Source organism: Lemur catta, chromosome 12 (genome assembly GCF_020740605.2).
Source record: "Lemur catta isolate mLemCat1 chromosome 12, mLemCat1.pri, whole genome shotgun sequence".
Classification (NCBI taxonomy): Eukaryota; Metazoa; Chordata; class Mammalia; order Primates; family Lemuridae; genus Lemur; species Lemur catta.
This window is the reverse complement of record NC_059139.1, coordinates 34,812,983-34,957,161: the sequence shown is the minus strand read 5'-3', so window position 1 is coordinate 34,957,161 and position 144,179 is coordinate 34,812,983. Positions and strand designations below refer to the sequence as shown.

Here is a 144,179-nt window from a genome sequence, read left to right as displayed (position 1 = left end):
AATGCTGTGAAACCTGCTGGTATATTTGGGAACCCAGAGGATATTTCCCTCTATATTGCTGTTACTAGGTAGCTCAGACAAGACATTTCTTTTAAAGTGTCCTGAAAAGCTTTGTTTCCATTTAAGAATTTGTATATGTCTCCTAAATGACAAGGGGGATCAAGCAACTGACTGTATTTACTTTTTTTTTTTTTTTTTGCTTTGGCTACCAGAAAGCTCTAAATTTATGGTTCAACTTTCATAATGTGTGTTATACCTCATGACCTTGTTTTTACTTTCTTTGGTGCTAACCTCCTTGTCTAGTTAGTTTCATTGGTCCTCATTTTTTATATTTACATTTTCCTATTTTATTGTATGCATTGACTGTAAGCCATCTCAAATCACACATTTATAGATAATCTTTTCTTGATTTATTTCATTTCTAAAGATGGCTGGAGGATTTATGACATTTTGGGTTTACTTAGGGGGTTATTATGGTTTCAGCCTTGAGCTTTCCTTGCTCAGGTACCCATCTACCACCTATAGAAATTACTTAGTTAGACTGTAAGCTTTTGGGGGGACAAAGACTTTTATTGTGGTCCCATAGTGCCCAGCATCTAGCACTTTCCATATAATGCCCCCTGTTGTGTAGTGACAGGACAATAATAAATGTAAAATTGTTAATAGTATTTTAATTTCAACTGCATGCAACAAAAGAACTTTTTATCTGTACTGACTCCTGGAAGTCTTGTCATCAAAAAGAATGAAAGATCCATCTACATACAGTAGACTTTATACACTTTATCATAAAAGGAATGTATTATGTAAGAGTGGGTTTACTTTTTCTCTAGTGATCAGGAAGGGAAAAGTAGCTCTGCTTCTTTAAACTGCTAATTAATTTAGCTTCATTTATCTTTCTCTGGATCCTTATTTAATACCATGGACACAGACTCCCTAAACTATGTACTATGATGGAGAGCATATAAGCAGTCAAAATCACAAATGTCTATACAAAATCTTTACAATTTAATAAAAAGAAAATCTACAGAAACCCTACTAGGTTCACGCAAGTACACAAATCCGTATTTCTCAGACGTGGCAAAACATAATCTCAGTCCACATTTATAGTTTGGATTAGCTGAATTTGCTAGGAAGAAAATGTTTTTCTTAGTGTAACGTACCAGGCAGGCTGCTGAAGACACTCTTCCTATGGCTTGGACTGTGGTCCAGTGCTCAGGCCACTGTTTAACAGCTCTGTCCACAGGCCCTGCTCGTTGTCTCATTTCTAAAGATAATCACTTGCACTTAATTTCAAGCCACTCTTTTACTTTGAAAACTCTGAACGCCTCATTGAGGACAGTACATACAATGCGTGCCAAGGTTCTGGTTTCAAAGTTCAGCTGTTTTTGAGTTATTCAACTGGACAAAAGGTCGAAAGATATCTTTCACAGAAGAGAAAGTGTAACTTTCCATGTCTTTATGATGTTTTGAAACAGTTGAAGTGATTTTTCCTTAAAATTTCCATAAATAAATTTTACCAGTGATTTTGAGAAGTCTTGGCAAAAATTTTGAAATTAACCTTCTCCCCTCCTCCCATAATCCAGTCTCCAGCCTCACCCTCAAGTATGCACCCCAGGAGCAGGGGAATTGCAGAGACCCTAGGTTAAAATTCAGACCTTTCATGTTTGAATTAAAAGTATGGAAATTTTAGTTTCTAGAAAGTCTCTCAACTTGTGAGATTATAACACAAACTTCACCTCTATCATTTAATATTACATGTGTGTTAGCAAAAAGCTGGGAGAAGAGCTCTGGTGTCTGCAAATCCCTGTAGGGCCCTGCCATAGTTTCCTGATTATGTTTGCATCTCACTTATCCATGTACCTTATGGCAGACTTTTCCACACCTATGATTATTTCTGGCTTTCCACCTTGGGACAATAGCTGTCTTCCAAATTTGCCAGGGCTACCACAAACTTTAACTTCTTGTAGGATCTACTTCTGTGGGCCACCAACCAGTTGCTAGTGTATATTTTTGTGTACTTTGCTCAAAGTTGTTCAGTGTGGATGTGGTCCTACCAGAGTTTAGACTCAGCTTCCCCAGTGAAGAGTAATGGGCCATAAGCCACACGTAGGAGCAGGTATACCCGTTAAGCCTTGCCCTCCCTCTTTCACCCATCCACTTGCACACAGGACTGGCTTGCTTTTACGATCCTAAGCAAATGTTTGGCCTTTTGCTGGGGGCGGAGAGGAGGTAGAGTTTTTGAGATTCATTTTCAGGGCCTTTGATACATATTGCCATCCTTCAACAGATCTATCTTTTGTGTGCCTCCAGGTACCCTCTAGTCTCTTTGGTGATTAACAACGCTTAGGACTGGTCTAACTTTTTTCATAAGTTCACAGTATATATTTTATGAACATTTTTGAATTGTACAAATACGTTCATCATCATTTCTTTGCCCTGTCGATCTTTTTTTGCCTTTTCTTCCGTACTGTCATTACTTTCCAGAGCCTGTTCGGCAAATGTCTACTTGCATCGTCCACTGCATGAGCCAGTATACCCCGGTCTGCATCCCCCATTCCTGCAGGTCTCTACGGGGAAAGCGCAAAGTGCCTTGTCGCTGTCCTCTCATTCTGGACTGACTCTGCCATCCATCAGCCGCTTCTCTCTTCGCCCAGCGCTTCCTCTCGCCCGTGAGTCTATTCCACCCATCGCCTCTCAGGGAAGTTGGGTCTGCCGAGTTGTCCCTCCACAGCGCCTGCCCGTCAAGTCCCCCGCCCGCCTCCCCCACGCCCTACACACCGCAGCGTGTGCGGATCGGACCCCGCCGCCCCCGCCGGCGCTAGGGCCTCGACTGGCTGGACGGGGGTCTGTCCCGCGCCTGTCCGTCCCCGCTTGCCTCCAGTTCGGCAGGAACTTTACTCCAGGCGGGAGGAGGACGGGTGAGCGCGGACGCAGGTCGGCCGGCGGCGGGCGGACGCGGGGCGCGGCGAGGGGCGCCGGGCGGGGTGGGGTGGGCGTGCGAGCGGGCCGGGGGCGTCGCGGGCCGCCCTGCCCTATAAGGGGCCGAGCCGCCTCCGCCGCCGGGCGGGTGCCGGGCGGACCGCGGTGGCGGCGGCGGCTGCGATTGGCTCAGGCGCCCCATCCGGGGACTGGGCTCGGCGCTGCTCGTTCGCCCTAAAGGTACCAATATGGCGGAGGTGAGCAGGGAAACCGGGCAGGAGCGGCCGGGCTGGAGCGGGCGCCCGACGGCCCCCGCGGTCCCCGAGCCGGCCTGGGGGATCCGGGGCTCTTTCCGCGGCTCCGTGGGGTGCGGCGCGGCGGCACGGGGGTCGCGGGGTGGCGACGGGCCGCGGCGGGGCCGGCCGGGGGGCGGGAGCGGGCGCGGGAGCGGTCTCCCTCCGAGACTAGGCCGCGGCGGCTCCGGCCCCGGCCGAGCCAGGCGACGGGGCCAGACGGAGGCGGCGGCCGGCGGCAGCGAGCCCCTGCCCAGGGAAGGGACCGTGTCGTGGCCCCGGCCGCTGACGCCGGCCGCCAGCGCCTCCGCGCCGCCTCCTAGGGCCCGGGTGGGTGGAAACCGGCCGAGCCCCCCCTCCGTGGCTGGATTGCAAAGCGGGGAGCGGGCTGCGCCACTGCCCTGCGGGAGTGGTGCGCTGTGTCCCCGGCCCACCGGGCCCGGGCTGCGGCGCGAAGGAGCCGCACGCTCCACTTTGCGCCGGGCGCGGCGGCGAGCGGGATGCGCGGCCGCCGGGCTTCGCGGGAGAGGAGCGGGACTCCCCGCCCCGCAGCCCAGGATGTGTGGGAGCCCCTGGGGTGAAGGAGCAGACCGCGACCCTCGACGCCCTCTCCAGGAGAGTGGCTCGATAGCCCCAGTTTCTTCTGGGCTGGAGGAGGGAAGCTGGGCGAGCGAAGCTGCCCCGGCCATCTCCCCCGGGACTAGTGAACTGGTGGGGAGGGGGTGGCGCGGCAGGAACCCCTCGGCAGGAGCTCGCTGGGGCGAGGGGCGCGCCGGCGGGCCCGGGGCGGGACTGAACACTTTGGAAGGAACCGCCATCCCTGGAACTGAGGAACTGTATCTCTGGACTCGGGAGAGACCGTGGGGGGCTCGCGCTTTGGTTTGGGGGCAAGTGTCCGATTTGAGCCGGCCTGCGCTCCAGGGCAGAGGACGGCGCCGGAGTTGGGGCTTCCGGGCCCCACGGGACAGACTAGGTGCCCAGTGAGCAAGTTCCATCCAGGAAAGGGTGTTGCGTTGCAAGGAGTTGTTTGGGGCCGCGGGGGGCTGGGTGGGATTTGGGGGACTCCCGAGATGTTTGGGATAGGGGACTGATGCTGCGAGCCGACTGCTCTGGGTTTTGCTTCTGTGCTTTGTAACTTGCCGAGCTCTAAGAAGAGGCTTGGAGTTGCCTCTTAGACTCCGGGTTTCGTCCCGGGTCTGCGAGTTTGTACACTGGGGACTCCGGGAGGAAGGCGAGGCAGCCAAGAGGGGGCCCGAAAGGGGCCGGGAGCGACTGGAGCGAAGCTACGTCTTGCACTTTTGGCAGCTGCGGAGGAGCGCTCGACTCCGCCTCCTCTGCTCCCTGTTGCCGGCGCTGCCTCTTTCCTTGGCTGCGCGATCTAACCTCACGTTTTCTTCTCTCTCTCTTAGGCTTCTTTTGGAAGTTCAAGCCCAGGTTTGTCCTATTTTCTTACCTCTTTTGTGGGTCCCGGAGGGTAATGCGGGCTCAAAGATCCATTACTAAAGGTTTCCCCTCAAAAATTTATCCTGCAAGTTTTTCATCATCAGTTTTTAAGAGTTTCAACGTGCATTTGGTAATTAAGTTGTTCTAGAAAGGGAGTTAGTTATACTATCCTTTTTTTTTCTTGCATGTTGAAAAAATAACCTTATTACAAAGCTGCTAAGACAAGTGTTCTTCTAAGTGATATCTTTAATTTTTACGTGTATTGTTTTTTCCTCCAAGTCTGAAACAGTAAATCCCAAATAGACTTTCCACTAACTTTAGCATTTTAGATTTTAATTTTGATTTCTTGGAGAGATTGAGTCTTTAATTTGTCAGAATTTTGGGACTGCTTAAATTAATTATTAACCATAACTCCGCATCTCCCATTATTTTGTCTCTTTTTTATAATTAAATGTCTATGGGTTGTGTTAAAATTGAGAGTTAGGTAAAGCTGCCTTAGTAATAATATGAAAAAAGAACATCCAAGTTTGGCGCTGAAAAGTGGTGATTTAGTATTTTTGATCTGAGAAGACAACAACCGTAGGTCATCCTAGTACAGTGTTTCTTTAACCTTTTTGAGGTCAGAAACCCCTCTCAGAATCTGATGAAAGCAAGAGACTCTCTCTCCAGAATTCTGCACATGTTCATAATTACACAATTTGGGGTTTGTGGAACCCCTGAAGCAGATCCATGGTAAGGACCTTTCCTTATGTGCCTTGTTTCAATTTCTGATCCCCTTTCCAGCTCCCCTCTTGCCTACCTCTTTTCCCTCTCATATTCTCCAGGAAAAGCACTTCTGAACTAGTCCAACTCCCTTATTTTACAGTTGAGGAGACTTAAATAACGCTATAGTTAGCAGCGGAGCACAGATGAGCTCCCAGGTCTTCCGTTAGAACATGTTGTCTTAGAGTGAACAATGCATTTCCTTGCAAAATTACTTTTTGTATTTACTCCACCTTCAAGGTCTCACTTGATTATCATTTAAGATATTGTAAAATACACCAAGTAAAAGAAATTTGTGGATATTTTAAAAATAGCTGTCTACATCTTTACATTTAAAAATTATTTAAAAAATTTTTGCTAATTTTGATACAAACATTTCTTTGTTATAACTGATTTCAGGAAAAGAATATTTATGTGTGTGATGCCAAACATCTGGATGACAATGGAATTTTTCCATTTTGCATCACTGACTTCTTTTAAGAAGTTGCAATCTTTTTTTTTTGAGACAGTCTCACTCTGTTGCCCAGGCTAGAGTGCCGTGGCGTCAGCCTAGCAAACAGCAACCTCAAACTCCTGGACTCAAGAGATCCTCCTGCCTCAGCCTCCTGAGTAGCTGGGACTACAGGCATGTGGCACCATGCCCGGCTAATTTTTTCTATATATATTTTTAGTTGTCCATATGATTTCTTTCTCTTTTTAGTAGAGATGGGGTCTTGCTCTTGCTCAGGCTGGTCTCGAACTCCTGAGCTCTAACGATCCACCTGCCTCGGCCTCCCAGAGTGCTAGGATTACAGGCATGAGCCACCGTACCTGGCTCTTTTTTTTTTTTTCTCTTTTAGACAGTCTCGCTTTGTCACCCAGAGTCGAGTGCAGTGGCATCATCATCTCACTACAGCCTCAAACTCCTGGGCACAAGCTATCCTCCTGCCTCAGCCTCCCGAGTAGCTGGGACTGGGACTACAGGCATGTGACGCCTGGCTAAGTTTTCTATATTTAGTAGAGAGGGGATCTCACTCTTGCTCAGGCTGGTCTTGAAGGGAAGTTGCAATCTTAAATAAAACACCAAAGACAGTGTAGTTTTGGTGTCTAAACAGACTTATAACCTGTTTTTAATCAATTAGTTTTTTAGGAGAATTTTAGACCTGGAAGGGACTCTTGAGGTCCTTTCAGCCACCCCTGTGTATTTTACAAATGGAAGACTGGAGGTAGATGTAGAAAGTTTAAAGGACTTGCCTCAGGTCCCAGAAAGCCAAGGACAAAGCCAGGAGTAGAACCTGAAGCCCTTCAATTTCTGGCCCTTATTGAATACCTTCCATATTAAAGGGGAAGCCTATTGTGCCAACTGATATAGGAATAACAAAAGAGAGTAAAATTTTGCTCCCAAAGAGGTGGAAAAGTTAGCATCTATTTCATCCCTGCCGCTTTGGCATATTTTGGAGGTTTCCAGGAATTCCTCAAAGGAAGAAAATTTGTAATGGTAGATGTTCTGTTTTTGAGCTAGTTAATAAATATTTATCTTTCTCTTTAAAATTGAGTTAAACCATATGTACTTCAGGTTTGTAAATGAGCAGATATTTTTCAACCTTTAAAGAAATAACGTCATCATGTAAACCTAAAAAGTTAAGTCCCATAGAAATTGTATTATTTTTAGGACTAATGATTAGAGTTCTTGGAACTCAGAATCAAAAACATTGAATTATGTCTGTGGTTTTTCCATAGTGAAAAATCTTTGGCCTAGTTCAGTGTTCTGGTTATGATCTCACACTGTTCTTAAATGTTTGAAATTTTAAAATATTCAATAGCTTCACTAAGAACAGATCAAACTTTTGATGTTGAATATGCTTCTATCCACTTTTTTTCCCCACACGACCATATTCTGATCCTTCCTTCCTTCCCTCTTCTGAGAGTCACACTGGTCTAATTGAATTAGATACTAGAGTAAAATAAGTAGAGAAAATCCTGTTTTTCATAAATTTGATTTCATTCTCTTAGGATTATGGATTTTAGTCATTTCTTATCTTGGTTTTTGGTGTTTCCTCTTGAATTCATATTTGCTATTAAGAAGTATAAACAAGTATGAATTTACGAAAACAACTTGCAATGGATATATCTTCCCAAACCTTAAGTTATGATTGTCTGTATTCCCTTCACATAATCCTAAGAACTTTATTAGTAATCCAAAGTAAAGTATAGTTTTACAGTTTAATGCTTGTCTGATTAATGCTGGGGAGCTTGAAATACTGTTATAGATATGTAAAGTGATATAGTGTTTTTAAAAAGTGAATTGCTGTATAGCTGCTTCACAGAAACTTGTACTTGTTTTATAAACCAGATTTCTGTTGTGTTTTGTGTACTTGAGGGTAAGAATTTGGGTAAAATTTATATTCTCATCTGAAGTGTTAGCCTTAGTGTATGGTAGATTCTTGTGAAGTCTTCCATTAATGGAAATTTAATCCTTTTGACTTTTTGCTATTGCTTTTATACATATGTATTAAACTGTTACGCAAATTTGACTGTTTTTCTATTAGAACATTTGTTTAAGACCATGCCATTTAAATCACTTTGTTGCTATTACAACTTGTTTTCTCCTGGACTGGACCCATTATAAAAGTGAATTACTTTGCCTTGTTCTTTTGCTGGTTCAGATATCTTTTCAGAATCATATAGTCTTACTTTATAACCTATAAAGTATATAGTAGATTCATTTAATAAAGCCTACATATAAAATATTAAAAGGGACTGGCAGAAGAACACAAATTTTTATTTTCTTTTGTAAATAACCTTGTAAATTTGTAAAGTGATTGAGTTTGTTTCATTCCAGTTGGCTCTTTGTCTTCTGAGGATCATGATTTTGACCCCACTGCCGAGATGTTGGTCCATGACTATGATGATGAAAGAACTCTCGAAGAAGAAGAAATGATGGATGAGGGTAAAAACTTCAGTTCTGAAATTGAAGACTTAGAAAAGGTAAAGGATTTACTTTAGTATTTTAACACAAACTTGTAGTAAAGATTTTGAAATTCTATTATAAATTATTTTATAATCTACCTGAAATAAAAATTGGATCTGTATTTTTTTTTGACCTCACTTTTACGGAATATCACTGATTTTCTCATTATTGGGGCGGGGAATAGCCTAATAAGTGCATTTTCATTTAATTTCTCAAAATTAGTTTATAATAACCTAAGTTTTAAGCTTATATCAGCACAGCAAGGTAGGTACATCTAGGCATTTTGCAGATGAGATTATTGAGGTTTAGAGAACTGTAGGCCTTAAACTTAGTTCCGGATCCTAGTTTAGCCCTTTTTCCATTATATTATACTGTTCTGCTGAGGGTCAAACTTGAATTTAAGTACGATAGTAGATACAAAGAGAAGTCTTTTCCTTCAAATAACTGATGATCTGGTAAAATACTGTAAAAAGATTGAAAAAGAAAAAGGTTTACCATATTTTCAAATGTAAATTGGTAATGTCCCATCCTGACCCCCAGTCATCTTTTAAAAAGTAAGCAAGAAGGAGTGTAGCTTATAACTTTTTAAACCCAGAGACAATATAAATTCAAATGAACTGTATTTTAAACACGCGTTTATACCAGGACTATACAGAGAGACCTCCATAGGGGTTATTTGGAAAAACTAAGATTATAGTTATCTATAAATTAACTTTATTTGAAAATTTCTAATCAGCCCAGAATGACAGAAGCTTTCAGAAGTAATATGAAATAATACTAATCCCCTGAGTTCTTATACCTCTTTTTCTTGAAGAAGAAAAAGCACATTCTTGCATATATAATCTCTATTGCTTACTGTCTTTGTAAGGTATGAGTGGGTTATTATGTCATTTCTTTCTTCATGTTAATACACAGGGAAACAGAAGACAGAGTCTTCAGGGCCTACATCCCAGGCTTGTTCCAGTAGACCTGAAATTTTCTATAAGTGCTCATTCATTTGCCAGTTGAATTAATAAAATTGCAGTTAGATTTATTCACTTAAAAAAAATCTGTAAAAGCTAAACCGATTTGGGAATATAAAGCTAAAATTGTTGTGAAATACTCAAGTGGTAGAAGAAGAAAAATCTTTTGCCTGTTGCTCCTTTCAGGAATGATAATAAAATGTTGCCTATTGATGCGAAAAGATGCCTGAGAGTCTCAAGCTCTATCTTGGCTTTACTCAGGCAATTCCTTCCTACTTATGGGTAGGTACCCTGGAATAACTGAAAATTCTAGTCCATCTAACATTATCGATAAGCCAAGGACTGTGTAGGTCTGGAATTGTAAAAATGAGCAATTTGACAATGTCCCTGAACTCAAGGAGCTTATAGTCTAATGTGGGGTGACCAATGGGAACAAAAATTTTTTTTATATATATTAAGGACCATGAAAGAGCTAAGCAATGAGAGCTGTGGCACAAAGGGTATGTATATTTAGTAAAAGATGTTTAGGCTGGTGTGGGAGTTCAGGGAAAGCTTCTTAAAATAGACAACAATTCTTTTTTGTAGTCTTAAGTCAGGACACTGCTGTAGGCATGTTATGTGGGCATGAGGCAAAAGTCCCAGGTGGCTTAACAATGCACCTTCCTGGATAATGTGTTTGTTGTTAAAAGTAGGGAGACAGCAGTCGACTTAAAACAAGATACAAGAAAATGTTTTCTAGAAGTGTCAGATGCATTTTAGCCATGCAAATAGCCATTTGTCAGTAAAATAGTAAGAACTAAACTTCATTTACTGTGTTAACTTAGTTATTGCTTGACTGTGGGTAATCTGGTAGAGATTTTTATGTGCTAGTAAAATTTTATTTTTCAGATTTGTAGGCTTTGTTGTTATAGAAATTGTAATAATAGCTGCTTTGATCTGTGTTTAGTGAGTTTTAAAAGGAACTTGAGGAAGATGCAGAGAAATAATCAACAACAGACTTACTTAGCTATTCACAGAAATACCTAGTCCCTATTCCTATGATTTTCATTTTGTTTAGTAAACACTAGTAATGAAATCTTTTCTTTGTAATATCTATCATTGAATTTGTAGATTCAGAAAAATTATAGGCCCTTAAGTGTTTCAACTTTTCTGTACTTGGACAGTTTTTCTTCCTGGCATTTTATCACACTCTTGGAAATTGGGCTGGAAAAGTACAAATTCTACAGAAGACCCAAGAACTGTGTCTTCATTCCAAAGGCTAATCCTTCTCTCATTGAGCAGTGGACAAGAGGAGTTATTCCTAAGAGTGACTGACTGCCCACTTCCTTTGAATCTGTGGTTCTGATCTGTATGTAGTAAAGAATAATTGTGTAGATGTGGTTTCTATTCTTTATTGATGTTTAATAAAACAGGAAAATGAATAAAAGAAACAGTAGATAGAGACATAAATATCCTTATAAAGAGTAAGGGTAAAGTTTTTAAAATAAATTTTAAATTATGTTTTTATTATTTCTATATAATTTATAATAATGTCTATTAATCTATTATTGGAACAATGATTTAGGTATTGATACATATTAACAGTCTTAGGAGCTTGATGTTAATGTTTATTTTCAAAAATTATAAATAAGTTTTTATACTCAGTAAATAAACTCAATTGTTCGTTGACTGTAAATACGATCTTTATTTTGGCACATACAGATTTTCAATAAATCATGTATTAAGGAAAATAATAAGAGAGGTACAAAATCAGTTTTCTTATAGTGAGCATAGAGTACAAATTAAGTGGCTAGATTTTAGTTACTAGACATACTAAAATATGGTTTCTGTTACAGTTCTTATTTCTGCTTCTATTAATATATAGATATATCCCCTGATCATTGTGAGAAAATTCTAAAAATTCAGAAAAGCGTAAATAAATGAGAAAGTAAGACACTACTTTTTCTATCACTTAGACTTTAGTATAGGTCTGTCCTTTTTTTCTTTTTAAAGGATTTATACAAATTATGTATATTTTGTAAACTGCACTTTAAGGTATCAGGTGTTATACTGGTTGCTAACATTGATCTGCACTTCACTTAGTCTCATTTGATCCACTCAGCAATGCTATCAGGTGTGCTAGACAAGAATTGGTGTTATTTCCTTGGCTCAGAGGCCTTGCTGATTATAAGATGTACCATTGATTTACATAGCATAGATGGGGTCAGGGAGAGACACTACTGTGTGAAACTTGTGTGTTGGTAATGGGATCCATCCTGATTCAGATATGTGACAGTGTGCATCATAGGATCAAGGAAATGATGGTATTTTCCTTTTTACAAATGAGAAAATGGAGTGGAGAGGAGTTAGGTGATTTGCCCAAGATAATGGTTAGCAATTAGTCGGTTCCCTGCCCTACATCTTGTATTCTTCCTAATACAAACCCTTTGACTTAGACAATAGTTCGTTTATAAGTGTGACTACACTCAGCTATGTCCCTTTAAATTTAAATAGACTCAACAAAATACCCTAGAAAAAGATAGAAGAGAAAAGTCCTTATACCTGGGGTAAGGTGCTGATCAAACTTCTAAGCTGATCTGGCCACCACAGATCTTCAGAGACTTCAAGACTTACTAATTCATTTTGAAAAAATTGTTTTTATGCTTCAAAGGACTAAGGGCTTTATTAATAGGCTCTAATAGAGAGCTCATTTGGGAAGTGCTTCAGAGACTGGATTCACCTTTTCCAGTTTTGCTTAAGAAGTTCCAGTACAAATAATTTGTGCTTAAGCACCAGCCCATTGGTCCCCAGTATCATCCCTTGAATTTACTGATAAGGTTTCTGCTAAGATAGTCACCTTTGCCCTCAACAGATGATCATGCCTGTGTCTTTATAGAAAAGTAGGGGTTTTCATGTGACTACTGGGAACTTCCTGTTCCCCATCCCCCAAGAAGCTTAACTTTTATATTCTTTCCCTCCTGTCCACAAAGTGTCTGCCACATCCCAGGCTAACACCTAGATTCCGTCTCTCTTGCCTTCAGTTTATTCTTCTACTTTTTTGTTAAGTTTCCACATGGAATCCTATTCTTACAGTCTGCACATTTGGAAGGAAATCTCTTGACCCTGTGTTGCCCTTAGTCATTTTCCTTCTATAGCCAAGTCTCAGATATATGTGTGTGTACTTTCTCCCCTTTCATTCAGTCCTTAGCTTGGCTTCATCCACCATGCTGTGGGATTGCTGATAATTCCCGATTGCCAAATATCAAAGAATTCTTATCTATCTTTCTCTCCCTTGATTTCTCCTTGGTATTTGACCCAAGTGACCATTCCTAGTTTCTCCGTACTTGCTTCTGCCTTAATTTACATAATCGTGCTTTCTCCTGGTTCTTTTTTTTTTTTTTTTTTTTTTAGAATTCTAGCTTTTCTTTAATCACTGAATTTCAGTTTTTACAAAGAATCAGTTCAGGTAACTAAGGTTTTTGACGGGGAAACAGTTCTTAAAAATATGGAATGCTCCATGAATTTGCGTGTCATCCTTGCGCAGGGGCCATGCTAATCTTCTCTGTATCGTTCCAATTTTAGTATATGTGCTGCCGAAGCAAGCACTCTCCTGGTTCTAATTCTACTCTCTAGGTTCTCCCTCTATCTTATTTATGGGCTTTTCTTTCTTTGCCTGCATTTTAATTGATGATGTTCTTCAAGGTTTTGGCTTTTGCCTATTCACTCTATATGCCTTTTCTGGGTGATCTCACTGAAGCCCACTGCTTCAGCTTTCACCTTAAACTCATCATTATCATCCTGCCCTCAAGTTTATTTGTCTTGTGTGTCTGTCTCATGGTGTACTATAGCTAGCTAACTTCTCACGCCAGAAATCTGGCAATCTATTTAGACTGCTGTATTGCTTTTGATCCCTCTATCAAGTAAGTCAAACAGATCTTTTCACTAAATTTTGCTCAAATAATTACCTTCCTTAGTTCAGGCTCTCATTCTTCTACTTCCCCTAGACCATTATTTCTAAAATGCAAATTGTATTTAAGATTTTTCAGTCATACCCCATTGCCCATAGGGGGCAATATATCTGAAATATATCTGCCCATATATCTGAAAGTTCTCTAATAAAGCATAGATCCCCTCTCTTTTCTCTCTACCCTCTTCGTGGGTGAGCTCATCAGCTCCTGTGGCTTTAAATATCATCTAGATGCTAATGAATGCCAGATTTATATCTTTAGCCCAGCCTGATTCTCTGAGCTCCAGGCTCCTGGCCAACTTGACTTTTCTACTTGGATGTTTCATACTCTTCTCAAACTTAACTGTGTCCTTTGCAGAACTCTTAATTTTTTTCCTTCGAAAACCTTCTCTTTAGTCTTTTCTAGCTCAGGAAAAGTTACCACCATCTAATTGCTCGAATAGAAATCTGGGAGTCGTCCTTCCCTCCCTTTCACTCCCACATCTAGTAACCCGTTTGATTCCGCCTCAGAATGTATCTCTTCTATTCACTTCTCTCCTTGTCTGTGTCACTACCCTAACCCAGCATGAGGCCCCTTAAGTGGTCTCCCTGCTTCTCTCATATCTCCTCATTCCCACCCAACTTTTCTTCATGCAGCTGTCCAGTACATCAAGAAGAAATAACTGCCTGTTACTCCCTTTTTATAATTCTCCAATGGCTTCCCACTGCCCTGGGAATAAAGTCTAAGTTCCTTTTCCTGGCCATGAGGCCCTTTGTGATCTGTCCTTGCCTCTGTTTCCATTCTCCTCCTGAGCCACTTTTCACTCTGCTTACCAAGCTGTGGCCACTTTGGCATAGTGGGAAGCCACCTTCAGGCCTCATGTGTGTTGTTTCCTTTGCCTGGAATGCCCTTCATGGGACTGGCCACTTAGACTTCAGGTCATTTACTGTCTTTTCCTGCTCCCCTGTGAAAGCAGACCCCAATGTTACTGTGTATCTCAGGATCCTCATATTTGTTTACTTTGTATTCATCAAAATTGGCAGTGCTATGTTTGTGTTTTGTCAATGGCCTTGTCATCTTCCAAACTTAGCTCAATCTTCGCTCTCTGTCTGTACCTCCCTGCCCCATACCACTATTCTTGGGTGTAGGTCTTCTCTATACTCAAAAATTCATAGCACCAATTCCAGAACTGAGTATTGTAGCTATCACATTGTATTATAATTATTAATTTACCAGTTTCTCCAACTAAGACCGAATTCCTTATGAGCAGGGATTTTTCTATAAATGTCATTTCTATATCCATAGCCAGTAACCCTCAGCGAAGTAACTAGAACCTAGTAAATGATGAGAAGGTGGACCATCAATGCATAAGAAGTGAGAATTTCCATCTCCTCAGTTCAGGGAGAGAATCTGAAACTGAAGTTTTTGAGAAATACTACTGACAGGTGGTTGGCAAAGGCTGCAATCCAGTCACTTCTTGTATTATAACCAGTATGAGCCAAAGGGAATGGGCTGCATGGATTTGCAAGGAGCAAGAATAGAGCCATAGAGAGACTCTAAATCTGATTCTGTTCACCTCCAAGGAATTCTTTGGTTTAGGAGAAGAATAATTCACGGCGTGGGTGAACTTCTGTCTGTCCTGACAGTCTGACTCAATTTGTGCTGACTCCATGCTCCCGAAGCAGGTTTTTATTGATTTCAATCCCAAGCTGAAAGGATTCAGGAATGACATGATTGTTACAGTCATTAGAAAGGCATATGTCTACTACTGCAAATTTATGAATTAGCATTCTATTGTATACTTTTTTCTAAATTCATTTAGCATGAATCTGTTTCAGTCAGGTACAGTGAAGTGTAAGTTCCGTATCTGCAAAGGTGAAGGCCAGATTTTTGAGGGCCCTCACAGCCTGCATGCCTTGTGGGCAGCCAGCTTGCTCTCTAGGAATCATCGCTAGCTCCTCTCAGTTCACTGTGTGATCAGCTGTGGGCATGTTCTTCACACTCTAGCATTTTTATGCTGTTTGCTTCCCGACTTAGGTAATTTGGCTTAAAGGGAAAATTAAACCAATAAGCAAGCTTTAAAAATAAATCTCTTAATTGATAGACACAAACATCTTAAAAACACTTAACAAATGAACTAGTTCCTAGGATACTGCTTTGAAATTGTTTATTTGAATGATAATTATAAATAGTTCTATACACTTCAGTAGTTAAAATATAGTCATGCCTCGCTTAATGATGGGGGCACATTCAGAGAAATCCATCACTAGGCAATTTTGTCATTGTGTATACTTCATAGAGTATACTTACACAAACTTGGTACAGCCCATTACACATCTAGGCTATATGGCACAGCCTGCTGTTCCTACCTCAGTCCATCTTTGACGGAAACATTGTTATACAGCACATGACTCTATTAAAAAAGGAAAGATAGCACTTATTTTCACATAGATTAGTGGGAAGAAAACAGTGACTGGGTGTCACTATGGGGCATGGCATAGGTATTTGTAACATGGGCTGCACTGGAACCAGAGTATGTAATTTTATGAAAGCACCATCCAGTTAAAGAACTTGGTGGACCAGGATTGAAACCCAGAGCTAAACCTCAGTTTTCTTACCTGTAAGATGATGGTGATAATAATACAATCATCATCAGACAGTTGTTTTAAAAAAAAATCTGGAATAAAATGTCAGATACAGTAGTAAGAATATAAAAGGATAATTGTGCTTTGAACATTAATAATTAAATGTTGCTGGTATTAGTAAGTGTTCAGCAAAGATTTCCTATCAGGTATCTACTAATTAACATGAAGAATAAACCAAGTGGTCACCTGTTACGTGCAAGGAAACAAACTGAAAATTACATGAAGTTATTGATTAATTAATTGGAAATATTTTCAAGGCAAATCTTTATACTAATGTGAAAGCTAAAAAAAAGGTCTGCACTAAAGCAAATATTTGGGGAATTTTTTTAAAAGTAAAATGCTGGAAAATAAAAACTAAGTGTTATTTGTTAGGCTTTTATTAATATATTATTTATAGCTCTAGGTGTTTGGTCAGCTTTCTGACAACAGTATAAAAGAAAAACTGAAACTTAGCTTTAGTTTGTTCTGCCATTTTGATAATGTGCTTTATGAACTTAAGGACAATCACACAGTTTACCCGCAGTTCAGTATTGTGACACCTGCTGAGTTCATGTTTGTCTCTTGGCTTGAATAGGAAGGAAACATGCCTCTAGAAGATTTACTGGCATTCTATGGCTATGAACCTACAATTCCAGCGGTTGCAAATTCCAGTGCAAATAGTTCCCCAAGTGAACTGGCAGATGAACTACCAGACATGACACTAGACAAAGTAAGTACAAGCATTTAAAAGAAAAATATTATCATTGACTGTTTTTATTAGAGTTTCTTTCATTTAAAGCATTTTATAATTCTGAAATGTAAACTTGTTGACTCATTTCTCTTATCATTTTGGTGACTGATTTAAACATTGGCTTTGATTACACTATTTTAAGAGTAGCAGTAGCTTCATGATACTTTGCATGCCTGAATGTTCTCCCATAATTTTTTCATCTTCCTTTGTAGACACATTGTATCTAAACTTAGATTTTGCCTTAACTTCTTTTTATCCCGTAAACACATGAAAGCATTGATTAATAAATCCCCCAGAAGCCTTCAAACCAAGCTGGCTTAGGCGTGGAGTGGTTGGAGAGAAGTTCTGTTTTCTTGGCTCTGGGAGTGACAGCGGCTGCAGCAGCCAAGGCCACGGTGATCCATCTCTGACATAGGCTGGTTGTGGGGAGGCCTTGTCCCTGCTGGGGAACATTCTCACAGCCACAGTCTCTGCTAACAGATCCCTGGAAACCTTTCCTTCCCTTGCAGATCTGAGGCAGGGAGAGGAATCCACATCTTGGAACCTCTTTTTGTGAGTTATGTTGTTCCCATTTTTTAGTCAATATGATATTAATGTACCACAGACCTTAATGACTATAGTCATTCAAGTATTTATTGAGTGCCTACTATGTACTAGGCACAAGGATGACTATACATTTACATAAAAATTAATTCAAACATGCTGCTTTTAAAGTTATGTCACTAGTCAGAGCTATTCATTGGTTGGACTTTTTAAATTGTTGGAAGAGTGGAGTTTGGAGGCTTTTTTTCAGTTTTATTTTATTTATCATTGGCAGAAAGTGAGTATTGTTAACCACTTAGAAGTCAGATTATTTTTGTTGTAAATTCAGTAAAAATTAGCCTATAGCTTTAGGAAAATTCTGCATACCCTAAAAGTAGGCAATTGTTTATATAGTTGCACTTGTTATTATTTACTAGTATATTATTAAATATTACCTATAATTAAGTATTAAATATCGTTAAATATTTGTGTACATGAAGTAAATTAATAGGAGAATTTCACAATTACTTCTAAAACTAAGGGGGCTTCAGCTAGTTCTTAATTGTATTGTGTGTTATAAAAAGACATTTTTCTTAATTGATGAGATGTAATTATTTCTTACTCTGGCACTGCCTTCCTATTCTTCCAGGAGGAAATAGCAAAAGACTTGTTGTCAGGCGATGATGAGGAAACTCAGTCTTCTGCGGATGATCTGACACCGTCTGTGACTTCCCATGAGACTTCAGATTTCTTCCCTAGGCCGTTACGATGTAAGAAACCCAATCATTACTGATTAATAGTAGCATTGATAATATGTGTTAAGTACTTCATGTTAGAATATTCTAAGTGTTTTATATAGTTGAGATAAAATAGTATTGTAATTTATGTTGAACAAGATTACAGCCTTTTTACTGGGCTAGAGGTGAACTAATATACCATTTAAAAATTGAAACATAAATTTAGTTTTGCAAGGCTGTTTTCCAAGACTCATCTATTGATATGGTAACCAGTCTTAGTTTGATCATGAAATTTTATAGACATTTTTGGGACTTCTTTTAAAATGCCCTTGCTCTCCTGGTTTTGAAAATTTATCAATGCTTAAAAAATATTTTTAATAATTCATTCAATTTTTCTTTTTCCTATTCTTGGTGTCACCCCTTAATGTTTATCAGTAATATTAAAAAGGCTTTGGACTGAAACAATTTCTTATATGCAATCTCGCTTATATTTTTTGAGGTATCTTTAAGGTAGAAGAACCATTTAACATGTTCAAGTACACATGCACTTGTGTGTGTGCAAAAACAATTTTGATGTACTCAATATGCAGCTGCTGTGTATATCTCTTTCTGGATTAGTGTAATCAGAACTCCAGTGCTTTACTTTCTTTTTAAGGTAACCACAATGGTTTCCTTTTAACTCCCAAACTATTTAACAGTACACCATAATAATTATAAGGACACCATATACTTTATTAGAGCTTTTAGAGTCTTGTTTTGACTAATGTCAATTGCAAAAATAATGCAGGAGGTTTAGTATATTTATGCTGATCTCATTTATTCCACAAGTTTTTATAAAATATTAAATAATAGGCATTCTCCCAGGTGCTACAAAAATAAGCAATAAAAACCTTTTTAATTTTTTTCTTTTAAGCAAATACTACATGTGATGGCGATAAGGAATCAGAAGTTGAAGATGTTGAAACAGACAGTGGTAACTGTCCTGAAGATTTGAGGAAAGTAAGTTGAGTTACCATGATAATCTAGTAGACCATTTGGACTAAAGTGGCTTTTAAAAACATTTCTGAAATGATTTATGATAATTTTGTTGTTACAAGATAAAGTTTCTTTTGACTTGTAGAACCTGATTAATGAGTTTGGGACCTTTGTTTCAGCATTTATTTTTATAAGAAGTTATTTTTACTTCTCAATTTTCCTGTAGGAAATAATGATTGGTTTACAATATCAGGCAGAGATTCCCCCATATCTTGGAGAATACGATGGTAGTGAAAAAGGTAAGGAAAACTTTTTATTTTGATGTTTGGTAGATTAAAGTTATCACTTAAAATGGTTCTTTAAATATCTGATAATATACCAACCTTGACAGCATAAAGATAGATTTGGGGTCAGGGAAACTTCCAGAGTCAGAGTATTTAGGCCTGACTTTGGAAAAATGTGTCAAAATTAACCATGAGACTCAGACTTCGCGAGACTTGTTGTAAGAGCCCCCCCAACGTACACACACACACAAACACACACACACACAAAAAAACTTTCTTAGCCAGCGTGCTCAGTGCCTGTTAAAATAGTGGAGAGCCTTCTAAGGTGCAGTATCTTGGCCTACACCCTGCTTTAATAAAAGTAGGTAGAATTTCCTCCCTGAGATAATGAGAATGTTAAGGATATAATCCTGTGGAAAGAAAACTCTTGAGGGAAAAAGAGACTAGAAGAAATTCTCCTGCCCCAGCCCTGAAAGAGCAGGAGGTGGAATGTAAGGGTTCTGTTGCTTTTGCTGTACACCCGTACATATGTGTAATTAGTTTTTCTTTACATTTTTGATAGATTCCAACTATAGTTGGTTCTGATAGTATGGAGGGGATAAGGTTGTGGGAAGTAAAAATACAGGTACACCTTCGTAGCTGAACTCAGGAACCAGGTACATTTGGAATAATTCCATAGGCGTTTGGCCTTTTCCATGAATTGATTTGTTCCTGGGCAAAAGCAGCACAGCCAGCACAACACTTCCTGAGTCCCTCTTTCTTTCTTCCATACCAGATCGTCCCCCGTTTAAAGGAGGGGAGGACTGGCTACCCTGGGGTTGTTAGCCTTGGCAGCCCCTAACAATGCTGTTTTCCTAAAACTGCTTTCAAAGTGATGGAAGCCAGTTGTCCCAGAGGAAGCAAACAATAGCTGATGGTCTTCAGATGTGGCAGCCTCGGCACATATACATCCCGTTCCAATGCCACACATACCCTTGGAGCCAAGTACATGCTCAGCAGCTACAGTTCCTTAGGGAAGACATAATGCAGGTTATCTATCAGTTCTGCAAATCAAAGGGGAAGGTATACATTCTCTGTCTTTTGAGGGAATAAATCCAGACTGTTTTACCTATTTTCAGTTGTGACCAAAGAGTAAAGAAAGTTTCAGGAACTTCTCTAAAAAGTCAGTCTTAATTGCTTTACAGGCACACTTCAGTTTTAACTTTCCTGCTAACTGAGTATGATAATACCTGCCTTATACAGTTGTGACCATAAGGCACTTATCACAGTCCCTGGTACATGGTGAGGTATCAATAAATTTGTATTAGCTATATTTAGTATTTATTACACACTTGAAGAATAGATTGCACTTGAAGTACTGGGCTAAATACTTGGGCCATCCATATTACTTTATTATGTAACACAGAAGCTTTGAGTAAAATGGTAGAGTGCATTAGTATAAACTTGTGCAAAATATAAACTTAGTGACATTTTGTTCATTATTATCAGTCTTTTAAGAGACTGTGGAAAGTTTACTTCTCCAACTATTTGCCCTTCTTTTCAAAAACCCTAGGGATATTCAATTCATCTGCTTCCTCCTTTAAATAAAAATACTCTTGTTGAGAGGATGTTAGTAAAGGAAAAGTATGCCTTTCTTAGATATTTCATTATTACCAGATAGTTTAGTTTTTATATGGTTTTATTTGTTTATTTTATTTGTTTGCAATTTTTAACCTCTAGAGATTTCATAGAGCTGTTTAGGGAATTTAAGAGAAAATTCTAATGAGGTTATTAGTGAATTTACACAGGTTATTTTTACCCCTTCATTAGAAGAGTATAAGATACCAATAGGGGGTTTTCCATTAGATTTTACTAGGTATGGAAAGCCTTCTAATCAGTAAATCCGACCACCAAAAAAGCCACTTGTTCTAGCCACCAGAACCCTTGGCCTATAATAAAATTTAAAAAAGATTCTTAAACTAGTGAAAGGCTCTACTTGCCAGATAATCAAATTACTGGCGTCCTCAAAGTTACTTACTTGTCCCAGTGTAATAGCCTATCAAGAGGATAAAGAACTGTTTGTGTACATCTTTGAGTGTGTTCACTATTTTTAATGTGCTAATGGAATTTTCTTTATCAGTGTATGAAAATGAAGACCAGCTACTTTGGCGTCCTGATGTGGTTTTGGAGAGCAAAGTTAAGGAGTACCTTGTTGAGACCTCATTAAGAACTGGAAATGAAAAACTAATGGATAGGATTTCTGCAGGAACGCATACAAGGGACAATGAACAGGTATACTTCAACTACTTCTGTTGAAACGGCAGCCAACTTCAGTATCTCCTTGGTTTCATGTGTTTGATTTAAATATTTCTTACATGTGAATTGGATATCTTTTCCGACAGATTTTTAAAATTTGCAAAGTACTGGTTTAAAAAAACATAATCTCAAATCCTAGAGGTAACCGTTTTACATAGTTTCATGTCTTCTGGTCTTTTTTCTATACAGATACACATATCTTACTTTAGATACCATTTTATATCCTTTTAATCACTTAATCGTATTTTCCTTTGCCATTGAGAATTCTTTAGTACCTCATTCTTGATGATTATATTTTTTCTTAGACTTGTAGTTACTTCTTTAAACATGCTCTATGGTTGGACTTTTAGATTTTATGATAAATATACTCTTTGAATTATTCTTGAACTTCAATCAGGAAATGATTAAAAGTGGTGTCTATTAAGACGATATGAATTTGATGTAGGAGCATTTGCTAAGCACTTGTGTACCTGTAGATGTGGAACAGTCTCCTGATCACATCTGGACTGGGGGGTGGGAGCATTGCCTATTAACAGACTGTTAATGCCCCTTTTGAATGCCCCTAGTTTTGCCCCTCTGACATCATTTTGCCCCTCTCAAATACCTTTTTCACTCTGTATCCCAAATCGATCCTGACTAATGAATACCCAGAGATAGGTAGACTCAAACTTGAATTCCCAAGTAACATAGAGAAATCATACTAGCTGAACTTCAGAGTAGTTTTATCAGCTGTCAAAAAGAAATCCCATTGGATTTTTGTACCCCACATCTAAAATAGGGGTATGTCTCAGCTCAGAAGGCCTAGCAATTAGAAGAAAAAAGAGTGAAGAATGATACAGGTAGGTGTCTTCTGAGAATTAGAGTAAGAATGAACAAACTGAAGTAGTACCAGAGTCAGTCTGCAGGATAGTTATGTAAACTAAATGCCTGGGCAAATGTACCCTCAAATGTCCTGAAATTAGGGAGTATTTCAGCCAGTATTTGTCAAGACTCTACCTGTTTTTTTAAATGCTGTTAGGTATGAACTTACAGCAATTTTTACTGGATGTTTTATTCCCTCTGTCTCTCCTAGGCATTATATGAACTTCTCAAGTGTAACCACAATATAAAGGAAGCAATCGAAAGGTACTGCTGCAATGGAAAAGCATCTCAAGGTAAGAAAGAAACACTTGAATTCAAGAGAGAGAAATGACAAAGGATGGTCATTTCAATATTTAAGCAAAATATTGTAAGGAACAGAGCAATTCTGTAACATTTTTATAAGATCTCTGTTCGTCAAATTTTTTCCTTTTCTTGCCCTCTACTTTTAGACATACGAGATTGTTCAAATACAAATTAGTTATTCCCCCATCACCTCCACTTTCTTGAAGAAATAGTTGCAGAACAAAGCAGACCCCAGAGATGACAATAATCCAAAGTAATTAAAAAGAATGATTTTATAATTTCATTGAAAAAAAAGTTGTTTTTTTTTTCTGTTTTTTAAAAAACCAGACAGGAAATGAAAAGGAGATTAAGGATTTTAAAAAGTAACATGTATAATATATTCCGTTGAATTTATTGTAAGAAGTGTATTTTTAGTAATCATGTAATAACATTTTTTCAGTGCTTAGGTTTTGTTTTGTGTGTGTCAAGGAAAATAGTTAACTTTTATTTCAGTATTTTTTGTCATTATATAAACGGATTGCATGCACCATAGCTTACGTTAAGTAGATACAGAGTGAAAATAATAGTTAGTAATATTATATAAATGGCTTGGAAAATATAAAAGCTGAAAATAGTACACTTAAATTTGTACATTGAGTTAGTCTATTCAAATATTTCCCTTATAAAAGCTGCTTCTTGAAAAAATCATTTTAAGCTCTTAAAACTCTCAAAAACTAAATACTGGTTTCTTCAAACTATTTTTTCACCTTTATTGTAGATTATTAATGGCTTTGGGGACCCGGTCTCCAGTATCATTAAGTGAGACACTTCAGAGATAAAGGGGCATAATAAGCAAACTCTTAAGTCTAGACTGTGACTCTGTGAATACCTTCTGGGTCTCTACCCCAAATAGATTTTGAATTTTTCAACATTAACATCTGCTGGAAAGTTGAATGGGATTTAGTATTCTGAGAACATGGAGAACATGTTTTGAGAACGTGGACTGTTTCTTATTCTTATATTTACAGAGTATGGCACTCCAACTTTAAATAAATATGTATTGATTATGTTTTATTTATGGCCTCTAATTAAAGAACTTAACAGTTTTGATGTAAGACCAAAATAGAGCTTTTTTCCCCCATAAAGGAAATAGCCCTTTTTTCTAATTTTAAAATAGTATATGCTTATTGTAAAACATTTTTTAAAAATCAGAAAAACAAGCATAGGTTAAAGAAAAACATTAAATTCTTATCTCATAATGCAGAGGAAAAAACCCAATGTTTATATTTTTGTATTCTAGGCTTATTGATAAGATTTAGAATATGCATACTTTTGGTGATCCTAATAGAAATCTCCTACATACAGAATTTGTGTGTGTGAGTGAGAGAGAGAGAGAGAGAGAGTGTATGTGTTTATGGCCTTTTACAGGGAAAACATGGAAAATAAATCAGTGATTCTCATAAAAGAGTGCCGAGGACAATGAATTTTGTTTTAAATTATTTTTTAGAAGGAATGACTGCATGGACAGAAGAGGAATGCCGAAGCTTTGAACATGCACTCATGCTTTTTGGAAAAGATTTTCATCTTATACAGAAGAATAAGGTAAGTTAAGCAAATTAGTACAGAGAAATTCCTTACTAATTACAGTGAATGTAAGCAACTAATTTGTAAGTCACTTGAGTAGGAAAAATAGCAATAACTTGTTAATATTCCCCTGCCATTAACATCTCTTACATCACTATAAACATAACTGGAATTTGCTCACAGATGCCACAGGCTGCTCATGGGATGGCTGAGAGTATATTCACTTATCTTTTCACATAAACAGTTATAATATTCTACTCAAAGAAAATGGATTCATGATATTTTTCAGGAAAGTTCTTACTCTTTTATGCTCTTCCTTAACTTTCATTTCTTTCCGAGCTATTCAGAGGTTTGTGGCCTCAAAAATTTCTTATCAGCAGTAAAAACTGCAATTGCTGAAAGAAGAAACATTGTTACTGAAAACAACTAAAAAATACATTCTAGCAACAGCAAATGCTGGCAAGGATGTGGAGCAATAGGAACTTACAGGCATTATTGGTAGGAATGCAAAATGGTATAGCCACTTTGGAAGACAGTTTGTCAGTTTCTTATAAAACCAAACAAACTTTTACCATATGATTTAGCAATCCTGCTCCTTGGTATTTACCCAAATGAGTTGAAAACTTATGTCCACACAAAACCTCCACACAGTGTTTATAGCAGCTTTAATCATAGTTGCCAAAACTTGGAAGGAACCACTATGTCCTTTGAGATGAGTGGATAAATAAACTGTGGCACATCTAGACACTGGCCTATTATTCAGTGCTTAAAAAACAATGAGCTATGAAGCCACAAAGAGACATGAGAAATCTTAAATGCATATTACTAAGTGAAAGAAGCCAATCTGAAAAGGCTACAACTGTATGACATTCTGGAAAAGGTGAAAACTATAGAGACAATAAAAAGATCACTGGTTCCCAGAGGTTTAGAGGTCGGAGGGAGAGATGCATAGGTGGAGCACAGAGGATTTTAAGGGCAGTGAAACTACCCTGTATGATACTATAATGGTGGATACATGTCATTATCCATTGTCAAAACCCGCAGAATGTATGTCAAGAGTGAACCCTAATGTAAACTGTGGACTTTGGGTAATGATGTGTCAATGTAGGTTTATTGATTTTAACAAGTGTACCACTCTGGTTATGTTGACAGTGGGGGAAGTTATGCATGTGGGAGCTGGAGCTATAGGGGAACTGTCTGTCATTTCTGCTCAGTTTTGCTGTGGACCCAAAACTACTCCAAAAACTAAAGTCTATTTAAAAATACATATTTTTTTCATCCTAATAATATGGGATAGTTAAGTCTCATTAAAATATTCTTTTTTATTATCTCTCTTCATCCTCAAGGAAGGCAGTGTTTTGAAGCATTTAGGTGGGTAGGTCAATATTTTATGCCTGTAAAAAAATTAACGGACTTTATTTTTTAGAGCAGTTTTAGGTTTACAGCAAAATTGAGCAGAAAGTACAAAGTTCACATATATCCCTTCCACCTGTATAGTTTCTCCTATTAACATTTTTGTTAGTATGGCACATTTATTATAATTAATCTGCTGTTGATACCTTATTATTAATTAAAGTCCATGGTTTACATTAGGGTTCACTCTTTTTATTGTACAATATGTGATTTTTTTTTTAACTAAAAGCATATTTTTCTATGGCCAGGTATGGTAAAGGAAGGCCAAGGTGGGAGGTCGGAGGATCACTTGAGCCTAGGAGTTCAAGACCAGCCTGGGCAACTCCATCTCTACCAAAAATGAGACCCCGTCTTTATAAAACGTTTAAAAACTAGCCAGATGTGGTGGTGTGTGCCTGTAGTCCTAGCTACTCGGAAAGCTGGCGGGGGGATCACTTGAGCCCAAGAGCTTGAGCCTACACTGAACTATGATTGTGCTATTCCACTCCAGGTTGGGTGACAGAGTGAGACCCTGACTCTTTAAAATATATACATATATATACATATATATTTTGCTTTTTGCTTTCTTTTCACAGATATTAATCCCTAAGAGTCAATATGTTTTGACAAATGTATAAGGACGTGTATCCACCATTACAGTATCTATCGGAAAAATTTCACTGACCTAAAAATCCCATGTTTCACCTATTCTTCCCTCCCGCCACCTCACCCACAACCTCTAGCAACCGCTGATCTTTTTACTGTCTCTATACTTTTGCCATTACAGAATGTCATATAATTGGAATCATACAGCATGTAGCCTTTTCAAATTGGCTTCTTTGACTTAGCAATATGGATTTAAGTTTCCTCCCTTTTTTCAGGCTTGATAGCTCATTCCTTTTTATCACCAAATAGTATTACATTATATGGATATGCCTATGTGTTTATTCATTCACATATTAGAGGATATCTTGATTGCTTCCAAGTTTTGGCAGTTATTAAAGCTGCTGCAAACATTTGTTTGCAGATTTTTGTGGATATAAGTTTTCAACTCCATTTGGTTAAATGCCAAGGAGCAGGGATTACTGGATGGAATGGTAAAAGTATGTTTAGTTTTGTATGAAACTGCTAAACTGTCCTCCAGAGTGGCTATACCATGTTGTGTTCCCACCAGCAGTGAGTGAGAGTTCTCTTGTTCCACATCTTCACCAGCATTTGATGATGTCAGTGTTTTTGGATTTTCACCATTCTAATAGGTTTTTAATGGCATCTTTTTGTTGTTTTAATTTACAGTTCTGATGATGTATGATGTTAAGCATCTTTTATGCTTATTGGTATTTGTGTATCTTTTATCAGGTGTCCCTTCAGATCTTTTGCCCTTAATTGAGTGGTTTGTATTCTTATTGTTAAGTTTGAAGAGTTATTTGTATTTTTGGATTCTAGTCCTTTATCAGATTTGTTTTTTGCAAATATTTTCTCCCAGTTTGAGGCTTGTTTTTTATTCTTTTAACAGGGTCATTTGTAGAGTAATTTTAATTTTAATGATGTCCACTTTACAGTTTTTTTCAATTGTTCATGCTTTTGGCATTTTATTTAAAAAGTCATTGCCAAACCTAAGGTCATCTAGATTTTCTCCTGTTATCTTCTAGGAGCTTTTATAGTTTTGCATTTTTACATTTAGATCTATAGTCCATTTTGAGTTAATTTTTTGAAAGGTGTAAGGTCTGTATCTAGATTCATTTTTTGCATGTGGATGTCCAGTTGTAGTACTACTTGTGGAAAAGATTATCCTTCCTCCTCCATAGAATTGCCTTTGCTCTTTGGTCAATGATCAGTTGACTATATTTATGTGGGTGTATTTCTGGGCTCTCTCTTCTGTTCCATTAATCTATTTGTCCATTTTTTCCCCCATACCATACTGTCTTGATTACTGTAGCTTTATAATAAGTCTTGAAGTTAGGTAGTATGAGTCCTTCAACTTTATCTTTTTCTGGGTCTTTAGCATTTCCATATAGAATTAGGTTGTTGATATCCACAAAATGACTTGCTGGGATTTGATTGAGATTGCACTGAATCTGTAGATCAAGTTGGGAGCAACTTACATCTTAATAATGAGATGTCAGTCTACATTCATCTATCCATGAACACAGAATATCTCTCCATTTATTTAGTTCTTATTTGATTTCTTTAATCAGATTTTGGTAGTTTTCCTCATATAGATCTTGCATGTATTTTGGTAGATTTATACCCAAGTATTTAAGTCTTGAGGGTGTTAATGTAAATAGTATTGTGTTCTTAATTTCCAATTTCAATTGTCATTGTTGGTATATAGGAAAGCAATTGACTTTTGTATATTAACCTTGGATCCTGCAAATTTGTTATCATTGCTTATTAGTTTTAGGAGTTTTTTGTTGATTCTTTGGGATTTTCTATGTAGACAATAACGTCATCTGCAAACCGAGACAGTTTTATATCTTCCTTCCCAATCTGTATACCTTTTATTTCTTCTTGTTTAACTGCAATTGCTAGACCTTCCAGTATGGTGTTTAAAATTTCTTACTTGCTGTACATATGAAAACCTAATGTTTTTTCAAAGATAAGATGAGTAGATAAAACATTTTTAAAGAAGTCTGGGTTGTCTTTTTAAATAAAAATAAAACCATCAGTTTTGTAATGACTTATGAAATTTACTCCATTCATTCCAAAAACAATTATGTCCTTCCACTCTACTTACCAGACATTGTTTTAGGCACTAGAGATATATCAGTGAATAAGACAGAAAAGGTCTGTGGCCCCAAGAAGCCTGCATTCTCTGTGAAGACTTATAGTTAATGATGTTTATTGAAAAGGTATACTGTATTTCTTTGTTTAAAAAGCTTGTCCATATATTAGTGATCTTATATCACAACTTGCTCAGGAATTTGGGATAGAGATACAGAAGCTTTTTTATTGAGTACTGATTAAGCAGCGGAGAAAGTGTTTATTGGATAAGGATAAAGAATTTTGTTCATACATCTGAACTCATGTCTGTGGCTGTATGTGGTTAGAGGAGCCCTAGTTTGAGTGTGGAGCCAAGTTGGTGAGGGTCAAATTTTATTGTTGTTGTTATTACCAAAGTCTGTTGGAGATGAGAGCCAAACACATGTTGGAGGAAAAAAGTCCTACCTTTAGCCAGCAAATAATCTTAAATTCCAGATGCTATAGATTATTGATTCCTTTGCCAAGGGTTCTTAACCTTTTTTGGATAATGGAACCCTTTGATAATCTGATGAGGCTGCATTCCTTCTCCCCAGAAAAGTGTACCTGCATATAATTTTGGGAAGTAATAGATCCCAATGAAATCCATTCATGGACCTCTGAGGGGTTGGTTAATCCAAAGTTAAGAACCCCTCACTATAGTCAGAATCACAGCAAGAATTCAATGAAGAGAAATAAAGAATGTGCCAATATTTAAGGATTTTTAGTAAATGTGTTAGAGAATTTCTGGATGCGTACTTTTTTTATAAACTAATACATTCTAATTTTTCTAAAAACAACTTTGGGCTTTTGAAAATGGCCTCATTATTAAAAGTAAAGACATTTCACTAATAAAAGTGTTTGGAATTTCATAACTGGGAGGATAGAAAATAAGACCCATGGATTGAAGTTAGTGTTGTAAGGGGAAAAATTGTATAAAAAATGGGTTGACTTTGTTTTATTTTTAAAATTCAACTTTTCTTGTTAGGTGAGAACTAGAACAGTTGCTGAATGTGTAGCATTCTACTATATGTGGAAGAAATCTGAACGTTATGATTACTTTGCTCAACAGACAAAATTTGGAAAGAAACGATATAACCATCACCCCGGAGTTACGTAAGTACCATGGGCTTGACTTTAGTGACTTTTGTTTTTAATCATGATATGCAGTCATAAAATTATTGGGGTGTATTTTTCAGGGACTATATGGATCGTTTGGTAGATGAAACAGAAGCTTTGGGTGGGACGGTAAATACTTCAGCCTTAACTTCTAACCGGCCCGAACCTATTCCTGATCAACAGCTGAATATTCTCAACTCTTTCACTGCCAGTGACTTGACAGGTAAAATGAAAATCTTTTTGGGTTCTTTAGTATAGTTTGTTGGAAAATTGTGTCCTCTTTACTTCAAATTACAGGACCACTTGATTAAACCATTTTCTGTTTCTTTTTAGCTTTGACCAACAGTGTTGCAACTGTCTGCAACCCCACGGATGTGAATTGTTTGGATGATAGCTTTCCTCCACTGGGCAACACACCCCGTGGACAAGTAAATCATGTGCCTGTTGTAACAGAAGAGTTACTCACCCTGCCCAGCAATGGGGAAAGTGACTGTTTTAATTTATTTGAGACTGGATTTTATCACTCAGAGCTAAATCCTATGAACATGTGCAGTGAAGAGTCAGAACGACCAGCAAAAAGATTGAAAATGGGCATTGCTGTTCCTGAATCCTTTATGAATGAGGTTTCTGTAAATAATCTGGGTGTGGACTTTGAAAATCACACACATCACATCACCAGTGCCAAAATGGCTGTTTCTGTGGCTGACTTTGGCAGTCTGTCTGCCAACGAGACCAATGGTTTCATCAGCGCCCACGCTCTGCATCAGCACACTGCCCTTCACTCTGAGTGACACAGGGAAGGAGCCCAGAAACAGTGTGTGTTCAGTACCAGTAAACTTGAGGGGAGCTATCAGGTTTGCATAGTCTTTCACTGGAAGTTTGAACCTTTTTCACTATGACATCAGTGATGTCAGTATGTATAGAACTATATCTTGATTTATCAAGAGTATTTTCATTTTTCAATCCATAAATGTGGAAATGAACTATGATCAGCAGAGTTGGGAACTAAGATTGAACTCTGTGGTGCAGCTTTAAGCTCTGCTTCTCTCTTCCTCATCCCCCAGTACCTCTTCCCCACTCCCTTCTTTTTCTATTCTTTTCTGTTCCCCACTGCCCTCACTCCCAATTTTAAAACCTGTAGACAGAGGCCACCAGCTCAAAACCAGCACAGATGTTCTGAACTGAATGGTGTGGCTTCTTTTCATGTAAATTCCTTTTGCCGTAACGGATGCAGTGGAATAACAATGTTTACAGGTACCGATCCCGATCCCTGCTCAATGTAGCATTTTTTTGGTTTTATTTTCTTAATTAATAAAAGCAGGGGTAGGTTTCTTTAAACTGCACAAACATGCAAGGATTTTTTAAAAATGGAAACTTCTCTCATGTTATTCAACTAGAGCACTTCAGTTTACAAAACAGCAAATCCATCTTTATGGAAGCCAGCACGAGGAACTGTGTGCAAATTATGAAGACACTTGCTTGGATCCTGCTTCAAAATTCTAGACCAGGGCTACCTTACACAGAATTGGCCATTTTACTGCCAGGAGATTTCTGTGTAACTTCATTTATTGGCTAAAAATTTGGTATTTGAAGATGTGGTATTCATATGGGGTTTTGTCCACCATTGTCAAGATTGTAGTCGTAAAAATCATATACCGGTTATTGATAATTTAGTTTATCCTGAGGCAGTTGACTTGCAGAAGCACAGTCTACAAAGCCTAGGATGTTGCCACTCAATGGTTTACATTTTGGGACACCTCTTAAGTTGTTCTTAGCACTGCAGTTCAAAGTGTTAATATTTAGAGGGACTTCTAGATTTTATACATAATGCAGTAGAACCTTGAAGTATATTTAAGCTTTTTTGTTTAGCTTGAACACTTGGCAAGAAAAATGTGAGTTCCTATCCGAAATAGAATGGTACGTTACCACTTTTAAGTTTTAAAAAGTGATAAACATTCAGTTGTATCTCAGTTTTGTTTTTATTCTAAACATCGTGAATGGGAAGCCATTGTCATAAACTTCGGCCATTTTTGCTCTATAGACATGCCTCTTTAAGTTATAAGGTGAATCAAACAATATGTAATACAGTATTAGGATGTAATAAGCTTTGCTTTTATAGTATAGTTAAAATACAAAATTCCTTTTTTTGGCACCATCTTAATTAAAATTTTTGATTTTTACTAGTTGTGTTGCTTTGCAAAAAACTTAAATGTTTGGCTACATTGCTAATATTTGTAAGTGTAAGTTGCTTCAAGGTTGTGCTGATGAGTAGATAGGACGTAGTGATTAGTGATCGAAAGGGAGGGTATTTATTATACAAACTGTGAACTGCAATGACATCCTTAGTTTTGGATGATGTGTATTGTTTTTCTTTGCAGCATTTTAATGAAGATTGCTTTGAAGTGTTTACGCAGTAGCACATTTACTATAAAATTTAGTTTAGCACAGTGGACAAAAGTAGTTAATAACTTAAAATCAGTCTAATTTATACATCTGAAGTCTAGCATTCCTGTATGCACACAGTAAATAATGGGTAGCCTGGGCTCTGTGTTGCTTTCTGGTATTTTTATCCAAGGTTGTCAGCTTCTTATTGCTGTGTTGGTTGTGCTAAACTTTGAACCTTATTTCTTTTATTAAAAATCAGTACACTTTCTATAATTTAGTAAGATACTGGCCATAATGTTCCATTGTTATAACTTTAATTTTCACTCTGGGTTTACAGTGGCTGGTCTGTATAAATAATTTACACAAAGATGACTGAATGCTAATACCAGTTGCACTTAAATGAACATGCCCATTCTCAGTAGCTGATGCAGTAATATATTCAGTTTATCTATGCATTGCTGGGATCTTGATATAAGATGGAAACAGTGTTTCTTATCTAAAGTTTTGATTATCAGCAAGTTGAATGGACACTTTAGTTATTTAAATAAAGATTTTTGACCAAAATCCAGAAAATGGTATGAGAGAAAAATAAATTCCAGCTAGTTTAATAGATTTTTAAATGCCAATCTGATTTTAGCCTCTTAGAGAGTGCTAACTAGCTGGTAACGTTTACTTTTAATTCCTTGTTAAAATGAGGCAATAATTTGCAAGATTTTTGTACATAAGTGTAAATTCTTCATATCTTTTTAGATCTAATTCAATATTTTCTGACTACTTCTGCCATGTATAATACCATTTTTGTGCATGCTTGATGTGACATTCATAAATTGTACCACTATGACTTTATCCATGTAAAATAGCTATTTATTGAATTTTCTTTTAAAAGCTGAATTTACTGTTTTTTCTCTCCGTTTAAACATCTTAACAGAATTTGTTACTGTTTATTAAAAGAATTGCGTTTGAAAGCATGAAAACTGATTTATAATCATATGAAGAAATAATGCCTTTTTTATCAAGTGTTAAGCACAATTCTTATAACAAACTGTGATAAATTCTTTGTTTTTTTTCCTTTGCCGCATTATTTTTGTATGAACAAACCAAAAATTCATGGTGAGCAGTTGCAGTGTTGGCTGATATATCTTTAATGTACAGGGAATTTGAAGAGGACAGTGGATTCATTTAGAAGTGTAACTGGTGCTGTGATTATAGCAATACTTTACTTTTGTTAGTTGTACTTCATCTTTTTTACACTAGCTTTTTAAATGTTTAGTTTTCCTCTTGTCATGGTCAACTGCTGAATTTACTTGAAGGATGTAGAATACTGTTTTAAATAATACTAAAATCTGTACAATTAGGTCAAAGAATTGTGCAATTGTTTCCTTTTTAATTTTTAAAATCGAGGGTCATAAATATTTGAGAACGCCAGATCTGATAGAGCATAGTGATACTATTTAATTTAACCAAAGTCTCTAGTGAGTATTTCAACTTTGAATGTAAACTAACAAATAAACCTGACCACCAAGGAGATTGTTTGCCCAGAGTTTCAAAGCACATTGTCTACAAATGGGAATTGAAATAATTTATAAAAATATTGACATTACTATGTTTTTTAAAAAGTTCCTAATTTTTTCACTAAAAGGAGGAAACTATTAGTTTTATTGTTAAATATGGTAGATACTATTCCTCTTAGATGACCAGTGATTCCAGTTGTCCCAGTTTGAAATAAGTACCCTGTGAGTCTGAGATAAATTAGTGACAATCAGAACAAGTTTTAGTATCAGATGTTCAAGAGGAAGTTGCTATTGTTGCATTGATTTTAATATTTGTACATAAACACTGATTTTTTTGAGCATTATTTTGTATTTGTTGTACTTTAATACCTGGTGTACAGTTCCAGAAATAAAAATCTGGAAATCTTTTTTTTTCTTGGTTTGTGTGAGTATTTGCCAAAAATAGATTTTTTATTTAATCTTAAGCTATACCAAATAGCTAATATTACACCCCTGTTAAATTGGTTTTACATGCAGTAACTAAGACATATGATACGTAAGTAATAAAGGTGGTAGATAAGTTTTCTTTAAATCCTCTATAGTATTTTTCCATCTATAATAAAATTCTAACCCTCTTAAGGATTATACTTTCAGTTTAATTCAGGAAGCATTTGTTGAATGTTATGTTTCAAACACTGTTCTAAGCAACTGGGTCTTTTAGGAAAACATGATATCTGAAATTTGATCAAGTATTATTTGACAGATTATGGTCAACTAGTCTTCCTTATCTACACTATTCATAGTTTCATTGAATCTACCTAGTCTCATTTTTCCTAAACTTTCATCATTTCAAGCTAAAGATCTTGCCTTAGCCTAATTTCACAAGTTTGTCCCTGTATTTCATTTTCTGTGACCAGAACTTTTATCTAGTTCCATTTTTAAGATGCAGTGATCATACTGCACATAATATCCAAATATTGTACAAGGCCAAGAAGGGGATAGAATGAAAGCAAAAACTTTTTCTCCTCTGCCTTTGGTTACTTGTCTAAAACCATATTCCCTCATTCTTAGACACCAAAGGGCCTCAGTGTGGAGGGCTTGTGAGGTGGACACATGCACAGAAGCACTTCCAGAGGGGGGACAAGCACAGTATTTGAATACAGCCAAGGCAGCAGCCAGGTGCCCCGTAGGAACTACACAGTACTTCAGGCTTTGAGAGGGGGAGAAGCCTTGTGGAAGCACAATCTCTAGTGACTTCTAGGCTACTAGAAGTCATTTTGACCATAATTTCCATCAATAGTTTGCTTTTTGAGCCTGCTGGTGATAAGTGCTACAGAGAAAAATACGGAAGTGGAAAGGAGAGTACTGGGGTGGCAGCCAGGGATTGCAACTTCAACAGGGTGATTAGGCAAGGCTCCTCTCTGAGAAGGTGACAGGAAAGGGGAGAACAAGCTATGTGGCCATCTGGGGGAAGACCTTTGCAGGCAGAAGCAACAAGTGCAGAAGCCCTGAGGTGGGAACGTGCCTGGCAGGTTCAGGGACTGGCCAGGGGGCAGGTGTGGCTGGGAGGGAATGAGCAAGGTGAGAGCCAGGAGAGCAGATCTGCGACGAGCAGCTAGATCATGTATGTGAAGGACTTCATTTGCTCCAGGACAGGAAGAGGATTTTGAGCAGGGACATGTCAAGATCTGACTTTAACTTTAAAAGAATCACTCTTGGTGATGTATTCTGTAAGCAGGGCAGGAAAGACAAAGAGGAAAGACAATTAGGAGGCAATTGAAATTGTAATGAACTAGGGGAGTAAAGCTGGTGGCACAGCAGTGAAGGTGGTCAGAATCTGGTTATACAGGTTCCATGAAGATTTCAGGGGCCCAGTAAATAACACCCTCCTTCCTATCCAAGTTTAGAACTGATAATTGGAGCAGGAGTCAGGTCTATGGAGATCAAAGTAACTACTGCTAATAAAATTCTGGGGAAGATGGCTTCAGAGTTCTGGCCAGGTTGGCTTGTTAATACTCCACCTCTGAAGTAGACTCATTCTGGCACTGGCTGGGCTGGCTACAGGCTGCTCCCTGCATAAGGCAGAGAACTGCCCAGGACACATTCTTTCTGCTGGCAGGCAGAGTCTACAGAGAAGGAACTAGAAGGGTGTGGGCCATTGGTGCCTAGTTCTCCAAACATACTCTCAGAAAGTCACTTCCTCCAGTGGGGAGACAGAGAGGCTACGAGCATTACAAATGGAAGCCCTTCACATAAAACCTGAGACATGGGGAACAGGTATTCCTCCCATTGACACTATCTTTTAACTATATTCCCACATGAAAACAATCTCTTGCCCTTTTTTTTAAACCTTTTTTGGTATGGAAATGTTCAAAGAGTAAATAGTATAAGGACCTCACATTTTGCTCCTATCTAGCTAGAACAACCTTTAAATTGTACATACACACACCAATTTACTCATAGCAACACAATAGATATTTTTTACTTGATTCTATAAAAATAAAGTATTTACATAAGTTTGTAGACATCAATAGTACTACAAAAATTACTGGTGCTTGGCTAAAATTTTACAAACCACCACTTAGCTGTACAAAATAAACAAAAGAAAAATTGAAATTGTAAGTTCAAGTAGTAGGTTTTAATTTAATAAGCTATTGTGTATTTAGGTGAAGCCCAATTAAAATTTGAATTGCATTACAAATTTGAAATTGTAATGAAGCAAATAGCTTTTATCATGAAATTGGAACATAAATATAATATCAACAAAAACAAAAAATTCCTACTCCAATTAGGTCTCAAAATATTTGTTCTACAGGTGGAACTCAGAGAACTGATTAACAAAAAACATTTAGATAACTGAGTAGAAAACCTAATTTCTAATTTGGAGTTAGCTGACAATTGTGTAGTAGTTTGAAAAAAACTCTTCTCCTTGGTTTATGTCCCTAAGTGCGACAAGAACGACACATCGAAGCGGGCTGAAAACAAAAAAAATATATACAAAAGGTAAGAATAGTGACAGATAAAAGCTCAGATTTTTAATATAACCAGTATAGGTTTTATAGTTGTAACTTTCTCTCTACTCAGGTTCCTTACATTTTAGTTTATACATTTGATTTCTGTGAGGAAATAGTTCTTATCTCTCCCTGATGCAGGTACTCTAGAGTATGTCCATATCATTAAAAAGACCACAAATCAATAGGTTTATACAACTGACTACCTCTTCGGAAAACTCTGTTTCTATGTTTAGGCCCCCAAAACTGATATCACAAACTGATATCTTGTATTCTAAAAAATGGAAACATTACTTAAAATTAGTCGGAATTAAAAAAAAATACTTTTTCTGGACACAATAAGACACTGTTATATGTACACCTTCGAAGTTCTAATGACATCATACCCCGGAGTGTATGGCTAAAAAAACCTAATTGTTCTAACACATACATGTAGAGACACAAAAGTTATCAAATTTTAAGTATAGTGAATAGTCCTAGAGTTTTAAAAATCATTCATCTTAAAAGGACAATTTAATAGGTCCTATATAAAATGTGTGCTAGCAACTCAGTGAAATGATATAAAGATTATATATTCCTACAGCATTAAGAACTCAGCTCTCCAGAATTACTTATATTAAAAATTGTTATTTGAGTATTCTTAATACTCAATTCTCAGTAGACTTTCCACTTAATAAGCAGAAAATAAACATTACATTAAAATATGTGTTTTCTGAATACAGTCCTTGGTTTCAGAACCAAATAGTGAAATGGGCAAAAGAAATAGTGTAATTTGGCCTCTTTCTTGTGAGGTAGAGAACATGATACTTTAAATGACTAAAAATGTATTTGAAGATTTTATGGGTAGGAAAAACAACAGAATCACAAGAAAAAAACTTTAAAGTCAATACTTCTAAAGTGTTACATAGAACCACAATGGGTAATAATAAGCAGAATAAGCTAAGTTACAGGAAAATTTTAAATTTCAAATAAGCCTACATTAACACATTAAAGTGTTATGAACATAAAAAAATCTAAGTTACTTATAATTTTTCAATAAAAATATCTTACCCCAAATTCTATATAGCTTTTTCTTAGAAAGTATTTTTTTAAGTACCACATAAGATAGGAAATGCTCTTTTAGAAGACTAACCTTTGTTTGTCATAGCTATAGGCAATGTTTGGAAGATACTGCTTCAGTTCTATAGGGAAAACTGCAGGCACATCAAATTCCTGATAACAGACATTAGCTGCTCTGTCTAGGAACAAGCACAAAATTTTTAGAAAAAGGACCATGATACAAGGTCATGGAAAACAGTATTGAATTATGACACTTAACATATGGTTTTCTAAATTATTGGAACATGCTCAAAATAATTACTACTATGTTCTAGGCACTGTTAGATTTTTTTTTTAAATGGGTCATTGGGAATGAAGCTGTTAGATTTTATATATTTATATATATTTTTATATATATAGTAAATAATATGTAAAACAGAATAAAAAGTAAATAAAACATTTACATATAACATAATAAACACATTTATATTATATAAACATATATATAATATATAAATATATATTATATAAGTTATATATTATATATAAACATATATAATAAACTGTATGTTTTATTATTTACTTTTGATATACCAAGAAATAGAGGCTCAAAAAGGTTAGAGGCTAAATAAAAGAGTCAGGCTTGGAGTTCACATCTCCCTAACAACAAAGCCTATGCTAAATGTAGCCAAATGATCAAACTTTCACTTATGGGAAAGTTAAATCCTAAAGAAGGTAAGTGACTCACAAACTTAGCAATAGAAAGAGGATACCAGTGGCACTGACAAAATAATCTCTAAATTAACTAAAACGCTATTTAAAAAATGCTAAAATAATAATGATCAAAAGGGCAGTTATCAATTGCCTATACTCACTAAAAAATCAGAACAAAAACAGTAACTTAAAGAATTCCATGTAATGTGTACCATTATTTCCCCAAATCCTCTCTTTCTGCTATCTTCCCTCCAAAAGTTATAGTTGCTTAATTAAGGACTTTGAATACCTGAGATGTTACACTCAACTGCCTCTGGCGCTCAGTCATGTGGCAAAGGAGTAGAATTAACCATTGTTATATCGCATCTCACAGCTCCATGATGCTTACTTACCATTGGAACAATTGTTGACATACTGTCCTACAGCCAGGGGATTATTAATTTCTGATGTTAGCCATGTACTATCACTCATTTTTAAAGGGCCAAGTCGGTCCCTCCCATTGCAAGATCTGAAACAGGAGAAAGCATTAGCTAAGGGGTTATTGTTCTGTATCTTAAAATAGAATTCAAAAATACAAAATTTACCTTAGAATTAAACAAGTGCAATTTCTCTTAAAAAAAAACTTGTCTAATCAACAGGACAACAGTTGTTACACAGAAGCTATCTAAATAGATTTTTATTTAAAGCACGAATGCTATTGGTCATTATCATTGTTGTAAGTGTGGTTGTGTTTCCTACACTTAAATTTGAACATGGGCATCACTTACCTGTACACAGCTTTTGATATTCCTTTGTCATTTCCATCAATAAGTACCCCATCCAGGCATCTAAAAATAAATGGATTTCCAATGGACTGGAAAAAGATTGGCTCATACTTCTGATATACTGTACCTATAATATCACAAGATAAGACATATTACAGCAACATGGAAAAATCATAAACACTGTGGTAAGAACCTTTCTCTGAAACATAATCACATTTTCTTTAGTTACTTTTCCCCTTTAAAGAGTGAATGTCCAATAGCAAGCATAGAACCAACTTGTCCACACAGCAGAATAAAATATAACTATCTTGGTTAATGATAAAATGAACACCACATTTTAGGTTCAGTTTTACAAAGTCACATATATATTTTTAAGTAGAGTATGATTTGACATCTAAAGGGTCTTTTAAAAATGTATTTTGCTAATAATTTAATAATAGACATATATGGGCACAGATGAGTCTGACATTCAGGATGTTTCTCCTTTTTCTGGCAAAGGAGGAAAGGAGAAAATTAATATTTACCAGGTGCTTCTTATGTGCCAGGCATGTTAATCTATTAAATTTATTTTAGTATTAACTGATTGGTTGGCTTGTTCTATTTAATCTTTATAGAGTTAGGTTAGTTGTATAGCAGGAAACTCAGACTTTCTTGCTTAGGGATGTAAAATTAGAAAATAGCAGAATTACTTTTTAAAAACACGGTCTACCTGACTCAAATATTCACGTATACACTTTCCACTATACCAAATAACGTAAGTTTAACAAATAAAATTCTATTGAGCATGCTAGTCAATGATCTTTTTTTGCAAAGAAGTTGCCTTACTAGTGTAGAAATGGCAGGAAGACCTTTATTCAGTGATTTATGGATTTAAACTCTTATCTTTTATGTTTTGACCCATACCATTTTTATCTTTAGTCATCAACTAAGCCAAAGTGGCTTATTCTCTAGTGCTTTCTAAGTAATTTGTACAAGTGGACTATACAATTTGTACAGGTGGAAATCTTTGGCTAGAAAGATTTCCTTAAAAGGAAAGTGCATTTATTCCAACAAATACTCCATGATACTTTCTAATACATAATTTACAAACAGTTCATTCCCAAAGTAGAACTTTAAAAATCTGTGGAAACCTGAGTTTCACATTCAACCCTTTAAATATTACAGGGCTAGGCATTTTGTTGAGCTTATATTAATCAGTATGCAAGAAACTTGGCAAAGTACTAATCGAGCTGTTACCAGGATACATAGATACAACCGCGCCTTTTGGTACCAATCCTTTAGTGACGAAGACACCTTTTCCAGCAGAAATCAAAGAGCTAGTTGCTCGAGCAACAGTGAAACCCAATGTCTTATAAAGAATTTCTTCTGGTTTTAAAATATTTTGTTGTTGATGTCTGTTTTCAAGCAGTGTCACCCTTTGATGTTCAAGTGCCAGAAGGTCTTGATATTTTGATTTAACAGGTTCTGGAAGCATAGTCAAGATTTCTGATTGTTTATCAAAATCATTTAAAAATAGAGCCTGGAAAACTTTCAATAATGTTCCTAGGACATCTTCATCTGAGATAACTTTGTCTTTAGATTCCTCTGGAACATATCGGAGGGTCCTGAAAATGGGAAAAGTTTCTATTCACTATCTTTCAACTGATAAGAGCCACACTATCTTCACGATTTCTGGGTTACTGGCCTTAATGAACTGTAAGATTATTCTGCTGTGTTAAAACATAAAGCTCAAGAAGTTCAGAAAATAATTGTTTGGGGTAGCTCTTGTTACCTAACTCCCAACACTACCCACACAAGTAGCCAGAATTTATGAAAGGCCCATTTTGTACCAAATGGTTTTGGGTCCTTTCATTATCCCATTTTTGCAGACGACGAAACAGGCTTGGAGGTGTTAGGGAACTTCCCAAGGTCCAAAAGCCAGCAAGTGGGAGAGCCAGAAGCTCAGCTCTCTCCTCCACTACACCCAACAACCACTTGAGTATCACATCATGAGAACCCTCATATTCAATGGCTTTCTTTACAGGCATGTAGTTTCAAAGACAAATGTGGCATATACTTTGTCACATTCTCTCCAGGAGTACCACCTTCTTTAATGACTGCATCACTTATTTCAACAACTTTAGTACATAATTTCCAATTGTACTGATTGTATTATTTTTACTCTTGAACAAAACGCGTGCAATTTCCACCGCACAATTCTATAGTAACGATGCACCTGCATTCATGTCTCCCTCGTATGAAACTTCAGGAAATCTCTTGGGCTTCCCAATTTTTCGTTAACTGCTCTTCCAGGAGGCCTAGTCTGCCTGTGTGGTAAGCACTGTGTTGACTCCTTGCAGATCACTAGCATACCCTTAATAATGCCGGCAGCGTCACTGTCCAGGGCGACCTACTCAGCTAGCGTACTCAAAACCCGACGTGTTTTTAGTCGCTTTTCGTACGTTTTATGCTTTAGCCACTCCAAGGTATTCTCACAGCCGAGCTGGGTTGCTTTCACCACATAAATTATTTGTATGGAGCTGTGAAAATAAACCTTGCTTTGGCTTTTCTGAGGAAGTTCAAGCTCCTAAACATGCCTCGGCGGAGAAAAGGCCACGCACTACCACGAGGTAAGAGTAGCCTCTTTTTTTAAAGTTTCTATTTTTGCCCAGATACAGGAGCTCCAGCCAGCTCGGACCCCTAAGAGGAACAAGCGCCAAGAACCGCCTGCAAACCCGACCTTGCAGGCCTAACAGCGCGGAGGACACTGGGAGAGGCCGCAGGCCCCGCCCACCCAAGGGCCGCGCCCGCTTCAGGCCCTTGGCCGGCCGCGGCCGGACCCGCCTCTGGCCCCGCCCACCGCGGCCCCACCCGCCGCTCGCCCGCCAGCCTCAAACCCGGACGCGGCCTCAGACCCCGCCCACCCAGGGCCCGCCTCCTCGGGCCCTTCGGCCGCTTGAGGGCACGCCCGCCCGCAGGTGGCTCCGCGGCTTCGCCGCAGTGGCGGCGTCTGGGACCTGACAGAAGGTACCCGTGGTGCGGCCGCCCCGCCTTCTCACCTTGGGTTGTGGCTTAAGTTCAGCGCGATCCAGGGGACGAAGCGGTACTTGTAACGGCGCCATCGCTGCCACAGGCCCCGCAGCAGGCGGCGCGGCATGGCTGCCCCGCGGGGCCGTGACCAGGTCGGCGCGGGAGAGGCGGGTCGCGGGCTCGGGCCCGCCCCGGCCCGGGCGGAGCGGGCCGCGTTGTCCCGCCCTCCTCGGTTTCCGCCCTTAGAGTGCCTGGCAGCGCCTGGCCCCCTTTGCGCGGGCTCTCGCCCTTCCCCTTTTTTGACCCCAGCCCGCTGAGCCAGAGGCGCGCAGAGCTGGAAGGAGGCCCCCGTTTGCACTTGTTCTTTCTCGTGTGGTTTGAGCATTTTCGCGCGCGCACACTCACACTAGCCTTGGTTGTGCGCAGAGGGTCGCAGGGCATCATGCCCTCGAGGAACGCAGCCCAGAGTTGACCGCCGAGCTTCTTTCGCAAGCCTTGCCCTGCCTTCCCCCTTGTGCCGGCTGCGCCGTGTTCCATCCGTCTCTGCTTCTCCCTTGCCCCGCAGCAGCCTGACTCTTCGGGAACAAGAGTTTCAGTCCTACCCTTAGACATCAGGCCCTTCTGCCCGACTGAACCCATGTTCCAAAAAGTTACCGATTTGGGACTTTGGCGAATGTATATACTTAATATTTAAAAAAGGGGGGAGCACGATGGCTCATGCCTGTAATCCCCGCATTTTGGGAGACCGAGGCCAGAGGATGGCTTGAGCCCAGGAGTTCGAGGTTACGGTGAGCTATGATCAGGCCACTGCACTCCAGCCTTGGGGGCATAGGGAGATGCCTTCCCTGTTTTCACTCCAGTTTTTCTCTTCATTCTCCCAAACACTCAAAGACAAGACTACATAGGCAAAATGTGTTTGTTTTTTTTAAATGAAGGGGTGGGGGTTTTCAAGTAGGTGCTCCATCAGTTTTCTTGTTTTTGTTGAGACAGAGTGTCCCTTGGTGTCCCTGGGTAGAGTGCAGTAATTGTAGGTCACCGCAAGCTCCAGGTCCTGGGCTGTGAGCGATCCTTCTGCCTCAGCCTCCCGGGTAGCTGGGACTACAGGCGCGCCATAATGCCCGGCTGGATTTTGTGGTTTTGTGTATTTTTTTTTTTTTGTCTTTCGTGTTTCTAGGGTAGACCCACGGGGTCTCACTGTGCTCAGGCTGGTGTTGAACCCCTAAGCTGCAGCTATCCTCCCGCCTCGGCCTCCCAGAAAGCTAGGAACACAGGCATGAGCCACCGCACCCTGCCGGCAAAATGTGTTTTTAAAAACAGTTTTATTGAGGTCCAGTTGGCATATAATAAACGCACATTTTTAAAATGAACAGTTTGATAAGTTTTTGACATACATATATACTTGTGAAACTATCACAATCAAGATAGTGAACATATTCATCACCCCCAAAAGTTTTCTTATGACCTCCTGTAATCCCTCCATCCAGCCACTGCCCCTCATCCCCAAGCAAACATTGATCTGTTTGCTGTCACTATAGTGTGGTCATGATGTATTAAATATTATCCTTTCAATATATTTTTGGATTTAATTTGGTAAAGTTTTGTTTAAAAGTTTTGCATCTTGTTCATGAGAACTATTGTTCTGTAGTTTTCTTGTAATGTCTTTACCTGGTTTTGGTATTTAGGGTAATGCTGGCCCCATAAAATGAGGTGGGAAGTAGTCCCTCTATAGGTAAAATTTGAAAGGATTTTCACAACTGTCCTTCCCCAACATACACACACACACACACACACACACACACACACACACGTGCACGTGACAGGTTTGGACAGAGCTCGGTTTTCTTGGGGCAAACTACAAGAATACTGTAACCATCTTTAAATCACCAAGTGTTTGTTAGGAGATAAATGTGTTAGTGTCATTTCCTCAGGCTGGAAAGTTGGCTTCCTATTCTTTGCCTGAGAGTGAAAATGAATCCTAACCTAAAGTCAAAATTGAACAGCTCAGATCTAGTGAAAATTCGGGCAAATGTCAGTGGCCTCAGGATTAATTTGCTCTATTCCGAAAGAAATAAAGGGAAAAAAGAGTATCTACAACGTCTCTTTCTATTTCACTCTAATATCATATAGAATGTTCGCAAACTCTAGAGGTCTTTCCCTTAGACTCTGTGTTTGGTAACTTGGCATAATCTAGATTTACCTGACTTGCTAAATGGAGTCAATTTGGTTCCAGGATGTGTCAATAAATGGCATACAAAGAAACTGCTTTTATAGTCTCCCAACTTACAAGGAACCAAAAAGAACTAGTCGAATTCTTACCTATGGTAATGTATTTATCCGAAAAAACAAAAGCAGTTTTTGTATATTTTTCCAGTGCTTTTATATTTGTGGTATTAAAATTAAGTTTTGGTTAGCTAAGTAATTCATGAAAACAACATTCTTCTTATAACAAATGTTAATAGAAACATGGTAGATAAGGCTAAGTCTCCTTTAACCAAACCCTTCACCCTGTATATACCTCTGCTACTCCTGGTCCTGGCTGCCTCTTCTCAGAAGTTATCAGACTGATGTGTTTTCTGCCAGTCTTATTTCTATGCATTTACATACCTGTGTATGTTCTTATAGAAAATACGTAGTATTTTGTGTGAGCGTTTTTAAAATACTACAAACATCCAAAACTTCTTTCATTTACTCAAAAATGTATCTTGGAGATCTACCCATATTAGTTTGTATAAATACTCTTTGTTCTTCCATTTTTACAGTTTCACCTTGAAGTTTAATATTTACTGTAATTTTCTGGTAGATATACTTTATGGTGTTTTAAGAAGTTCTCTTCTATTTTTGACTTTCCAAGAATTTTAGCTTATCTTAAATTTTGACTGAATGATGAATATCAAATGCTTTTCTCTGCTATTTGTTCAGATGACCATATAGTTTCTCTCTGTTCTGTTAATATAGTGAATTATAATGATACATTGTCAAATTCTTTTAAAGATATGGAGCTATTCAAAATTTCTGTTTAATCTTATGTCTAGTTTGGTAAATTATATTTTTCATGGAATTTGTTCTTTTGTCTAAATTGTCAAATTTCTTGGTATAAAGCTGTTAATAAATATTGTCTTACTATCCTTTTAATGTCTGTGTGATCTATAGTGATGATCCACTTTTGTTCTTGATTTTGGTGATGTTGTTCTCTTTTCTTCTTCATCAGTGTCATTGGGGGGTTTGTCAATCTTCAAAGAAACAGCTCTTTTGACTATTAATTTTCTCTGTTTATTTTCTATTCTGTTGATTTTGTTCATTATTATTTTATATTTTCTACTCACTGTGGGTTTATTTTGCTAGTTTCTTAAAGTAGAATATTACATCACTGATTTTAGTCTTTTCTTCTTTTCTAATAGAAGCATCTAAGTTATAAATTTCCTTCCAAGCATTACTTTAGCCAAATCCCTGAAATTTTGATACATTGTATTTTCATTATCTCTCGGTACAAAATATTTTAAAATTTTCTTTGTGGTTTCTTTTTTTATCAATGGATTATTTAGAAGTCTGTTTTTAATTTCCAAATATTTGGGATTTCTAGATATCATAGTGTAATTGGTTTTTAATTTAATTCTGTTGTGGTCAGAAAACATGTATAATTTCCATTCTTTTAAATGTATTGACTTAAATTTTGTGTCCCAGCATATGCTCTGTCTTGGTGAACATACCATATTCTGTAATTGCTGGGTTTAGTGATCTATCAGTATTAATTAGGTCATGGTGGTTGATAGTGCCCTTAGATCATCTATGTCTTTCATGATTTACATAAAATTTTAAATACAAATGAATGAGCCACAACAGATTGACAGACAATTTTATAATATATCATATATAGTAAGCAAAAGGTTAGCATTGGTAGGCGTGCAGATGTGTTGCTGTCCAAAACTACCATCTTCTTCTGACTCCTTTTTTCTACTTCGTGTTGTTTCTAGTTTCTGCAAATATTCTGCCCAATTGACGCTAAGAATATGTGTGCTGTATTTTTCCATTTAAAGCCCATTTATGCTATAAATCACAAAAATATCATGTAGGAAAAATAATCTTTAATATCAATGTCCTGAAAATCCACAAATAGGGCATGTGTCCCTGGATGGATTGTAACTTCTGGAGTTCAAAATGAGATGTAACTCGATCTTTCAATAATTTATTGGGTTTCTACTATGACCTAGGCTCTAAGTAAGATAAATACTTAGATACTAAGTAAACACATAAATAATGTCAGACAGTGATTAATGCCCTGAAGAAAATGAGGCAGGGCACTGAGAAGAGAGTGGGCTGGATATATTATGGGGCCCCTCCAGAGCCACTGTCCACACCCTGGAGGACTGACCAATTTGCACAACATCAAGGTCCCTTGCTCTCTTGCTTTGATCAATGGGGACTGTTGGCAGGAAACTGCAGGGAAGGAGGAGAGGGAGGTGTGGGTCTCTGTGTCCTGGCTGTATCCTGACCAAAGGTTCTTTTCATATAGCCTTCTGGCTCTTTCTGGGTTTCTTTTAGGCCTAGGGGTGGCAACAGCACTCCATTAGCTCCACAGTTTTGTACCATTTTCTTGTGGTTTACCTTTACCCTGTCCATGCCTTTATATAATTCTTCTCAAATTATCCTAATTTGTGTGTGTCATCTGCTTCCTGCTGGGACCCCAGTGTCTTTATATGGGTCACCTGGAGTGGGAATAGGGGTAGCAACTTTGGATAGGATGATGGCATGAATGACTGAGACCAAAATGACAAGAAAGCACCAAACTTGGGAAGATCCACAGGGAGAATCTCTAAATAGGAAGTGCAAAGGCACTGAGGTGGGGAGGAGCTTGAGATGCTCAAGCAAGGAGAAGAAGGTCAGTGTGGCTAGAACATGCTAAGTTAGGGAAAGATGAAGTCAGGGAGAAAGGAAGGCTCCAAATCCCTGGGAGTTGGAATGCTTAGTGTGATGGGAAGCCATTGGAGGGTTTGAGCAGAGGGGTGATAAGAACGCTTTGTAAGAACACTTTGAGTATTATGTGGAGAACAGGTGGGCAATCACCACACCAGGAGGCTAATACAGTAGTTCAGGCAGAGCTGGTAGGAGCTTAGACTAGGGTGGTAATGTGGAGATGGAGAGGGTGGATGGATCGGGATTATATTTTGGAGGAGGAACTGACAGGGTTTGCTGATGGATTTGGATGTGGGAGGGTGAAGTTTTGAAATACCTATGAGCAGTGTCAAGTAACTGGTTGAAGGTTTACATCTGGAGCTCTGAAGCCTTAGCTGGAGATAGAATTAGAGTCTTCAGCCGGAGGAGTGGATGAGATCACCTAGGAAGAAAAAGGAGACGGCAAAGAACATAGATTGACAGTGACCACGGACCTCACCAAATGCAGACCGCCCGTGACGACTTGGTCAAAAGCAGCTTTGGTGATGGGTGTGAGTGTGTCTGAGTGTGTTGAGGAGAAAATGTGAGGTGAGGAAGGGGAAATAAGCGTACACATTTCTTTCAATAAATTTTTCTGGGCCGGGCGTGGTGGCTCACGCCTGTAATCCTAGCCCTCTGGGAGGCCGAGGCGGGTGGATCGCTCGAGGTCAGGAGTTCGAGACCAGCCTTAGCGAGACCCCGTCTCTACTAAGAATAGAGATAAAAATTATCTGGACAACTAAAAATATATATATAGAAAAAATTAGCCGGGCATGGTGGCGCATGCCTGTGGTCCCAGCTACTCGGGAGGCTGAGGCAGGAGGATCGCTTGAGCCCAGGAGTTTGAGGTTGCTGTGAGCTAGGCTGACACCACGGCACTCACTCTAGCCCGGGCCACAGAGTGAGACTCTGTCTCAAAAAAAAAAAAAAAAATTCTGAAGGGTAGACAGAGAAATGGAGTCAAAGGCAGAGAGGAATTTAGTAAGCTAAAAGATGCTACGGCATATTTCTATACTGACAGGAATGATCCAACAAAGAGAAAGAAATTGTGTGTGTGTGTGTGTGTGTGTGTGTGCATGTGTGTGTGCATGTGTGTGTGTTAGGAGTCAAGGGGACAGAGGAAGTAGAAGGCAGAACTTTGATTTCACAATTCTTTGCTGGAAGAGAGAGAATATTTAGAGACAGTAGATATTCTGTAGGCTATTTGAATAGCTGTGTCATCTAATGTGGGTAACATAACTGGCAAATATTTATTCACTGAGAACTGTATGCCTAGGTACAGCTTCAGAAGATTACAGTCCAGCTGGGACAACATATAATTCATGAAAACTAAATATTAATTACCGTGGGTTTTAGTGTGAGTTACTGGAGATGGGGAGTGCTTCAAAGAGAAGTGGAAGTGGAAGGACAGGCACAGCAGAAGCCAGCACTTCTCAAAATGTGGCCGGGGGACCCTGGGAGTCCCTAGGATCTTTTCTGGGGTCTACAAGGTCGAAATTTTCTTAATAATAAAGACGTTATTTGTCTTTACTCCCTTTCTTTCACAAGGGTATAATGGGAAGTTTTCCAGAGGTTACATGCTGTGTGGTAAGACAACAGACGGAACACAGAAGCAGATGTGAGAATCCAGCCGTCTTTTATTAAGTCAGAAATTAGAAAGACTTGCAAAAATATAAAAAATACCACTCTCCTCACTTTTTGAAGGGGGAGACATACCTGTATTTCATAAAGGTATGCTATCCAATTTAACATGTAATCGGTTTTTCATTATTTCTAATGAATTAATAAATATGTAAATATTTATCAGGTTTAATATTGATACCATAAATATCAATAGCTATAAGCCACATAAACAAAAGCTACTGGGGGGGCATTTGATCATTTTCATAAGTGTAATGGGGTCTGAAGACAAAAATGTTTGGGAAGCTGAGTGTTAGAACCATATATTGTGATTCAAAATTTTGAGAAGGAAAGTATGTGACAAGGCATTTCTTCAAATGTTGAAGTTAATACCAATTCTGTGGATTACAGTAGTATGTTGCATATTGATGAAATTAGAACAACGTATTTTTAAGTCATTTTGTGCTGCAGGGCCTAAAATATTGCATAAAAAGGAGAAAAAATGGTCTCTGTTAGTCTTTTTTTTTTTTGAGACAGAGTCTCACTCTGTTGCCTAGGCTAGAGTGCCGTGGTGTCAGCCTAGCTCACAGCAACCTCAAACTCCTGGGCTCAAGCGATCCTACTGCCTCAGCCTTCCAAATAGCTGGGACTACAGGCATGCACCACCATGCCCGGCTATTTTTTTCTATATATATTTTTAGTTTTCCAGCTAATTTCTTTCTATTTTTAGTAGAGACGGGGTCTCACTTTTGCTCAGGCTGATCTCCTGAGCTCAAACGATCCACCCGCCTTGGCCTCCCAGAGTGCTAGGATTACAGGCGTGAGCCACGGCACCCAGCCCGTCTCTGTTAGTCTTTGTGTGAATTAGCAAAAGCCACCTCTTCCTCCAGCCACTTTACTGCCATCTACTGCAAAAAAAAAAAAGTAACATATACAAATGTACTAGGACTCTAGCGTGCAAGATGCCCCATGTAGTTGTGTACTACACAGCTGGTTGTGGAAGCCTTGAATGTCAGCTGGAAGGATTCTGTGGCAGCAGTTCTCAACTGCTCTGATACCAAAAAGTTTGAGAACCACTGGCATGAGCAAAGGTGTAGACGTGGGATAGAGCACAATGGATTCAGAGAGCAAGAATATAATAACGACGGGAGCAGAACAGAAATTTTGTGTTACGAATAAAAAATAAAGTTTTAGGCAGAGTAAGGTGAGACCATTGGAAAACCTTGACGTTTGAGGTAGCATACAGTAGATAGTCACTGAAAGTTCTTAAGCGGAATGCTAGCTGAAAATAGAGTTTGAGAAGCTCAGAGGAACTGTGGTTGGCAGCATGGATATGGATGGATGGATGGATGGCCGGCCAGCTGAGAACAGAGTGGTCCTGAGAACAGATCAGGAAAGATGGCATCAGGTATCTTGATATAGTCTCTCTTTTGTTGTAGACTGTTTAAAAGGGGTGGGGGGAATATGATCATCCTGTTAGATAATAGATAACCATCAAATCTAGGCTTTAGACGGGAAAAATGCAATTCTTAGTGATTGCCTTGAGTCTTTTCAGTTTTCTAAGAGGAACGCTGAGATTTCTGCTCTATTCCTGAGAAAGGTATGGGGTAACATTTGATTTTCAGATAGCTGGCAAAGTCAACAGGCTGTTAAGAACAACCTTAAATTAAAGAAAAGTTTTACTGTGCTGCCCTCTTCTGGATATTGCATAATTGTCTAAATAATTCTTCCATGGTGTTCAATTAATGTGGGCTGAATTGTCACTGAAAAATAGGGACTCAGCTACAGAAAAAGAAAAAAGACAAAAAGGAAATCAAGGTAAAATACAAAAAGAAATTAAACCAACAATATGCAAACTTAGAAATATTTTTCCAACTTTTTATTTTGAAAATTTCTAACTACACCAGTTGCTAACATTTTGCAACTCCAGCCCCTTTTCTCTCACGTACACATATGCATATGTGTATATGAATTTGTTCTGTTTGAATGTACATTTTACATTAGCTTCCCAATGACTTTTTTCTACATAATCCCAATACCATGATCAGACCTTTTAAAATAAACATTGATTCAATATCATGACTATACAGCCCATATTCAAATTTCTCTAACTGTACCAAAGTTGTTTTTATAGATGTTTGTTATTTAGTAATTTGTTTTAAAAATATGGATCAAAGTTCATACATTGCATTTAGTCTATGTTAATCTAGTTTAATTTAATCTACCCTGCTTTTATTTGACATAAAACTTTTATGAAGAGATCAGGTTTGTTGTTTTGTATAATGTTCTATGTCGGCATTTTAAAAATTATTTCATCATAATTCAACTCAACTCACACAGTTTTGGTGTGCACACACACACACACATTCATACACATATAATGTGTACTTCTTACTACATCAGGAGTCAGATAATTTCAGGCTGTCCCACTATTGCTAATACTAAATGGGGCCACTTTGAAAAAGTGGCAACTAATAGACCTCCATTGGAAGATACGAGTTTCCTTTTGCACTTAATAGTAATATGTGGAGTGAGACTCTATGGCTATGTCAATATCCTGTTTCCCAACAACATATTACTAAATGATTTCAGCATCAGTGAGGATGCTTGCCTGAGTCAGTTGTTGCACTGAGGTTCACAAAATTATGCATTTCTAATTCCATCACCCTGTGTATATTTATTCAGTAGTTTCTTAGCTGGCATTCTTCTGTAAAGAACAGCTTTCCTTTTCCCACTTCTGCCCTCTAGTAATCATGGTGGACTCATGGATCTTTTTAGATCAGTGTGTTAGCATTATTATTTCATTTGATGTTCAAAGTGTGCCAAATTTGGTGTGTGGGAATGCTACATATGCATATTTTGTTATATGATAATTGGGCTGTAGTGGTAAGCATTTCACATCAGTGTGTCTAATTAGACAATGGTTTTCTCTTTAGAGGTTAGCTCTCTAGCATCTATAATCAGCATCTCCAACTTTGTTCATCTCGTACCTTAGAAGTCTTAGATCCAATTTCCCAAAGCTGAGATTCCCCTCCAATTTTCTGCTTTCCTGCTTTTGTTTTATAAGCCTAGATCCAGGTCAGAGGTCAAAAAGTGGCCAGTACAAAAATCAGTTTTGTCTAGCTTACAGTTCTTAATAAAAAATTTAAATTAGTTTCTAATGTTTAGACATCAGGAAATTGCACCTAAAATCCAAATTTCCAGCTTCTCTTGGAAATTTAGAGGCTTTGGCAATACTGGGCTTTCATTCTGATATGGTAACCATGGCCCCCCCAGACATGAACTTGACATGAACTCTCAGGTCTGCCCCAAGTCTTGCTAGGGACACTTTCTAGTTCCACAGGTGTTTCAGTCTGTGATCTTTGGGTCATTCATTCATACACACATACATTGTGCATTCAGTTTGTGCCAGATACTGTTCTAGGCCATTTACAAAGGTTCTCTTACTTATAACAACACTGTTGCTTTCATTTTAAAGATGCAAAAATGGAGGTTACATGGCCAGTAATTGGCAGAACCAGACTTAACCCAGGTTATTATCTCAGGTTCTGTAGTCACTGGGTCTGTCATCATCACTTACTTTAAAAGGCTCATCTTTTCCTCCCTTACGCCATCTCAATCTGAGACTTTTGCTTACAGCAGAACTTAAAATTGACAAACCTAAAAACATCATGACATACAATTATGGCCATTTGTGTAGGTTTCCATTAGTCATGGTTTTCTCCAATGACTGTATTTCATACATTTTGTTTTGTAACAAATGAATTACATCAGTTCCTAAATACAGTAAGTGGCATTTCCATAAGAGCACAATACCCCAACATTTTTCTAGATTCTATCCAACCTGCAGATTTGGTCACTTTATAAAATTATTAATATCATTTAAATAGAATCGAGAGCAATAGAAATGATTCTTACTTTGAAGTAAAAAGCTTTTCTCAAAGTTAATATTTTTCTGAAGTGACAGAAGTGCACCCTTTCACAAAAAAATCCAAAACTTAATTTAAAAGATGCACATTTTAAATCAAATTATACAGACACTTGAAAACAAACTGAGAGCTAGAAAATGGCTTCTGAACCCAGTGACATTAACTATCTCCCAGGGTTGGATCAAGCTTCTCATTAAGTTTGAGCATGTGAGAAATGACTACAGAGCAGAAACATGAAGGATAAAAAGCAGGAAACAGCAACACATGACCACAAGGCACAATTGGAGATTAAACCTGTGGGCTAGACCAAGTGTGTTCTTTGGTGCAGTTTCAATTCCAGAATGACTGAAATTGCCCCATTTCCCTCATTTGTAAAATGGAGTATCACTGTACTCCAAAGCATGCCTGACAAATATTAATAGTAGCTGGTGAATAAATCTTTCTCTTCCCAACAGTGCAACCTTAGAAGACAGTTTTTATGCTTTTTTATACCACATGATCTAAAGAAAGCTGTGTGAACAGACTCAAGTTTAATCTATGCCATGTGGAGACAGTAGCAGTATTTATATGAAAGTATATAACATGTCATATGATACATATGATGGATTGTTAATCATGAGTCATAAGATAGCTAAAAAGATTTTTAAAAACTTAATTTTTTGAAAAAGCTTTCCTTTTTGTCAAAAAGTCCTTAAATATTGATAGTGGGGGAGGCTGTCAGTATGAGAGGGCAGGGGATATACAGAAAATCTCTGTATCTTCCACTTAATCTTGCTTTGAACCTAACTGCTCTAAAAAAATAAAGCCATTTTTTTTTAGCATTTTATAAATATTTATTCAATAAATGAATAATGAACCTCATTTAAGTATTTACTATTTGGAAACCAATTTATGAGAATACTTTATAATTTTATTTACCCACCAATGTACTTGTTTTTTCTAAGTGGCAACTTATTTAAACAGGCACTAAAAAAGATGCCTAGTATATACAAGGTAAATTCAGCAAATTAATGTTTAAACATAAGCAAAGCACTGCATTATTTTTTTCAATTTATTTCCTTTTTTAAAAAAATTTCAGAATATTATGGGGGTACAAACATTTTGGTTACATATATTGCCTTTGCATTGCTCAAGCCAGAAATAGTCAATTTAAAAAGCTCTTTGGCTGTAGTGAGGGCAGTCCGGCAGGGGTTGGGGCCCACAAAAGAAAGGCAGCTGACATGGGTGGGGATCCAAGGGATTGGCTACATGGGGGAGGGAAGTGAGGAGGAATCAAGCAAGTCAGTCAATGTATGGAGAATAATTGGAGCCAGCGTTCTCACTGCCCAAGAAGGCAGTTACAGATTTGCAAAGTTTGAATGAACCCTGTTGGTGTCAGATCAGAACTGGAGGATTGCTGTGAACTCATGGTTTTTATGTGTATATGCATCTAGATATGAGTATTCTGCGTATGTCATAACTGTGTACATTCATACATATATTCCAGCTCTACCAAGAGGGCCTGGGAGCAGTGACACCCAATAGCAATGAGCGTATCTAGCACCCAGATCTTGGTTTCTAAATACCATTCTCCATCAAAGGAATTAGAGCTCTTTGGGAAGATGGCTGATCCCCAGGGCCACAGCAGACAGGGCACAAGATGAAGCTGAAAGTATGGGAGTGTTCAAGAATGGTGCCTTGCCAAGGCCAAAGAAGCTAGCTCTTAGAAGTTCCCACTGGCCAATGTGAGCCAGTAGCAAAATGCCAATTAATACAATATATTAATAGAAGAAATGAAGGAACTGGAAGATCACCATTTGGCAACCATCAGAGAAATAATTCAGGCAAGAAAGCTAAGAGCAGAGAGCTAATATTGGATGAGAAACAGCATATTTATGTAGTCTCAAAGTATCACCCCCCCGAATACTTAATATAAACGTGGATATTAATTATAAAGGGAAAGAGTAACTTTAAAGTCTCAATCACAGTTAAATGATGGGACAAATCGACCTCTATGCTTCCTGGTATGTATTCATGCACTGAGAGAGCACAGCCCTCTGTGATTTTCCCGCCAGAAATGCACATTCTGAATCTAATCATGAAGAAGCATCAAACAAACTCAAATTTAGGGGCTTCTATAAAATAATCTAAAATCTTCAAAAGAAATTAAGGCCATGAAGGTCAAGGAAGAACCATGGAATGCTTCTGGATTTGAATAAGACTGAAGAAACATGACAACTAAGAGCAACATGTGATCTTGGTTTGGATCCTCTTGCTATAAAGGACAAAACTGGGAAGCTGACAATACTTGACTGGAGTCTTTGGGTGAAGGGTATATAGGAGTTCTTTGCTGTATTCTTGCTAACTTTTATACAAGTATCAAATTATTTCAAAATAAATAAAAGTAACAACTTTTGTTCAAAAACTTTTATTTACTATAAAGACAAAAACACCAAAATAGGTACAAATACTATAAAATCGGTTCAATGGGGTAAAAATTTTAATTAAAATATCTCGATATATTTAAAATAACAAAGGATACATTTAAGCCAAATTTTCTTAACCCAGAGATTTTCTTTTTTTGTAACATTTGCTTACACAGTAAGGTGCTAATAGAAGTTAGCCCTTAAGCCCTGGAAGTCTTAGGAATCATAGTCACACAGCAAATATAATTTCATTGTGAAAGTGAACTTTGGTAGAAGAAAAATCTATAGGACACCTGAGGTAGTAGAAACTGGAATAAACAGCAGTAGACGTTATTTACAACTTGAGTACCAAATAACATTAAGAACACAAAAATAATTACACAATACAATTTTCAGTCCAGCTTTGATCCAAAGAAAATAAGAATATTACATCACATTTGCACTGAAAACAAAACAAAACAAAAAACAAAACACCACAATTATCAGCAAGCTGAGGGAAATGCAAACAAACTCAAACACAATGGATTTTGACATCTATAGATAGTTTGAGTTTGAAATGTGGTGGTGGGCATGGTGATCTACAAAGTAATACTGATTAGCTGAGGTTCCTCAGTTTATACAGTTTACATTTCTGTCAGACACAGTACTAATCTGACCAATGATCTTCCAGTACATAAAATGGCAAGAGTGCATCCTTTAAAGCTTGCACATGAGAGACTTGGAAACAATCTTATTAGAATTGTGAAAATTCTAAGCAGTCAAAAAAAAAAAACAAAGAAAGAACAGAAAAAAAAAACCAAAACAGAAAGTCAAGTACAACACATTTAGAGCTACCAAACTTCACATTTTTGTACTATTTTTAACTCTTCAAATATCGCCAATCTTCCAAAACAAAGGAATGTAAAATTTCACTAAGAAACATACACATAAAAAACAAACTGCCTTTTAAAAATTATAAGCAATATATCCCTGTAAACTTATCTTGTAACTTATTTTACTTCCAATTTGTGTTGTACATTTTAAATGTACTCTATATAGCTTATTTAGTTTATCCTGAGTCTTTGAGAATAACCAATTCTATTTCACACTGGCTTCTGAAGAGTTAAAACTATTATAAAATCTCAAAGTTGCGTTTAATAGTTAATCAGTACTTGATTTAAAAGACTCACAAAAAAAGGATAAAAGAGCTGCCATTTTCCTTCAGGATTCCATGCATCTGAATTCAACCCTAGACTAAAACCATTAGATAACTGTGCAAAATCCAAGGAATTAGTGAATAAATGAAATTCAATCACTTTTCTTTCTGAACACATTTTCCAAGTTTGAAGCAAATTTATTGTTTAAAAACAACATTATTAATTGGTAGTTGAGTAATTAAGCTAAACTAAGTTAATTTTTCTTATCAGCCAGGCCTACTGTGAAGAGATGGTGCATGGGAGAAGGAAAATAGCAGTTCCATGTTATCATCAGTGGTGACAGTGAATGACGATTGTTACATACAGAGTAAGACCTAACTGATGTGAAGTTTCCTATAGTTGACAACAGAAACCAAAACATTAAAAAAATTCAAATAAATTTCAAGGTAATCTTGATCTTGGTTGTGAGCTGCATCACAGAGAACAGTTGATTTTCAGTTAATTTATATTTAACCTGCACAATAAGAGCAGTGACTGACTCAAATGTAGGTAGTACTTTATTATATTCCAATTTAAAAAACAAAGTTAAATCTGTATTTAAAAAACTCTTGCAATAGCAAGATACTTAATAAACTCTAGTTCACACCTAGTTCTATTTTTTTTTTCTGGTTTGAAAAGATCACCTCTCCCTGAATATTAAACAAAAATGAAGGTGAAATGAAAATACAGAACCATAACTTCCAAAAACGAAATGAATGGGCCAACAGTAAAATGCACAATGAACCACAATTGCCCAGGCATTTAAAAAAAAATAAAGGTCAACTGTGGGTCATAAAGAAGTTATCAACTTTTAAAAATATATGTATTTACTCCTACTCATAGCATACTCTGACCTAAAAGAGGCAGATACTGATTTTATAGCCAGTGACAAAAAAACTGAACAGAATTGCAGAACCCCCTGCTTGTGATCACTATATGAAATGGAAGAATAATTGAAATATTAAAATAGATCCTGAGCCCCTCAGCTGCTAATATTGCTGAAAAAGTGCTCCAAAAAAATAAAATTATGTCTTTGCTATTCAGTCATGCAAACTTCATTATTTTGCTGTTCACCTAGGGCCAGTTCTTGGAAAGGCACAGTTTACAGTTCCTGCACAAATTGTGGACTTTTGCATACTGAGCTTAGGTACAGATCATGATTTGTCAATCACATACTTAGGTAAGGGTTCCCCACTGGCCTCGTTCATAGCTGTTCAGTGGCATGAAGGCCAGTAGATTATTGGCGTGGTTCCCCACAAAAGTTTTTTTTCTCTTGTTTGAGCATCCTGTCTCTACTGCAGTTTACTTGTATACTTGGCTACCATGTAGTACGGAAGACTGGATGCTTCAGTAGCTCTCTTGAAGGAGGTCGGTCCTGAGGTTGAAGTTCTAAACAACGAAGAGCCACATCCCGTAAACCCGGAGACAGATGTGAAGGGATTGATGGAGCAGTAGTTGCACTAGCAATCTGTAGGAGAAAGAGCCAGAGCATTGGTGCTTTCCACAATTGGAACGTCTGATATAGAAATACATGCACATCGACTTAATAACCTCTATAGCGCATCCTGAACACAGAGGAATTGGAGCACAAGTGGCAGGACTTTCTGCTATCAAGAAGTCTATGGAAAACTCACCCACTGGATGGATAGAAGGTTTCCCCTAAGAATCCTCCAAATTTTAGGATTTTACAATTTTATCAAATCGATCCTATTTAGATGGATCTACAGTTTTCCTTATTGTCTAAATGAACAAGGCTAAGATTAGGTAAGGAAAGCATTCACTCAAATGAATTCTCCTTTCCTCCTAATTCAGTCTCTGAGATGGTTTATCCTTATTTGCATGTTTTGTATGTTTTCAGCACACAGAGCTATTTAGAGTGAGAAAGTCTAAACCTGGCCAATTTAGTACATAGAAAACACAACTGCATTACTTTTTTTCTTCAGTGTTGGACAAATTCTAATTCTTAGCATCAGATACACTATGAGGAACTTTTTTTTTTTTTTTGAGACAGAGTCTTACTCTGTCACCTATGCTACAGTGCAGTGGTGTCATAATAGCTTACTGCAACCTAAAACTCCTGGGCTCAAGTGATCCTGCTGCCTCAGCCTCCCAAGTAGCTGGGCCTACAGGCATGCGCCACCACGTCGGGCTAATTTTTTCTATTACTGGTAGGGATGGGGTCTCATTCTTGCTCAGGCTGGTCTCAAACTCCTGACCTCAAGCAATCCTCCCACCTTTGCTTCCCAGAATGCTAGGATTACAGGGGTGAGCCACCACACCCAGCTTCAAAAACTTTTTGATAAACAGGTTTTAAGTCCAAATAATTTAAATCCACCTACTCACTCCTAATCACAAGAAAAGCTTCCCCCAAATATGGACTGTGTCAATTTGAAAATCATTTTCATTTATTTCCAGGGTTTCACCAAAACTCTGAAAATAACATCAAACTTTCAAATTGATCCTGGCCATGGATATTTATTGAGCGACTTCTGTATAAGACTCTGTGGAAGGAATAAAAATGAATCAGACATGAATGGCCTTCAAGGAGACTTAGTTTGAAAAAAGGAGGTAAGACAGGAACATAAACAACTACGAGATCAACAAAGAAAGTATCAGACACAGGGACATATTAAAGTGCTATGAAGTCTGGAGAAGGAACAGATGGGGACGTGAAGGAACGCCTGAGCAGGAGGAGTGCTGGACGTGAACCTTAATGAGAACCAGAACCACGTGGAGAAGGGACATGGGAAGGATGAAAGAACACAGGAAAAGAGCAATAATACAAACTAGGTACTGTTAGAGGTGACTGAGGAACTTACATAGTTCAGGGAGGACTGGGGGAACTTAGGGCAGGTGGGAGTGACTGTGTGGGCGAAGTGCTTGCCTAAGGCCCAGAGGTAATTTTATCTTCATAATAATCCCATAATGCAGGTGCCATTATTGTACCCATGTTACAAATAAGAAAATGGAGGGTAGATACAAAAAGTAATTTTCTTATAACATGGCCAGTAAAGGGTAAAGCCAGGGTTTGAAACCAGTTCTATATGACTCCAAAGCCCATGGTTTTAACTATCACATATCTACAAAAGCTAAAAATCTCAACCATTACACTATTCTATGGTAGAAATGGAGAGAATAGGTCTGAGAATTGTAACAAAGTAGAACTGGATTTGGCCATTGACTTGGGTGTGAATTATTTTAATATAGAAAACAGCAAATTAGATTTAAAAAACTTTTTTAATTATATAAAATGCATGAAGAACTTCACAGTTTTAAAGTGATGGGTATATATGTGTACATAGTTCTCCTAGAGGCAGTGCTTTGGTATTTGCTGATTCAGTGTTTGCAGTGACTTTATAGAACATAACTACCTCAAATAATGAGAACTGACTATATATGCCACCAAGACTGACACCATATAAATTCCTGAAAATATATACACACAGAGATGCTTCTCAACTTATGCTGGGGTTATATCCTGATAAACTCACTGTAAGCTGAAAATACCATTAAATTGACAATGCATTTAATACACCTAACCTACTGAATATCACAGCTTAGCCTACCTACCTCAAACGTGCTCAGAACACTTACATTAGCCTATAGTTGGGCAAAATCAATGGACAACACAGTACACTGTAGAGTATTGGCTGTTTACCCCTCGTGACTATGTGGCTGACCGGGAGCTGTGTCTTTCTGCTGCTGCCCAGCATCGCAAGAATATATCTTAACCACGCATCACCAGCCCGGGAAAAGATCAAAATTCAAAATCTGAAGTACCATTTTTACTGAATTTCTAACACTTTTGCACTTAAAGTAAAGAAAATTGTTAAGTCAAAATCCACCTTAAATGCACAGAGGGAGATCATCTGCATATTTATTTTAAGGAAGATACACCTTCATGTTAGATTGACAGTTAGGGAAAACCCATGAGAATTTGCCTCCTGCCTATTTTAGCATAAAGAAGTAATTTTTATCTCACAATACCTTAAATATCAAAGCAAGATGATTGGAGTGTTTTTCTGCATTCCAAGGTGGTTTTGCACAAGCCATTTCTATAATGGCACAGCCAACACTCCACACGTCACAGCTCCTACCATATTGTTGACCTCTTAGTACCTAAAATAAATCAGAGTTAAGTTGGAAATATGACTCACTTAAAAAAGAGAAAGCCATTTTGTAGTTAAATAGGTTCTAGTTTTTTACTTCAGGGCAAAATAATGGTACAAATAGCAATTACATAGACTCACTGATACAGCATTTACTTCATTAACAAGCTTAATTTTTTGTGTAGCACAAAAGTATTTTGGAAAATTGTGAGATTCTGAGGAAGAGTCATATCACAGAATTTTGCTCTTACTAAATTATGGGGCAAAAGGACAACAAATAATCACTACATATGAACATGAAGAGTTACAAGCACAATGGAAGAAGCTGAGTCAGAAGAGCAATCAATGCTTAAACTTCTTCCACTGCTTACAAGTCCTGATTGTTATGTGCTCATCTCCCTTTGGAATAAAGAAGTAATGATTTTCTTAAAACTTTCTATTATGTGCACTTGGGTTTACTACAAAACAATTACTATAAATTACTCTACAATCCTTTGTTAGAAATAGCCTTTAAGCAAATCTATTAAAATCTGTCTTTTTGAATTTTGTGAAGACAAAGATGGAAAGGTTGGGACTAGGGTCTAAAAGGAAAGAGATTATTAAAACTTTATGTTTAGGGCTTGTGGACGTCTAACTGGTAAGCACATACTGGATACCACTGCAAAATCATTCGCTATAATGGTGTTATGCAGAAAGATTTTTATCACACTCAAAGCTGCTTCTCACCTCAGGTGCCATAAACGCAATTGTCCCCAACAACTGCCCCTGAAACTCTCCTGCACCAGTTCCTTTTGACGCCAACCTGGCGGCAGCTCCAAAATCTGCAATTCTTAGTCTCTGACCTGTGCTGTCAATTAGCAAATTGGCACCTGTCAAACACAGCAAATGACCTTATATGTTAAAAATAAAAGGACAGATTAAAAAACCCAGTAAAATATTACTAATGAAATAGGACAATGACAAGAGAAAGAAGGGGACTACATGTCAGAGGTTCAGAAAAAGCTACTCTCTCTTCTCCTTTAACTTTATTCTTGCTAAATACACACAGGTCTCTCTAGTATATATAAAATCTAAAGCCTCAGAGGGAAAGTCTGAAAAACAAAGTAGTAAGGCATAAGAAGGTCAAGACAGAGATTTAGTGAAACTTTAAAAAATATGGAAAATCTTTAATATGATTTCCAACAAAATCTTTCTCCAAAATTCAAATTTTAGTGTAATTTACATTTTAAGACAAAGTTTTGTTGAAACACACTGATCTGGATCAATTCAAACTATATGTTGTAATTTCATAAATATAGCTTAATAAAAAGCTAATGTCATAAAATTACTTCAATACATTATGTCAAACACTATCTATAGAGATTAATGACAGAAAATCATAGTTGCTCTTAATAAACTGAACTGCAAAAGATTTGAAAGAATTTTTCTTAAAAGAAGTTTATGATATCCTAATTACCCTAAATAAAACCAGGAACAGAACTATCTGGGAGTCAATATATCATGAGGCCAAGACAGGGAACCAGGAGACCTGGATTCTCTACTTTCTGCCATCAACTAGCAGTAAAACTGTGGAACAGTCACAGCCTCTCTTGTACTGAATATATTTTTCTATAAAATGAGGAAGGCAGATTAAATGACCCGTGAGGCTCCTTTCAGTTCTAATATTCTAGCAATCTCAGTTACTCAGGAGAAATAATCCCATACCTTAGGTTAGAAACTATCAACAAAGGTCCAAATTTTAAAATCACATTATTTTCTTAGACAATAATGAAAAGAATCCCTACCTTTGACATCTCTGTGAATGATCTGGTTTTCATGGAGATATGAAAGGCCACGAAGTAATTGTTCAGTATAGTTAATAACTACTGATTCTTTGAAGGCTCCATATTTACTCAGCAAATGAGCCACAGATCCCCCTATAAGAAAAATACAAAACAGAAACAATTATCATAAACTTAAGAATTAAAATTGTTTATTACACTTTGTTTCCTAATGCTTACACTGCATGGATTCACATTCATATCTGAAATATTAAATTTATACCCTATATCAGAAATAAAACTGATTTAAAAACACATTCCTGTATCATCTTAAAACTCTACTAATTAGAAGACATTTTTACGGATCCCTCATGGAACTGGTTTACCAGAGGACCAAGATTTCAGAAAGCTTTAAAAGTTTGAATGAAACTATTTTTGAATTGTACAATTCACTTCTGTCTTCTTAACCAAAATATACAAAATGCCTTTATTAGTGACTTAAGTATGGACAATGCTAACATGTTGTTTAGCAGAAGGCAAAGAGAACAGGTGGAGCAGCCAGAAGATTTGGAGCTGGTTTCATTTCCTACCACTTCCTAGCTCTAACCTGGGACAAGTCACAAATGCAATAAGCCTCATTTGAAAGTGTTTATAAAAGTCAGCCTATCTACTCTGTACATCCTTATGAAGACCAACAACAGACAATGTACTTAAGAACTGACTGGTAAATAGAAATGCATTCTTAAAACACACACAAATCTAAGAAGTTAAAGCAAACAATCTATTCACCATATCTCAAGTCATTTATTTTATTGTATACATTGTATAGTACAAAATAAAACTCAGTCTGTATCTGTTTGAGCAGATGACAAGATTCAACTTTATACTTCAGTGCTGGTTTACTTGTAATAAGTTTAAGTTATATGTTGATTTTATTTTTTTATTGTTATGTTAAAACACTTCCTAATCTGTCCAATTAATGATGACCACCTGGAAAAATATGGATCTTACACATACGAGGCATAAAAAGAAAAATCACTTATAAAACAAAGCTACCCAATCATTTAAAAACACACTGGAGGCAGGCCCTTCGGTTCTGACCCAGTGGAGGAATTACTCTTAATTCTAAGAAAAAACTGGAAGCACAATGGGAGATGACAGTGGGTGGATGAAACTGCTGGTCAATCAGAAATGTGAACATAAGCTGTGGAAAGCAAGGTTAAATGGGTATGAAGAAGCCCAGAAGATCTAGAAAATAAAGGATGAAAAGAGCCCGGAATGGTCCAATTTTTTGGGCCTGATCAGAAAATTTGTCACTGATTCCAATGTAGTGGTACAACTGAAAGGATTAGAAGCTGTACTTGTTTATGTTGAAAATGCCCACGGAGCAGGAAAAACGACAGGTGAAGTTGTGTCAGGTGTTGTAAGTAAAGTGTTCAACCAACCTAAAGCCAAAGCCAAGAAGCTAGGCATAGAGATTTGTCTCATGTACCTAAAGATTGAGAAAGGAGAGGCTGTGCAAGAAGAGCTCCTGAAAGGCCTGGACAATAAGAACCCCAAGATCGCAGTAGCCTGTATAGAGATACTGAGGAAAGCCTTAAGTGAATTTGGTTCCAAAATCATCTTGCTTAAGCCAATTCTCAAAGTGATGCCACAGCTCTGTGAGTCTCAAGAGAAAGCTGTTCGAGATGAAGCCAAACTAATTGCTGTGGAGATTTACAGATGGATCTGGGATGCTCTGAGACCCCCATTACAAAATATAAACTCTGTCCAGTTGAAAGAACTAGAAGAAGAATGGGTCAGACTGCCAACAGGTGCTCCTAAACCTAGCCGGTTTCTTTGTTCTGAACAAGAGCTAGAAGCTAAATTGGAACAGCAACAGTCCGCTGGTGGAGATGCTGAGGGAGGTGGTGATGATGGTGATGAGGTGCCATAGACAGATGCCTATGAGCTTTTGGAAGCAGTAGAAATTCTTTCCAAATTTCCCAAAGACTTTTATGACAAAATTGAGGTAAAAAAATGGCAAGAGAGAAAAGAGGCCCTGGAGGCTGTAGAAGTACCAGTGAAAAATCCCAAACTAGAAGCTGATCATGCTGATTTAGTAAAAGCATTAAAAAAGAGACATATCAAAAACAGGGAAATGGTGAAATGGAAGACAGAGAATGAGATTGAAAAATAGGCTACAGACTGATCCCTTTTCCCTCCATAGTCTCTTCTCTGTATTGTCTAAATGAAATAATCTCATTAATTACTTATATTTTCCTCTAATGCAAATAGTAAAGAAGTATTCATTTTGAAATCCAAAAAATAAAAAAATGAAAACGCACTGGAAAAATTTAAAAGGTAGAGGTAGTGAATATTTTACTTATATTAAATGAAACACAAAACAAAGTATTTGTAGTTCATACCAGTATATTAGGGACAATTTGTTTTTAGAAACCCAAACTATTTAATAAAAATAAATGTTCATTAAACTGTTTTTCCTAAATTTAAAAGCAGGAAGTTAAATCCACATACTATTATTTGTAATTTAAAACATGAACACACCTGCCATCCATTCAATGAAGAGATTATAATTGCTCTTCTCACACGTGGCCCCCAACATCCTAATGATGTTTGGATGATTCAGATGGCTCATCATTCTTATCTCTTCTCTCAATGCTTCCACGACTTCTTCTTGCTCAGAAGATGTGTTTCTGACATAAGTCACCTATTTCAAATAAACATGTTCACAAAGTTTTGTAAGCTTTCACTAACAATCTGATCTCAAATGGACAAATCCAAATGAGCTTTTACGTTAGTAGCAGACAGCATTTATGCTCATGGATGCAGTGTACTTAAAAAAAAAACAAGTCAGATTCTTTTAGACAACAATCTAGCATAAGCAGCAGTGAAATATCAGAAAAATGACAAAAAGTTGGGATATAGCCAATATTACAACTGTCTGATGACAGAGTACAAATGAGAAAAGCCCAATCATGGGAGAAGAATCAACATGATTAAAAATGAAATAATTTTTCCTAATGAACATCCTGATAAACATGTTCATTATAAAAAGTAAACCACAGGAACCCCGAGATCACACTGTGCCAGTACACTGCTGAAAGTATGAAACTATACCTTTACTAACTATAAGAACCAAAACAAACAAAAAAAACAAAAAAACTTTTACAAGACTCATCTTGATACTGTATTTTACAATAATTATGCTTCAACTTTTAATAACAATAATGCTAATAGAATTCATGATGTTAACTAGTGCTTTGGCCATGTCTACTTTGAAATTTGGGTTTCTTAAAGCTTAAAAAACTAAAGTACACACATATGGACATATCCTTTATTCTTTTTACTTTCCCATGCTTCATTTTACAATTTGAATCATTTCATTTATATGCTCACTAGATATTTACCTGTTTAACAGCCATTAATGTTCCAGTTCCCACATCTTGAGCCTGATAACAAGAAGAAAATGCTCCAAGGCCTATCTGCTGACCTTTCAGCCATTCAGTGTCTTCTCTGTAAGGTTGTTTTGCTTTGGTATGTCCTGGGAGAGTCTCTGGTGTCTACATATTAAAAGAAAGCAATCTTTTTATTATTCAGTTAAAAGAGTAAGATTTTGTGAAATTAGCCTGGCAAAATATTACTTTAGTTCAGTCTGGCTTCCTAAACCACCTATAGACTTGACCTCTGAGTGGATGCTGTTGGTGACCAATGTCAAATGGAGAAGTAATCACCATTACAGAATCAACCAGAAACACCTTTGAAATAGGCAAGAAGTATTGTTGTTTAAATGACACAAACATTATTGTCATATCATTAATGATTCTATGTGAAAAACCTGCTTTAATGATTAACTCATGTTAAAAGCAGCATTTCTGAATTAGATTCATTCCAGCATGGTCCAAGAAAACTCTCTAACCTCCTAAAGAATCTGTACTTACATCCTGTTGAATGATGATGATATCTTCTCCATTCTCAACCTGCAGCTGAGGGACTACGGGGAGGGCATCCTGAGACGCTGACATTGCCATGGCAATTGCTAAAGCTTCTTCCTCTTCAGCTTCCATCTTTTCTTTACACTTCTGATTGTGATTCACATCATCTTTGTAAGTATCATCATTTTCAGCCTTTTCAGGAGAGAGGACAGCAACTTCTGACTTAAAAGTTACCGTTGTATCACTTGAAGGCATGGATGCTTCAAGAAGGTCCTCAATACTGGAGTTGAGCTCCGTATTGACATCTAATCTGCATTTCTCCTCTACCGGGGTGAACACTGTCTCGTCACTGGGTATAATAGCGTTACTACTACTATTGCTACTGCCAAAGCTGTCATCACATTTGGTACTGTTCAGATCAAGTGTCATGCTGTTTTTTGAGGCATCTCCCTGTTTACTTGTACAGCCTGGGGTAGGTCTAGATGGCTTTGGCCTGTGTATATTACTGGAGGGCAGGGGTCTTGACTGAGTAAAGACTGGGGAAAGTTTACCCGACTCTTTGTTTTCAGAACAGTTTCTCTGGAATTGTAGAGAAAACTTGCGCTGTGTTTGAGGAGATGCAGAAGGTATTTTGCAGGGAACGAATCCCTGAGGTCTCTGTTTAGACACATCTGTTACAGTGCTGGCTGGCAAAGGTGGGGCCGCTGTACAGGAGGCTGACTTGGCTGGGAATATTAACTGGGAATGATGAGATAAGGGAGAGGAGTTCAAACACTGACTGTGGGGCCTGCCTTTTGTTTGAACCATTGGCTTTGGTTGCTCTGTTGTTGCTGCTAAACTAGGAAGTCCTACTGAAATGCTGGCCAGTCTGTCAGAAATGTCCTCTGAACTGGCACTCAATTTTGCAGCACATAATCCTTTTCCAGTTTTCTCTAAATGGACTGTGCACTCAAGAGAACCGTTCTCTGTGGTTTCTGGACAGCTGTTAGGGACAGACACCTGCAAAAAGCTGTCCTGTCGACCACCCAAAGTGTCTTCTATGCCCAGCTGGATGGCCTCGGCGATTTCCACCTCATCCGCAATAGCCATCAAACGGCGACGCATCCTGGTGAGGTGAGTGGAACTGGAAACGCTCAGCATTTCCAATAGTTTCGAAAACACATGGGGTACTGTGGTAACCATTCTTGCAGAACTCAAATAGATCCTTCGGGAAAGTTTACCAACCATTGAGTGGGAATTATCTATGGACTGCAAAGCAAAGGTCAAGAGGGACAGCAGCTTCTTATACCTGAAACAAAAAAAAAAAAACACAATTACGAGACAAAGTTCAGATTACTGAAAAACATAGTAAATTTAAAAAATGGTAGTAATTTATAGCTTGTACATTTCAAAAAGCATTTTAGTATAAAGGATCTATAACTTTTTAATTAAACAGCCTAGACTTCAGGTTTTTATGTCAATCAAATATTAAGGTATTAGTAATGTATCTATGCTCTGTAATTTGAGTCTTTCATAAATCTAAAATGTGTCGTTCTTGGGGAGAATGTGGGGTGGGTAGGAAGATGCAAGCAATACATTTTCAGAAGAAAAGTTACCTGATTTCAACAGGCTCAGCTTGTGAAACATCAGTACTGACAATATGAGGATAAAATTCAGCAGGAAATTCCAACAATAGTCTATCTATAAGACAAAGGCGGCCCAGGAGCTCTTGCCAGTTGTTTGATTCAGTTTGGTTTCCAAGAATACAATTTAAGACATAATCAACACCACCAATACCAATGGAGCCTACAAAAAAGAAAGTAAAAATAAATGATTGAAAAAAGTGATATTAAAATCTAAAACAAAACATGATTAAATGGTTATTATAAAGCCAAGAAAAATACTCTGAATTATATTTTACAGTTTACAGAATTTCTCTCTTGGATTAAGTCATATTTCTAACCTTAGCAGAGTAAATCGATTTATAAAATTATTTCAAAATCCTGTAACTGCCCCATGAGAGTATGAGATTAGACAGACTGCTAAGGATAAAACATGCTATATTAATCTTAAGTAAAAAGTTATTACCAGCTTTTAGTATTTCTCTTCCAACTGCCAACTCTCCTGCTTGGCCTTTGCACAACTCCAGCAGTGTCGATATGGACAGCTGACTTGTGCGGCTAAGAATGAAAAGAAAGCAACATCAACCCCAGTTCTTGGATAAAATACATATCAGTATTAGAGTAGTAATGAAAAGTCTTGTGAAAAAGTGGAAAAATAACATTTTTATGAGTGCTTACTTTTGCACCAATAAAATCACATTAACAATGTCACTATAATAATATTATTAGGCCTAGTTTCTTAAATTTAACTTATCCTCTGTGTTAAGCATAGAACCTTTAGTACTGGCTCCTAGACAGCAAGTATTGATTTAAATATCAAACCAGATAAAAGGTTTACTATATTTTGTTAAAATAAAAAGAACGAAGACCCTGACATGTTGATTTCTAAACTTTCATTAAGAATCTCTTGAATTAAGGCCGGGCGTGGTGGCTCACACCTGTAATCCTAGCCCTCTGGGAGGCTGAGGCGGGTGGATCGCTCGAGGTCAGGAGTTTGAGACCAGCCTGAGCGAGACCCCGTCTCTACTAAAAATAGAAATAAAAATTATCTGGACAACTAAAAATATATATAGAAAAAAAATTAGCCGGGCATGGTGGCGCATGCCTGTAGTCCCAGCTACTCGGGAGGCTGAGGCAGTAGGATTGCTTGAGCCCAGGAGTTTGAGGTTGCTGTGAGCTAGGCTGACGCCACGGCACTCACTCTAGCCCGGGCAACAAAGCGAGACTCTGTCTCAAAAAAAAAACTAGAAAGAAATTAGCTGGACAACTTAAAATATATAGAAAAAATTAGCCAGGCATGGTGGTGCATGCCTGTAGTCCCAGCTACTCAGGAGGCTGAGGCAGGAGGATCGCTTGAGCCCAGGAGTTTGAGGTTGCTGTGAGCTAGGCTGACACCATGGCACTCTAGCCTGGGCAACAGAGTGAAACTCTGTTTCAAAAAAAAAAAAAAAAGAATCTCTTGAATTAAAAACAAAACCTTTCTATCCAAAACCCTTACATTCTTTCATATAGCCAGAATGAGTTCCAAATATCATAAAATCTCTTTGCACTATTTTTTCTGGTTTTAGTCACTCAAGCGACCAGGTAAACAACCTAATTTTAGAATTTCAGAAAGTAAACAACATGACAGATGTCATGAAAACAATGAAGTTTTCAGAAAAATACCTAGTCTAATATTGAGAAACATGATTTTTCCTATGCATTTTGCAAAGTATTTGTTAATTTGCCAACATTTTTCAGATACATGTTTTCTCTAAGCAACAAGGAAAGCTCCAATACTTTCAATCCATAGGTTTATGTAGAGAAAACAATGGAAGCAAGAGATAGACCTCACCTCATGAAATGAGAAACTGGTCAAAGGTAGTACCTCATTTTTGAGACCTGCAAACTAGTTCATCAGACTGGGGGAGGAAAATAAAGATTGGACTGAGAGCTCGGAGTGGGTGTAAAGGTGGGGGCAGAACAGGGAGCATCAATGCTTCATGCTGACCAAGATCTGCTGGGATGGAGAGAGATGGGAAATGCCAAACAACTGTTTACTGTCACTGAGCTTATTAATGAAAAGCGATCTTTCCCTCCTGCTTTATGGAATGGGAAAATAAGAGAACCGTTAGTCTAAAAAAAGCATGGCTTGTGTTCATTTTTACTGTCACCATACCTCACTTCTCTACCTCATATTTTTCTCCCTAGTTAGGGTTTTTCTTGTTCATTTTCAATTTTCAAGGATACTGCAGGAATATATAAAATTTTTTAAAAAATTGACACTGTCATAATTAACGTAACATTATACTGAAAATAATGAAATGGGTTTATTATTTTTTTTATCCTGATAATAAGGCATAAGCAGGTGTAATAATCTCACTGGTTCCTATACTGTGTAACTCATTCTATAAAATGAGATTATACTTCATGGATATAAAAGTGTCAGCTACTGTTCTTTTTAACTGGACTTCAGATTAAGAATGTGAAGAGAATCAATCACGATACAATAATGTGGAGGTCCGTGAAGTTTGTTAGCTTGGTTTTTACTTGCCATTCGTTCTTATCCCTGGTCCTTAAGAGCTTTAAGACCTACATTTCATTCCAAATTTCACATTAAAAAACCATACTCAAAGACTCATTTAATATATATGCATCAAATACTCACTAGGTGTGAGGCTTAGTGCTAGGCACTTTTAAGACAAGATGGTTCGAGGTGGTTCACCAATAAGGGCTTACCTATTGGCATCTGCACACTTGACTAGGATGGTGTCTACAACTGGCCGGAGAAGTCTCTGAAGTCTGATTCTTTCTGCCAAACTGTGGCAAGGAGTATATACCAGCATGGCTCTCAATGTTTTCTGAGGAAAAATAACTGAAAGTCAGTTTATATTTAAAAAGCATCAGAAACAATGGCCTAATTTGAGACAATTTGAGCAACAAAATAAGTAACAATAGAAATGGAGTATAACCCACAGAATTAAATCAAAATCTATGACTCTGTAATGATACGAATAATGATAACTGAATAAATCTATAAATGGAGTAAAAAGAAATTCTCTGAACTCTTCCTGAATTTTTACAAGTCTGAATTCATTTCAAAATGAAAAGTTAAAAAAATTATTTTTAAGAAGAAAATGAGAACAAGAGCCAACCTGAGAGACCCAATGGCCAAAGCTGGAATAAGCAGAGCAACCAAATAAACGATGGTGGCGCTGGATATAACCCACAGAGCAACGTAGGGACCCGTGCGCCTGCACTGATGTGAATTAAACACTGAACAGGTATACCCGTGAGGCAGAGACAGTTCAGCTAATTAATGTGGAAGGGATAAAAACAGAAAATCACCATTTCAAACATCATTTTTAAATGGTGTAGTAGTAACTGCTGTAGGCAAGATCCACTTACAAATGCTAAAATCAGTGGACAAAATTTTGAGGAGAAAACAGGATATTTGCATAATCTCAAAGTGTCTCTACTACGATGCTTAGTAATAGTAACTTTACAACAGAGAAATTCAGTAGACATTACCCTACCCAACAGTGTCACCAACAGTAAGACACGCGGACATATGCACCCACTGATAAGACGCACTGAGAAGGGGCACATCACCTTGGTAGCAGTCTCGTGAAAAACGTGTAACTCTCAGCTAATCATGAGAAAACATCAGAAAAACCCAAACTGATGGACAGCCTACAAAATAACTGGCCAGCATACTTCAAAAGTGTCAAGGTCATGAAAGACAAGGAAAGACTGAGGAATTGTCACAGATGAGATTAAGGGGAGATCATGACTAAATGTAATGTGGGATCCTGGAATGGAAAGGACATTAGTGGAAAAATCTGAATGAAGTCTGCAGTTTAGCTATAAAGAACACTGTTGGGGTACTTGGAGGGATTTGAATATGAACTATATAGTACATAACAGTACGGTTAGTATGTTAAGTTTTCTGAGCGTGCCGACTGCACTGTGGTTGTATAGAACAGTGTTTCTGGTCTCACGAGATATATGTTGAAGTATTTGAGGAGAAAATGTCATGATGCCTGCAAATAACTCTCAAATAGTTCAGCAAAAAATTATATATGGGGAGGAAGGTAGAAGAAAAGGGAAGGGGGAACTTTAAGAGCAAGAGCCATATCTGTCTCCTCTGAACCTGGCACACTAAATAATTGCAGAGGAACCAGGATAGGGTATCCTTTATACCAGCAGTCCCCAACCTTTTTGGCACCAGGGACTGGTTTCATGGAAAACAATTTTTCCATGGACTGGGTGGTAGAGGGGGGATGGTTTTGGGATGATTCAAGCACATTACATTTACTGTGCAGTCAAACCTCTCTGCTAATAATCTATATTTGCAGCCTCTCCCCAGCACTACAACACTGCCTTAGCTCCACTTCAGATCATCAGGCCTTAGAGTCTCATGAGGAGTGAGCAACCTAGTTCCCACACATGCGCAGTTTAAAGTAGGGTTCCGCTCCCATGAGAATCTGATGCCACTGCTGATCTGACAGGAAGTGCAATCGATGGGGAGCAGCTGTAAGTACAAAGCTTCATTTGCCCACTGCTCACCTCCTGCTGTGTGGCCCGGTTCCTAACAGGTCAAGGACTGGTACTGGTCCTCAGCCTGGGGATTGGGGACCATAGCTTCATATGGTCCTGTGCTATAGGAGCTCATAGGCCAGTTGGAAACTTAAGAAACAACCAGACAGTAAGGCAGTACACGGTGTGTGCCGAAGGAGCAAAACAGTAGAAGGAAGAGGGTACCACTGGCTGGGAAGATCAGGGAAGTCTTTGCAGAAAAGGAACTGGGAAAAAGATGACTATACAGAACAGTCAAGTATGCCTGAAGGTATGTGTTGGAAAATACTAAGAAGTAAGTGGTAAAAAGTTGGGCCAAGAACACTGGTCTTTCTTCTACAGAATGTTAGTTCCTCCAGATGCTACACAAAAAAATAGGCCATAGTCAAATAAATCTGGGAAACAATGCACCCTACCCCTTAGATCTGATGGATGCACAATGTATATATTAGCTTACTAAAGGTTCCTAGAAGCCTTTCAGTGAACAGACCAGCACATCATTCAAGTATTCCAGTTGGGATAATGAATTAATTACTACGTCACTCAATTCTGACGCCAAACCGATATTCATAACCATCATGCTAAACTGCCTCAAAAAGAAGATTCATTAGGCACAGTTGTTAGAGGATGAATTAGAAAAATATTGAGAGAGGAAGTTTAGAGACTAATGAGCTTTAAAAACAGACTAGATAACAATTTTTCTAAAGCAGTGGTTCTGAACTAGGGGAGATTTTGAGCCTCAGGTGACATGTAGCACTGCTTACAGACATTCCTGGCTGTCATGACTATGGGCATAAAGGGTAGGGGTGGGTTTGCTACTGGTATCTAGGGGCAGAAGCCAGGATGCTGCTAATTGCCCTACAGTGCACAGGACGACACCCCAGTGGCCCCCACTCTCCAGTAAACATTTCTCTGACCAATGTCAACAGCGCTGAGGTTGAGAAAAATGCTGTTCTAGGGAGATACATGCTCGAAATGGAGAAAGTCAAATTAGTCTCCAAAATTACCTCCTCCTCACCATCCCACTCATGAAAGACAACTTCTAACAGGTTAAACTGGAAAAACAATTCACTGATCTACGTTATGGAACTCTTTTCTTTGAAAAGGCTCCTGAATTTCCACATAATTATGTTTATTATAATAAAAATCAAGTGAATTATTAAAATAATTTCTCCTTAATATCTACTGATATCAAATTAAAAAAAAATCAAAGTAACTTTGATCACTTTGCCATCCCATTAAGCATTTTGAATTTTGTCATGTACAAGGTACCTGTTCAGGAAAATGTAAAGATATGAAGAGTAAGACATTAAAACAGTCTTTAAACATTAAAGTTTTTAAAACATTAAAACAGAAAAGCAAACAGTACATAGGAAAACTTGAACAGATTAAAACAGTAAAATTCAAATGAACAGATTAAATGGAAAATTGCAATTTCCTGGGATTATGAAATAAAAATAAAATTTGGATTGTCCAAAACTAGGTAAAGTAGCTTTATTGTATGTTAAAAACAATATCTACACACCAACAAAAAATGCAAACCCATGATGATATGGTTATGGAATAAAGCTACTTACTAAAGCAGCAACGTACACTTTGTAGACAGGGTCAGCACAGACCATTGACAAGATGCTGCAGCACGCCTCCACCACGTCTCCTGAGACACTGGTCTGGGACGACCCACTGGCAGCTCCAGCGCTCGGACTGCTTCCACTGCTGCCCCCAGAATTTCCAGTGCTCTCCCCGTTTGCCAACAGCAGGGCCCCACTAACATCGTGGGAAAGACGCCTGAGGGCCATCTCTCTTACATTCCAGTTTCTAGAAAATAAGCAGCCAACGAGTTCCATTCCAAACACCTGTATCAAACAAACACAATGGATTCCATGTGAAGAAAAACTAATGAACCCACAGTATTTTGAGTTAAGCATGAATTTTGATTACTAAATAAAAATTGGACATTTTTTTTTGACAAGGTCTTGCTCTGTCACTCAGGCTGAGTGCAGTGGCACCATCATAGCTCACTGCAGCCTTGAACTCTTGGGCTCAAGCGATCCTCCTGCCTCAGCCTCCTGAGTAGCTGGGACTACAGGCACATGCCACCACACCTGGCTAATTTTTCTATTTTTCTGTAGAGACGGGGTCTCACTATGTTGCCCTGGCTGGTTCTTGAACTCCTGGCCTCAAGCAATCCTCCTGCCTTGGCCTCCCAAAGCGCTGCAATTACAGGCATGAGCCACCCCTGGACATTTCTTAAATCTTCACCATACTATATAATTTCAAACATGCCCAGCCATTTAAAAATCATCAGGAAGAATTTTATATTCAAGTTTAACTGGTAATTAACAAAAGTCATTAACATTTATTAGCTCAAGTAAAATGAACAGTAAACTCCATTAAGTAATTAAATGGATATACATGTATTTCTATGCCTGTAGCCCCCATGCTTATCAAAAAATCCCCAAAAAACAAAAAATGTCTGAAGAACCCTAGCTTTGTATTCATATTAAGGTACTGTACAGAGAAAAAACTGGAACAAGATTTTTAAAAAAGCCAAATCAAGAAAGGGACTGGAATGGGTTTCAAGAGATACAGATGGCAGCAATAAGTAATAATAATTTATTTTATTTTATAATTTATTTGATTTTGTCTCGTACAAAAATGTTTTAAAAAAACTAGACAAAATAGGTGGGGCTATGAGGAATAGAGTTGAAAAATTGAACAACTAAAGAAAGATGCTTGTGTTCAAATCACCAAAGGATAATAATAGACCCAGAATTAACGTGTATATTGTCACAGTCATCATTACCATGCCCCCAGAGCCACAGAGTCCCCAGAGAAAGGAAGGGATAAATGGTCTTGACAATCTGCGCCAATTAACTAAAGGTAAACTTAAACTTAATACCTAAGATAATTCATCGTGTGAAAAATTTCTAAATATTAGAGATTAATAAACAGACACAATTTTGGGGAAAACAAATCATGACCTACTTACTTACATGTATTCTGTTATAACGAGATAGTAAGGAACAAGAATATAGTGAACTTCTGGCACTGTTAAATAGCATACCATGAAGTTTTAATTCTGTCTTACACAATATTCTTAATAAAAAAAACTAGGACTATATAGCCCAGTCCAACCTAAAGCTTAAGCAAGACAAACCAGATCACTGCCTTGGACAAAAGGCATCCAATAGCTCCGAATCAACTTGAGGGCTCGTGAAGGAGCAGGTGAGGGCCTATGCTAAATATCACTAATGAATTATTATGGATAAAAGAATTAAGATGTGTTTATTAATTCTGCAGATTTTATTAGCTGCATAATGGATTGCTAACATGCTCAGAAAAGAGAATTCCCAAGCTACAGGACTGTAATGGTTACAAAAGAAAAAGGAAACAAATCCTAATGATACACAAGCTTAATGACTTAATGCATCTGTTCACAAATTTAATAGTATTCAACAGAATTTAACAAGATTATCAAAAATAATTATTTTACTTCACTATCGTCTACTGAAGACCTATCTGGTTTTAGATTTTATATTTTTAAAATAATAGAATAAGCATTCAACAACCAAGAAAATCATTACAAAGCAACCAACCAACCAAAAATCTACTTACTAAGGATGGAAAACCATTCAATCGGAAGAGAAAGTAAAGGAACAGAAGCTGTCCTTACAAATAAAAGTGACTAATCCAAGGTAAATATCACATATTTTTTCTTATTCATCTGCTCAGTGATTATTAAGCACCTATTATAAGCCATTAGGATATGGCAAAGTGAAACTGAATTAAAATGGCAGCAAATAAGAAACATAATGAAAATTCTTGGCAGCAATAGGGATTAAACATCAGAAAAAGTTAGCATTGAAGGGTTCTGGTTTCTATCCTTAGACAACCTTGTCTGTCCGTTAATTCAGGAAGAGATGTTTCTAGATATGGGAAGTGAAACGACAAACAATTTTTGAAGTTTAAGCTGTAAAGTAAGCAGCATAATATTAATGCCAAAAGTAAAATTAAAATTTTCAGTGCAATTGGAGTCATGATGGAGGCAAGCAAAAGGGTTTTCTTAAATCATAAACAACTGGGGAAATGGGACAAATACATTAATTGATCTATAAATGTTTCTTAGAGAATGGAAGAACAAAGAATTACTTACATGAATCCATGGTTCAGCTAAATCTTTGTAAGCAGGAGGGATTTGCTGAGTTCCATAATGGGTAAGGTTAAAATTGCTCTCTTGATTCCTTCTTTGTGGTCCAGCCACAGGCTGCTGCGGTATGGTTTGCTGCTGTGCAGCTCTCAGGGAAGACGGGGAATCCACAGGGCTTGACAACTCATGGCTAAAATGAAAAATAAAACTTGCTAAAAAAAATTAACAGATTTAAGTCATACTTTAAGAACATATTTGTATTTTTTCTATTAAATACGTAAATCATTAACTCAAAATTATTACCTGTAGAAATCATGGGATCTCCACTTAGACCTACAAAGGGGACATATTAAAGGTTCTCTATTTCTTCTACATTCTTCTGCCCCTGAAAAATAAAAAAACCCAAATCTTACAAAAATGTAAATGCTTAACATAGAAATGTCATAACAGTTCATAATAATTAGTATAGGATTTATATAAAAAGAACTCAAAAAATAATCTGAATATTCATCTGAAAGCAGGCAAATGGCAGGTTAAACTATTCTGATGCTTGTACCTTTTGCAAATGCTGTTTTACTAGTTATGACAACATGTTTACTGTTTTCCAAAATGTTCTGCTCCATTTGATTACCTGGGAAGGTCCCTCTATGCCCTGCTTTGATGCCAGCCTCTCTGGAGCACCTGACTGGGGGCTTCTTCCACCTCCGTCCCTTCACGTACACCTTCTAGGCTGGAACTGTTTACCACATGTATCATACTATATTGCATTTCTTTGCTCATAATGCTCATCTCCTAACAGATCCTAGTCTCTAATTTGTTGAAAACTTCACAAAGGACCTAGACATACATTTTTTTCTTCTCTCACCAATCTCCCCACAACCCATGTCACAATCTTCAATAATACAGTTAGCACATAGAGCAACTTTGTTTAGTCAGCACAGGGAGAAAAGGAGCCACATACAAATTGACATGCAGTGGTGGTGCAGCTTGTTCCTGCAGCCGTCTTCACACACTGTGAGACTTTCTTCATCGAGCATGCCCAATAAGCAAATAGGACACATCTGTTCCTCTTCATCTTTTATGCTGTAAGAAAGGGGAAGCCAAAGTATTAAGAACAAAAGAATGTAACATAGAATTAATGTCATGCTAAAAGCAATTTCTACTTCTTTAGAACAGGAACACATTAATTAGAAATTCTTGTTTAGGGGCATCATATATAACTATTTGAGAGACACTTATTTCTGCTATTAATATATAGTAACTTTAAATCAGATTCACATATCTGTGCATTTATAGATTGTCAGTATGAGTTAATCTGTCCTTGCTACAAAAACAATTCAATATATAAACTGCAATCTTAGAAAAAACATCTATGTCCCCCAAATTCTGCTATTATGCCTTCTGAATAAACAATCTATCAGGTTTGACTATGTACAAGAAGACACTACATGGTACCAGTTTCAAGTCTTCAAGTACTGGAGAACCTCAGAGCTCATCTATGCCACATAATAAATTTAAATGCCCATCCAGACACTTCTGGTAGCAATAATATAAACTGCTCCAACTTTCCTAGAAACAAATTAGAAACATATGTCACTTTTAAATGTTTATAACCATTCACCTAGACTTCTAGGAAGATCAATTTATAGAGACAGATGGATGAAAAGGTCCACTGCAGTATTATTTAGCATATTGAATGTTCTGACTCGGGGGGATGGGGGTGGGGGGAAGGGATGGGGGTATAGCTACATGATGAGTGCGATGCGCACTGTCTGGAGAATGGACACGCTTGAAGCTCTGACTCAGGGGGATGGGTGGGACACGGGCAATATATATAACCTGAACTTTTGTACCCCCATGATAAGCTGAAATAAAAATAAATAAAATAAATAAAATAAAATAAAATAAAATAGCATTAAAAAAACCCAACCAAATGAACATCAAAAAGAGGTTAAAAAAATTATAGCACACCAAGACACTATGAAGCCTTTTAAAAAGGAACAAAAAGATCCACAAATAACAAAGAAAGATGTCCTTTCTATAAGGTGAAAAAGAAAAGCAGATGCATGATAGAATTCTATAACATATATAGGATGATTCCATTTGTGGAAAAATATGACAAAACTGCAACATATAATGGACAATTATATTGCATATATTTGAATACTTCTAATACACAAAGTGCTTTTAAAAATTAGTTAAGAAAAATACTGTAATAAAAAATCAATAGTAAAATGCACAAAAGAGACAAAAAAGAAAAATGGACAAAGTATGAGATAAAAAGGATATCAGAATTAAAAAAAACAGCGAATGAACATGAAAAGAAAAATACAAAATATACATTAAATTAATGAAGCCATAACTTATTTACTTTTTTTTTTTTTTGGATAGTCTGATTGACAAAGACTAAATAGATTGGTAACATCTGGCTCTGATAATGGCATAGAAAAATAGGTTCTCATATATACTGCTGGTGAGAGTAAAAACAAATCTCTGGAAGGAAATTTTGTTAGTATTTCTTAAAATACTAAATGCGTATATCCATGATCTAAAAAATCCTATTTTCTATGATGCTATCCTACTGAAATATTTTAAGTATGTAAACAAAAAAACAGAAAAATTTGTTGCATTTAATAGGCCAACAAAAAACTAGAGGTATGCTTAATGTCCATTAATTAAGGCAATGGCTAAATATAGTGTTAACATTATCTTATACAAACATAAAAAAAAATGTGTATTTTTGTACTGACTTGGGAGAATGTTCTTGATCCATAAAGTAAAAATAAAAGTGAATTGCAGACCAAAATATATGGCATGACTTTATATTTGTTTAAAAACAATAAGAAAGAAAAGCACTGGGGGTATGCGTGTGTGCATGCATGTGTCTGCTTTATAAAGAATGCAAAGAAGAGTTTTACTTCCTTGCTTTATATAATTCTTAAAAGTTGTCTTAAATGGTTAATGGCAATTATTCTCAAATAATGCTGTGTGAAGCCAGGCTGGAAAGAGGGCTTTTGTTTGCTCTTTTATAAATGTTTTTGTTTAAACCTTCATGATGTGATGAATGGTTTTTAAAATCAATAACAATACTTCCATTACAGCATAAGGACAAGGCTCTGGGATGTTAAATAAGGTGCCCCAAATCATAAAATTGGTTTGTGGCAGACTTATCATTAGACTTTTATCTGAGAAGAATATGCCATAACCTACCCACCTCTACAAATTCCAGAGTCTGCTAAGTTCAGGCTTTCCTCTGGGCCCAATATTGTACTTCTACTATCTTAAGCTATAATTCTTGAAAACTGCAAAATAATCAGTTTCCCAAGTGCACAAAAACCTTTCTAAACAGCTGAACAAATGGGTCAGCAAAGTCACAATGTGTGATTCCTAAGATGAAGGCACATTTACTAGTCTCTTTCCCTCCCGATTTGTCTGCCTTATCTCTTTTCATAATTATGGAGCTACTTAGAGTGGGGAAGCTGTCAAAATATGCATGAACTAATGACAGCAAATTAACAGCAACATTATAGAAATGATTTATAGAACAATCTCTAATAAAAGTATTAATGGCAAAAATAATACAAAGTCAACTAACTTTTCAAATAATTACATCACAATTAGCTTATTCAAAAGAGGAAAAATAGAGTTTCACAATTTAGTTAAATTGTGAGTGCAACTTATTACTTAAATGTTTTTCTGACTAAAAAAAATACCATTCTGAGGCACTTTCTGCCCATCTTTTTTCCAAGTACGTAGTTTATAAACATTGTTCAGATCATTTATTTTTATATATGTGCCCTATTTCATATTGTTAAAAATTTTATCATAAAATTTTACTTGTCATTAAACTTCATATACATAATTTTTTTCTTCATTTTTTTGTTGTAGTAAAATACAAATAAGATTTACCATCGTAACCATTTTTAAGTGTATAGTTCAGTGGTATTAAACACATTCATGTTGTGCAACCATCACCACCGACCATCTCTAGAATTCTATTCATCTTGTAAAACTAAAACTCTATATCCATTCAACAGTAACTCCCCATTCTCTCCCTCACCCAGCTTCTGGCAACCACCATTCCACTTTTGATCTCTATAATTTTGACTAAGTACCTTGTATCAGTGAAATTACACAGTATTTGTCTTTTTGTGACTGGCTTATTTCACTCAGCATAACGTCCTAAAGGTTCATCCATGTTGCAGTACCTGCCAGAATTCCCCCCCTTTTCAAAGCTGAATTTTCTATTGTGTATATATGCCACATTTTGTTTATCCATTCACGTGTCAATAGACACTTGGGTTGCTTCCATACAGATATAATTTTTAATGGTGGCATCATTTTCCACTGACTAGATAAATCCTAATTGTTTAAGTATCCACTTATTGTGGACATTTGAGCTGTTTCCGTATTTTTACATTTTAAGAAACCATTACAAACATCTTTGTGCCCATTTTTTCGCATTTCAGATTATTTTCTTTTTAGCACAGGTTTTTCAGAAGTAAAATCACATGAGTGCAGAGCAGGGAGTAACAAACCACAAGAGGAACAAATAAGCCTGTGCTCTACTTTTGTAAATAAAGTTTTATTAGAACACAGCCATGCCTGTTCATCTATTTATTATATACAGCTACTTTCAGGTTATAAGGGCAGAGCTAAGTAGTTTCAACAGATACCTGATGGCCCACAAAGTATTTAAAGTATTAAAAATAAGTCACCTATAGTAATATCTATTAATAAACATTAAAATTTTTATTCCTTCCAACTTTTATATGCCTATAATACTTTTTACATATAAAAACTCAGTTCATGTATAATATAGTATCATAACCTAGCTTTGGTTTCACTTATCAACAGTTTTCCAGACCATTCAATGTTCTTCAAAAGCATAATTTTAACGCCTACCTGAAATTCATAACATGGACATACTTTAATTTAGTCCATCCACTTGGCTAATGGATATTTATGCTGTTCCCAATTTTTTCACCATAGTATTATGGTGAAACATATATGAAACATATATTGTGAAACATACAAAAACACCCATATATGTAAGGTTTGTGCATTTCTCAGATTAAATTTTTTTCTTAAAGTACATTTATTGGATCAATGAATATAAATGTTTATGAAAGCCACATTATGTTTTTCTTTCCAGAAAGTGATAGCACTTTACATAGAGTGAAGCACGTCCTTACAAGAACTGAACAGTTTCATTACAAAAGTCTCTACTAATTCTGTAAATAAAAACTTCTTTTCTTTTAAAGTAAACATTTCTTTAGTCACTAGGTCAACTAAACAGTTTTCTCATGTTTGTTAGCCTCTTGAAATTCTTCTTTTGTGAATATTCTCTTTATGCCCTTTATCCATTTATGTACTGAGATCCTAGGTTCCTGTTAGCAGTTTTATTTTTTTGGCAAGGTTTTGTTAACTATTTTTGTAAGTATTTTCAATTTGTCCCAATTGGTTTTTTATTGTTTCTTATATACCATTTAAAATTTTATATTATCAGATCTCCAGATAATTTCCTTTTGTTTTCTTTTTATCGATTTAGCCTTTAGAAATAAAAATATGCAATTACACAAAACGAAAACCTACCTATCTACGTAGTACAATCTCAGTGTATCAAGATTATAATTTTCGTGACTTCTCCCCATGGATATACAAATCCAAATAAATCAACAGAACCTCCAAATTATGGCCAGCCCTTATCTGGAAGTGTCTTTTTTCATCTTAGTGAAAAACTTTCTATTTTAACTTTGACTAGCTAGTTTTAAGCATCTGTTATTTTTCTCCAAAATAAAAAGCTATAGAAATGTCAATCAAAAGCAAAAAGGCTCTACAATAAGTTTGGGTCAGGAAGTTTGAGAAATAAAGCTCAATTTTTTCATTTTATTTAGAAGAGATGAGGAGTACAAGAAGAGCTTTGGACTAGAAGTCAAGATACCTAGGTTCTGGTGATACCTTTGCTCAAATGAGCTGCATGACCTTTTTTGGCTTCACTTATCACTGAACCATGTAAACTAGAAATCTTTAATGTCCCAAACAACTTGTAAAACTCTAGGTTCCTAAAATCAATTCATTTAACCAAAATTTAAAAAATTCAAACATTTACTTTTTCCATGGATGAAAAAAACCTCTCTTCTTCACTGGGCCCTTGTTATGATATTATCACTTCTCCATTTTTCGTGAACTCTGAGGCAGTTACAATACTTAAAGGATTGACGGGATGAAGATGGGACTTTACTTAGACCAGTGTTTCTCAAACTGGGGTGCTCTGGGAACACATAGGAGGTACTCTCATAAAAGAAGCAGCACTCCTTTGTGGAATAACTAAAAAAATCATTTTTACAATTAAATTAATATAGCAATATCATGCACTAGAAAGAAAATTCACATGAATTACTATGATAATACTTGAGATTTGAAAAAAAATTCCCATCTGTCATTTTGGGCTAGATCTCAGATCCTTTAGGCCTATGAGTTCATTCTTATCAGCAGTTAGGCAATGGAAAAGTTTGAGAAGCACTGTAGATTTTAAGTAATAACTGTGATTTAACAGCTACCATTCCTCTTAATTGCAACTTAGTCTATTTATTTAGAAGAGCATGCTTATGTTCTCACAAATAAAATAACCTGTAATGAGGATTCCCTGAAAATATATATAAAGTAGTAAAGTTATAAAATGTAAAATCCTGTATTTGAAAGTGATTTTGGAAAATCATCTTGGCTTGTATATAATTTATTTGTAAAAGAACTATAGACATTTCCTTCCATTACATAGTGCTTCGCAGCTTCATTATCTATAAAATGGTAATTAAAACCTACCTAATGAGGTTGTTGTAAGAACAAAATGAGATAACATATCAAGTACTTAGCACAAAGTAATGACTGATAAACAATAGCCACTTATATTTTATACCTGCCACCTGATTTTTGTTTTGAAATGGACATTGGAATGATTAAATCATTTTATAGCAACTTAACAAGTAGATATAAAAACATTACCCCTAAAATTAAGAGTAACACTGGATTAATGCTTTTAATTCCTTAGAAAGTACTGACCTGTTTTCTGAACTAGATGTAGAAGTACTAGATGATGACAATGTATGAGAATTTGACATGCGTGAAACAAACTTCTGGATGGTGTTACGAGATGGAGCTTTGATCCTTGAGCTACGCCTACTGTGATATTTCTGGAACAAACTTTCAACCTAACATTGGAAAGAGACAGTAACAATGATATCTGTGCCATACATATACATATGAAGACTGTTAGAGTTTGAATTATTCATCTTTTATTTGAATAAGTTTTTCATAAAGTTGATTTAAGAGGGCAAGAATAAGAACACATAGTTTACTAAGGACATTTTTTACAGCAGGTGTTTATTGTTTTTTCAGTCTAGAAGAAAAAACTTATTAGTCTACAGCTCATAAGAGAACTATTTACAAGCATGAAATAATTCTTATATACCTTCACACTTTCAAAATGATCACTGGCTATTCAAACACAGTGCAAGAAAAATTTTCAGGAATATACCACAAAAATTTGACAATTTTATCCTAAAGTATTTCTAAAAAATTACCTCAAAATTCTTTAAAGTCTTTCTCCATAACATCGGGTCTGAAGGTTCTAGCTGAAACACCCGGAGCATAACGAATAGCAGATGAATACAAAATGTTCCACGCCCACAGCTACAGTTCTAAAGAGTTAGAAGAAAACTTATGGGTTAATAAATCTGTGGTTCTACCAGAACTTCTAAGTTTATCACTTTAAAAAAATATTTCCAAGTTTATTATACTAAAGTTTCTATTAATTCATGTTCTGCATCATCCTCACATGTAAGAACAATCTACAGCTATCTCCATGAATTAATCTCTTAGTTTTCACTGAGTTTATTAAATAGATCCAATTTGTATTCTAAGTTATATTAAGTCATAATGAAAACCTCATAAATACATTAAAGAAAAATATTAGCCTCAAATACATTTTAAACTTGCTTTAGTTTACTAAAGGGAATTAACATTTAAATTTATGAACATTATAGTATATAAATTTGAGTTAGTACCAGATACTAATGAAATGTAAAATGGTGCCAAATCCTACCTGAGGCCCTATAAACACCCGGTATTTATTGTCTGGGCTGTCTCCTCCAATCAGGAAAGAGTTGGGTCCTATTTGCTGTAGTAGATACAGCCTGGCCCGCATCACTTTGTTCACACGGCGGTTTGTTTCCTCAGGGCTATATGGTGAGAAGCCATCTGGTGACGGGGCTCTTCGGGGTGGTGTGATTCTGCCACTCTGAAACTTCACAACATTATTTTTTATTGGGTAAGTTTCTCACTTCTTGATAAGAAACTATTATCCAAAAAAGGTCATACCAGACAGTCATGTGGCAGATTATATTCCGAAAAAATGCCTCAAAATATAAAATATAATGAAACAAAGTGAGGCAAAATGCATTTGTCTGACATACACATCTCAGGGGAACTTTTAAAATCTCAGTCAGTCCTGTAATTAATGATAAATACTTGGTTGAGAGAGACAACCATGTGGTAATTTTACAAATTATTCTATAAACATTTGAGTTCTTTGAAAAGTATTATGTAAACCAAAAGAAAAAGCATAAAAAGTACACACCATAAGCAGACAAAATGTCTAGTGGTAAAAATTAAACATCCCACCTCCTAGCATCTATATAAGGTTTTATTAAATGCTCTTCTATAACTGGTCATTTACAAACACTGCTCTGGAATCCCAAGGTACACTTTGTAGAGACTCTTCCTCAATTAAAACATCTTACTGGAAGCTAATAAAAACTCTCCTGTGGTATGTGAGGGAAATATATGTCACTCTCACTACACTCTACTAATTTTCCTAGAACTTGATCTTTCCATCAATGTCCAGTGCAGATTCCAGTTGTTTTGGATGCCTAATTAACTACTTAAAGATAATAAATGTTGGTAAGAACATGAAGCAACTGGAACACTCATACATACAGTGCTGGTGGAATGTAAAATGTGTAGCTGCTTTGGAAAACAGTGTAGCGGTTCCTCAAAATGTTAAACATATGACCCAGCAATTCCACTTCTAGGTATAAACCCAAGAGAAAAGAAAACATATGTCCCCACAAAAACTTGTGTGGGAACACAAATGTTCACAGCAGCATTATTCACAATGGCCCAAAAATGGAAATGACTCAAATATTCATCAACTGCTGAACAGATAAACAAAATGTGGTATACCTATACAATAGAATATTACTTTGCAATTAAAAATGGAGTACTAATGCATGCTATAACATGGATGAATGTTGAAAACATGATTGTACAGACTAGGCAAATTATACAGAGACAGAAAATAGATTAGTGATTGCTTAGGGCTGGAGAGAGACTGCTGTTAAATGGAAAACTTCAGACAAAATAAATTTAACAGAGTTTATTTGAGCAAATAATGATTCATGAACCAGGCAGCACTCAAAACCACAAGAGTTCAGAATGCTTTGATCTAGCATGTAGAACAGGCAGCTTTTATAGGCTGAACACAAAGCAAAGATATTGCCTGACTGGCTCCAACAAGGTGTTTGCCTTATCTGGGAATGGTGTCTTCAGAGGTCCCCTAGTTGTATAACCAACAGGCTGGTTGGTGGTTTGTGATTGGCTAAAGCTTGGTTTGGTTCCTGGGTACAGAAACAATCTCAGGCTAACAGCCTCCTGCTTATTTTGCTTTAATACTGCTAATAGGTCTGGAGTTTCTTCTGGGGGGTGATAAAGATGTTTAAAAATTGACTGTAGTGATGGCTACACAACCCTGTGAATATACTAGCAAACACTGAATTGTACAATTTAAAACAGGTGAATGTATAGTATAGGAATTATGTGTTAATATCAATAAAGCCATTATTTTTTTAAAGGCAGTTACTAAGAAGTAAAAAGAAACAAAAAAACCAAATATACATGCACATGTCATTTTGACCTGTTAGGTACTCAGCCTATGCATATGCTCACAGATCTGTAAGATGACGCAGGGAAATATTTTTAGAGCACTGTTAGTAACAAAAGGTTAGGACTATAAACGTCCATTAGTATGTAATTCATTAAATAAACTATGATTTATCCAGATAATGAAAGGCTATGTAGCTGTTAAAAAGAATGAAGGGGTAACTTTGTCTAGCATATATGCCCAAAGTAGGGTGGGGTCAGGGGAGGGAAAAGATGATTCTGTTTAACCTTGCAGTAGACTTTTACTTTGACCCCCATGAACCATCCACATCCCTCCCAGTATTTACATTCCTGTGTGGTCCCCTACTACAACCATTCTGAGTTTGGCATGTAATCAGCTTTGGGCAGTAATGCATTAGCAAACATGATGCAAGTAGAGGCTTGAGGGAGCCTGCATATTCAGACTTGCCTTCCTGAAACCCAGCCACCATGCTATGAGGAAGAGATGACAAGAGCCCCCAACTGTCCTAGCATTGCAGCTGAAGCAACAGGCACGAGAGTGAAGCAGCAGCCTTGGACATCACAGCTCCGGTAGATGCCATGGGAGCAGACATAAACCACCCCTGCTGAGCCCTGTCTACTTTGCAGATTCATGAACTAATAAATGATTATTGTTTTAAATAAAAAAAATTAATAGCTAATTTAAAGGTGTTTCAACATAAACTCAGCAAATATTGTTAGGTATCTTGGGTTTTGCTGTAAAAACTTTTACTTTAAATGTGCTTTTTGAAGGATTTATGTGCTTTAACAACTCCAGATCTGAAGAAAACCAAAACTTCCCCTTGTGGTCACTCTCTCAACCATTTTTCCATTCACTCATTTGCTCTTTAAAGTTAGAAAGTAAGTTTTAACATGCATTTCCACCACTAGAAGTCTCTCCCATGAATTTACCACCTTTTTTTTTGCAAATCTCCTTGATGTCCGTCTTAATATAGAAGATAGCTGGATTCTCATTGCTGCTTCTGCATTCAATCTGCTGTGATATGATGCTTTGATTAAAGTATATGAAAGAAAACCTGGCCTCACACAGATAGGCAGTAGTAAAAGAAAAGAGTATTTTAATAGTCTTTTAAAATTATTCTGAATATTCTTCTTTGCTACTACACCAAAGCTCAAAAAGTGGTTTCTTAAAAGCAGTTGTAATATGGAATCTGAAACCACATCAACAAATGTTTCCTACTGGTACACTAAAAATCCAAATGGTATGTCTGACACTTTGAATGGATCTTTAACCTATGAATGATTTTGTTATTATCATGCACTGGTCATTTGGAAAATATTGGTTCACTAAGTTATGCCTGTCTTCCAAATGTTCACCTTATTTCATTATACAATATATATAAAAAAAAATCACAGTTGATATCACCAATCTCATTAGAAAAGCCAGTGATTTGAGTTTTCTAAAATTCTAATTTTTGCTTTGAAATCTCAACTTTGACTAAAGTGAAAAACATGTTAGCTGTTTTCCTTGAAGTGACAGTCTCAATTCATCTTAAGGAAAATGTCTGCCAAATACCCATTTATCACACAGAATATTAAAAAAGTGTGTATTTAATAAGAGTTGAGATTTAATAAAATTAAATTCTATTTCTTCATCAAAGGCACTCTTAAGTGAAACTGGTATTTTTTTCCTTAAGGGCTGATACACGACAATGAAGAATACAATTTCTAGAGTCATTAGCTTTAAACTGGGCAAAGGCACCAGCAGCTTTATGCACCACTGCAATTATCAATGCACTGAAATAGGCAGACAACACCTCAGTCTTATTACAAAATTAGTTTTGACCTAATGGACCCCAGGAAGGGTCTCAGGAACCATCTTCCACCCAGGGGTCTCTAGATCATATTTTGAAAATTGATGTTTTAACAGATGGCTGGCCAGTGTTTTCTGCGTTATAAATGAGTCTAAAAATTATAGAAACTAACATATTTGTTGAAACATTAACTTACAGGCACTGGGGAAACTCGTTTCCTCCTTACTCCTGGGGATTCTGGTTTCACCGTGCGACCTGACGGGGAGCTTCCAGGAGAAGGACTGCGTCGGCCTTTGGGGGCTGGTGAAGGGGTGCTCGCCTGGCCCTCCCCCAGAGACTCAGCTGCCAAGTTATTCATTTCAGATGCATCTCCTTTAACAGGGATTGGTTTTACCACCTGAATCAAAAGTATTCCATTATTTTGATTACTTAAAAATATAAAAGGTTAGTAAATTTAAACATCATAGACTAGGAAATTAACTTAATGAGTTTTTATTATGAAATATTAAACCAATATACCAGATAATATGTCAACTTTATTTAGTACTACTTTAAGCCATTAATGTAAAAGACCATTTTTATCTACATAAATTTCAGTCTTTTAGGATTTATCACTAGTTAAAATATTATTGTACAAAATTTTAGAAATGGTAGTATCTGCTATCATAGGCCCTAATTCATTTAATATTCCCAATCAACAATCAAAGGCTAGGAACAAATGTGAAAAATAAGCACTTACAACTTCTATAGTTATAGTTTATTCCACTAGATTGGAGATCTAGATGTTTTTTATTTGTTTGAAAACAATACTGGGCATAATTTTACAAGCTCAAATAGTCTGACAGATGAACAGTAAACCATTCTGCCTTGTTTTTTTTAAAAACATTACATTACAATGGGTTAGACATATTCTCAGAAAACCAAAGAGGCCGGAAGTTTAAAGACCAATTTCTCAAGCAGAAATGCAGTTTACAAGACCTGTTTTTTTTTTTTTTAAACATTAGGGCTCTCAGATCTAATCCAGCCATGACCAAGAGGCCAAACTACAGCCTCAGCACAGCGGAAGCTCTGCAGACCTTTCCTGCCTGCCTTCCACTGCTCCTGTTCCATGGCCAGTCGCTGCCCCCACCAAACTAGGTAACCTTTCCCCCTCCTGTGCTTTCACTCACGCTCTGCCTCCTACTCCTCATCTCCAGCTACAGGTGAACGCAGCATACCTTCACCTGGGGAAAACTCACCCATCTCTTAATGCTCAGTTAAAATCCTACCTTTTATGAAACCTCCCTTAAGTCTGACAGTCTGATATTCTTTCTCTTTCCTAAGTCCTTATTGCTCTTCTGCCTCTCCTCCACATTTGGCACCTAGTCACAAATTGCTCTGTGATATTCATTTATTACTCTATTCTTACTGACTGTGTATAAGTCTTATTTTCCTATTTGGAGATATTTACACCTTACTTGTATTTCAAGAAGAATTTGACACAACTTACATAAAACATATAAACAAAATCAGATCTCCCAAGTAGACAGTAAACTTCTGAAAGATAATATGAAATCTGTAAATCATTCAATGTAGGGTAGTGTAATTAAGCTTAAGGACTACATGTTCTGCATCTTATTCTACACATCTCTTCCTTCTTCATTCCTGTCCTATATACAGACAAGGTACTTAGGTATTTGCCAGAAAGTGGACAGGGAGAAAAAACAAACTCTGGTCTTAGAAAAATAGATATTCTTAGTTCGTGTGTAATAAAGGACAAATGGCTGGCTTTTTAAAAAGCTGTGATTTATGCCCTAGGGTATTCTTAAAGGATTTAAGGTAGGTTTGAACATCTCCAGCTCAAGGAGCTCAAAAAGCAGCACATTTAAACTTCAGATGGCTTTAATTGTTCAAAAGTTCTTTATATTGATGGAGTAGAAATACACCCCCCCTCTGTCACCTTCTACAAGATGTTTCAATAGAACTCTTTCTTTTCCAAGATAAATCCTTGATTTCTTCACCTTCATCCTCTGATGTGAATAACTAAAATGGTATGGGGTTCTCACCATACTACCTCATGTGAGGAATAAATGGAAGAAATGTAGAAGCTTAGCTGGAAAGGAAAGAGCTCATGGGCCCCACAGTGGCTAAAAAATCTGATATGTAGAACAACAATTGGATTTATTCTGTACAGCTCCACGGGTTAGAATTAGAACCAGTGGGCAGCACATGCATGACACACTGCAGCTCAACGATGAGGGGTGCCCAAAGCCTCAGGGGTCACTGAGATATTTAAGTCAGAGACTAGTTACTACTAGGCATCTTAAGAGAACTTTCTCAGATGATGGAAATGCTCTATAATTTTAATGTCCAAAAGGCAGCCATTAGCCACATGTGGTTATTGAGCATTTGAAATATGGCAAGACTGAGGAACTAAATTTTTACTTTCATTTATGTCTAACTAATTTGAATTTAAACTTAAGCAGGCATATGGGATGAATGTAGGGCTAGATGATCATTTGGCAAGATTGTGGTTTGGACCTCTGCTGAAGTTTAGATAAATCTTAGGTTGCCATATCTGTTTAAAAAGAACAAAATAAACAAAAACTAGCTGGTACAGATTGGTGCTAGGACACTATGACAATTGGACCTACCTCTTCCTTTGTAAGAATGAAGACACACATTTCATATGGTATTCTTATACTTTAAAAGAGAACAACCATAGCAAAGGATGGAGTATCGTTGCCTTTCCTGATCTAGGAATCTATGTTTTCTTTTGCCAAACCCTATAAATTTTTAATTTATCTTAAATCCTAATGGGCCTATTAAATTTTTTCTTTCCTAGAAGGTTTCTGGAATTAAGGTCCTTAGATCGTATCTTAGAGATAAAACATCTCAAATAAATTGGGAAAATTGCTTTTTTAACACATTGACTACCACATTACAAAAAAATGTTTCCTTGGGGCCATGGTGTTTTATTAAAACAAACGATCCTTTCTAATTTGTTATTTTTTCTTCTTTTCTGTGTGTGAGTTATATGCAATGCAATCCACGTTTTTAGAATTAAATTGTCAATAGTAATTGTAACAATAAGAACATCAACAAGTAAGATTTTCATGAACCAAGTGCAGGGTTTGCTCCACGAGGCCCTGGGTTCAAAACTAGCCTGAGTTGAAACTCCTACGGCAGTCAATGTGTTAAAGTTAGAAAACGTACAGTATAAAATTCTAACAAAAGGATTTTAGATACTGACATTAGAGGGCAGTGTTGCTTTAGGCATTCAGCCTTCCACCAAACACAGTTAAGTTCCCAGGCAGTTTAAGTTGCTTAATGAGCATAGTTTTAATTATGATTTGTTCCAAGAACCCAGAATATCAAGCAAACAAAAGCACTGCATTTAAAATGAAGAAGAAAGTTTACGAGAGGATCTATTTATGTTGAATTTTCCATTTCCCCCTACCCTTTCTTCCTTAAAGCAGGTAACCCACGGCCACTTACCACAGGGCCTCGCCTATTTCTCCTTTCCAACCACTCGTGCTTCCAGGCTGGCATGCAGGTCGCCTTCAGCTTCTCCCTGATCATTCGTTCCTCTGGGCGATCGTCCATTTTGTGCAACCCTTTGAGAGTTTCTTTATTCTCCATCTCGCGACTAAAATGGAGGGAGAGACAAGGAAAATGAGAAATTTATATATGAGAAATAATTTCCAAGAACTAACAGTGCAGGATGGTCCTATTTTATACTTCCAATGGACATGTAACCAAAAATATAGCTGCTAAAAAAACAAATGATTTAAGCAAAATATGTAAATATCGTGAATTATATACTACTGTATTGTTCAACTTATTAAGTTTAATAATACCTTTAAGAAGAAAGGTTCTATTTAGAAGGTGTAAACTTACTAATATTAATGCAAACCTTTGTTCCCAGGTAGTTAACCAAATGGATCCTAAGATATTAAGCATTACATTAACAACAAATATATTCATGAAGATTGCATTGTTTCTAATTCTACCACCCTAACATACTCAAGTATGCAACAAATATTTAGAAGGGTATCTTACTGGAACCTCAGGATTTCCAGTAATTTAAGTCAATACAGACAGAATCTAACAGATATGTTCTTTTTCTGAAATAAGCTATATAAATATTTAATAAACTAGGTGAAACTAAACTACATCTTCTATGATCCTGAAATAATTTTTCAAAGCCTAAATGATTAAATTTGTATTTTCATGTAATTCCATGACAAAACATTTGGGGTACTCAATATCCAACGAGTAAAAATTACCTGGTACAAATGTTTTGACCTTAAATTCATAAAATGGTGTGGATTTGCCAGAATAAAAAAATCTCTGAACTAGGAACTTTTGAGAATTAACTCTACAAAGCCTAATAGGTAAAGCATCAAGCTCACAAAAATCACTTAAAATAAACTAATAAATCAATTAAAATAAACTAATATCCATGTGTGCATATATAGATGTACACACACACACCCCATATGCAGACCTTGAAACCTTGTTCTCATAAGGAAGCAGTTAAAGCAATTGTACTCTGTAAGAAATAACAATAAAAATACTAAGGTAACTTCAATAACTATTTTGAAAAGTCTATAAAGCTAGAGAAGTGATTTTTCTACACCAATAGAAAAGGAAGTACTCAAGGAAATACCAGAGATGATAACCTCAAGCTAACTAAAAAGTCACATTCAAACTCCTCTAGGAATTTTCCAGCTAATCAAAACTATGAAGCAGTATCTTCAGAGAGCCGGCAAAAAAAAAAAAATATATGTATATATATATATATAATTAATATATACGTATAAAAGGGAAAAAATTTACTTAAAACTAAATATGCACTAGAAAGGAAATGGCTAATTGGATTCACTGAAGTATCAATACTGTGAGGGAAGTGGAAATTAACATATTAAACACCTCTGTGACAGGCTGGCCTAGATATTTTCAGGAATACAAAGAGCACATAACATTTGATTTGAAACTTGCAAATGGAAATTAAGACCATATAGTAAAACATGTCCACCGCACAGGTATGAAAACCATCACACAGAAAGAAGCAATATGAGATTTAGAAGTTTTTTTAAAAACGATTATTATCTCATTTACTTAGAAGTGTTTGGCTGCTTTTCATGTTCTGATTGTATTATAAAATATAAATGTTAGGGTTATGTGTAGGAGAAAGAGTAAGAGGGAGGGAGGAGAAGGAAGGATAGACAGGGAAAGAGGAAGAGAGTGAGAGGTGGCAGGAAAGGGAAGAAGGCAGAGAAGAAAGGAGAAAGGGAGAACAGAGGTGAGGTGTGAAGAACACGGGGTAGAGAGAAATGTCTTCCCCAAAAATCCACCCTGTTCAGTTAATTCTTAATCTAGGAAGCTCAGATTTATAAGCAACTGAATTTATGGGTTGACTGCATACCAAAAATTCACTTACAAGTCTCTAGTATGAAAAGCAAACACTTTCTCCTCCAGTAACAATGCTGCAAGGTGTGGCTTGGTTCCCAGGCTAATTCTCCAAAAATAAGTCTCACAGTGGAAGTGCAGTGCATTCTTACACCAGAAGTTCTCCATTCCCTGACAAAAGTGCTCATGTTCTTCCCTCTGGTCCTAATGGCTCTCTTCCCCGAAATCTGTTTCAGGAGTATCTGTTCTCTGTTCTGCATTTTCAGTGTCTCTGTTTCTGGCACCCACTCAAACACACAGAGAACTTTCCCTGTCTAAGCAAATCTTCCAGGATGATGCGGCCTCCTTAAAGTCTGCATGATTTGTTTCTTTCCTCTCTACTTGACTGAAAACACTATTATCTAAATATCTTACTGTAAGCATTTGGGATCAGCATAGTAGTAGCTGAATTTTTGCACATATCTGAGATTATTTCTTCAGAATAAACTCCTGGAAATGGATTTGCTAGGTCAAAATGTATACAAATTAAGATTTTTGATAATACTGGCAAATAATCTTCAAGAAAACATATCTTCCATTCACAACCCCCAGTTCCAGCTGCTAATTCATACTGGTTGGAATCAGTAACAGGCTCCTAAAGGGGCTTCCTCACTCTGAATCTTACTGCTATCCAATCCAGGCTTCACAGAGCAGCCAGGCCACTCCCTCCACTAAAATCCTCCAGTGGTTTCCCCCAGGCTTAGACTAAAATCCAAAATGTCAACTCATCTCACCCAGACCTGCACCCCATCCTTCTGCTTCTTTCACTGTCTCAGTTACTTCAAGATCTTTCCTACTCAGGGCTTCTGCACAGGCTGCTTCCTCCCCTGTCTACTTTTCACTGAGTTAATTTCTAGCCACTCTTTAGGTTTTCCTCAACTCCTCAGAGACCTTCCCAATCTCAGGAACTCCCGGTTCCCTTCTTTTACAGCACTTGTATTTTTCCTTTAATGTGGTCACTGCAGTCTGCTAAGTATCCCTCCCTCCCTCATGAACTGGAAGCCCCATGAGTGCAGGGACCACCCATTTTTTCCATCTATATACCTAAGACCCAACCACATCTGGCTCATAATAAGTATTAACACATATTTTAAAGGAATGATCATGTATTAACATCTTTTGGCAGTCCTAAAATTTAACAACTATTCCTATTATTAACTTTTTATAGTTGTGTACTTGAGACTAAATGTGCAATTTATGTTATTCAGTGGAATAATTTCCATTGTTCCCAAATTAATCTGCAAATATAAACCAAAGTCTCTTTATAAGTAATAATCATATACATATCGTTAATTCTAAAATGTGTGTTTTTTCACATCTTATTATCTGAAATCTGAATGCCCCTTACCATCAAATGTGGTTGTAATTTAATTGGCAGGGTTTTTCCCCTTTCTTCATGGTATATAAAATAATGGTACAATTTACAACCACTTGGATCTCAGAATCAATGAAATATATAGTAAATCCAATTCTACTTGCCTGGAAGAAACCATACCTACTTAGTTTCTTTTGTCTCTGAAAAGGAAACCAAACTGGGAAGAAAAACAAGTTTTTCTCACATACTTGTATTATTTTGCTATAATCTTGACATATCTTCATAGACCATATCTATATATGGATATACATAGGCTTTTTATTTTTATTAATACCAAATGATTGTGTATGTATATATAGCATTTGTCATCCAATTAATATCACAGCTATAACAGAAAAAAAATTTTTTTTAAACCAAAGCTAATCTGAACAGCTTCAAAGTCACTGAGAGATGACCTGGGTCCCTTGATAAGCTGTTAGACGGTGAGAGCCAGTTCTACCGCCCCCCTGGGTGGTGAATGACTAGTTCTGCAGGGGCCGTGTATATGTGCTGTGATGGAGGAAACTTCTTCATGGATTCTTTACTTTGGAGTGAAATAAACTCCAACACATCTCGACTCCCTGAAACCCCAAAGAGCCTGACTAAAATACTAGCTCTGCACAATGCCTGTTACACAGAGGACATTCAATAAACACTCAAAGATAGCATCCTATCAAGTCTACTATAATTTTTAAAAGTTATTTATTAAATGGTTCATTGTTAGCATGGAAATATTATATTTGTCAAGGACCAGTGATATGGAGAAATAACTGCCAGATTGTGTCATAACAGAAAAGTTACATTACATGCCAGATAAGGCGCTAGGTGCTTTACATGCATTAACTTACTTCGCCCTCCCTACAACCCTATGAGGTCGTTGCCATCTGAGGCCTGCAGAGGCTGGGTTACATGCTCAGGGTCACACAGTTTGTGAGTAGCAGGACCAGGATTCAAAGCCCCATAGGTCTGACTCTAGAGCCTGTTCTTGTCACTGCTACGGTTGGTCACTGCCACCTTTGATTTTATTTTTACAAGTCAACACTCAGATATCTGTGCTGATGTCTATTTGATGATAATAAAAATTTTATAAGTTTTTACAATGGTGACTATTTTATTACAAGAATCAAAGAAACACATTAATTTTCTTCATTATTAAGCATTTGACTGTCACAGGAGCAACCAAGACTATAATGATCATATAAATCCTTTCTGGAAATTAATGAGATTTAACCTTAGTATAAATAAAGATTTCCATAACAGTTTAGATTACGGATAACTCTACATAAAGAGAATCTTGATTCTCTTGGTATTCCAGGAATCTCAAGGAACCCTGGAATACACTGGATTATTTAGGACAGACACAATTCAGAGCCACCCAACTGAGGTCCACTTGGGAAGTCCTCATACCAACAGAAATTCACATGCTACCAAAACCCACAAGCTTTGTTACCAAAGGAAGAGGAGAGCAAGGGAGGAATTGCCTCCTAAAACAATACTAGTCCATTGTGGGACTTTTCAAAGTTTCAGGTAAAAGGCAAGAGAAGGAATTATTTAGGTAAGGATGGGGAGAGAGTGTGATGAAATAGAAAGGCTAACAATCCCTTCCCATGGACAGGGCACTGTGCTAACAGCTCCACATGGGTTATGGCTGTCAAATCTCATGAGATGAGACTCTTACTATCCCTCTTTATAGATGAGAAAAAAGGTAAGGGAGGTCAAGTTACATGTTCAAAGTGATAAAGTCTATATATAAAAAAAAACATGATCTAAACTCAGATATGAATGACTTCCAGTCTGTGTCTTCTACAGAACAAAAGGAAATGGAATATTTACAAGTGCTTACTGACCTAGACCTAAGGCATCTGCATACGAAAAAGAAAAGTCTGTATCTCAATACTGAGACAATTCTGTTTTTCAGCAGGAACAGTTTCTCCAGAGATACACTGTTATTGGCAACTGTTGGCCTATTCCCTCTTCTGAGCAAGCAGGATTAAATAAAACCATTGGTAAGGGTAACCTTTCCATCTTTATATAATATAGGATTTATAACAAATCTAGGTTTACATAAGAAATAACTGAATAAAAATGGCTCACATTATGAAAATTAGTTTCCAAAAGATTTTATTCCAGGTTATATTTGGTAATGTTTGACCTTGAAAACTAAAGATGGCACAATTTCTACTTATTTATAACAAGAAACAGGTACTACTTTTATCCCCCATATAGAGTAAACTGCCTCCTTTAGCACAACAAAGAACTAACTGAGTGTTCTGTGGTCATCAAATAATGAGTTTCATAATATATTGAATCTCTATCAGAAAGCTTTATGGGGGGGGACTATTTCTAGTATTGTGTGCAAACCTCCTTATTTAGCCCTTTGAGGAATATAAGAACGGAATTCACCCTCAAAAAGCTCGTGTTCTGATTACATAAAAAGTTAATATGAAAGTCAAATTAAAAAGAATAATATAAACTGAATATAAGCAGTTTAATAATACCATCTTAGTGATTTTGATTGACTCATATTTATAAAATATTATAAATGTCATGCACATACTATAAACCCATTTACCTGACTTAGATCATAGAGTAGTTCTATTAGAATGTCATACCATTTGAGTTTAAAATTAAAAAGTATTCTTCAGCACAAATTACAGGATTTTGAAAAGTAGGATATGGCATAGAAACATAAAGAATATATATGAAATTAACCAAAATTAAACCAAAACAATATATTAATGGATAATCATACTGCAAATGTCCACTCATTAGCTGATCCAGGCAAGGAAAGGGTAAGTTCTTTGAGGGCAGGGCCTTTTCCCTGTAGCTATAACAAAGCACCCAGAGCAACAGATGTCTCAGGCTTGCTAAACACTGACTCAGAGTCAGACTAGCTGGTTATCACTTCTAATCAACAAAGATCTAGGAAACAGCACTGTGCAGACATTGTATTATCGCTCACAATGGACACACACAGCCCTTAACAACCCGTAACTTCTACCACAAATTAGTACCTTTGGGGACATGTAAACAATTCAAAGAGAAAAGGAAGACTATTCAAAAGCTTTTCCTACTTCTAAATTAGTAATTTGTAAACAATTAGTTTAACAATCACCATGCAAATATAATAACAGGGAATTTATAAAAGGCAGAAAGCTACTAGTCAGTATCAAACCGTGCTTAAAGGTAGCAACTCTATATGGATTTTTCTTTCTTTTTTTGGGCAGGCAATTACCTTTGACCAAGTCTATGGAGTAAACTACATGCCCAAGTCTCCCTATAGAGAAGACAAGTGAATCAAAAAGAAAACTGTGTATTAACTATATAGTTCTCCTACACTATATATTCTTATATTTTAGAAATATATGAATATATTTAAAGCAACTGATATCCTACAGAGTATTGAATAAACTCTAAGGGATTTTGAAGTAAATTATTGGTAACTCAAACTGTGTGCTACAAAAATTTCAGACACTAAAACATATAAAATAATGCATGCATAAAATATTGACAACTACAGACTAGGACATTACCAAAATGAGTAGAATCATCTACTCATTTTTGATTGGGAAAAAGATTCTAGTTTGTCTTCTTTTATGAAGTGCATTTTTGTTGAACTCTACTTAAGACTACTTTACGATTAAAAGGCATCTTTCTTAGGCACAAGTAATTATAGAAATATTCAAACACAATTTTGAGAAAACTTCCTTGCATTAAAAGTAAATCTTGTAAAATTAACACACACATTTTGGATATACTTCAACAGCCTCTAAAGTTATTGACACATTTAAGGCAAAAATGACAAGACTAGACCTTCAGGTGGACATGCTTATATATGACTAAATATCATCAAACTAAAGGGGCTATATTCTCTGTGGCTGAAACCTAACTAAACCAAGAAAAAGAAAAAACACAAAAAGATTTTCTGGCACTCAAAGTGAGAATCATACCCCTAGGTCAAGAAGCTAACCACAAAAAGATTTTCTAAATCACCACTATACACCTGCCTAGTCCCAGAAAGAAAATAAAGCAATAGTGAAAAGCTTGGTTAGGGTGTTTCCTTGGTACCCCTATGTCTCTCAGAAACGTAGCTAGCAGATTCCACTAAAAGCCACCACATTCAAGTTATTAACATACCACAACAAATCAGTCTAATAAGCATTACTGATGACATCACTTAATAATAGAACTGAAATGTTCTATTCAAATCTGGAAAAACAACAGTTCTTCCTTCTAAATGTGTTAATAGATGAATATAAAAACCAACAAATTTATAAAAGAATGAAACTAACTATATATATTTTGTCAAGCCATGGAAACAATCATGTGCATTGACAGGTCTGAGAAAACCTTAAATTGCAATAGAAGTTAAAAGTTTCCAGGAGGAAAGGATAATTCAGACAAGTCAAATACGCAACAGAATTCGGGGGGTGGGGATGGGGGCCGAGAGGTAGCTAGGCAGAAACAATTGAGAATATGCAATGACTATTAAAATTGATAAGAATTTTAAAGAAAACCAAAAGGGATGAGACGAATTAAGTTAGTAATCAAGTTAGCCTGGTAAGGAAATGAAAATCCAGGAACACAAGCAATTTAAGATGAGGTAAGATTATTTTTAAAAAAGCAGCTGAGGAGCAAAAGCAGGAGGTGAGGGCACACATTTCTTTAAGTTAACACACCCTGTGCACGGGCATAAAAGAAAACACATAAGGCTAAAGTGAAGCCAACATGTTATTTGTTCTATAGTGACCTGAGGCTCAAGTTCAGTGAAATCCACTGACTTGCCACAAATTATAAACAAAAATTTGTTAGTAGTATTCACATAGACAAGTGAAAATTGTAAAAATGATCAGAACTGGATGGAAATATGAGTTTGGTGATTCTATATGAATCCTCACCTCAGAATCTATGTGAAAACCCAATGACAGAAGAACAATACTGTTCCACTATGTATGACAGATAAGACAAATGGACTGTAAAGTTCTGGCTGGCTCTGGAATATGTGCTGCTACTTAGACTAAATAACACTTTTCCCACTCATCAAAGCAATCACCTCTGTAAGTACTTCTGAACTACTACTTCTAACCTAGGTTCCCAGGGTGAGGATGCACACTACTCTTCTCCTCTACTCCAGGAACTGGGAAAACCTATCAGGCTTAATGTAAACTATTTTCTGTGAGCCGATGTTTTCTAGGGAGTTTAGGATCAATATAGTCCCGTTTTCCACTTGTTCCTTTCCAACAAAAACCCATGAATGCTTGTATTCTTTTGATATTCTGTGCTAAAAATTCCACTGTTTATTTCTTCCTTTGTTGTGTCTTTGGTACTTGAAGGACCTTTAGAAACCCTTAGGAAAAAATGGGACATTGTGCGCATCCTCTTCCTTGTTACACACACATCAGTAAGCAAGGAAAAGGATGCTCTTAAAAAAAAAAAAACACACACACAAAAAACCCCAGTATTTGGCTAAATGTGTATTTCCTTTTGAGAATTCCCCTTCTGTGCTACTTGACAAATGTAGGGCTGGGAACGTCTACAAGACAAATGATGTGTGCGCCTAGCGAGAGCTTACACTACACCAGAGAAGTAGGTTGGAAGTCCCTTCCCCACCATTGTGAGGTGTTCTCAGCAAGGCAGTGCACCCTCTGCTCCATCTGACAGCACTGGTACAGAGGGCACGGCACACGGCAGGCATCAGAACACAGCTGCTCCTTCGCTATTTTAGTTTTCATCAAAAAAGAAAATCCCAAGTCAGTGTTATGTGGAGGCTCTGGTGTATGTTTTTCTTTGGGAACTTCTCCAAATGGGTGTGTCACTACATTTTTACTAAGTCAATTATCTTTGAAGAAATGTGACAGTCCAGTCTGAGTATTGTTCTAAGACATCAAGTGAACAGGGTTAGTATGTACTTAGGAAAGTGGTCTGTTACTACATATATTTCCCTCTCATATTTTAAGAAAATAAGTTTAAAGATAAATATGTATATTCTGAGTACCTTCTATTTTAATAAAAAAAACCCTTAATTGTTTTTAATGGTCTGAGATTAATGGAGAGGCAGGGATAATGATGAATTAGAACACAAAGCCTTCTTATAGCCTTTGCTAGGACAATGGTTTCTTTCAAAATCTCATGCAATAGCTAGCAGTGTGCTACTTCCTTCTAGCTGGTGGAAAGGCCTGTTAACTAGGGTGCTCAGAATGAGGAAGAACGACTTCCTGACAAATTCAGTTTTTCTCCTCTGTGCTTTTAATACTAGCAAACCACTCTGGTACACCTCCCATGTGTAAGCACTGGCCAGGCAACAGTGACTAAAAATAAGGAAACAAAAGATTAAATAAAACAGGGTCTCTATTCCTCTAGAAACGTAGTCTAGCAGGAGAAAACATAATGTCATCTCTGCTATAATAAACGTGTTTAACATCCCATAAATAGTTGTAAGGATGGAGTGATCTCCATACTTAATTTTATCTACTGGAGTCCTGGAAAGATCCACAGAGGAGGTGATGCTTGAATAATTTTAAAGAACAGAATTGGCAGGCATGGAGCTGGTGAAGGGTGAACGAAGATATTCTAGACAGAAGACTTAGTTTTGGCAAAAACAATGTTCTACAATACTAAACATCTTATGATTCCGCAGATTAGGAAACACTGGATAAAATGAAGTTAGTTGGCGTTCTTTATCGTAGGACATCTCAGAGCCTCTAATAAAGACCTGTGTGCATCACAATTCTCCCCGGGAAAAAGAAGGTACGTAGCACTCCTCACACTTATTTGGCATGGAAGTCCTTCACAGCAGAATCCCCTGACAGAGCAGGGGCCCCTGGAATACACTGTAATAAATCTGTACTGAGTCATCGCTATAGACCTCTGGCTCTAGGAAGTCAGCACTTCTATGAAGAAAAATCCAGAGAAGAAACTAACACCGGCTGTCTTATGTCTCAATATAATTTTTCTTAAGTTATCACAAAATTCAGCATATCTTTAGTGCCATTATGGCTCCAAGAATTCAAAATGAAGAATATGGGGGAAAAAGATTATTTCACAACCAGACGAGTAAAGTCTTCTGGTGTGAACCAATCCTGAGGGAAGTGGCCATCGGACATTCAAGCCTGGCCCAATCCAACCACTAGCAGAGGCCAGAGTCTGTCACCAAGAATTGCCCCCCTGGCCCAGTCCACTCACTCTATGCCAAGGTCGGGTCTGGGGTGAAGACAAAGAAACCAAGAACAAAAAAAAACCCCAATACACTGTTTTCTCTAAAAATCCCTATATGGCCACAAGAAAGCCCCAGAAAATGAAATAAAATAAAGGGGCACAGGAAATGGTTCTCATGTCATTGCAGCAGACCCTGGAGCTCTGCACAGCAGCAATACTGTGTCCTCAGCACCGATGGTGGTGCTGCTGGCAGTGACTGGTGGGTAACACAGGGCAGAGCGGGAGCAGCTCCAGCGCCCAGCAGAGGCAGTGAGATCAACGTGGCTGAAGGAGGCGATGCCAGTGGCCGTGGCGGCAATGTTGTCCATAGAAGGCTACAGGGCAACTGACCAAAACCATTCAGCAGCACAAGTAAGACCCACACTGGGGACTTCACGAAAAACTGGGAGGTGGGGGAACAGCCATCCAAACCAGTAAATCTGGGTGGCTTCCATCAAAGTAACCCCATTTTAATAGGCTGGGGTCACATGAAGAAAGTTGGGTAGTATCTACAACAAAACCAGAAGGGCTTCTTAGTCAACAGAGATCACACAATCTGAAAGACATGTTCCTAGGATAGGGCAGAGAAGGTAAGAAGTCATACCACATACATAACCAAGAAGGATGGCACCGTGATCGGGGGCATGAGCTCTGGAGCACTGACTGCCTGGGTTAAATCACACTTATGAGCTATGTGACCTTGGCCAAAGTTACTTAACCTCTCTGTGCTTCAATTTCCTAACTCACTATAAAATGAGGATAATAGTAGCTACCATATTAAGTGGCTATTAGTATTACCAGTGTTAATATACAAGGGCTATCCAGAAAGTATCCACCCATGTAATATGAAAAATAGAGACGTTTGTTGAAGATGATACAAAATAAAAGAAACACTGTCCATAGGACAACGACACCTCAGTCTCCTTCAGAGTAGGTACCTTGGGACCTCACACAGTCCTCCCAGCATCTCTTAACCTAACCCATACACGTTCAACATTCTCAGGTGTCTTTTTTGCAGGCCTTCCAGAACGTGGATCACTTTCAACAGATTCTCGACCATCTTTGAAGCGTTTGTGCCACACTTTTATTTACACTGCACTCATTGCATCGTCCCCAAAAGCCTTCTAAATCACTCAATTAGTTTCCGAGGAATGTTCAAGCTTAACACGAAATTTGATGCAGATTCGTTGCTCTACTTGCTCAGTCATTTTGAATGCGACAGCCACACAGTACAAATGCTCACTCAAGGCGTCCATCGTCCCACTGACTAGTACAGTGAAGTCATCATTGTTCATGCATGTGGATTACAGTCCACTCTCCTTGGCTGCCAGGTTACATGGATGTCACACAGACCGTTCTGGTTACATCAACAATGACTGGATACTTTGCAGACAGCCCTCACATATGTAAAGTACTTAGAAGAAAGTTAACTTCCCAGATTTCCTCCCATTAATTTCTTCTGTAAAATGGGGATAATAGTTACTAGCCAATAGTCATGACTCACCATTTACGTGCCATGCCCTGTTCCAAGTCCTTCACATATAGTTCTCACCTCAGTTTTAAAATGAATGAACATGGATAAAGCACTTACAACAGCACCAAATACGTGGTAAGTACATGCTAAATGAAATTACTACTGCTACTATTATTATCAGTAAAGCTGCCATGGAGCACCTCCTCTGTTCTATGTACTATGCTAAGTACTGTCCATCTATGTAGCCACCAAGGCTACAGGGTAAGACTCGTCATCTTCATTGTGTAAAGAAGCTCTTACAGAAAGATTAAGGAACTTGATTAACTTTCCGCAGTAAGCGGGAACTCTGGGTTTCAAAACCAGGTCTCTCTGGCTTCAAAGCCCTGTCCTCCTTCTTCCTCCACTATGCTGCTTCATAATTTCTTTTAACAATATGTTATTTGAAAAACAGATGAAATTAGCAAAATAAAACTACTTTTTCTGGTTTCAGAAGGTAACAAAGTTGACAGGAGACATCTGGAATGTGAAGACTGCTGTACAAGGCTGCTTCTGGGGGCAAGGAGGGAGGGAAGAGAGTCCAGCCAGAAGACAAAAGAGGCTTCACTTGTTTTATTAATATTAATTTCTTTAAAAACAATACACGTCCAACTGCAGCAAACATGGTAAAACATTAACATTTATTAAATACAGGTGAAGGTTTTATGACTGTTCACTATACTATTCTGTAATATACTCCCTCTATATTTTTCTTTATGCTTCAAATATTTCCTTAAAAATAAACATGTAACACTGAACTACTACTCTGTACTGTGGGAGGCTTCATGGGACCAAAGGAAAATAACAGGATTCGGGAGTCTGGAAATTCGTGGTCAAGTCCTGGTTATGCCATTAACCAGTGACATGCTCTGAAATAATTGACAACCTTTTTGGAACTCAAGGACCTACAAAATCAGACCACACTACAGAGCCTAGGGATGTTCAGGATGAACATTATGATTCATTTATTACCACAACGCTATGTTCCTACCAGCGAGACACACCACGAGAAAATATAAAGCTTAATAGGAACCACAAACTCCCTTTAATTGTTAAATCTGAAGAGTACCTCCCAACATTTTTGTGTGTGTGTGAAATATTCTTGCCATTCCTATAATCCAGTGGCTCCCAAGGTTTTCAAATGTGGGGATCCTTTCTAAAGGTATCGTCACCATCTATGTGGCAGCTACATGAATCTGCAGACACACATACTCTGTAGTAATAATATCAGAAATGTTTAATCTGCCTCAAATTACAGAAATTATGGTTTGCTTTTTTTTAAAAAAAGGTAAAAAGCTGGGACACAACTCTAGGGGTCAAACTAGTTTTATGAGTGCTAATCTGAAAGCACAATTACTGCTAAAATAGTTTTGCTTTTGTATTATTAAAAGCTATAATGTTTTCAGAGAATACGTGCTTACTTGCTGACCAGCCAATTATTACTATTTAAGTGACAGGAGTAGATGTCAATGGCAAGTTACACAGTAAGTCCTCACTTAATGTCGTCCATAGGTTCTTAGAAACCACAACTTTAAGCGAAAGGAAATATATCGAAACCAATTTGACCCTAGGCTAATTGATATAAACAAGAGTTAAGTTCCATGGCATATTTCTGGTCACAAAAACATCATCAAACTTCTAAAGACCCCAAACACTTCTATTAAACATTATTAAAATAAATGTGAGCTATACATACACTTAAAAAAGGTTAACAACAAGTAAGACAATCATTCACCCAGCTATTCCAGTTTAGGGTCACGGGTGGCCAGAGACTATCCTTGCACCGTGCAGGTAAGGGTGCAAGGCAGCAACCAGCCCTGACCAGGATACCATTCCATCGCAGGGCAAACTCACACCCCCACTCAGACTGGGACCATGCCGACACACCAAGGAACCTCACAGGCACGTCTCTGGAATAAGGGAGGAAAGCGGAGTGCCTGGAGAGAACCCACTGAGACATGGGGGGAATGTGCAAACTCCACACAGACAGTGGCCCTGATCAACAAAATGATGTTGAATGAAACGATGTTATCTGAGGACCTGCTGTGATTTATAACCTGAACATAAAAAAAGGTGACTCACCTTTGGTTAACGTCTGGTGTTTAGGACACAAATTTAACGTATTTAGCTTAGAAAGCATAAATGTTTTATGTGGAATGAATTCAAATATCTTATACATGTATTTTTGTTTTTCACTTCAGGATCTTAATACAATACCATCCCTGATTGTACAATCCATCTGTATACATATTAATATAAATCAATTTAGCATACAGTCCACCTCCCTTAAAGATCATTTTCTACTTCTACAATCCGATCAACAAGTGGAAAAAGCTGGAGATGATTGATGTCTAGCAATAAATTAAACCACAACATCAAAAATGTTCCAATATACTAAAAATAATGACCGTAAAATTCTCAAATAATGTCCTTTAATTCTCATACTGGTGTGTTTGCTGGTGTTCATGTTCTTAACCTTTCACTTGATGAGATACTACATTCTGTCAGGAATTACCAAAAAACACCTTTACTCTGAAGTAGGTCTTTGGATTTGCAGCTTGACCTCAGGAATCCCTCCAGTGACTTACTGCCGAGTTGTGATCAAATGATCTCTGTACTAATATTATACCCTAGGAGAATCAGATCTCTTCAGTAGATCATGACCAATGTCCCCTTCAATTATTTTTTAGAATAGTTCATTTCTTCCCAGCCATTTGTTCACCTATTCCTACTCACTGAATATCTGTATACCCAGCCTAAAACAAACAAAAAAACTTCTGGGCCAGTACATACATTAACATGATGAAAAGGTTCTGAGACTTGCCAAGTGCTGAATCATGCTTATGTTTAGGTTTTATTTCTATATCTGATTTTAGAGGAACATACTCCCTCTAAAAATCCAAGCTACCCTAGTCAATCCATTGGAAGATGGGATCACTGCCTGGAATAAGCTACCTATTTATGGGAGTTAACTGTAGCACAGTTGGAGACACTAAGGATTCAACATGAAACAGAACATTCTAGGAACTGAATGAGATGGAAGAAAAAAAAGTCTTTATTCGGTAGGTGGCACTCTTTCCCTAAAAATGTAACTTAGGCAACTATTAATATCAAAGATGTCATATGCCCACTAATCACTTGAAAGAGAAGGCACATTAACTCCAACATCCTGTCCTAAATATAGTCTGAATCATTACTGTCTGCCTTCCTAAATAATGTCTTCCTCATTTCAATGGGATCCTGGAGTTGTTCATAAATATGCCAATTTCTTTTCACTACAGCAAAAGCTACAATTTAGTAGAACCAAGTAATTGCATTTACTTTGAACTGGCAGGTTTTGACTTATGACTTTGCCTGGTATATGCTTCTAAAGACATTCATCATACCATTTTCTAACTTTAATGCTTTTAGATAAAAAAGAACAATCTGAATGGAAATGGGGCAAAGAACTGTACTTGTAATATAGAAATTATTTAATATATTACTCCTGTTTTAAAACATGACAGCAATTCTTTTTCATAAACATGCATATGAATATTCTTTTTAACTAGAATAACCCTATTCAATTTATTATCATTCTGGCTGATACTAGACCAAAGTTATCAACCTCAAAACTTTTAAACTAAAAAATGAAAACAAGGCTCACAGCTAATAAAATGTGAGTTTACCTAGCATACAGAAGAAGCAAGAAATAAAAACAAACCCCCAAATTTATCTAGTTTTGTTAGGTACATGCCTTAGTCTCAATATCCTGCAGGTTCCACCTCATTACTCAAGCTCTAGGGTCACCCCCTTCCTTGGAGAAACTGTCCCAGATGCTGCCTTCAGCCTCCCCCACTGGCCACAGCCCCTATAACTCAGTGTGAAGACATCTTCATTCAGTCCCCATTCAGCAAATAACACTGTTATAATGGCCTCTTACTTATGTTTCCCACACTTGACTGTGAGATCCCTGAGGACAGAAAAGGGTCTCAACTTTATGTCTCCTGCCCTAGCAGAAGAAAGCTTGGCACAGGGAGGTAGGCAACAGACGTGCTGAATAAAGGAATAGACTGCTCTTTCCCCTTGCACTACGTTTTACTTGCAGGAAGGCCTTTGTCTTACTTTATTCCCGCAGTACTGACTCCCAAATGCCCAGCATTTGTACATGGCAAGCTGTGAGGAAGCAATGTCTTGCCAGTATGAGCCTCCATAGCAGAAAGATCTCTAAGATGTAAATAAGCTTCACTGAGGGCTTTGTGTAGGCCAAGTGCCCTCCATTAGTCCTAGGGGCACTGTGCAAAGAGAGAGAGCTCCAACACCACTCTTGGGGGAAAAGGCAGATTTCAACCCCAGGAAAACACTAAGAGATGGTCGGTAAAAGAAAGCTAAGAACCATGAGATTCATTTATATTTCAGTGAAAACAAGCTATCCCATAACTTTAGAACTTACCCATGCCTGTAATTTTGCTAATGGCTGTTGATTTTTCTGTGGCTAGTAGGAATAAAATGCCTTGAAGAAAACCCCAAAGATTTTATGCCTGGGAGGAGAGAGGCAGAAGCTATGAGGCTGCATCCTATGGGGAATGAGCTAAGGGGTCTATGGGCAGATATTGTCCATGAAGGGGCAGTGCTGCGACCCTGAATCCAGATTCCTCAAACCTGGATTCTTCTTGCCTAGGGGTAGGGGATACAGCTGGCAGGATGCACTTGAAACCACAGCATAAGCATGAAAAATAGAGCATCCATTTTCTAGAGTGTCAATTTTATTCCAAGATTTGTGAGATGGGTGGGTGCCCTGTGATGGTTTTATGTTAAAAATACAAATATAGCTAAAACATAAAATTGAAATGGATTATGGTAAATCGTAAGACTTGAATCAGTTTTGTTCATTGTTCCGAGTAAGCATTACTAGCACAGCCAGCTGCAGAGGATACTCCTGGGTCCCTTTCCCTCTTCAGTCCTTTGAAAGAAGTTTGCTGAATGGATGGCCAAAATGTTCAACAATAAGCTGAAGCAGCTATTCTCAACAACGCTGCCATCACAATATAACATTCAAATACACAAGATATGGCAAAATTTCAAAAAACTATTCAGGGAGTACCACAACAACTAGCCAAAAAACTGTTTAGGGAATAGCACGTCAAGCAGCCATGTATCTGCCTCAAGCCATCCTCTACCTGAGGCAGAGGAAAGATAAACTGCACAAGCGCCAAAGTGTCAGCCATACCCCTACCTCCTTCCATCCAAGAAAGCCCATCCGTGTGCAAGAGAATAAGTAATAGCTATGGGAGTATTTCTAAATAGTCCTAAATTATTTTTCTAAAAACTAATCACTTTAAAACTTTGATATTTTATTATTACCAGGAAAGTACTCCTGGACTACCTCCCCAGGTGCGTTACCACACCTACCCCTTCAATGGCAAAATCTGGCTGGCCACCCGTCAGGTACACATGCTGACCAAGCTAAAACATGGAGAGGGATGGAGTTTCTGTGAGGTATCTAAAAGCAACAGCTAGGAAGAGGGCAGAGAAACTCACATAGAAACCATGTAATGGGTTCTCGGCACACTTAGAACCATGTTGTTGTTGGAACGTAATCTTTATGAGAGCAGAAATTTGTGTGTTTCAACACTGCCGTATTCCTAGCGCTTGCACACAGCCGATTCTTAATAAATCCGTTCAGTGAATGAATGTTTTGTCATACCACGAGCTACAATAATTTACACAAAGGGAAGACTCATACCTACAAACTTCCTACTTCATAAACCATGGTAAGCTCTTCATCACAGACTGGCTTCCTATTAACCATCAGTCAACCCCCTCTAAGCCTCTTCCTCCTTGAGAAACGTCGGTGTTTCAGAAAAGCATGTTCAATACTTGAACAACAATTAAAACTTCAAATGAAACACCCTCCTCTCTTTGGTCCATCTCTTCAACCTGTCAACATTTCCCCCTCTTCCTGTCTTAAAACAAAAAACAACCAAACCCCAGCTGCTCTGTCTCTGCAACCCTCTGGCTTCCACTTCTCTCCCATGTCCCTCCTCCCCCAGGTTTCTCCAGAGCAGCCTGTGCTCCCGCACCCCCTTTCATCCCTCACTGGAGTACGGTCACTTCTTTCCCACTTCCACCACTCCACCAGACTGCTTTGTCTGGAGAGCAGCTGATGCCCTCTGCAGCCCTCGTCCAGTGGCATTGCCACTGCTGACCATCTGCTCCCTGGAAAAAGTCCTCTTCCCGGCCTTGCCTGTGTCTCCCATTCCGCAGCATCTCGGGCTCCTCCACAGGATCCTCTCTGCTCTCCTCCAGGAAATACTGGCACTCCTCAGGGAGGAATCTGAGCTAAAATTCCCCGCTACCCTTTCAAAGGTTGAGCCTGGGCCTACTTACCAAGGAATTAAGATTGCCCACAGGAACTATCCATTAATTTCTCAATCCTCAGCTCTTGTGCCAGATTCTGAACAACCCACGGTTCTACTGACCAAAGATCATTAGAGAGAAACATTAGAGGCCATAAAACTTCAATCCTGAAGGTGGATTACTATTAATGCAGTAAGATATAAAATAAAGCATATCTTACTTTGCACAAGTTAATTTCTTAAAAGCTGTATATAAACAAAGTATACACAATAAAATCATTTTCAAGAGTCTCATACTGAATCATCCTTTATATTTTGGGGGAGTATCAACTCACATTTTAATTAAAAGAGGTTTCTTAAGCACAACAGTATTTTCTTTCATCGTCTTTTTTCTTCATCGCCTACATCATTTGTACCCTAAAAGCACAATTAATAGGCAGCATTCATTAAGCTGTCCTCATATTTGGCATACACATGAATACTGTCAAATCCAGGTAGAACCTCAGTTTTTTCCAAGAGTTTGTCATGAAACTGGCTACAAGTGATCAATAACTAGCTAAAGAACACAAGAATTAAACTCTCCTTTCCTCCCAACTCCAGTGTTTACCTGGGCATATCTCAGTCTCAATTCCTTGCACAGTAGTGTACACATAGTAAAGTATGTCAATAAACACATATTGAGTTAAAGTGATAGTATAAGTTTTCATAAGCAGATCATATTAATATAAAAGATTTATGGTACAGCAAACTAATTATTATTGAAGAAAACAAAATAATGGAGTGTCAGAGACACAGCTAAGTGCAAAGATATTTATCTTGCCTTGCAGGAGATTTCAGTTTTACCTGAGTGACCTTTCTATAAACTAAAAGATAATCTCCTTTGTTGGGAAGGCACAGGGGTCAGGCAGATTACTGCATTGTCTCAGAGCCACTAAGCTCTTTTAATTATCACGGAAAGTGCCTGCTGAACACAAAATAAAGGCTCCATACTTGATAGGCAGATATTTGTTAACTTATTTCACTAGTAGAGAACAAACATCAATAAGAGAATTAATGAACTGAAGTCCCTTTAGGCACAAATTAATACTAGATGCTGGCTGGTAGATATTATTTTCTTTACTCAAAATAGGCATTACCAACAATTAAAACACATCAATTAAAATACTGCTGAAATATGAAATGAGCTTAAATTTAAAATCACTGGAAATAAAAACTAACCCCCCCCCATTTATAAAGAGATCTAACAGCTATGCCTAGTAGCAAAGAAATAAATTTCAAAATGCCTAAAGTACCCAGGAAAGCTCCCCGGGAGTATGACAAGTACACTCAGGTGTGAGCTGAGACGGGGCAGAGAAGGGAGTGTGTGTGGAATACACAGTGTTGGGTAAGGAGTTTTCACTCTCCCCCTTACCACTTTGCAAGGCTGGGTAGGCCACCTCACTTACCCGCATGTTCCCACCAACTGTGAAACAGAAATGACACCCATGTGAGGCAAAGTCTGGGCATGCACTCTGTAAAGCACTCCAAAAGTGTTAACCATTATCACTTTTAATGCACGCACACACCAAGCGTATCTCCAATTTTGCACCAAGGGTATCTCCAATTTTGCAGGAAAGAACGTGTGCATTAATGAAGTTCAACCCTATTGCTAGCCTGGAGATTCATTTCCTTTCTGGTACGGTAAAAACACTGAAGTCTAAATTTATTTCTGTTTATAATTTGCCTTATTTTGTAAGAAGTTCACATAACCCAAACTGTTAAAATGTCTCACTGATGCTTTCTGGATTTTTGGAAGGCCTAAACAGATAACTTAAAGTCAACATTAGATATGATTTGACTTCATTATATACTATGTGAAGAATGGACAAAAGCAAAGACAAAGAAATGAATAATTTCCAAGACAAGATAATGAAACTTTGTGCTCTGATGTAACTCAAACTCATCTCCTGATTTAAAAAGAAAAACATGCATAAAAGGTAATCGTAAAGGTTAAGAGAGAAGGCTTGGAGTCAAACTGCTGGGGACACGTTCAGGCTCTACTGCCCACTAGCTGTGTGGCTGCCTTGCCAAGATACCTCACCTCTCAGATGCTTTTCATTTGTAAAAAGGGAATCAAAATTGCACTTACTTCACAAGAATGGTGTAAGGCTTAAATGAGATAATCTGCAGAATGCTTCCAGTGTATCAAGCACAGAGGAAGTTAACTACCACTGCTACTCCAAACAACCCAAGTACAGTAGGAAAACAATGAACTAGAATGAACTAGACTTGGTCACAGACCCAGCACGGCACCGAAGGAGGAAATCTCCCCACTGACAATGTCTGAACCTCTCTAATGCCACCTCTGTTACTTGGAATCAAGATGTTGTCCTTTTGAATTCTAAAATGCTGTGATCCTAAGTCCTAGTATTTTATTTTAATCCTCCTGATTTCATATCCATCATCTCATTTGCTCCTTCCAAATTCTATAAGTAGCAAAGGTATCATTTCTATTTTGCAGACGAGGACAGTCAAACTCAAAGGTTAAAGTAACTTTACTCAAAATCCTGCAGAAGTGGTAAGCCAGTAATGGGGACAGGTCTCACAAGCCTGAGCCAATGCTACACTTAGTCTACCACAACAAGAGTCAGACAGCAGGTTAAATATCTTTCTACTAAAGACAGTTGGCAATCCCTGTCTGATAGCTAAAAGGGGAAAGAGGAAATCAAATATGTCCACAAGGGATGCTTAACTGCAATTTGATTAGGCTTTTCATTTTAACAGAAACAGTGAAGGAAACTGGAGTTTAGTATCAGAATAATTTTGGTTCTCAAAGAATTATAACACCTACATTGTCTCATCTTCACATAAAGCAGGGCTCCTTGACTCTTGAGAGGTCAAAGAATTATCATGGAATTCAGGTATTTCTATTTTTTGCATTAATCCCCCATAAGCAATCATAAACATCTTGAAATAAACTAGAATGTTCAAAAGGTTTTTGTAATGTTTGAAGTTCTAAAAGAAACAGTCAATGATTCCAAACATCACTTAATAAAATGCAGAAATTAGCATGCTATAAATTTTTGAAACAGCAAACTAAATGCCTGCCTGATAGCTGGTCTGATTAACATTGAATTACAAAATGAACAAACAGGAAAACATTAATTAGAAATTAGGAGTTAAAAAAGGTCTTTTGTGGTCTATCTTCCTCTCTCAGAGTCTACTAACCTAGAAAGAAGCCCAAGTAGATTTTGTATTTTATTGATCCCAGGGATTGAGTCCAGCCTCCTTCCCTCTTCCTGCTCTCCATCCCATTCCTGATCCCTCAGGTGGGAAATGCAGGTGACACACAAAATCCTGGAGCACAGTCAGCAATGGTTCTCAGGTCTCAGCACTGACTGCAGTCTCTGAACTTAAAATTCAAACACATCATCCTAAAAAACTCAAATTTTTAAACCCATTTTCATGGGTAAAAGAGTTGTGGAGGACAGAGCTGGAATGCCAAAATGATGACATTCCCAGGATAGTTTAATGATTTAAAAATATCGTATCTGAAAATATTGACACACATGGCTACCTAAGCATATGGGAAAGAATGAATCAACATTTTAAATATATTATATTCCTTAAGCAGAAACTTTTTACAAAACACGTAAGTGCTATTAACAATGCTTTAATGTAGGCAATATCCCATAGTACATTAAAAAAATCAATCCTAGATTAGGTATTAAAAAATCAGTAACTGACGGCATAAAATTTTTTATATCTTTGGGCTAACTTTTGTGACAAATTTTAAAAATTCTTTGGCCAATATAAAATTTAGCTCTTGCACTCTAAATATACACAAAATGATAGAGCAGGGGCAGAAGTAACCCAATAGTATGAGGACATTCAGTCAGTCCAGGAGTATAGGTATAGTATAGGTAATCCATTGTGTAAAGCAGCTGGCTAACATTTGATTACAAATGCAAGCCCTATCAATGCTCAATAAATGATTTATAAAATAAGATTTATTTTTAATAAAGCACTGAGGAATTTACAGGAAAAAGTGTGAGTACACTGGCACAATAGCAATCTTGCTACAGAACAGAATTCAGTGTGAGTGGCTCGGCTCACCCAAGATCCTGGAACACCAAGTCCCAGGACAACTTGGCGGCATGGAATGAAAAGGCGGTACCTCAGCAAGACCTGTACATGTACGGGTGCTGCGGGGAGGTGGTGTGTGTATGTGTTTAAGCGAGAGAAAAGGGAGAGAGAAAAAAGAAATAGAGACAGAACTTGGAAAAAATTTCACTTTGGCTCAGGGTGTGGCCAACCATTTTCTCTACTTGGATAAGAAATTTCTACTAATTTGTTTTTAGTAATTAAAATCTGTGACATTCAGTGTTTGGGGGGAACATTCGCCAAGAATAAAGCATTACATTACACAGTGTAATTCTGAACACTTTTCTTTAGCAAGTTGCTGGATTCAGAGATAAGCTGACTTTAGACACTAATGTTTTTTTTTATATCTTATCACCAAAACTTGGCCCAAGGAGTAAGAGGGAGAAGAGAAAGCAAGGAGTTCTTGAGAATAAACTTTTTCTCTTTAATGCCAAAACTGCCTTTATGGACCTGAGCCCAAAAAGGGAAGGCTTTGTTCTCATGTGTCTTTGGCAGTATTTAAAACTCTCCTAGCAAATCCTCTTGCAGTGGAGGGAATGTTCTACTATCCACTTATAAAACTGCAGAATGATTTCAGTTTGCATTGTGCAGGTGACAGTCTAGCTGCCCTTATTTATTGGTGACAAAACCTATAACCAATTATCCAAAACAGTCACAACAGCTAAAGCAGGGGTCCTCAACCTATGGTGAGTTGTATAATTATTTCATTATACATTACAATGTAATAATAATAGAAATAAAGTACACAATAATTGTAATGCACTTGAATCATCCGGAAACCATCTCCCCCCACTCGTGCCCCGGTCTATGGAAAAATTGTCTTCCGTGAAAACGGACCCTGGTGCCAAAAAGGTTGGGGACCACTGAGCTAGAGAATGGTGCTAAAGTGACTAAAATTCAAAAACACTTTATTCCTTACCACGGCCTCATCTGGAAATCATGTGCGTAGCACATAGTATGTGCCCCAAACAAATATCTGCATAACTGACCGATCACAACAATAAGAACAAGGGAACTGCATAGGTTGTGACGGAAGCAGGAAAGGGCAGGTATTCTGCACTACCAGGAATATAAGAGAAAAAGTAATTACTGCTGAATGTTTGTGTGCTCAGCAATGAATTATGAGCAGCTTCAGTTCTGTGTATGAAAACAGCAACGGGCAAGAACATTTGTGTGAATATGCTTCAAACCGGTGCAATCACAATGATTAAATCAGTTGAACAGTCTTCTTTCACATCTACTTAAAAGTCATAATTTTCTAGAACTTGAGCCCCAACTTACTAGATTAGTAAGAAAAATAAAAGGATTCACAGAAAAATTTACATTTTCCACTATGTGCCAACTCTGTCCAAATTATGTGAAAAGGATCCCCAAAATATAAATAAACATGAATTTTCACAATTAGGAAACAATGCAACTAAATGTCACTGAGCAATGCCTTTTTATAATTCCAACTAAAAAAAAAAGGATGTGTACATATGTGTATTTATGAAAATGTCTTTACAAACACAGGAAGAAGTCAAAGGATTGCTATGCTTACTAGAGGTTATCCTTGGTGAATGTCCTTTCTTTAAACAAAGTTGAGAGGAAAAAGGTAGCTTTTAACAGTAAAGTTACCAAAAACTAGATTTAAAGTTATTTTCGAAACTGGTCCCTAAATAGGCAGTATTTGCTAAACACAAACATGCTAGTTACTTTGCGCTAATTTTTCTCCACTTTGCAAAATAATATTATACCAGCGTAGTTATAAGCTTTTAAAAAATATTTTTCTCATCACTTAATGTTGTTTAACAAATTTGATTTCTTTTTGTTCTGAGCCTTTCTTGTCTTTCATCTATCTCTGTATAGCTGGTACCCAGGTGTAAAATTCCAAGACTGTATTAAGTTCAAAAAACTAATCGTTGTTTCAATAATTACAGCTAAATTTAGTCACAGGAAATAATTTTCAAGTTAAAGTTTTGGCAAGTTGCTAGAGCTTGAAGAGAGCTAAGAGGTTATGGAAGCCAAACTCCTCTTTTCACAGATGAGAAACAAGACCCAGGAGACCTGCTTTAGGTCACAAAGAGATGAGAACCCTGATCTATCTACTACTGATGAGATGCTTTATCCCACATCACAGAATTTTGAAAATTGCAGTTTTCTATTTTCCTAGTAAATCATTTCAAAATAACATGGAAAAATGAATTGTTATCAAGATGATGCATAATTTACACACACTGCCTTTGCTAAACTAACGGTAACTAGCTTGGCAACCTTGAGTAAGTAAGTCTCTTAACCTCATCCTTCTTCTGTACGGTTACAGGTTTAAGTAGTGAATTTTCATAGTTCCTTGAAGTAGTATTATCCACAGTTAATATTAACAATATTTTTCTGGGTCAAGAATCGTGCTTCATTATCTCATCTAATTACCAGCACTAAACCCATTTAAGAGATGAGAAATTCAAGGTTCAGAGAAGTGACTTCCCTAGAGTTCAATGGTACTAAGTAGCTAACAGGGCTTACTTAGCTTATTAGTCACTACACTGTGCTGTCTCTGAAATTGGAAACATGCAGTTACAAACCAAGTTTAGGACCAGAGTGGATGGAATTTGTTTTGCATGAGAACACTTCCCAATCTGTGAACCTCTGAAGCTATGGGGAGCTACTGGAAGTGCAACACCCACGGCTCCCAGACGTGGGGCCTCAGACTGTCTTGCCAGCTCTGATGTAACTACTTCTTTGGGCCTCCTGACCCACTTCCTAGGGCACTGTGGTTACCTATCTAACTACAAAGGCTTTTTATTTCATTCTAAGCACTGAGATCTAAGGATTGGCCAGTGGGAGTAATACAAGGCTCTGCCTGGTTCTCTCTCTGTCCCCAGCTGGGTCCCTGAGCCTGGTCTATGCCATCTCCATCCAGATGGAGCGACCTGAGCTACACCTGCAACTCTCCACATGGTCCTGCGACTCCTGATTTCCAGGCTTATGTGTCCTTCACCCACCCCTAGGCCACAACACCTCCCGGCAAGGTTACAGGGTCCTTTCCCCTGCTTCACTTCTCCATGCTTTTTTGGATGCAGTGCTCCACCTCCCAGTTCCCACGAATCCCCCCTCCCCGCCCCCTCACACCTTCCACATGCCCAGCTGACTGAGGCCTGCACCACCTGCACCATCTTTGATGACAGGTAAATTCCTCCACAGACTAAGTGGCTGCAGGATGGAGATTTCCTCCCTGCTGGGTCCCCAGCACCTTGGTGCCTGGCTCACAGCAGTCACTGGGAGTGTTTCCTGAAGGCATGACATTTGTCAGGAGTGACAGCAGGACTGCCAACAAGACACTCACCCAGGCATGCTTACCACTCTGCTTTTTAATTTCTTGAGAAACAACACCCATAGGCCAGACAAAATGGGATTTGAGTGACCCCACATCTGATGTGTGTTTACCTACAACCTGTCAGCTTGCTGGGACTTTGTCCATGAAGGCCTTGCAGCTAACATAAACCTTGTGGTGCCCATGCCATGATGGCTTGGGTTATTCTCAAAGACAGTAACATGTGGCTTGGCACCAAATTTTTTCCCTTGAGATTACACCTCTGAAATTTTAACACAAATTAGTAAGAAAATTTGATTCACTTGATAATAAAGTATGCTTTACAAACACCTCTTTGTAAATACTGTTGGTCAGAGAGAGATGACTACATGTGCAATGACAGAGAAAAAACTTTGCTTAAAAGTGGCAAATCTAACTCAAATATTGAGAAACTTTAAGAATTCAGAATTCACAGTATAGTACTGACTTATACAAATAGCCACATATATTTTTAGTGCAATACCAATAATTCTTTATTGCAAAGGGAATAAAAACATTTTAAAAATCTCACAGAGGAGACAAAATGGGCATTCCAGAGAGAGGAAAGAGCATTCGGCACATTGAGAAAGGGTCGGCTGGAGGAATAAAGATATGAGTGTGATACCAAATGTCTAGAGCAGGGGGCTCTGGAAAGCGGCTGCCGAAAGGTGGGCAGAGCCTGAGGACCAGGAGCTTCTGAGCTCCATTAAGGAATCTGGACTTCATTCTCAGGATGAAGACAAGGCTGACAGTGGCCTGACCCTGGGTTAGCAGCCATGGCAGTGGAGAAGGGTGGGAGGATTCTAAGGCTAGCAGGAGAGAGGCAACAACAAAACTGGACACAGATTGGAAGCTGGAGGTGAGAAAGACGGAAGAATGAGAGCAGAGCAATTAGGGAAATGGTGACAGTGTTCACCCAGATGGGCACCCAGAATAACAAGGAGAGCTGAGTGCAAGGAGGAAGAGGCAGGGGTTCAGTTTGGACACATCACAGCTGCAGTGCCTGGCAGAGCTGTCCCTCTGAGAGGAATTAGCCCAGAGACAGTTGCACGCAGGATTCTGTCACAGAAGCTAATACATATACTTTTGTTTCTGGTCAACAACTGGCTTCCCTTTAATCTTTCTATAAAACTTGAAATTTGGTTATTTAGGAATATAGAACTTCGAAACAAGAAAAAGATCTAAAATAAATGTACTTTAGAATTTCTGAATTAAAGTATTATTTTAATTCAGGAAAAAAAGAAAAGTATTTTTAGTCAATAAACAGTGCTGGGACACCTAGTCAACCATTTGAAGAAAATAAAGGTAGAGCGATAAGTCACTCCTTAAACTTCAAATGGATCGAGATCAAAGTATTTTTAGAAACCCATAAAAATACTATTAGAAATTTTGCAGTAGGGAATAATAATAGCTATTCTTACATGGTGTTCACAATTTACCAAGCAATGTTTTAAGAGCTATACAAACATGAATTCTTTTAGCCTTCACAACAACTCTGAAGTAGATACTACTATCATCTTCATTTTACAGTCAAAGAAACCAGAGTATAAAAAAGTTAAGTAACTTCTAAGACTGCTTGACAGTGGTGAAACTCTCTTGTTTTCTTATTCACTACACAGCACTGCCTCTCTGGAAGGCCTTTCTATATGACCTAAACACAGAAGTCCTAAGAGAAAGAATTAAAATTGGAAAACACAACGTAAAACTTCTTAATGGAAAAATACCATAATCAAAGTCTTAATTCATGACACACAAGCAGAGGAGAACAATTGCAACAAGTGTCACAGCTTATTTCTTATATACAAAGAGTGCATATAAATCAATAAGAAAAAAATAAACAATGCTCCCCCACGTGTGAAAAGAAATACACAAAAGAAGTATGGAACTGCCAATTAATATAAGATACATAAGGATGCTAAAAAGCTAAGAATTTAAAATTAAAATGAGAAACCATCTTTCATCCACCAGATTGGGAAACATGGAAGACTGAGGACACACAACACTGGCAAGAATGTGGGCAATGGGCACTCTCATATACTGTGAGGTATATGTAAATTGGCATAATATTTTACAGGGAAATTTAGTTATGTGATCAAATTTTAAAATATGCATGCCCTCTGACTCAGCAATTTCCCTTCTGAATATTTATTTTACAGAACTAAATGCACAACTACATGAAAATGCATGTACCAGGGTAGTCACTGAAGCTTAATACAACAACCAAAATGCAAACAATGTAAATGTCTCAAAATAGAAAATTGGTTAATAAGACATCCACTTGATGGAATACTATGCAGTCATTAAAAAGATAGCTGTTTGTTCACCAAGATAATGAAATACTGTTAAGGAAAAAAGCAGAGTGTATAGCAGCATGCACAGTATGGTCCTGGTTGTTAAATGACAGAGATAAAATTTAAAAAAATAGTTTTGTTGTTTCAAAAAGACTAATCATTTTATTAATAAAGTTTAATCCTATAAATTCTGAATCCCAGAAATACTATTAGGACCTTGTAACAATGCAGTCTAACAGCATAGAGGTGCCAGTGTACTGGAATGCTTAAAACATATTTTTCAAAATTCAAAATACATTTAGATTATAACACTAAAACTTTTTCAGGAATATTAATATTTACATTAATCTATTTCATCTTTTTTAAAATCTAAGGTTTCATGAAAATAATCTGGCTTATTACCCAAAAAGAATTTAAGAGTCACAATAGAAATCCAGAAAATAAATAACACACATAGCCAATTGATAAAGATATTTTTTCAAGAAAAAAACAAAGAATAAACTGTGAAATGCCTGTTTCAAAACACAAGTATTGCCTTAGAACATGTAGACATTAAGAATGTTTTTGCAAGTAACCATCTCATTAAACCAAAAACCTTGCAGTAATTAAATAACTTGGTCAATGCTACAAAACTGGAACTTAGTGCCTGACTCCCCACAACCTAACAGGAAACAGGTTAGTATATACCGGTGGTGGTGATTATCTGGTATTTTAAAGAAATTGCAGGATATAAAAATAACTCAGGCCAATAAATAAAACAAAAAGACTTTTCCACACAGACAATCCACAAGACATTTCTAATGAGCAGCATCCAATTTTATGTAATTGTAAAGCAGACCTTATTTATTCAGTATCATCAAGGCTACAAAATACATCTTCCAGATAATTTAGAGGTTTACCACTTCAAGGATCAAAATACTTTCTACAACTATCTTCCATAAAAATTTTCCTTAATACATATTACAAGTTTTCTAACTTTAATTCACTAAGTACATGATAATATGACAATTTCTTAATAATGACACAGAGTTGTCCTTATAAAAAAACAATCATGTATAGTCTTGATAACACTCATTTTACAAATTAGGAAGTTGATGCTGGAAAAGTAATGTTCAATAGTGCTATGATTCAATAAATTTTAATTGTAGAGGTTACCTAGGTAGAACTAATTGCACCAACACCAGGTGGCTCCCAACTGCAATGTTTCAACGTCCTCTTCTCCCTCTCCTATCTCGCTGTCAGGTCTGCCAACACTGCTGCCTTCAGGTAACCTGCATCTTGCAGGACTCACGCTGCCATCCCCCTAATTGCTGCAAGTTAGCAACACCAAGTGAACCACACTGCAAGAACAACATCTTAAGTGTCGATCCTGAGCTAATGCTCTTGGAACTCTTCTAAGTGTAAAAATCAAAGAACTTCAAAGCACAGATATTGTTACAGGTCCTTTGGCTGCTCAGAGCATTTTTCTTTTTTTTTTTTTTTTACTTCTTAGTGCTAAACCATGTTCTAGATAAGGGAGGCTACTGGGTTTAGTTACCACCAGTAAACTTTAAAACGTTTTCTGTTACATGGGTTCTTGGCTCCTGCAATCTCACGTAGAACTTGCCTAGCAAATCTTTCCTTTAATGCAAATGGGAACCTCTATCTATCCCAAGTTGAATTATGATAAAATGAGTTTGGATGGTTATCAAGACAAGAATCCTAATAGTATCATCTTAAATTTAGATAACATTCTGAGAAGTTGAAAAAAAGGAATAATTAATGCATGACACCTTTATGTGTCCATTTATTCATATATAAATACACTTTCAACTCCTTAGTAAGTACATAAGAATTATATACACATAGCAAACTCTTCTTATCTACAAAATTATCATGCAGTATAGATATTTGCTCTATACATTAAGCCACCCTACTTCACTCGAGGCACTAGGTGTGTCTACAAGTCCAGATACCTCCCAATGAGTCTATTGCAAACCTACAATCTGGAGACACCAAGTCTAAATATTTTGCCATTTAACTCCTTCTTGGCTAGGTCCTAAACTATGTCTGACCAAAGGGAAAGAACAGATGACCCACTAGTTTGAACATGCCATGCCAATATCCCTCTCATTCATTTACTCAACAAATATTAACCAAGTGGGTATCTACTCTGTGCCAGGCATTTTGCTAGGTGCTGGGTCCCTACCCAGCCACAGATCCTGCCCACTCAGTCTTATGGTCTTCTGAAGAAGACAGTCACTCATCAAATGAAATAACAGATGTAAAATCACAACATTGACAGTAGGGACACTGCTACAAAGCCAGTCTTCCCTGAGGAAGGCTTCCCTGCGGAAGTGTCAATGAATTAAGATCTCAACAATGAGGAGCTGATGTGGGGACTAGAGAAAGAGCGTTCCTGGCAGAGAGAACACACAAAGGCCCTATGGCAGGAGGCAGTGAGCTGAGTTTGAGGAAACTGAAGGAGGCAATCCTGCAGAGGACAAGGGCGAGTGTGAGCTGAGACGGGCCTGGAGAGGCAGGCAGGGGCCCGACCAGGTAAGGACCTGGTAAGGCATGTTAAGGATTCTCTGGTCTTTATCCAAGTAGCAAGCACTTGAAAGTTTTAAAATTTAATTTAATTTTGTTTACTTTTCTGGAGGAAGTTATGATCAGATTTACATTCTGAAATGATCGCTCTGACCACACAGTATGGACTGCAGATTGGAAGGGACAAAGTAGGGCACACAGAGCAACTGAGGCAGTGACCCTGTTAGTGTAAATGAGGGGGGATGTGCGCCTGGACTTGGGTGTGGTGACAGGTCAGATGGCCAGCACTGAGGATGGACTGAATCTGAGGAGGTGAGAGGAATAGGTGTCAAGGATGACTCCTAGGTTCTGTTCTGCTCTTTAACAAGCAGGGAACATGTTAGGAAAAGGTTTAGGGAGGATCATGAATTTAGCTTTAGACATCTGAACGTGGAAGTGTCATGTAGTCAGGTACAGGTCTGGAGTTTAGGAGAGGTCATGGCCAGGAAAAGAAATTCTGTAATCATTTGTGAATGGCCAGTAACGGATCTAAGGGCATTAATGAGACTGGAGTCGGGGAGGAAGAGACAGAATGAGAAAAGGCCTAGGACAACCCTGAGGATCTCGGGGTTTTACATTATATAAAATTGGTCAACATTATCGATGCTTGTTAAATACCAATTACTGCTACTAAGTACTAAGAAATGTATAAAAACTGATGAGCAGTTCATGCCTTCAAAACTTGCATTTACCTAGATCATGATTAAAACAATGCTATAGTAAGTTATTGTACTCTTCTGATACACTAATTTAAAAATAACCCCTTTAGGAAAACTAAGTGATGGTAACATTTCTGGGCACCTAATATTTATGGGTGTCAGACACTAGCTGCTGGGAGATGGTACAAAGAATGAGACAAAATTCCTGATTTGTTAACAACTGGTGTTTAGTATTCAGAATGCTATAAGGCCAGTCTGAAGATTATTTGATGGCATATCACTTAAATGATTGTTTAGGCAATAAAGAAAAGTAAAGCTGGGGACAGTGGTGAGCACCTGCAGTCCGAGCTACTCAGGAGGCTGAGGCAGGAGGATCACTTGCACCCAGGAGTTCGAATCCAGCCTGGGCAACATAGCAAGACCCTGTGTGATGGAAGGACAGAAGAATGGAAGGAAGGGCAATGATAACATTTATTTGTCAAGAGCAGAGCTTCCACTTACAGTCCAGTATCTACTCTCTCCTCACTACACATACACCTACCATCATTGTGCCTACACTTGATAAACTTAGTTAATGTGATTAACTACAGTGCTGTGTAAGCTATACCATGTGGCTCCATAGACTTCCTTCAGTCTTCAAGATGTCTGATGGGCTCGGTAATAATGCTCAGGTGACAGACGTATACTTTCAGAAATATACACTTGGCGAGTTTTAACAATTCTCCTTAGCATCCTACATCTTAATCAAACTAATCAGCCTGGTATTCCTAAGGACTCAATCACTAATGATATAAAACTCCCTTCCATTCCAAACATACCTAAATCAACTGTGACATGCCATAGAGTAAATAAAGGCAAGGCTATCTTCTTGATCATCTTACGCCCTAAAGCATATTTTACATTTCCCTACGTTGTCTTCTTAACTAGCAGAGTTGCTGTTACTAATAATAAAGACTGAATTTTAGAACTAGCATTGGCAGATATTGAATTTCTTGCTCCCCATACCCTCATTTTAATTTTCTCTTGCAAGAAAAAAAAAAAATTACGCCTGAATTTGCAGTTCTGTATATATTCCTCTTAAGAGAGTAGGCAGAAATAGTTTGAAACTAATCTGTATCCACATTCCTTTTTCCATTATTGTGACCCAAACCTACAGCATGTATCTGTCCCAAGAGAAGGGAAAGAAACCAAAGAAAAGGGGCAACAACTAGCAGGCCAAATGTAAAAGGAGAAGGTAGGACAAACCTACCACTCATAACTACTAACCTGGAAGGTGAATTAATTCCTCAGAAAGTTAAGGAGGTATCACCGGATTCATCACAGGAATACACTGTGGAGTGTTGCAGAGGAGACTGAGAGCACCAATTCTAATCTGGGTGTCCCTCTGTGTTTCCAGCTCTCTTACAGCACTTAACATGATATTGTGGAACACATTCATACTACAATCTACCCACAGAAACAGAGGCTGTGCAGAGATCTTTTTCTCTGCCACCAGACCACCATGCAGGGGTTCATAAATACTGAATGACTGAAATCTAAAACAGTAACAAAGGGGTAGGGTCCAGCCATATTGTAAGTTTCTCTTTTTGTGTGATGATTAAGTTGAGTAATGTTAATTCCAGTTTCTTTATCTCCTTTCACTTACGATTTAATACAGCACAAATCAATAAATCTAAAAAACATTAAAAACTAATCATTTATCTTCTTTGCCTGACATGATAGGGTGATCTAAAAACAGTTTATCTGTATCACAAGGCCAGGTTACAGAAAGATATGTATTATATACACATCATTAGACAAACATAGCACTGCATAGAGACCTAGCTAGCAGCATAGCAGAACTCCTGCAGAACAACTTCCTCCTTAAAAACTATCAGTTAGATTGTTAAACTGAAAAAGAAAATGGAAGAAGCATAGAGTAGTAGAAAGAAATGGACTGTGGAGTCAGACTAACTTGGGGTTGAGTCCTAGCTCTGTCTTCTAGTTGTGTGATCATGGGGCTTTACCATCTCAGATGAGTTATCTCCCACAAACAGGAATTACAACACCTTAGAAGGCTGCAGTGATGATTAAATGAGAACATATATAACCTGCCTGACACATAGAAGGCAAGGAAGGCGACTATACAAAAGGTATTTAAGTATATCTATATGCTCAATGAACATATTTTAAGCCACAAGTCAAATCCTCATATTTTTGCAATCTGAAAAGAGTACCTGACTAATCTTACTGCTTTCAAAGAACCATTTACTTCAATTTCAGTCCTGATTATTTCTTTCATGATTAAAAATGTTCTCAAAATTATTTCTTATTAAACACAATTTTGGGTTATCCCTAATACTGCACATTTCATTACATTAATATTCCACCCACTTACATTTTTAAATTGCTCTAACTTTTGACTTAGGATATAAAAAGAGGCCAGGACTAAGGAAAACAACCAAGCCTAAGGAATATACTTGGTATATCGGATATAAGCAAAGCATTTTAAGGTCAGAGGTGCAATATACATGCAATTCTTATGCCGCCTCCAGAGACTATTACTTTCCACCATGTTTTCCCATTGCTTTCTGTACCAAGAGATACTCCTCAACTCAGGAAGATGAATGGCGTACAAAGTGCCAAAGTGGTGCTTTCTAACTCAGAGCACTTCTCAGTGCCCCATATTTTTCCTCAGGACAATCCATTCCCCATTAACAATCTTGCCACCCCATCATTTCTTCCTTTGGAATGCACACAGCCAGTGTCAAGGACTGATTAGCAGACTCAGCCTAGGCAAGCTGTAGCTGTTTTTTGTTTCGTTTTGTTTTGTTTTCTCTTGTTGAAAGCAAAAGAACACTCCTTTCCACATTTTAAAATTTTCAAGTTGACAAGTCAGTGACCATTTATCAAACATACAACATATTATGCTTGAGGTGCCATAGAAGATATGAAAGAATATCAATGAACAGAGCTACTTCCTGTTTTTCGTATCTAACAAAATAGAGTTATTATAGTGCATTGGAAATCATATATTAAGGAATGTTGGTTAACCAGTCACCCTTGCCAAAATCAGATATGAAAAGAAAACAAAAGTTGGCAACAATTCTAGCTCTGATATTTCTCTTCCAGAATTATATTTAATAAGGTTAATCTTTGAAGAATGCATTAATTTTCTTACGTGATTTAAAATGGAACTTGGAGACAATTCATTACTACAAAATTTACAAATTCATGGACTACTAACTTATGTGACCACCTCTGTTGTCTTATAAAATCACCAACTTAATTTTTTAAAAGACTTACTTTTAGGTAATTATGTTCTTTTATCTCCTCTCTAGTAAAAGGTCACTAAATTATATTTGTAGCCTAACAGCCTCTAAAAGGAAGTGAAATCTGAGGGCTATATGAGGATATAAAAGCAGCCTATGAAATATCTTTCGTTTTAAACAAAAACTAACATTAACAAGTACAGCATATCTTGTTCTTTCATGGGGCCAGCAAATTGATAGTTTGGTTTTTTTAAGTTACAAAAATAGGATGGAGTAATTATATCTACCAAACTTACAATAGCCTGTTCAATGGAGAGTAACACTGTAATTTTTCTTCAAAGACAGTAAATAGGAAGAAAAAGCCCTTAATTCTGTAATGTAAGGAAAAATTCCAAACCCTTGGGCGCCACTTACAGGCACAAAACTTTCACTCATTTCGGCTATACCCTAAAGAAGAGGGACAGACAAAAACTCCTATTTTAATATGCGTATTACTTATATAACTTACACCTCACAAGTGTGTTCTCTACACTTTTTACAACCAAAGATCAGAAATTGAAAAAAAATTCTAAAATCAAAAATCACAGAATTCTCTTTAAAAAAATAAGTCTTTAGATAGAAGGGGTCTTCAGACCTCTACTACTACTGGCACATAAAAATATTTCAAAAATCAGTGTTAGATTTTCCTTTTAGAAATATGAATTAACTATTGTCAAAAAAGTAAAATGTAAAGGTCAACTTAGAATTTATTGAACTGCTTATAATCAATTTTCTCATAGATTTTAATTTAAATGGTAAATAACAAAGTATCATAACATGCAACACAAAATGCAAAAACAATACAAACCTTTTCCCCATAATCAAACTTTTATACTAACAGATTCAAATGAATTTCAACCCCACTGTCAAGGAAACTGGAAAAAACCCCACTGTAATTCAAAAGGATAGGAAATCAACATTTTACTATAAATGAAATCTTTACGTATAACATTTGTAATGAACCAACACCATTCTGGCTAATACAATTAATTTTTTAAAAAAGATTATGCTTATTAGTCCATTATTTCACATACTGTGCAATTATAATCCACCCCTTAAGCAAAGAGGGCAAAAAAAACCTAGGTTATAAAACGCAAATATTAAGCATGGCTTACTCAGTCCCTGAATTCTATCTGCCTCTATCTTAGTCCTCTTACTTTTTGTCAACAGACGACATTAAACAACTTCTATTATACATATTCTTTTTACAATGGTTGTTTTTATACTATATTCACAGCTCATTAAGATGACTAGAATGGTTAGGTTTGCCAATTATTTATTTATCCAAAAAGTTACATCTTAATAAGAATGGATAAAATTAATTTCTTAAATTTAGGATTAAAAAATTTTATCTAGAGTTCATTTGTACTAACAATTGCCTTCAAAGAATTATTCTAGTTAAATTTCAATCCAATCTACATAGAAACAGGAAACTGCAGAGGAGCTTAACTCTTGTAAGACTAAGTTACATGTGCAAGTGCACACAGAAAACTGTTAACAGTCACAAATCTCCTTTCGTCTCAATATTGCCATGGTACGGTGCAGAAGCACAAGCTTTAGGGTTTTTTTAGGGGGAGGGGCAACTTCTAAATAATAAACGGGTCATGATTTTAAGCAAATAATCAAGTGCACAAAAAAGTGACAAATCGCTTTAGATAATCAAGGACTCCTACTGTCAAATTCGTCTCACAATAAGACACACTTTATTCCTATAATAAAGGTCAGGGAATTCTACAGGGTAACGAGTGACTATAACAAAAACATTTCCACCAACTCAAAATACCCATCAAGACTTTGTGCTTTGCATACATTAGTCGCATTTTTTTAAAAAACAAGAATTATGGCTCTCACACTTAGAAGAATTTCCTTTAATATAAAAATTTCCAGAAGCCAAAAAAGGGCGAGGTCAATGAACCGCTTGCTGGTCTAAATTACCTTACACATATTGTAATTCATATGCACCAGGAAGTCGTATCTGAGCCGGAGCCCACCGCACCGTGGCCCTGGAATTCGGCTGGCGGCCCGCGCAGCTGCACCGCGCAGGAAGCACCGCACCGGCGCCGCGGTCCGGAGCCACGCCGGAGGGACTGCGGGGAGCAGTCGCCACTGCTTTGGAACTGAATGGCTGACACATCCGGTCCTGGCTCTTACACCACTCCGCCAAATGCAAACTTCAAAGGCCAAATTCAAACTCCAAACAGAAGTCACTCAAATCTTAGTGGTGCAGTTCTCATTCCCAAGAACACTCGGAGCCCCTTGGGGGACGCAATTAGAAAAACCGCACGTCCTAGAAGACTGCAAGCCCCCGCGAGTTTGCAGCCGGCGCTGCACCGCTTTGACAGGCGTTACCGAGACGTCCACCCGGAGCCCTGAGGCCAGCGCTGGGGACGCGCCGTCTGTGCCCCGGCCCGGTACCTGCCTAGGGGCTCGAGCCCCCGACGTACTGAGGGGCTCTGCCTGTCACGGCTGCGGGGACCTGCTGCTTTCTCCTCGACCCTCGGTGTCCTCTACCCCGCCCCTTTTCCGACCACCGCCGCCACCAGCTCGGGCCTCGCCCCCCAGCGTCCCCACCCCGGGGACACCCGTCTGGGGGCGCCGCTGCTGGGCGGTGCCCCGCCCCTCGGCCGGGCCCCGGGCTCCTCCGAGAGCCCCGATTCCCGGAGCCCCACAAAGCCAGCCTGGGCCCCCACATCTTTTCGCAGTGGGTCCCCGCAGCGCCGCTCGCACGCCTGTCACATGTCTGCAAACAATAACAAACTCTCCGGCACATCCCCGTCCAGTCCCCCAGGCTGGGTCCGGGGCGCCGCCCGACTCCGGAGGGGCCGAGGGGTGCACAGGGGCGCGGGTCCCGGCGAGTGGCGCGTAGCCTCGCTGCGCCGAGCCCCGGGATGCCCCGCGCGGCGCCCGGGGTTCATTCATTGCCCTCTGCCCGCCCCACAAGTCCCCGCCGCGCCCCCGGCCGCGCTGCTCACCCGGAGGGGGCCGCTGCAGGAGTCGGATCGGCGGCGGGCGCCCGCTTCTCCCCGGGCTCGGCCCCTGCGGGACTCGAGGCGCCGCTGTCCCGCACGGCCACTGGCTCGGTAGGGTGGGCGCCGCCGCGGCTCGCAGCTCCGTGGGGCGGCGGCACCGCCACAGGCTGGAAACCGCTCCCGCCCGCCGCCGCGTCCGCGGGCTCCGGTGACGGGGAAGTAGAGGAGGACGGCGGCGAGGCGGCGAGGAAGAGTGGCGGCTCGGGCAGCTGGTCCAGCTCCACACTCCGCACTTTGCGCAGCTGCCGCCGCCGCCAGTCCGCCCGATCGCGGCCCCCGCTGCCCGCCTCCCGCAGCAGCCCCGCGGCCGCTGCGGGCGCGCTGCTCGCCTTGAGGGCCCCTCCGCCGCCGCCTGCCTCGGGGCTCGCAGCCCGGGCGCCCGGGAATCCCGACGACGAGGCGCGATTCCCCGCCGCCGCCGCCATTTTCTCTCGCGGGCTACATTCGCTCGGCCCCAGCGAGGGAGGGAGGGGGCGGGGAGAGTGCAGGGGGCGGGCGCTGCGCCGCCGGCGTAGGCCTCCTGCGCCAACAGCGTGAGCGCGGCCCGCCGGGCGCCCGGCCTGGACCGACGGGCGGGCGCGCGGGGTCCGGCCCGCGGCGGAGGCGGAGGCGGAGGGCGGGCCGGCGGGGGCGGCGGCCGCAGGTGGGAGGGACTGCACTATGCGCTCTGCCGCGCGCGGGCGGCCGAGGTGGGCTCGGAGGTGGCCGGCGCAGGGCCGTTCCGCACTCTGCGCGCTGCACGCGCGGCGCCGCCAGGTAGTCCCGGTCGCACCGGCGAAAGGAGGAGCTTCGGCGGCAGCCTCGTGCCGCTTCCTTTCCGCGGCAGTCTCGCCCCGACTCGGCGGGAGCGCTGCCAACAGGAGTTGCAGCTCCCCTAAGAAATGATTAGTTGGAAGTTGGGTTTGTGGTGCTTTAAGGGGACGCAGGCAAGACGGTTTACAGTCTGTCATTCGCACTGCCCTCTGCAGTGGGCTTCGGGGGACCTGGCCGCGGACCACCCTCCCACCCCCACCCGCTCCGCACCGGACGCGCAGGTGGCGCCCGGGACCTCCGCCTGCTGCAAAGCGAAAGAAAGCCAACGTTCAGCAGACGTTGAGCGGACCTGAAAAATAAAGTTTTGTTTTTGTTTTCTTTTAAAAAGGAACCATTCCTTCTCTTTTGTCCCACCCCCACCGCTCGTGCTACAAATAGCAAGACTTCAGAGTTTTCCGTAATACCTTATTGAGTTCACTTTCTGAAGCCGCTGGTTTGGGACTCCCCCCATCTCCTCCCCCCACGGCTAGAGAGAAACGGTTGGCGGGGGGAGGGGCGGGGAGTGTCCCTGGCGATTTTTAATTTTGCTTCTGCTGTCTTTGAGAAGGGCGTCCGTGTACAGGACCGCATAGAGCACGTTTGGGGAGGAGACCAGCGCTGTGCCAGGAAGTGCTCGATACTGTCATCCTCGGCCAGGTCGTGGCCCTCCCCGAATCCGATGCTTCTCGCTGCACGTCCCTCTTCCCGGCAGGGTCGGGCCGCTGGCCGGGTTCCCTCCGCCGTTACCCCTGCGGGCCCGGGTTGTCCAACGCGGCGTTCAGAACCCTTCCAGCCCCGGGACTCTCCGCGAGAAGGTGCTTTGGGATGGAAAAAGCAACATTTACATGTTAATAATTTTCGACCTTTTTTCCAACTGAGTAGAGCTTCTATGTTGTGTTTATTTCTCCCCTTCCTTCTTTTCCTCTAACCGGTTTGTTTAGATGGAAAATCTCCCGGAACCCAGAAGCAGCGTCTCTAAATTTATTTTGTGAAACATTGATTAAGACACGGAGGGGGGGCCCGGGTTGTCACGCAGAGAAAAGAGAGAGCTATCTTGTCAGTCTTCGTATATTTGGACAAAAGGCTTACTATCTGCAGAGTAATTCCTTTGACTTCTTGAAAATAGGTAAACTGAGAGCCCCCTTCCCAGATAGTATGTTAACTGAAGAGCAAGGTTTTATCAGTGGGATTTTTTTTTAAAAAGATCTTGATTTTATTAATATTCAATGTTCAATGTTTTGAATACTGCTGTAATATCTGCTATACGATAGTTTTAGATAGTTAAATCCACCAGTACACATTTTGAAAGTTTACATAAATCTTGACAATTTAACTCTACATTTAGGCTATAATTATATGCTCTTTTAATGGTAGTCAAATGTATCATCCAAACCAAACAGGAGTTATTTCCCAGGTCTCTCTGGATTGCCACACCCACCAAATCCTAAATTGAAAGGGATAATCTTTCCTTGTTCCTATTTAGATCTAAAAACGTTTAAATTTGCACACACGTATTCAGGTGCCCGTAAGTAAGAAAAGCAAGTGGAAGTTTTTAGTCTTTCAAATTGTTCCAATTTTGAAGTTTGGGCAGAGTAGCAGAGCAAAAAGGAGATTCCAGCAAAACGTTTGCTTTTGACTCTGTTTGTAGTGATCGAAACTAGGGATCAAAGTGAGACAGGAACCAAATGCAACACTATCGAACTAGCTGCAATTCCCTGACTTCCTCCATCCACCACTACCACTACCAAGGAACCTAAGTGCTGGTCTTTTCTGGTGCATTTAGTCATTTTTCCTTTAATCTTTTGTGTCAATATTCAGGATATCATTATGTATCTGCATATGGACACACTGATTTTTTTTTAAGAGAGAAAAATCAGAGGACATGCTTGACTGAAAAGGGTGTTCTCCCTTTGCATAAATTATATTAATATAAAGTCTCCTTTCAGCAGCATTTATAGGATTGCTACCCAAGTTTCTGAGTCTCAAGCATGATTAAGACTTTAACCCTGGTTTTGGGTGCTGCTGGATCCTGCTTTATATTACTGCATACAGGCATGTGTCAAATATCAAGCTACTGTCGATGCTGAACTGTCTTAATGTGATTTCTTTTAATGACATACAGGAGACTTGTATTCCTTCCAAGGTTGCTTCTAGACTGAAAACTGCAGTTACTATTTCCAAGCTCTTTATTTCCGTCCTCACTGGGACATAAACCTTGCAGTGATTTCACTCAGGCAATTTCATGACAGTTTCAGTAACCTTTATGCCAGTGCTTTACAGATCACTGCTTCCATATAGTGCTCCTGGGAATCGCCTATGTCACACCTCAGCTCCTACACCCCATTCATATGCAAGATCTAGTTTGACACTGAGCATTTCCTAATTGTGCATAAATATCACGACATTAGAATGAAAAGACAATATGCACTGGCAGAAATATTTCAGCCTGTACATCATTCATCATATATTTATTAAGCACCTATTGTGCACATGCAAGAACTTTTCTCCTTCTCCGGGGATATTGTTTGTTGTTTTTCATTTCCACAAAAATGAATAAGCAAAATATTTCCATCTGCAAATATTTTTATTAATGGATATTTATCAGGCAAACTGATAGAATTTCAGATCCATTAGTATATGAATATGTTCACATATTCCTGGCTCTGTTTGTGAGATCTGTGTCTTAGATAGATATGAAAGATTAAGAATGTAACCTTGAGAGAACAGGGCAAACGGGAGAGCATGGGGCCACAACTTAGTTTCTCTGTGCTCTTTCCACACAACCTACTTCCTGGATCTTGCTAGATGTTCTAAATCAGAAAATCCTGTCATCCATGGGATAATTGGCCCCGTAGAAGGGCACTGTAGGTGACATTGTAGTAGAAAGTCTCTTAACCAGCCTCCATTTAGCTGACTCATCCAGTAACAGATACCAGTCAGTGTCGGTATGGTATGCAACATGCACAGGGATGCCACAGCACAATAAATGCTCAGGCCAGCGGTTGGTGTGCACCTGCATGCTTATGTTCCCACGAGGTGGGTTATGAGCCCCATGAGTAACCATTGTACTTGTTCCCAAACCTGATTACACCTATTATAACTGTCCTTGTGGAATTTAGTTAAAATGTATTCAACTGATTATTAAATTAATAAAACATGGGTATGTGAGAGCAAAAAGAAAGGTGATCCAATGAAAATGAAGTTAAATGCTTGAACGAATGAATGAAGGCGAGGCACTGAAAAAAAATCTCTGTCAAATTAGTTGTATAATAAAAGATTGGGAAGAAAACATTCAAATCTAGAAGAATTTACTTTGCAAGTATCTACCACTTTGCTTTAAAGAAACTAAAACTGAAAATTGTAGACAATGCACAAGACATAGTAGAACTCCTGAACAGTGGCCCTGCACCCTAAAGACTAAGGCCCAACAGCCAAATATATTGGCCAAAAAACCCAAACCAACCCAGACAAAACCCTGTTATTATTTATGTTTTAAGTTAAAGTAAAATATTTGAGATATCTTTACATATGATTCCTTTTTATTAAGAAACCATCTAAACATTTTGCATGTATTTGCAAGTACTTAAAATTAGAAACTAAATTTTGTAGTAAATAATGAAAAATGAATTGGGATTTTATATTTAAGAATAAAACTGTAATTTATTAAATTTCATATATTTCACCGTTCGCAAAACTCTGCTCACTTTACAACCCTGCACTGATTCTTTGAATTCTTTGAATGAGCCATGTTGGGTACTATTTTTTGATGCATGCTGAGATATTCTTTTTTCATTTGACTTTTGTGGTTATCATTTTTGCAGAAAATATTTGAAGAGTTCATACATTTTCCCAAGGTCCTCCTGTAATATTTCTTTGAATTAGAGTCCTTGTCGGTATTCCCTTCCTTTGTGATTCACTGGTCCAACTCTGCTGAATTCTGCATTGGCAAGGCTTTGCATGTGACCTGAGCAGTTCGGTACAACCTTCCTTGGCTTTATTTACTTCTGCATCTTTTGCAACATTTGCATCTTCACTTTGCGATTGATTTGCATTATTTTGGGGCCAAAGCTTCTAGACAGGACTACAAAATTGGCCTCTACAAAATGCTGTCGAACAAAATACAATGCAAGTCACATATATGATTTTAAATTCTCTTGCAGCCATATTTAAAAACAGGTGAAATTAATTTCAGTAATATATTTTATTTTACATAATATGTCTAAAATGTTATTTCCATGTGTAACCAATCAATATATAAAGTATTATATAAAATATTATTAATGAGATATTTGACCTTTTATAAAATGAGATCTTTGAAATGTTGTGTGTATTTTACACTTACAGAACATCTTAAACATCTTAATTTGGATCAGCCATATTTCAAGTGCGCAAAAGCCACATGTAGCTAGTGGCTAGTATATTGGACCACACAGCTGTAGAACTATAGTATCTAAGACCTACAAGTTTTATGGAATGTTAAATGCCTGATTAGGTCAGATTGGTGTATAAGAACCAACCATATACAACATATACAACCAACCATATACAACATATATACATACATATATATATACAGGAAATGTATATGTTCAGGAAATAGAGAAGAAACACATGGATATAAATTACAGTCACATACCACATAACGATATTTCCGTCAACGACAGACTGCATATACGATGGTGGTCCCATAAGATTATAATACCATATTTTTACTGTACCTTTTTGATGTTTAGATGTGTTTAGATACATAAATACTTACCACTGTGTTACAATTGCCCACAGTATTCAGTACAGTAACATGCTGTACAGGTTTGTAGCCTAGGAGCAATAGGCTGTACCATATAGCCTAGGTATGTAGTAGGTGATAACATCTAGGTTTGTGTAAGTGCACTCTATGATGTTTGCACAACAAAATTGCCTAATAATGCATTTCTCAGAACACATCCCTGTCATTAAGCAATAAATGAGTGTAGTAATATAACTAAGTAAATTAGTCTTTTTATCTCTAGTAGCTACTCTTTCAAATATATTTTAGCCACCATTGTCAGAGTCACCTTTCTCAACTGCAGTTCTGATTCTGTCCTCTCTCCTTAAACTCTTTAATGGTTTCACATTGCATAGAGTATAGAACCCAAATTCCTTGATTCACTCAACAAACATTAAGTGTATTACCTCCTATGTGCTGGATACTATGCAGGACCCAGGAATACCCTAGAGAGATCAAAACAGACATGACTTCTACCCTCATGGAACCCCAGTCTATCATCTCCCTCCATTTTCTACTATCAATTGTTCAGTTCTAACCATAGTTCATCCTGACCTGAGGCCTGGGCTCCAGCTACAAATATCTGTTCCTCTGGTCAGGAACATGTCATGCCCTCTTTCCTCCATGAGTTCACCCATGCGAATCACCCATGTGATCCTTATTCTCCTGAAAACACTTCCTTAAATCCACTTCACTCCCAAAACCCTCACCACCACCAACCTCTGGGCCAAGCCCATTCTTAATATTTTCAGGCCCAGAGTAAGAATACAGATGGAGGCCCCATACAACATTTTAAATTATTTAAAAGTTAAAATATAAGCCAACAGTAAATAAAATATGTTCTAGGCCCCTACCTTGATAAGTATACTTTCATAAAGACAAAACTGAATACTATATATACAGTTATAGCTTTAATATGACTGACATGACAAAATATCAAAGACAATTGTATTTAATTGCACGTATCTAGGTGTTCCATTGATGGGCTGATAATGTTTGCATGTGGAATAAATATATTACATAATTTGTAAATAATTTTTATGAAATTAATTTTATAGCTTTTATTTCAACAAAATACTAATTATGTTGTTACAATTAAGATTTTCACATAATTTGTGTTTGATCACTTGAGGCAATCCAATGATCTTTTATTAAAATACAAATTTGATGAATATCAAAATGTTAAAAATGATTTAAATAAGGCTAAATTTTAAAACTTGAAAATTTTATTAAATGTTACCAAATATTTCTTTAAAACTATTTGCAATTCTAGTATTCAATATTTATACAGTTGCCAACATATGAATAGCAACACACTTCACATTTTACCTAAATCTACATAAATATAAATCTAAGTCATACATGTTCCTTAATGTTACAAATCATTCCTTAGCATTCGTGTGCAAATGATGTGAATATTGCTTGTATATGTGAGTAATTTAGGACCCACGAAATGGGACACAAAGGGAAGCAAGGACATGGACATGCAGATGACCAGGACGTGATATGTTGTTATTCAGGAATCCATTGCATTTCTGTTATCTAAGGCGACAGATTTGATAAGTTTAGTGCATTTGTCTCTTCTCTTACTATGTGCTTCTACCAGTAAGAGCCTCCCTGACTCCAAAGCAATGTTGTTCTCCAACATCATCAGCAGCAGCAACATCCACAAAACTTCTCAACATTTGAAGGCCCCAGGGCAAGGAGCATGAAGCAGTGTTTCCCTGGGGCTGAGTGGTATTGGTCACCAGAGGAGATGTTTACGGTTGTGGGTTATCATGAGCCACCACTGCACAACAGATCCAAGTAACCAGGGCAGCTGTGTGTTTTTTAGTCAATTCAATTTTTTCCAAATTTGTGCCATTCTAAAATGCAGAGCCAAAAGCGGTCTCCTTCTGCCCAGGTCTAGGAGAGGTATTGCTAAGCTCCTGCTAAGGGGCAGGCCCTGTTCTAGGTGCTGGGAGCAGAGAGAATGAGACAGCATCCTTTTCCTCTGGGAACTGACAAAGCCCACCTTACATTAGAGGCACTTGTGTCTATGTGCACATTTTCCACCTGCTATGAGACTCTGGACGGGGGGACCATTCCCTCTGCATCATCCTTGCCTCCCCAGGGTCCTTAGCTCAGTGACTTGCACATAGTAGATGCTCAGTAAACAGTTGATTTAGGTGGTTACAAAACACCAACTGTCTAAGAGTTCTTAGCATTTGGCCTTTAATCACAAACATTCTCTTCTTAACAGACAGTTCCTTTTCCTTGAAATGAAACTGCTTCATTTGTGAATTTAATTGTGCATTCACTTTAGAAAAGAGTGAGAATTTACTTCTCTATATATTCTAACTGTCTCTTACTGGGGGTAATTGGAGGGCAGAGAGACCTGGGAAAGTGGGAATCAGAAAAGCAGAAAAATAGAATGGCAGAAAACAAGCAGAACGTTTTGCAAGGAAGCCTCAGGAAGGGTTAAGAAAGGTGAGAGACGGTAAACTCAGGCCTTAAAACTGCACTTCAGGGGCATCTGCAGGGAAGAAGGGATTGTTAGCAGAGTGAGGCAGGAGGTGGAACCCTGAGAAGGGCCTGGGGTCAAGGTGGTACTGGGGTCATACAATCAAAAGGCACCAAACATTTGGATAGAAGAAGCCCATCAAAAGAAAGAAACGTCTCTAAGTGTGTGTATCCTCTGTGACAACACAAGAGCAATCTGACAGGTTGTGGGAAGAGGATCCTGGAAATTTGTAGGGAACAAAGGGTGTTTAAAAAATTACTAGTAAATATAATTATACACATTAATTGAACATCTACTATGTGCCAGTGCAGTGATAAATGGTTCATGTGTACTGATTTGTTTAATCTATACAATAACCCTATGAGGTAGGCCCTATCATCATCTCCATTTTACAGATGAAGACACTGGAGCACAGAGAGGCTAAGTAACTTAACCAAGGCTATTCAACTAGGAAACACTGGAAACAGGATTTGAACTTAGATACCCTGGACCCACAGCCCATTCTTTTAACCTCAAAGCTGCAGTGTATATCCATCATTACTAATATATGTCAAATATCTTGGTTGTTTTTCTCTGATTAGCTGTTATTATTTTCTTAGTGAACAAAGATACTTATGAGATCTGTGTTCTTGTCTCAATGCAGCTTTTATTCTCCAATGCCTTAAACTATTCAAGTGAAAATTTTGCTATTAATATGAAGGTCTTCAACAATACACCCCTTTGAATGGGGAAAGAGATACTACACTCAATGTTTTTTTTTTTTTAACCTGAAATACCAAGCTTGCTGTTTCAAATCTCGTATTTGAAAACTCTTTGTAGACTAGGAATGAAAATTTACCTTTGAATTATTATAGATCTTAAAATTCATTATATAAAAAAAGGAAAATAATATCCTAGCCTAAATGGTTTATAGGAGGTTGTGGTAGAGACAGCTACCCGCCAAAATCCCTCTCTTCACTCGTTACCATGCAGCTGTAGCTGGGAAGCAACTGCCTAGCCAGGGCCTATGTTTTCCAGCCTGCCTTGCAGCTAGGTATGGCCATGCCTATAATGGTTCTCAGCAACAGAATGTGAGAGATGGCACAGCTGGATACAGAGACTACAATGGCTCAGGAGATGGCAGAGCAACAGAATAAAAGGGTCCCTGAATGACTGGATGGAGGAAAGCCTCCCTAGGCAACTTGAATTCCTTCGCAGGAATAAAATTCCATTGTCTTGAGCCATTACATGTTTAGATCTAGTTGTTAGAGCAGTTTAATCTACCCTAAGTAATACAATATAAATTTCTTCGCTCACTAATGCATTGTGAGATGTACAGCTTGCTATAGGAAAAGCAGCCTGACACCCAGACAAGAAGGCTTTGCTATCAGCCAGGTCTGGGTTTGAATCTCAGCTCTTCCAGGACTACGTGACTTTTGGCAAGCTGTGCACACTTCAGTCTTCATTAATATGGGGATGTCATAGTCACTGTTGGAGTCTCACCCTTTTCCTCTCACCCTGACCACTACTTTGGTGCACACAAGCCAGACTGCCACAGTGGCACCTCTATCTCTCTGGCCTCTGAAGCTTGCTTTGGTAACTTATGGCAGGCTGGGGGTGGGCTCCACCCCTGGTCCTGAGCAGCCCTTAGCCAATGACAGGAGTTGCAGATGGCGACTTGCCTCAACTTACGAGAGCCCAGAGTGCACGCCTCTTCCTGACACTAAGTTCAGTGATGCCACTTTGGTAGCTTGAAATTGGCCATGATGGGAGAATTGACAACACAGAAACTGGCAAATGCTACACATGAGAGCTCTCCCAGCAGCTCCCAGAGCTGGTTGTTAAACATTGACTAACATACCGTCTCTCTTGCCGTTTGCGTGGAATAACTCAGGGGTGTGTTCTACGATGGTTTCTAGATTTTTTTTTTTCCCAGCATAATCAAGCTCCAATCACCCGCAGTGGTAGCCAGCTTGGAAATACACCTTCATTGGCTGCCGTCCCCGTCTCACTGCTCTGCCCCACTGGGAGTATTTCCTTCACCTCCCGAATCAACTATTTGGACTTGAATCCCATCTCAAGGTTGGGTTTTGGAGGAACTCAAAGGGGGACAGGGGATAGCAATAAATAAAGTTGAAATTACCTAAAGTGCATAGGACTTGGTAGGTGCCCTACAAATATTAGCTCTTCCCTAGGCTGAAATAATATAATGGCTAAAACAAACTCAACAGTTATTGTAGATTCATTAACCATAATAGGAATTAAAATCATGTGTTTAAAACTCACTTGTCCTAAATATATGAATCGCCTTTAATGACTTTTAACTTTCATTATTTTAAACAGAGTTTTATCATAATAAATAAAAACTTTACAGATGAAAACTTAAGGTAAATCTCTAACATAGCCAAAGAGACAAAGTTAACTCTGGTATATAGTCTTGTGAGATACAGATCTCCGTGCTCCCTCTTGCTGGTAGGTATAGGCTTCTAGAAAATTTAAGATCTTTGACATCCTTCAGCTATTGGTCTTAATTTTGCATTAGCAACTCCTGATTTTGTTTTGTTTATTCTTTATTATTTTTTCTTTTTTTCCTGCTCATTTCAGTTTGAGGGATTGTTTTGTTTATTTTAGATATTTGTGTTGACCTCATATTTTATGTCACCTTTGAACCAGGATCTCAGTATTCTAGTAATAAGTTGCAGTTTTGGACACTTTAGAGAGCTCTTTCAGGAGCTCACCATTACAAAGTTTCTTACAAAGATGTAACCTGTCTGCATATTTTTCCTTAAAGATCATTCTTTGTGATGTCTTTATGGAGAAATATAACATTTTTCATCTTATTATATTTTAGTAATACATGGAACCTTATCAGACACCAGGAATGTGGATGTTTTAGAAAATCCAAATGGCCAGTTTCTGAAGAAAGGACAGCGCGACTTAGCAGGAAAAGCACCAAAGCAAGAGTCAGGGGTCCCAGGCTGGGGCTCCCACTGTCTGTGCCATGCGGGGCGAGTCCCTCAGCCACTTCTCTTCACTGGGCCTTACTGTCTCCATTTTCTAGTGAGGATACTTAACCAGGTGACATTTAACTTCTAGTCCAGCTCTACCAGTTCATGAAAGTCAGTCACATATAGACAAAGACCCAAATTCAAATAATATCCATCATTTCCTGGTCCTGCCTTAACATTTCAAGAGCTATATATAAGACAGTAGGAAATGACTTCTGGTTATGTTGTTTTCTTGCTATTGTCTGCTGTGTGAAAATCAGAAGGTAATGTTTTCATCTGGGGGAAAAAAAAGAGGCTACAAAGTGTTTTCCTAAGGTTTTAATTTTAGGATAAGTAACTGATTCCTGGTTGTGGCTTACTTGCTGCTTTTTAAAAGTGTGTTTTAAGTTTAACTTATTAATAATCACAAATTAAAAGACTGAAATTTATTTCCTATCAGATTGACATCAGTTAAAAAGATGGATAATGTCTAGTGTTGCTAAAGACAAGAAGAAACAGTTATGATGGGTAGGAGTTTAATCTGCGCCCCTAGAAAGCAGAGCCCGGGACAGGGTAACAGGAGTGGGAGAGAGGGACACCCAGGCCAAGGGAGCCTTATCCAGCTGGTTTCCAGCGTTGTGGTGAGTTGGGGCTCCATCCTTCAGGGGCTGTCTCAGAAGTTATGTGGAGTGTGCTTCACAATTTTGCACCTGAGGAAGGAGAGAGGGTAGGGTAGCATTTACCCACCAGCTCCTGTCCTCATCGGTCAAGCATTGTACCAGAAGGTGCTAACCTTCCACATTTCAAGCTTTGCACCTGTGCAAAAGCTGATGGGCTTACCACAGGCATCCTTTACCTGGGGCACAAGTGAGAGAGAATGAGGTGGATCAGGAGCGAGGTGCTGCCAGGTCACAGACAGCCACTGCATGAAATTCAGCCAGAGCTGAAGTAGGTCGGTCAAGAAGACATGAGGTGCCAAGTTCAAAAAACAAACTGCAAAAAAAAAAAAAAACAAACAAACCACAATTCATGAGATGGGAGAAGTAATCTTGGTTTTTTGACTTAGTGTAATAGCGCTCTGCATATTCTAAGAGGACACCTATCATGGACTCCCAGCTCTAATTAAATTACAAAGAAAAATAATTTCTAAGATGAAAAAGTAAAAGTATCGTTGCAGCAACGGCTCTAAAACACAGGAAATCTCTGTAGAGAGCCTCCCCTTTCACAAATATTTATTGGCAATTGCAGGATACATCTGTTGCTTCAGATGATTTAGTGGGCAGCAAATCCGCAGGGCCAGGCTCTGGCAGAACATGACAATATGTGGAAGCTTAGGCAGAAGCACTTACTGTCCTCAATCTTGGGGACCTCAAAGCGAGCGGTATCCTGTCCCAGTCTGAGAGAGGCAAAGTAAACTAAGAATGGCTTTTTTTTTTTTTTTTTGGCAAGTGCTCCAAATGCTGGGAAAATCACAAAACTATCTTTATTATTAAATAGATAGTATAAAATCCACAAGCATTGTGTTATAGGTCATGAGTACATGAAAACATTGGAATGCCATCTCATTTTAAGGGAAAGAAACATTGGACTCAGCACAGTAAGATCATGGAAATAAGTTTTTCACGTTATTTTAAATCTCTTTTGAGGTTCTCAAAATTTTGTTTCAAAGATTCACCTCCTCCTTTAGAAATAGGGTATTGACAAAATGAGTGGGAGTTTATTCAAGGAAGATTTAGGCTTTTAAAACATTTTTCAAGTATTAAAATGTTCAGGGATGAAATTATATAGGAATGTCATTGGAAATAAAAAGCTCCTGAAATATAAGAACCATTCTAAGCTGATTTTTAAATGGCCATCTTTTTCTAAAAGTAATTCTTTACCTCCCCGAGACAGCCCACTATATATTGGTACTTAGATTCTAACTGATGGCTGGGGAGACCCAGGAGATTTGCATTTTTCTATTCTCCAACTGCTTCGCAGGCTTGTGGGCTGCGATCGGTGCCCCGCTCTGCCGTTTCAGGCCCAGGCCCAGCCCTTCCTATTCATGTGTCAGTTGCTGGTCATCATCTGGTCTGACAGAAGGGAAGAGGCAGCTCCCAAACTGTCTGGGCTGTCACATGCAGGAGCTGTCAGTCTCCTGAGAGGCTCAGTATCTGTCTAGAGTGGTCCCTTCTAACCCCGCGGAATTTTGGCCTCTTGTATCCCTTCCTTTTTCCTTGGATGCGGTTTTTATTTTATTTGAAAGGAAGTATCTCAGCACCTGTCATACTTTTCATGCTAATCTAATCAAAGATGATCATGATGTTAGCTTAGGTGCTGTCAAGAGGCAATTCTTGCTAAGAGGATGGCATAAAATCATAATCGGTAGGGTTCTCTGTGAAAATCCGCAGTTGCCTTACCTGGGAAGTTATTAGTGGATTCACTGCTTCCCTTAGCAGTGTACACCCAGGAGCTTGGGGGGCTCTGTGAGCTTATTAATATCTCAAAGAAAATTTTAATTCTTTTCATTGTCATCGCAATATTTAATATTCCTTTTATTATTGCTTGCATCTGTACTTTGCCCCAAATGAGTTGATTACTTTTGAAGGGAGGACTACTAGATAATCCAGAGAACAAAATAAATATATCAAAATTATTGGTGGAAAGACTAAAATTAGGGATATACTCTTCCCTGAGAATGAGTAATTTAGGATTCAATTCTACCAAATGTTTGCTGAGGGCCCTGTGTGTCAGGCATTTGGCACACTGTCACCCCATTTAATTCTCCTCCCAACCCTTCTTCCAGGTTCTTCCCATTTCACAGACTTGGAAACAGAGCCTTAGAAAGATTTTTTTTTTTATCTTGTCCCAAATCACTCAGCTGGCAAATCGGCAGGATAGGCTTCTAACTCCAAATTCGGTATTCTTCCTACTACTCATTGCTGCTCCCAGGAAGAATTAATGTATTCTTTGTGTAACAATCAAGCATGACTTAACCAGTCAACAACTATTTATCAAGTGCCTATGAGGTACCATGAAGTTGAAGGTCTTTTGAGTAGCAACAGTGTGGCAATAACTTGCAGGCCTCAGCCAGTCCTGTTTTGAGCAGTAGCACAAAATTTCCCAGCAGTTCTCTGAGGTTAGTCAGTGGCAAAAGTGAATTTCTTTGAATAATGCTGAGTAACTCAAACAAGGACTACGCCTGCCATCTCCCCTCATCAGCATTACACCCTCACCTGGGACTGGTGTTTCAACACAGATTCTTACCCGTTTCACTAGAATTATCCAATATGCGTAGTAGGCATTCAGGATGCTCAAATACTGATACAATACTTCCACTTTTATTTTCTCAGCTTTGCAAACTGTGTAGTTTACATTCACCTTCTCAGTAAGTCTGTTTCAAAGTTTAGCTCTTTCTTCTTCTCTTCTTTCTTCTAAAAATACTTGCATGGATAAGAAAGAAAAAAAATCTAACAAAGGTGCCAAGAAAACACTTTGTTTTATAAAGCTCTCGTAACCAAAGGAATGTTAATCAAACTTTCTCCCTAAATTAAATTTTGGGCCGACTCCAATGTGGAAAGCTCCAGCTGCAAAGGATATAATCCCAGAAATTGTGAACACCTGAAAACAGACAAGTTTTTTTTTTTTTTTTTTTTTTTACTTACTCTTCATCTTTGATGCTAATCTTTGCTATTAGCATCCAGTAGAGCTGATACAAGTCCACTGGACATGGTCAAAACTGAAAAATATGGAAACAAAATGAGCTCAAAATGATCATTGTTTCATCATCAGTAAACAGTAGCAGATAAAAATCTCATTGTTCTTCAACTCTTAACTTTAGAAAAGTCCTTGGTGAAATGTCACCTCTCCTTCCTGATGTGCCTCCCTTTACCAAGTAATTAAAAATTTAATTGAACTCAAAAGGGCAGAATAGGCCCTTAGCATTTTACACTTGAAGTATAATCAGTATCCAATTTGTTAAAACGCATGGTGAAATGAAGAAATATTATACAATAGCACTTGGCATATTTTTAAATCATTTTTCCTCTGATACTTACATGGCACTAAATTAGAAATTACATCACAAAATGGTTTTAATCAGATGACCTGAAAGTCCAGTGAATACAACCCAAGTCTGGTTTTTCTTGAAACAGTGATGAATCAACTTTACTGCACTTGAAAACCCACCAGAAGAATCAATGTGCAGTTCTGTCTTTTCATCCAGGGTGCAAGGGGAAAAGAAAAGGGGTAGGGAAAATATAGCAGAAAACTTTTAAGAAACCTCA

At 38.0% G+C, this 144,179-nt stretch overlaps 3 protein-coding genes and 1 non-coding gene across 8 annotated transcripts; 1 reads left to right on the top strand and 3 right to left on the bottom strand.

Annotated features, from left to right (window-relative positions):
- The first annotated feature begins 3,136 nt into the window (after nucleotides 1-3,136).
- On the top strand, nucleotides 3,137-33,720 carry MIER3 (MIER family member 3). Of its 3 annotated transcripts, none has more exons than XM_045565725.1 (13): nucleotides 3,137-3,176; nucleotides 4,622-4,646; nucleotides 8,239-8,384; nucleotides 16,475-16,609; nucleotides 17,802-17,922; nucleotides 18,803-18,888; nucleotides 19,091-19,163; nucleotides 21,268-21,419; nucleotides 22,516-22,597; nucleotides 24,094-24,188; nucleotides 29,287-29,414; nucleotides 29,498-29,640; nucleotides 29,751-33,720. In XM_045565725.1, exons 1-13 carry the CDS (start codon nucleotides 3,168-3,170, stop codon nucleotides 30,206-30,208), a joined length of 1,653 nt encoding a protein of 550 aa, XP_045421681.1. In that variant the 5' UTR covers nucleotides 3,137-3,167; the 3' UTR covers nucleotides 30,209-33,720. The 3 variants fall into 3 exon arrangements, with proteins under 3 accessions (XP_045421681.1, XP_045421683.1, XP_045421682.1); XM_045565727.1 differs by lacking the exon at nucleotides 3,137-3,176 and adding an exon at nucleotides 3,252-3,286; XM_045565726.1 differs by lacking the exons at nucleotides 3,137-3,176; nucleotides 4,622-4,646 and adding an exon at nucleotides 10,493-10,677 and having other exon boundaries at nucleotides 8,296-8,384.
- On the bottom strand, nucleotides 12,808-12,914 carry LOC123648678. Its single transcript, XR_006738706.1, has one exon. It is a non-coding gene; the product is annotated as a U6 spliceosomal RNA (small nuclear RNA).
- On the bottom strand, nucleotides 27,813-42,318 carry SETD9 (SET domain containing 9). 2 transcript variants are annotated; one of them, XM_045565730.1, is made up of 6 exons: nucleotides 41,858-42,246; nucleotides 40,056-40,423; nucleotides 38,823-38,946; nucleotides 38,448-38,563; nucleotides 37,436-37,541; nucleotides 27,813-28,012 (listed from the first exon to the last, which is right to left on the bottom strand). In XM_045565730.1, the coding sequence occupies exons 1-6, from the start codon at nucleotides 42,211-42,213 to the stop codon at nucleotides 28,009-28,011; spliced, it is 1,074 nt and encodes a 357-aa protein (XP_045421686.1). In that variant the 5' UTR covers nucleotides 42,214-42,246; the 3' UTR covers nucleotides 27,813-28,008. The 2 variants fall into 2 exon arrangements, with proteins under 2 accessions (XP_045421686.1, XP_045421685.1); XM_045565729.1 differs by lacking the exon at nucleotides 27,813-28,012 and adding an exon at nucleotides 35,864-36,267 and having other exon boundaries at nucleotides 41,858-42,318.
- Nucleotides 42,319-54,697: 12,379 nt separating this feature from the next.
- Nucleotides 54,698-129,338, bottom strand: MAP3K1 (mitogen-activated protein kinase kinase kinase 1). 2 transcript variants are annotated; one of them, XM_045565675.1, is made up of 20 exons: nucleotides 128,832-129,338; nucleotides 91,229-91,379; nucleotides 87,948-88,148; nucleotides 84,103-84,303; nucleotides 83,582-83,698; nucleotides 83,061-83,209; nucleotides 76,960-77,081; nucleotides 76,302-76,383; nucleotides 76,005-76,188; nucleotides 73,426-73,704; nucleotides 70,010-70,131; nucleotides 67,758-67,849; nucleotides 67,286-67,475; nucleotides 65,697-66,978; nucleotides 65,166-65,318; nucleotides 64,303-64,465; nucleotides 61,780-61,911; nucleotides 60,722-60,864; nucleotides 59,874-60,005; nucleotides 54,698-57,354 (listed from the first exon to the last, which is right to left on the bottom strand). In XM_045565675.1, the coding sequence occupies exons 1-20, from the start codon at nucleotides 129,311-129,313 to the stop codon at nucleotides 57,205-57,207; spliced, it is 4,527 nt and encodes a 1,508-aa protein (XP_045421631.1). In that variant the 5' UTR covers nucleotides 129,314-129,338; the 3' UTR covers nucleotides 54,698-57,204. The 2 variants fall into 2 exon arrangements, with proteins under 2 accessions (XP_045421631.1, XP_045421632.1); XM_045565676.1 differs by lacking the exons at nucleotides 54,698-57,354; nucleotides 60,722-60,864 and having other exon boundaries at nucleotides 59,885-60,005; nucleotides 128,832-129,330.
- Nucleotides 129,339-144,179: the final 14,841 nt, after the last annotated feature.

Coding starts and splice junctions, on each gene's coding strand:
- SETD9 (XM_045565729.1), bottom strand. CDS start 42,213: ATGCTCAAACCACACGAGAAAGAACAAGTGCAAACGGGGGCCTCCTTC. Junction 38,947..40,055: donor GGTTGTATCTATGTATCCTG/GTAACAGCTCGA, acceptor GTGATATTATAG/GTACAGTATATCAGAAGTAT. Junction 37,542..38,447: donor TGTCAACAATTGTTCCAATG/GTAAGTAAGCAT, acceptor GCTTGTTCCTAG/ACAGAGCAGCTAATGTCTGT.
- MAP3K1 (XM_045565675.1), bottom strand. CDS start 129,313: ATGGCGGCGGCGGCGGGGAATCGCGCCTCGTCGTCGGGATTCCCGGGC. Junction 88,149..91,228: donor GAAATAGGCGAGGCCCTGTG/GTAAGTGGCCGT, acceptor CTTTTGATTCAG/GTGGTAAAACCAATCCCTGT. Junction 73,705..76,004: donor TAGCTGAACCATGGATTCAT/GTAAGTAATTCT, acceptor TGTTTGATACAG/GTGTTTGGAATGGAACTCGT.
- MIER3 (XM_045565725.1), top strand. Junction 19,164..21,267: donor ATACGATGGTAGTGAAAAAG/GTAAGGAAAACT, acceptor TTTCTTTATCAG/TGTATGAAAATGAAGACCAG. Junction 22,598..24,093: donor CAATGGAAAAGCATCTCAAG/GTAAGAAAGAAA, acceptor ATTATTTTTTAG/AAGGAATGACTGCATGGACA.